The 108,761-nt window shown below is 38.5% G+C and overlaps 3 protein-coding genes across 3 annotated transcripts; all 3 read left to right on the forward strand.

Annotated features, from left to right (window-relative positions):
* The first annotated feature begins 26,477 nt into the window (after positions 1-26,477).
* On the forward strand, positions 26,478-29,174 carry H2AZ1 (H2A.Z variant histone 1). The gene is made up of 5 exons (XM_070612605.1): positions 26,478-27,099; positions 27,517-27,594; positions 27,866-27,979; positions 28,333-28,462; positions 28,736-29,174. Exons 1-5 carry the CDS (start codon positions 27,097-27,099, stop codon positions 28,795-28,797), a joined length of 387 nt encoding a protein of 128 aa, XP_070468706.1. The 5' UTR covers positions 26,478-27,096; the 3' UTR covers positions 28,798-29,174.
* A 1,454-nt stretch (positions 29,175-30,628) lies between these two features.
* DNAJB14 (DnaJ heat shock protein family (Hsp40) member B14) lies at positions 30,629-84,502 on the forward strand. Its single transcript, XM_070612606.1, has 8 exons — positions 30,629-31,049; positions 52,594-52,765; positions 59,567-59,712; positions 71,608-71,793; positions 73,340-73,434; positions 74,236-74,345; positions 75,209-75,381; positions 79,617-84,502. Exons 1-8 carry the CDS (start codon positions 30,917-30,919, stop codon positions 79,739-79,741), a joined length of 1,140 nt encoding a protein of 379 aa, XP_070468707.1. The 5' UTR covers positions 30,629-30,916; the 3' UTR covers positions 79,742-84,502.
* Positions 84,503-89,249: 4,747 nt separating this feature from the next.
* LAMTOR3 (late endosomal/lysosomal adaptor, MAPK and MTOR activator 3) lies at positions 89,250-103,976 on the forward strand. The gene is made up of 7 exons (XM_008543491.2): positions 89,250-89,628; positions 89,752-89,797; positions 92,394-92,428; positions 98,257-98,315; positions 99,893-100,026; positions 101,118-101,181; positions 103,122-103,976. Exons 2-7 carry the CDS (start codon positions 89,789-89,791, stop codon positions 103,193-103,195), a joined length of 375 nt encoding a protein of 124 aa, XP_008541713.1. The 5' UTR covers positions 89,250-89,628; positions 89,752-89,788; the 3' UTR covers positions 103,196-103,976.
* The last annotated feature ends 4,785 nt before the right edge of the window (positions 103,977-108,761 follow it).

Below are 108,761 nucleotides of genomic sequence, written 5' to 3' on the forward strand. Positions count from 1 at the left end.
ATCCACAAGAAACCCACTTCAAATATGTAGACACATCTAGAATAAAAGTAAATGGATGAAGAAAGATATACCACGCTAACACTAATCAAAAGAAAGCAGGAGTAGCTATAGTAATTTCAGACAGAGCAAACTTTAGAGCAAGGAAAGTTTTCAGAAATAAAAAGGGTCATTACGTAATGATAAAGTGGTCAATTCTCCAAGAAGATATAACAATCCCTAACATGCATGTGCCTAACAAGAGAGCATCAAAAGATGTGAGGCAAAGACTGACGGAACTGCAAGGAGAAATAAGTAAACGGATGAATCCACTATCATAGTTGGAGACTTCAACACCCTTCTATCAGAAATGGACAGATTCAGCAGGCAGAAAATCAGTAAGGACATAGTTGAACTCAACGACACCATCAATCAACCAGATATAATGAGCATCTATAGGCTAATTCATTCAACAACAGCAGAATACACGTTCTTCTCAACCTCACATGGAACGTTACCAAGATAGACCACACTGTGGGCCATAAAACACACCTTGACAAATTTAAAAGACTAGAAATCATACAATATCTGCTCTAAGTCCACAATGAGATTTAATTAGACACCAATATCAGAAAAGTAGCTGGAAAATCCCCCCAAATACTTGGAGATTAAACAACATACTTCTACATAACACAGGAGTCAAAGAAGAAATCTCAAGAAAAGTTTAAAAATATTTTGAACTAAATTAGAACCCAATTTATCAAAATTTGTAGCATGTAGCAAAAGCAGGGCTTAGAGGGAAATTTGTAGCATTGAAGGTATACACGAGAAAAGAAGAAAGGACAAAGATCAATCATTCAAGCTTCCACCTTAGGAACCAGGAAAAAAAGAGCAAATTAAATCTGAAGTAAGTAGAAGAAAAAAATCATAAAAATTAGAGCAGAAATAAATAAAATTGAAAACAGGAAATCAACAGAGAAAATCAATGAAACCAAAAGCTGGCTCTTTGAAAAGATCAATGAAATGAATAATACTCTACTTAGGCTAACTAAGAAAAAAAGAGAGAGGACACAACTTACTAATGTCTGAAATGAAAGATAGAACATCACTACATATCCCATGGACACTAAAAGGATAATAAAATATAAATATTGAATCATTACGTTGTACCCCTGAAACTAATATAATGTTGTATGTCAATTATACCTAAATAAAACTAACAAGAGAAACTGGCATGGGAAGAAATAAAGAATCAAACAGAATAAATTAGAAACAAGTCAGTTCATGGTAGAAACTTAGCGTTTGATTAAGATTAAATTTCAAATTAGTGGTGAAAAGAAGGCAAAGTAAAAATTTTTTCCTTCCTCTTTTTCTTTACTGAGGTATAATGACATATAGCATTATATTAATTTCATGAAGTAAAGATTTAAACATTAAAAATAAAACTACAAAAATACCCAAAAAAGGATAGTAAAGGAATACTATGAACAACTCTGCCCACATATTTGATAACTGTGATAGAACAGACCAGTTCCTTGAAAAACACAATTTGCCAAAACTCACACAAGAAGAAACAGACCATATGAATAGGACCATATCTATTGAAGAAATTCAATCAATAATTAATATCCTTCCAAAATAAAAGCACTAGGCCCAAATGGGTTCACTGGTGAATTACACCAAATATTTAAAGAGGAAGTGCTATCAATTCTCTACAATGTCTTTCAGAAGATAGAAGCAGAGAGAATACTTCCTAATTCTTTCTATGAGGTCAGCATTATCTCCACACCAAAACCAGACATATTATAAGAAAACTACAGACCAATACCTCCCATGAAGATGGATGCAAACATTTTCAAAAAAATATTAGTTAATTAAAACCAACAATGTATAAAAAGAATAATACACCACAGCCAAGTGGGATATTTCCCAAACATACAAGGCTGGTTCAACATTCGAAAATCAATTAATGTAACCCATCACATTAACAGGCTGCAGGGAAAACAATCGCATGATCTTATCAATAGATAAGAAAAAGCATTTGACAAAATCCAATACTCACAATAAAAAACTCTCAGTTGGCTAGCAATGGAGGAGAACATCCTCAACTTGATAAAGAATATCTACAAAAATCCTTCAGGTAACATACTTAAGGCTGTGGAACTAGAAGCTTTCCCACTAAGATTGAGAAAAATGCAAGAATGTCCCCTTTGACTACTCCTTTTCAACACTGTACTGGAAGTCTGAGCTAAAGCAATAAGACCAGCTACCCACCCACGCCGCCACAAAAAAAGAAAAGGCATACAGATTGGGAAGAAAGAAATAAAATTGTCTTTGTTTGCAGAAGGCATGATCGTCTATGTAGGAAATTTGAGAGAACTGACAAAAAACTCCTGGAACTAATAAACAATTATAACAAGGTTGCAGGATGCAAGGTTAACATACAAAAGTTAATTGCTTTCCTATATGCCAACAATGAACAAGTGAAATTTGAAAGTAAAACAAAATACCATTTACATTAGGACCCCCCAAAATGAAATATTTAGGTATAAGTCTAACATATATAAGATGTGTATAAGGAAAACTACAAAACACTGATGAAAGAAACCGAAGAACTAAATAAATGGAGAGAGATTCCATATTCATGCATAGGAAGACTTGCACTTGTCAAGATATCAACTCTTCCCGACTTGATCTATAGATTTAATGCAATCCTCATCAAAATCCCAGCAAATTATTTTGTGGGTATCAGCAAACTAATTTTACGGTTTATATTGAGAAGCAAAAGACTCAGAATAGCCAACACAATATTGAAGGAGAAAAACAAAGTTGGAGGACTGACACTATTTGACTTCAAGACTTACAGTAAAGCTACAGTAATCAAGACAGTGTGGCATTGGTAAAAGAATAGGCAAATAGATCAGTGGACCAGACTAGAGAGCCCAGAAGTAAACTCACATAAATATAATCAGCTGATCTTTTACAAAGGGGTAAATGGAAAATGGGGAAAAAAATAGTCTTTTCAAAAGATGGGTGCTGGAACAGCTGGACATCCACATGCAAAAAGAAAAAAAAAGGAATCTAAACACAGACCTTACTCTTCACAAAAATTGACTCAAAATGGACCACAGACCTAAATGTAAAATGAAAAGCTTTAAAACTCCTAGAAGATTACGTAAGAGAAAATCTAGATTACCTTGGGTTTGGTGACGACATTTTAGACATGACACCAAAGATCCAATCCATGAAACGAAGAATTGATGAGGTTGACTTCATTAAAATTAAAATTTTCTGCTTTGTTAAAGACACTGTCAAGAGAATGAAAAGACAAGTCACAGACTAGAAAAAAATATTTGCAAAAGACATATTGGATAAAGGACTGTTATCCAAAAGATAGAAAGAACTCTTAAAACTCAACAATAAGAAAACAACAAACCAATTAAAAAGAGGCCAAAGACCTTAATAGACACGTCACCAAAAAAGATAAACAGATGGCAAATTAGTAAACAGAAAAGATATTCCTCATGATACGTCATCAGGGAAATGTAAATTAAAACGATAATGAGATACCACTACACACCTATTAGAATAGCCGAAATCCAGAACCCTCACAACTCCAAATGCTGACAAGAATATGGAGCACAAGGAACTCTCATTCATTCCTAGTGGGAATGCAAAATGGTACAGCCACTTGAAAGACAGTTTGTCAGTTTCTTATAAAACTAAACATACTCACTGTATGATTCAGCAGTTGCACTTCTTGGTATTTACCCCAAGGAGTTGAAACATTCTGTCCACACAACAACTGGCACACGGATGTTTACAGCAGCTTTTTTCATAATTGCCAAAACTTGGAAGCAGCTAAAATGTCCTTCAGTAGGTTAATGGATAGCTAAATTGTGGTACATCTAGACAATGGAATAGTATTCAGTGCTAAAAAGAAATGAGCTATCAAGCCATGAAAAGATATAGAGGAATCTTGAATGCACAATACTAAGTGAAAGAAGTCAATCTGAAAAGGCTACATACTGTATGATTAGAGGGGAGGAAGGGATGAATGGGCAGACCACAGACGATTTTTAGGGTAGTGAAACTATTCTGAATGGTATTTTATTGGTGGATACGTTACAATTTGTCCAAACCCATAAAATGTACAATTTCAAGAATGAACCCTAATGTAAACTATGGTCTTTGGGTGATAATGATGTGTCGATGTAGGTTGATCAGTTGTAACAAATGTACCACTCTGGTAGGGGATACTGATAATGTGGGAGGCTGTGCATATATAGGGGCAGAGACTATATGGCAAGTCTCTGTGCCTTCCTCTCAATCTTGCTGTGAACCTAAAACTTCTCTAAAAAAATTGTTTATTAAAACTAGTCAGTTGAATTAGAAATAACTTATTACCAAGATAAGTAGAAATATCTGGCTATCAAGCATAAAAGAAATAATTATCTTTTTCCATAACTAAAAATCAAATTCTCAATATGCATAAATGCCTAATTAATTTAACATTTTTATAATTATTAAGAATTACATGTTAATACGTATTTATGGAGGGGAAAGTAAAAGCTATTTACAGAACTTATGAAGAAATTTGGAAAGAACACTTCACTTTGACGAATTGTGATTTAGTAGCATTTGAAGAATTCTCTCAATCTAATAGACATGGACCATATTTGGGTCCATGGGAAATAATCTGTTCTTCTACCTATTTTGGAAAAGGAAAAAAAGCTCCGTAGAAAGGCAGAACCAAGCGCAGGTCCAGCTTTAACACACAATAAGGTACTTTACAACAATGTGGATGGTAGGAGTGCGTGGCGTTGCTCATAGCCTTAAATAGATTGGTTGAGTTGGAAAAATATGACCTACAGAGGAAAATCAAGTAGGACAAACAGTATGCAGATCAAAGTTTCTCAGCTGGTGCCACTCAGAGGCGTGCACAGGGACTCTCCATGCAATACGGTGCTTCCTTAACAATTCAGCAGAAAGTGCTCCTCCTTCACATCCGTGTTCACCACAGATGACATGTGCATTTTCTGCAGACCCTGCCAGTCATCTATATCCACCCGTGACTTGTGGCCCGCGTGCAGTAACAATGGACACTAGGTTATTGCATGATTCTTAGCTTTCTCCGCCCAACATTTACCTGAGTCCCTCGCAGTCTAAGCTTCCTGCTAAGGATTATCTTTTCCTCTCCATTTCCCCCAATTACCTTAGCCACCGATAGTTATTATATCTCATAGTACTTATGTAATATTATGTAATCTATCATTGCCATGGCACTAAAATATATATTTATTATTTTCATCTTTTAATAGAATTTCTGAATTGTGTTTTAAAGGTATAACAATAAAATACGTGCTCAACATACTATTATTATTTAATGTCCTTAAAACTTACTGTAAATAATAAATAATTTCAGGGAAAAAAAAAGTACTGTTTCCATCATGCCACATCCAGGTTTTTGATGGGTTAGTGAAATTTGCTATAGACCAGGGGTTGGCAATCACTTTCCGTAAAGGTCCAGATAGTACCTTTTATTTTTAAATAGGTTGTAAGTAGATAGTAAATATTTAAGGCTTTTTGTGCCATATGGTCTCTGTTGTAACTGCTCAATTCTATCTTTGCAGCCTGTCATAGGCTGAGTTCCAATAAAACTTTATTTACAGAAACAGGTTGTGGGTCACAGTTTGCTGACCCCAGCTACAGACAATGAGAACTAACAGCAACTGGAGAACAAAACTCATATTTGTAGACTATACTTGGAAGGGTAGGCAATGGATAAAGTGTATTCTAGGCAGGGGCAACTGAATGTGGGGTAAGACACAGGCACAGAACTGACCGTTAGTAAAACCCCCAAACACGTCTATATGGAGGAAGAATTCACTCAGGCCCGGGGATAATAAAGTTGGCATATGTTTACACAAATATTATAAGTCATGGTAGACAAATTATTAATGGCCCTGAAAAGCTGTTTGAAGAATTTCGACATTGCAGTTTATGAAATTCTCTTTATGCCTTCATTTCATTCTAAGCATTATCAAAGCCTATGGCATCTGTTTGAAATGCCTCAGTGGACAACTTTTAAATCATAACTAAAATCTCAAGAATTCAACAGCTCCACAGATGGGCAGTAGTATATGGCAGTAGAAGCATGTGAAAATTCCAGTGCAACTGCTCTCACACACATTCTCATTTTATTTTTACAGCACCCCTGTAAGAATTAAACCGTATGAAATCATGCATCAGTGTCCCTTTATAAACTATAAAATATATAAGAAATAAGACATTTATTTATGTAGTATTAAAACAACCCTATGAAATAGGGCAAGGCTTGTGTTGTAACTCCACTTGACAGACCTGGAAACTGACACTCAAAGAGCTTGACTTTCCCAGCGTCACAAGGCCAGTGGCAGAGCCGGTACTGTCAGTGCAGTACAGAAAGAGAACTAGCTCAGAGGTCAAAAGAGGGCAGTTCAAAAATAATTGTAGTAGTAATTAACCATGTGACCTTTGGGAAATAAGTCATTTACCCTTCTGAGTATTAGTCTTTTAATTTATAAATTGCAGTTGGTAGTAATAATATGACACTACTTCTCAGGAGCCGTGAAAGTAAATTAAGATAATACATGTGTCTTTGCTCGTCCATGCTCATTTCCTTTCTCCTCTCTCCTTAACCTTTTCATTTATCTGTACCCAATAATCTGAGCAGGCATGTGGCCTGTCACTTTTCAGCTCCACCTCCTGTGATCTCTTCGTGCAGTCTTTCTTTTTAAATTTCCACTTATCTCTAAACCTGTGTTTGTTGTTGTTTTTTGTTTTTGAAGAAGATTAGCCCTGAGCTAACATCTGCCAATCTTCCTCTTTTTGCTGAGGAAGACTGGTCCTGAGCTAACATCCATGCCCATGTTCCTCCACCTTATATGTGGGACCCCTACCACAGCATGGCTTGCCAAGTGGTGCCATGTCCGCACCTGGGATCCAAACCAGCGAGCCCCAGGCTGCCGAAGGGAAACGTGCTCACTTAACCGCTGCGCCACTGGGTCAGCCCCTAAATCAGTTTTGATACTCTCTGGTTCAACATCCCAAGTGAGGAAATATGATTGGTCTGAGTCAGGGAAAAACACACCCAAACCAAAACCTTAAAGCTATGTCCTTGAACAGCCAGAGTGAGGAAACGGACTTTAGGAAAGAAGGAGGAAATTGGGGCTACAAGTACTTGTATGGAAGTACCTACAAATCAACCTCAGTTATTGTTCTGACTCGTAGTCTAGGGTGCCTTCTAGTGGCCCAGACCTTGGGAAACACAAGCTGCAGTGGGAAATTACTTTCTGGGAAATTCCAATAGCTGATCTCTAATGCAAGTCTCAAATGGTAAAGTTGTGAACTCCGTACTCCATTATTCAAATTTCTACCAGTTGAGAGAAAACCACACCTTGTTCTTAGACTTGTGTGGGTGTCTTGTGAGTGAAGATATCATTTCTAATCAGTCTTTTTTGCCTCGTTGGGCAATTCCCAACATAAAATACTTTCATGACTTTAAGCTCTTTTTAGGAGATAAAAAACCCATATCTTAATCTGCCTTAAGATATAGGATTTTAGAGTTGGCAATTATCTTTGAGTTAATTCAGACCAACTCCCTAATTCTATAGGTGAGGAAGCAGAAGGTCCTAGGAGGAACAATGACTGTCCGAGATCCAGGAGCTGGCTGGAGGCAATGACAGTGTAGGACCTTGAGTTTGGCTGGCTCTAAGACAAATAATAGAACTTTATTTTTCCAATGATACTATATAAATGAAATGGAGCTTTTCCACATGCAAATTTTCCGGATAACTAAAATTTAAGCACCAGAAAATTGTCAGCCATTTTTTAAATCTGTCCTACTGTGTGTATTTTACACTCTTCTGCCTTTTGTAGATGACTCATTCAGCATTATGAACATTAATTGCTGTGTTATCATATAAGGAAATCCTAAGAGACTATTGAAATACGAAAAACTTGATCAATAGTGATTCTCTGTGTCTTAGTAGCAACTCCAGAGGTATTTGTTAACGGATTGGTTCTACACTTTTGCTATCATATTCTTTACTTGTTAGTAAACATTACTCTTCAATGGTTCAGCTTGTCCTCATCCTCCTTCACACCCCTATTTCCTCAGATGTATAGTCTAAGGCTTCCTAAATCACTAAACTTGATTTTTCATGTAAATGTTAGTCCTTGGGGCTGTGGGGTGACTTCAATCCTCTTTTTACAGCAGGGGATTGAGGTTCATGGCAACTACTCTCCTCTGGGGCCTAAAAACAGCAGTCGGAGTTTGGTTCAAATTGAAGGCTAATTCCAGATTGGCATTGCTATGGTCTGAATGTTTGTGTCACTCTCAAAGTCATAGGTTGAAATCCTGATCCCCAGAATGGTGGTATTAGGAGGTGGAGACCTTGGAAGATGCTTAGGTCATGAGGGTAGAGCCCTGATGAATGGGCTCCAGAGAGACCCTTTGCCCCTTCTGCCATGTGGGAAGGACACAGCGAGAAGTCAGCAGTTTGCAACCTGAAGAGGGTCTTCCCCAGAACCTGACCATGTAGCCACCTGATCTGAGACTTGCAGCCTCCAGAAGTGAGAGGAATAAATGGTTGCTGTCCACAAGCTACCTAGGCTGTGGTATTTTGTTACAGCAGCCCGAATGGACTAAGACAGCATGGTACCATAACATATGTGGATTGGTTTTGTTTATTAAAAAATAATTACTCAACTTCCTCTTCTCCATCCTCTTCCCTTCACTTGCCCTTTCCCTTCTACTTCCCTTCCTCTTTCTGAACAATTCAGTCGTAAATATGTTAGGTGAGCAGATCAAGGCAAGAATCAATATAAAGGGGCTGACTTGCATGAGGCTTCAGAGCCCACAAGGAATGAAAAGGACATCCACATTGGGAAGGAGATGGTCCAGTTCGTGATGTCAGGGTGTGAGAAGGATGAGGAGGGCATCCACGCAGGGAAAGGGGCCTGGAGGGAGATGTCAGCTCCCAAGTGGAGTGAAGAAGGTCTCCACACAGGGACGGGGCCCTATCATCAAGACTTGGAGCCCAAAAGAATGAGGATGACATGCCTGAGTGAGAGAAATCTGGCATCAGATGTCAGAGCCAGAGCTGGATAAGAAGGGCTTTCAAATGGGGTAGGATGGAGGGAGATGTTAGACCTTGAGCAGAGTAGGAAGGTGTTACACAAGGGAAATAAATGGGGTGGAGTATCAGAGCTGAAGCAGAGTGAGAAGGGCATTGACCTGGGGAGGCAGTCCATGCAGACAGCCAGAGCCTGAGCAGAGTGTCAATATAGAGGGACAAGTTGGTGTGGTGTTTCAGAGCAAGAGTAGGTTGAGGAGGGAGTCCACATGGGAAGACGTGTCAGAGTTCAAGTAGGATAAAGAGGCCATCCACACAAGGAAAGGTCTAGTGCAGGGTGTTAGAGCCCAAGGGAGGCGAAGAGATCATCTAGGCAGGGAAGTTGACCTGGAGCAGTGCAGAAGAAACTGAGTGAGGCAGGCACAGGTACAGATGCAGCGGGGAGGAGGCAGCCCAGCACAGAGACGCACAGCCAAAGCATGGGGTGGGGTGGGGGAACCTCCATGCTGGGCACGGGCTGTAGCAGACTGAGTAAATAAACATGAAAAGGGAGAAAACTAGAATGAATTCTGTGCCGTTTGATTGGAATTGAAGGTATCAATTAAACTCATGAATTTCAATACTTCTAGATGGATGTGGAGATTAATGCAGTTGTAAATGTGTATATGTGTGTTTATACATATGTGTGTATGTATGTGTGCATATGTATGTGTACACATACATATATTCCTTACCTCTAACCACTGATAGGGCCTTGGAGCAGTGACCTCCTCTATTCCCATCCCCAATAGCAATGAGCACACCAAGCACCCAGATCATGGCTTATACATCACTCTCCACTAAAGGGAACAAGGACTCCCTGAAGAAATGACTGATTTCAGGGATAGGATCAACAAAGTATGAGATAAGTCTGGGTATCTTAGACTCCCAAACAAGGAAATGCCCCAGAATGATAGGGACATGTCAAAAAACACCAGCAGCAGCTTGAAAGGGCTCCCACCAGCCAAATCTACACCACTGAGCATGGCAGTAAGTAATTGCATTAAAAATTATAATGCATTGAATAAAATAGAAAATCACGGATGAGAGAGAGAAAGAGAGAGAGTAAGAAAGAAAGAAAGAAAGAGAAAGAGAGCGAGAGAAAGGAAGAAAGAGAGATTGATGAGAAATAGGATGAGGAACAAAGTTTCAAAGTGCTTCTCTGCAAAACACTTATTAATTACAAAAAGAAAAGGAATAACTTCACAGTGGAGAAGACTGGCAGACTATACGTTAATCAAGTGATCCAAGCTAACAGCACCAATAATGGGACAAACTGAAATCACCAGCCACTGGTAGAATGCAATGAGAACAAGGCATCAGTTCTATGACATGTATTCCTACCAGAGAGGTAAAATCTGAATGTAATCATGAGGAAACATGCGACAAATTCAAACTGAGAGGCATGTTACAAAATAAGTGGTCTATAATCTTGAGAAGTGTCAAGGTCATGAAATTCAAAGAAAGGCTGATGGATTATTTCATGAAGATGAAAAAGACATGGCAACTGAATGCAATGTGTGATCCTGAACTGGACCCTTTTGCAATAAAGAACATTATTGGGACAAATGGAGAAGTTTGAATGGGCTCTGTGGACTTGATGTGCATTTGATGGTCATAATATAGAAACGGTAATTTCCTGATTTTGATGGTTATACTGTGGTTATGTAAGAGAATGTCCTGGTTTGTAAAGCCCCAAAGTGTTGGGGATGGTGGGTATCAGGTCAGCTACTTATTGTCTCATGGTTTAGGGGAAAAAAGCTCCTATTGTACTCGTAACTGTTCTGTAAGTTTGAGATTATTTCAAAATTTAAAACATAGATATGTGTATTTTAATACTTCCTCTTTCATGACTTAAATGTCACCTTCTCAGTGAGGAATTCCACGACAACTCCTTCAAAACTGCAGCCTCCACTCGCACTCATCATCCTCCATGCTGGTTTGTTTTCTTCACAGGACCTATCTTCAAACACTTGATATAAGTGGCTGGTTTGTTCTCAGTCTGTGTCCCACCCTACTCCATCCCATGACTAGAATGTAAGCTCCTTGAAGGTAGTACTCTGTTTCTGTTCACTGTTGCAAACCAGCATCTAGGACAGTGACTGGTATAACAGGGATTCAATAACTATTCATTTAGTTACTGGATAGAGTTGGTTGTTCAGGGACAGATTCTATTTTTGCTCTATAAATCGATGGCTCTTTGGTCATCAAAAACGCAGACGCCATTTTGTTCCGTTAAGTTTAGGTCTCACTATACTAACTAAGGTAGGAGGTTAAGGATCCTTAGAACTCAATTAATTCCCTCATCCCAACATCTAATCAAAAATAAGGTTCCAAAAGTAAACATGCGGGTAGATATCGATAAAGCAATAAGACAGATCTCACAAATTTGTAATAAAATATGTTGCCATACCTCAGGTATTAACATGTGGTTCATTTAAAATCATCCATATCTTATACATGGATGGAGGAATGGATAAAGAAAATGTAATATATACATACAATGGAATATTACTCAGTCTTAAAAAAAAAAGAAGGAAATCCCACCATTTGTGACAACATGGATGAACCTAGAGGACGTTATGCTAAGTGAGACAAGCCAGTTACTGAAGGACAAACACCGCCTGACTCCACCGATATGAGATATCTAAAAGAGCCGGACTCACAGAAGCAGAGAGCCGAGCAGTGAGCGCCAGGGGCGGGGGACAGGGAAATGGGGAGTTGCTAATTAACAGGTGTGAAGTTTCAGTTATATAAGAGGAATAAGTTCTAGAAATCTGCTGCACAACATGGTACTTACAGTTAGCAGTACTGTATTATACACTTAAAAATCTAAGAGGTAGATCTCATGTTAAGAGTTCTTACCATGATAAAATAAAAATTAAAAGATTAAAAAAAATATCTTGCTTCTGTTCAGATTTTGCCACACAGTTGATGGTATATACTACTTCCTGAATATCAACTATTTCTTAACATTCCACAGATGACTCCTCACTAAATCAAAATTTTGCCTAATATTTATGAATTTCACTTGTATTGAAAATGGTTGTTGAATACATTATTGAGTCATAGAAATTTAGTGCCATTATGCATATTTAAGCCTATTTTGAGTAAAGTTGTTCCAAAAATTGTCACTTAATTACAAATTAATATCAATAATTTATGGCAACTTTAAACCTCACTGGTGAGTAGATATGTAGTTTTAATTCACTATCTTAAACACCTGTGACATTTTGAAACCTCTGCATTCCCCCCTACCATTGTCTAACAAAATAGAGATTTAGCTTTGTTTTCATGTCCTAGAAATATACTTCTTTGTTTAGAAACAGGGCTACTTGTTGACAGCATTGCATATACACAAGGCATTCTGAAACCAAGGCAATGCAACAGTTTCCTGCATAACAAAATATTTTTTCCCAGTAGTGCTCAGTGTCCACTGTTTTGCTTTTTTGTGTGTGTTCCATTTGTGGTTCCAGAAATATTCATAAACTAGCATGGTAATCACCACAATTGCACATGGTAGCTGAGGAACAATTTTCAGTAATATGTCTTTCATATTATAATTGAAAAAATGTCTGGATATAGCATCAGTTAAGTGTGCTATCAATTCTTTACATTACTATAAAGATTTAGATATTGCCTTAAGAGACAGCATAAATTGTAACATAGGTGATAGCAATGAAATTTTAAATAATTTGTAAAATGTTATAGGGTAACAATAATTTATCACATGCAAATCCACTACAATGCTTGAAGATGACATGTAAAATTTGTGATTCACTACCGAATCTAAGTATTGCTTTAAGAATTGTAGGAAAAATCCAGATGTTATTGCCTCAGCAGAGTGGTTTTGTCCAATTAAAATTAATTTTAGAAACTATCAAAAAGTTTTAATGAATCAAGAAATGTGTAATTTGGTATACTGTCAACACATATTAATTGAAAATCTTGATCATAACATAACTGGTGATTTTTCTAAATAAAAGAAAAATAATTCTTACAGAATAAATATATAGTAATGTATTAATTCCATTTACTTTTATACTATCCAAACATCATGGGTCCATCAACAGGAGGCTGGACATGCCAACCATAAGTAAAATAAGTTATCCCTTACATTTTCTAACTTGGACTTATATAAAAATAATACAGCTCTTCACGTTTTTTTATTGTCATTATAAACGTATTTTTGTCAATGTAGGAGGATAAAGCATATTTTATTTAGTAATGTTAGCTTAATTTTTAACATGTAAATATTCAATAATGTAGTATATGAGCCTCCACAAATGCTGGGGATGATTTATTAAAAATCACTACATAAATGTATAAAGTAGGTATTGTTTCATTCTATTTTTATTTTTTAATTTTATTGTGGTCACATTGGTTCATAACATTGTGTAAATTTCAGGTGTCCATCATTATATTTTGGCTTATGTATAGACTGCATTGTGTTCATCACCAAAAGTCTATTTTCCATCCGTCATCATACATATGTCCCCCTGTACCCCTTTTGCTCTCTCCTACCCCCTTGCCCTCTGAACCACGAGTCTGTTCATAGCTATGTGTTTGTTTGTTGATTTGTTTATCTTCTACGTATGAGCAAAATCATACAGTAATTATTTTTCTCTGACATTTCACTTAGCGTAATATCCTCAAAGTCCATCCATGTTTTCACAAATGACACAATTTCATCTTTTTTATGTCTGAGTAGCATTCCATTGTGTATATATACCACATCTTCTTTACTCATTCATCTGTTGATGAGCACTTGAGTTGCTTCCAAGTCTGGGCTATCGTGAATAATGCTGCAGTGAACGTAGGGGTGCCTATATCTTTTCAAATTAGTGTTTTCATGTTCTTGCTTCATTCTCAAGGAACTGGGGATTTATATTTTATTTACCTGCTTCACTTACAGTTATCAGCTGATACAGTTTGTGACACTGAGAAGAGATGACTCCCTGTACTAAAGAATCTCATTGAAGATTGCAAAACAAACAAAACCAAAATTCAGTAATAGGATACTAACAGAAATTGGTTACTCACTAAGATATTGACATCTGTACTGTTTTATTTCCTGTCCTACAGAGACAGTATTTTTTAATCTTTATGATAATCTAATAAATATAACCTGTAGATACTGATAGAATTATTAGGTATATCATGTCAGACCTTAGTAGTATGAGTTTAAAAGATTCTAACAGAATTATTAGAAAATAGTTTTATTATATCAGACCTATTCTATTAGAATCTTAGAGAGGCAAATCTAATAGTTAGAGTTATATGTTGACAACACTTAGTCCCATTAAATACTTAAATAAATTGGGGGCCCGGCCCCATGGCCAGCTGGTTAAGTTCGCATGCTCTGCTTCGGTGGCCCAGGGTTTGCCGGGTTCGGATCCTGGGCGTGGACATGGTACCGCTCATCAAGCCATGCTGAGGCGGCATCCCACACGCCACAACTAGAAAGACCCACAACTAAAATAGACAACTATGTACTGGGGGGCTTTGGGGAGAAGAAGGAAAAATAAAAAATAAAAATAAAAAAATATTTAAAAAGAGTTTAAATAAATTGGTGATAAAGATGACAGCTTTGATCTTGACCAGGTGCTTTTACGACTCTGCTGCTCCCAAAGCTTCCCAACGCTCCTAAATATGACTTATTCTAGCCTTTTAGATAATAGAAATGTTTGCGATAGACTTTATTATTGACATACCTTTTTATATCGTTTTATTGCCACATCTCTTTCTTCCCTAGAGTATCTCCTCTATATTAAGCAAATTTCTTATGGCTTCCTTGCAATGTATATATTCCTTATTTTGAAGACTTTCCTGTCAGGTGAACCCTAACTTCTCAATAATCCAGGCAGTTTCAGTACAGCGTGTGCAGAAGCTCAGCAGCGAGATGTGTTTCTGCTGGCGGTGAGTGGGGAGGGGAAGAATGGAGGCAGGAAGCTGGAGAGCACATTCGGGGGAAGCTAAACAAAAGGAGACCTAACTGTTGATGGGGGGCTTTGGAAAAAGTGAAGGTAGCTGCCATGTGGAGAAGAAATTTAGGAGAAGAAGAGAAATGTGTAAAGTGTGTTTTATGAAGTTTGTTATTTGATTTGCTATTTGAACTCCTCCTCCTTCACTTTATAGCCTTAAAGTGAATTTGATTTGTAGGTTGTAGTCTTTTCTAATATCACTGAAAAGAAATACTTATCTATTAAGGTAAAAAATTTTCAGCAATTTACTATCTGAAACCATCTCTATGTACAAGTTGTACATGGAAATGGATAGGGAAAGTAGAGGACTTAGGACCAAACCCTGGGAAACTGCCATCCTGAAGTCAAGCAGTGAGAGGCAATAAAAGGGGAGAAGGCAATAGAGAGGAGACGGAGCGGCACGTCATCTCTGGGAAATCAAGAAAAGACAGTATTAGCTGCTAAGAGTGGTCATGCTGCTGATAGGTGAGAAGACAGCAGAAAACTGATGCTTGGGTTTGGCAACATGACAAATAACACCAACAAGAACATTTTGGGGGCCTGATGAGAATGAAAGCCAGATCCTGGTGGGTTGAACAGAGACTAGGAGGTGAAAACGATGACAACCATCTGCTTAGCAAAGCATTATGAGGTTTTTGGTGAAGGGGAGCAAAGAAGATGTGGCTGCTGGCAGGAGGCCTGGGGGAGGAAGAACTCTGTCTTACCTGCAACGGGAGCACAGCGGAAAGGGGCACGTTTGACATTGGTAGGAAGAGCATGTTTTCACGAAATGAGGTCGTGAACGAGACCGAGGCCATGGAGGTGGGTTAGGTTACTAGTGCTTAAACTTAGCTGCACGTTGGAGTCACCTGGTGAGTTTTAAATAGTACTTATGCTTAGATCTCTCCCCCAGAGATTCTGATGAAATTGGTATGGGGTGAAGCCAGGGCATTATGAGTTTCCAAACCTCCCCAGGTGATTCTCATAGCAGCAAATGTTGAGTCACAGGTAAGGTTCTTGAGGACAGAGAAGGTATTAGGCTTCAGCTGCTTGCATCAGGCCAGGCTAACTGCTCCATGGAAAACAAAAGAAATAGGAGTCATTTCTTGCTTTCAAGGAAGCTGCAAATCTGTAAGCTATTCAGAAATCTAAAATCTGTTCAGGAAATATGAAAATAATTTAGGAACATTAGCAATTTTAAGCATATTAAAAGAGGGTATAAACTATGTTCAGTTATGCAGAATAAGGGAAATAAGGGATCAGTTTTAGAGATGATGGTTCAGGGAAAGCTCATTAAAGGAGAGTATTGAACTACACTCTGAAGAAGTGAAGGGCAAAAATTGAAAGACGTTTGAAAGGCATTTCAGATGGGGGAAGCAATGTGAACAAAAGCAGGTGATCAAGGAAAATATGGGAAAAACTTATTTCTGGGTAACCGAGGGGCAGGAGTGGTAAAGAGAATTTTCATTATATCCCCTTTTTTAACCTTTTAAATGTTGAAATATGTAAAAGTTAAATCTTTTCCTAAATGAATAAATAATTTTTTAATGGAAAAAGATCAATCTGGATTGAAAGACAATTAAGAATAGTGAAAAAGGAGGGTGAGGAAGTGCGGAAGAGCCAGTTGATAAAGGTGGTAGAAGTGCTAACGACATCCACAGGAATATACCTAATCTGTTTTCTCTATTATTTCACCTGAAAAGACAGAGTAACAGTTTAGCTAAAGAAAAGTCTAACGTCACTGTAGTGAAATGGGGCATAGCAGGCTCAAAGTAAAGGTCCCACGGGGACCTCTGCATTTGTTGAGCTGATCTGATCCTTTTACTGATGGGAATACATAGAGTCGATGAAATGTGGTTTTTACTGTTGTTTATTAGGAAGAAAATCTTTTTTGTGTTTGTTTTCAAAGTAATTCATAGCCCTGAAGTCCTTAACTACTTTAAAGAGACAATCAGGTTCTGCCATGTGGCCTCTTTTCCTGAAGAGAGGATAGGAGAAAAGGTCATGTTTTCTTCCATTCTCTTCTCATGACTCACAATTATATTGTAAGAATGACTTTTCATTAAGGCAGGATGTATCAGCACCTTAAACAATTTAGAGAAAACTGCGTTCAAGGCTGTAACAACACTGAGCATTGGCTGCAAATTAAAATTATCAATGACTGAAAACAATCTAAGTCACAATTAATGTTGCCTCAGTATGGTACTTCCTCAGTATGGTACTAAATTTACCTATAAATTTTTGACAAGGTGGAACTGTGTTAGGTGCTGAAATAAATAAACACACCAAGAGACTTGATATATTAAACATAAGGCAGAAAACAGTAAAACTGAGGTAATAATCTGTATTATGAAATTATTTCTTTACTCTGGTATCGTTTAATGGAAATTTTCAGTGTGTCTATTTGATTTATTTTTAAAAATAAATTTAGATCATTTTTCACTTTTGTAAAGTGGAAATAGTCATGAAATACTACCAGTATTCATGCTTCATGCTAGTAATGTTTTAAAAAATCTTGGGGTGATGCTTTAGAGTTGAAAAACTACCTCCCGGCAGCTCACATGGTCTTTACACTAGCCCTGTCGGCATTCACATTTTGCCCAAGAGAAGTATAATGGGACTCAGAGAGGTTGATTTGACCAAAGTCTCCTAGCTGGGATGGATCAATGCCAAATTCATGTCATCTGAATTCAGTTTTCCTCTTTTTTCCACCACTGCCTCATTGCTCCTTATCTTTTGTGTCCACGTTGGTACCCTATGATCTCATGTACAAGTTCCATGCGTGTTATTTTGGTATAGCCAAAGCAAAACAAAATTAACAACAAAAACATTTATATAGATAAACTTATCTGTTAAAGACAGCTAAGCACAACCTCAAACAATAAAGTATTCTTTATATGGTGAAACCAGAGTAGCTGAGAAGCCAGCCTGGTTTGTTCAAATCAAATATTGGGGTTGCCTTTTATAAAAAGATTTTTTTAAAGGGCAAACTATGATGCAAAACATAGTTTTGGCCCCAAACAATGGGCAAACTCCATAATTACAAAGCAAAGTTTACAATTTTTTTCCTCCCCTACATAAAGATACCATTTCTAGCAGTTTCATCACCATTTGAAAAAAACTTTTGAAGTTTTCCTAAGATTTTCAAAACGTGAATACCCAATTTCAACAATCATCAATATTTTGCCATATTGTTTATGTCTCCTGCACTTAAAAAAAAAATTCTGTTTTGGGCTGAAACATATTAAAGAAAATTCCAGAAATCATTTCATCTTTCCCCTAAATATTTTAGTGCGCATCTTTAAAAATAGTAAAATAAGAGACATTTTCTTACATAACCAAATGCCATTATTTTATCTGATAACATTAACACTAATTCCTTAATATTACCTAATTCTAAATTTTAAAAAAATTGAGGATTCAAAGACATCAGCTTCCAAACAGGGTTCACACACTTTATTGGGTTGTTCTGTCTCTTAATTCTTTTTTAAAATCTCTTAATCTAGAAGAGCTTTCCTCTCTCTCTCTTTCTCTCTCTCTCTCTTCTCCTTCCTCTCTTCTCAATGCTATTTCCTTATTGAGGAAACCAGGTCCATTTCCCACATTCTACATGTGGCTAATACTCCCTTGCATTGTCTGTCTGGTGTCCTTTGATTTTTGGTGGCCAAGAAGTTAGTTCTAAAGACTTGAATAGTAGATATGAAGTGAACTACACAACACCATCTATGAAATATTCTTTTAAAAAAATTATTCCAAATAAACTTAGAAATAGTATTACTCTCAATCTTCAGTGGAACATACCATAAAGACAAGATGTTTTTACTATAGATTGATGACATTTAAATGATTCACGTGAAGGTTACAAAATGGGAATTTTTGTAACTCTATTATTTCTACTGTATTTATTAGCTGTAATTCTTTTGTTGAGAAGAATTTTTCCTTATCAATTAGTTCAATATAAACTGAAATACAGTTCACAGCAGAGAGACAAGATAAATGTTCACTTCTTCACCTTTAATTATCAGTCTTTAGAGGAATGAATTGATGCTGTGGACACTTCCAATGGCATCCAATGAATTTTCTTTTCTCTCTGTTTCTCTCTTTCTTTCTCTCCTCTTATCCTTTCCTTTCTCCCTCCCCCTATCCTCTCTCTATCCTCTCTCCTTTCTCTCTTTTCTCTTCCATTTGGACTCATTGCTTTTTCTAAATTAAATGTGTTTGACTTAAACTTATGGTCATTCTTTTGATGTTCAAATTACCCCATTTTGGCCACTGGGAGATTCTTCAAACTTTAACACAATAAAAGTGCCAGTCAGGTGTTCCTGGTCGGCAGGTGGCCTTTTGTATGATCCATCTTGAGGATCTAACCTCCTCTCTTGCTTTGGAGTCTCCTGCTTTGTGTATCACTCTCAAATACAGAAAAAAAAGGGTGGAGAAGGCACACTTACTTTTTAAAGCCTTGATGTAGAAATGACACATGTCACTTCCACACATCTTGCAGAGAACCCATCACACGGCCACCCCTCCCTGCAAGGAAGCAGGAGTTCTGGTGGAAGGCTCAGGAAGAAGAAATGGGTTTGGTGAACAGTGAGCCCATCTAGGCTGTTCAGGGCTCTGATTACCTACATCATATTTTTCAGTATATTTACTCCAATTCTTAGACACAAATCTATAACCCATGTAAAGATCATGTCAGTGAAAAAATGCTGTGTCCTGCTTTCAAAATAGCCTTTGGAAGTGTGTGCAGCTAATGGAGCAAGAGAATGTACAGCAGGTGTGATCTTCCAAATGTCTGCATTTTCACATGAGCTCTCCTTCCAGGCAGTTTCAGCACCTGGGGGTGGAATAAGGAGATTGGTCGGCTCCAAAAGATGCCATCTGAATAAAAATGTGATGCTTTGTAAATGTAGTTTGGAGTAGATTCTGACTCCTGGCCACCCTGTGGACAGCAGAGCGGACATTGCCTGGTCTTTTTGCGCCATCCTCTCACCTTCTGGCGCCACATCAGACAATGCTCCACTGCTGTTCATGGGGTTTTCATGGCCAATCTTTTTGGAAGTGGTTGGCCAGGTCCTTCTTCTTAGTTTGTCTTAGTCTGGAAGCTCCATTGAAACCTGTCTACTACAGGTGACCCTGCTGGTATTTGAAATCCAGGTGGTATAGCTTTCAGCATCACAGCAACAGGCAGCCTCCACATTATGACAACTAACAGATGAGTGATGTGTTTTCCTGACTGGGGACCAGATCCAGGCTGCAGGACTGAGAGCTCCAATTCTTAACCACCAGACCACAAGGGCTGGCAACTTCAGCTCCTATTCACCTGAAATTTTCAATATGTCATTGGAAATTGAACTAGAGTTTGAATTAAATAATGCTTATAAACCAACTTAATAGAGAACACAAAATATAGATATTTTCAAATATATAAATATATAGGAAGATTAGCCCTGAGCTAACTACTGCCAATCCTCTTCTTTTTTCTGAGGAAGGCTGGCCCTGAGCTAACATCCGTGCCCATCTTCCTCTACTTTATATGTGGGATGCCTACCACAGCATGGCGTGCCAAGCGGTGCCATGTCCGTACTCGGGATCCAAACTGGTGATCCCCAGATAGCTGAGAAGTGGAACGTGCGAACTTAACTGCTGCGCCACTGGGCCGGCCCCCAAATATATATTTTAAAAGTTCTTGAGGAGCTTTGATACATTTACAAATAAATAATGCTATTATAAATTTTTTAAAAGCAAATCTACCATATTTGTTCTCGGCAATACTGTTTAGCAGCCACTTGGAATGTTATACACATTCATATGTAAAAGTATTATAAATTTGTTATACATTTATATTTATACATAGCATATATGTACTTACCTTTGATATTGTATTTATCTCCAAGTGCTATAATTCATAATATTCATTAATTTCAAGTCCTCTCTGCATATTAATAAAGTTTTACTACATTACAAAATGAGTCACGTGAAACAAGCACTTCTGCATCATAACAACATGCAGTAACACTGATTTGCCGGGCTTTTCCCTCTCCTTTCAGATTTTGTAAAATTCCTGAATTGTCAGCCTAGTTTGAAGACAAAATGACTTGTTTCACTTTTGAGAATTAAGATGAGTACACTGTTTCAATTTTAAAACAGCAAATAAAAATCTAAACAAAGAGCCAGCATGTAAATTTCCAAGATGTGTGGTGAAATCTGATAAACGATTGGACAGCTCCCGCCGAGAGTTGTGGGCTGATCTGTAAATGGTGGAAGAGATCGTCCCAGACTGTTTGCTGCTCAGATTCTGAGCAGTCAAGAGGCTTATTGAAGAAATCAATGACTATTTCATGAAACATCAGGACATTAGGAGACAATTAAAACAGTATTCATCTAGAAAGAATAACATTATGTCTTAAAAGTTGTTCCATTAGAGAATTTGCATATTCCATTCAAGACACAGAGAATCACAGGTATGTGTGGTCATAGGTGCTAACTAAATCCTCTCCTGAGAAGTGCTTCATTCAGAAGTACAAAGAATAGAGAGCACGGGCAACCCACATCTGATCCTTTTATCCCTGAATGTCCACTAAGTCTATTTCTTCATCTTTTAAAATGAAGATAAGCCGTACTTATGTCTACCTCAGATATTTTCAAGTTGAAATGGGCCTATAGGGGCCTGCCTGGTGGCCAAGTGGTTAAAGTTCGGTGCACTGAGTTTTGGTGGCCCAGATTTGTGGGTTCGGATCCCTGGCAGGGACCAACATCACACACCAGCTATGCTGTGGTGGTGTCCCACGTACAAAGTAGAGGAAGACTGGCATGGATGTTAGCTCAGGGACAATCTTCCTCAAGCAAAAAAAGAGGAAGATTGGCAACAGATGTTAGCACAGGGAGACTCTTCCTCAGAACAAAAAGAAGAAAGAAACGGGCACAAAGGTCAAATTCCATTGAAAACTCATAAAATGCCATGTGAATGTATGGAATCATTAGGAAGCACTTTAGAGCAGTTAATCTTGCTAAATATGATGTCTCAAATGTACTGACTTGTTAATCACCATCTGATAACCCTATATCTACTCCTGAGAGCAAAAGCATTGCTCTTTCATTCTCTGCCTGGGCCCTGACAATATTAAATCTCAGTAGGAGTAATTCTATAACAAACTGAGAAAACTCCTTAAAGCAGCTACACAAGCTAACAAGAGGATGCTCAGATAGATTGCTAGCTGTATTAGTTAGCTTTCACTAGGTTGTTCTGTGCTAACAAACACTTCTAGAGTACCCACCCCCTCCCACGCACACACCACACAAAACACAGTTGGGAAAGTCCAAGGGTGTGGAAAAGCCCTTAGGCTCTTCTCTGCGCCATTTCCATCCAATTGAGAGGACTGGGGAGTCCCACTTACCTATAACAATGGATGTCGTGGCCACAGCTTTTAAGAGGTTTTTACCCTGGAGCTGAGTCTGTGGAGAGGTGTGAGGTATAAATTGTGTGGTTGTAGACTCTTGTCTTTTTTTGTGGTGCCTCCTCTTCCTTCTCAGGATGAAGGTGGCAAGGTGGCATTTGGATTCCCTCTAGTACTAAGATAGCTGTATGGAATTTCAAACTTAGAGAATTTAGCCAATGGGCTTATCTCAGTTATCATCATCTTGTAACATTAGGCAAAAGAGATTTACATAGCAACCAAGAGTTTTGATAAAACCAGATTCAGTCTCAGAATCTATGGCAACATCATCATCTTTAGTAAACAGAGGAGAGTAATGAAGATCAAAAACAGATTAATGTTCATTACCCAGAGCTGCAATACACATCTGGAAATGTTCTGAACATCCTCTTGTTAGATGTTACAACTACAGGGAGTTTTCTAGTTTAGTATGGAATTGTTATGCCTAGTTAGACACCACACTGCACTTCTTTGGGTCTTTTTCTTTGCCTGCTCTTCAGCTTTCAGTTGTATTCACTCTTGGTGTTATCATCTGTGGTGTTAAACTAATTAAATAAGGAGGCCATTAGACTGAGGCGGCAGCCTAAAATCTAAGCCTGTAAGTGCCTTGAGGTTAAGAAATGGAAACCTAAAGACAGTCACAAACAGCCAACTATGCTTTACGCTATAGCCAATCAAATAATTTCCTTCCTTTGCTTCCACACCTTCTCTACGCTGCATGTCCTCTCCCCCAGCTCGTGTCAGTGGAGCACTGCTAATCACTTCCAGTTTGCTGCTGTCTGATTCCAATCAATTTTTGCCCAAATAAACTTTTAAACAGTGCTTCAGTTTATCTTTGAACAATTCTGACATCATCACCTAACTTTTTTATTAGAAATACTCCTCGGGATATAGCTTCAAAACTTTTTCCTTTCACAAGCTCCTGCCCTTATTGCCAATATACCTACTAGAAAATTCCACTTGAATTCTCCTAATGTCAACTTAAATATTTCATAACTTTCCTGACTCACCTCTTATCTCCCCTCTGTCCATCCACATCTACCCTCGCGGCTTCTCCATTTCCAGAGGTGCTAATTTATATCCTAGACCACCAATCTAAAAAGCCCAGGTACTTCTTTTATGGCCTCTCTCATTTATCCATGTCCACCTCCTACGCCTTCCTAAACGTCATACCAGTCAGCCACTAAATCTTACGGATTCTTCCTTCAATGTTTTACATCCTTCTCTTGGTTTCAGTGTTACACTGGTTTTAGGCTTTATACCTAAGCGATGTGCATTATCTCTATAAGCCTTCTAACAAAAATCTTCCCTTTTATGATTTGACTTGTACCCTATGCTAGATTAGTATCCTCAAATCAAGGAGCACTGGATTCTCCCTTCTAAGAACTATTAATTGGTTTCTCAGTCTCTCAGGGTAAAGTCTGCTATCTCTCTCCAAGATTTAGGGTGTTGACTTACTGTAAGGGTTAAGATCAGGTTCAGCTGCAAGTAACAGATAATCAAAAATGAAACTGGCTCAAACACAATAGATGTAAAAGTTCGGAGAGATCCAGGGCAGGTTTGATGCTCCATCGTATCAAAGACTCTTGCTCTTTCTATCTCATTATTCCTTCATATGTGACCTACATTCCCAAGTTCATTTAATGGTCCAAAATGGCTTTCCAACTCTGTCTTCATTCCACTCAGCAAGAAGAAAAGGACTTGCTTTTTTGAAGGAAACTTCCTGGATGTTGGGCCTACCACTGCTGCTTACACATTTAGGTCAAAACTTATTTCCATGGCCAAACTGAGTGAGTTCTTGAAGGTACATCCTTTCCTGGATGCTCTAGGTAGAGAGAGCCAAGATTCTAACATGGATTTCCTGAAGAGAAGAATTCTGCCATTATCTATCCTAGGTGAGCATCCTTTGAAATAACTGGGAAGTCTGTTTGTATTTGCTTAAAAATAGATGTTTAAAGCAAGGCATATTTGAGAAATTTGAGATTCCCTAGTGTGAGACTCTCTTTCAAATTCTCAACATAAAAGGTCAAGAACAACAGTAGTTAACATATATGCTAACGTTTGAAAAGGAGGTAGTAACTGGTCAGAGCAAGTCTGCCTGAGTTAGGAAAAGGCTTTTTAGGAGAGAGTCAATAATTTGGGGGCCATCAAATTCTTTGTTTAGTTTTTTATAAGAGAGCACTTATTAAGTAGCTAATTGGGTACGGCATTGAACAAAAATAATTATGTAGTTCTGGCTATGTATATTATATACATGTATTCATATAAACACAAATACAGGAGAGATAAACCAAGAACATTAACATATTTGCACCATGCCTTTTCCAGTGCTGAAAAGAGAGTAGAAAATCTTCACACAACTGCTGTAAAAAGTAGAGAAACTGATATTGTCCTGTTCTCCAAAGGAAGAGGAAAGCTGTTGAATGTAGTAGTAAACCAATTTTGGATTTTACTCTGGAGGTTGGATGACTTGGGTGTGTATACTTTGGGCAGGTTTCAGGCTTGCTGCTTCCACATCAAAGGAAGATAATGTACTAGACAGGAAGAAAGATTTAGGAATCAAAGACACTTCCTTTCATCCCCCCCCAGCATCCAGTGTAGAAGATAGTAGTAGTTATCGTTGAGTGCTTACTGTGTGACAAACACTTGCTGGAGTGCACACTGCATACCTTCTCCTTTAATCTTTTAACAACCACGTGAAAATACGTGTTACTATACCCTTTTCACAGAAGAGGAATTGAAGCTCCAAAAGATTAGTAACTAAGACGACACGGTAAGAAAGAAGCAGAACAGAATTAATTCACGTCGACCTGCTCCCGAGCTTGTTCTCTTACCCACTATTCAGTGAGACAGCAGGGAATTCCTTTAGTTGGGCCTCATAGCAAAGAGCACATGTGCTTTAAACTGGAAAATGTATTAAAGCTAGTTTATGAGTTATCAGGAAGCCTCAGTGGAGTCCAGGTTAACTATTACCTCAGGTTTCATAGCTTTTTATTGTCATTATATCAGTTCAGTGGCGGAACTGATTAACTTTTGTTATTGAGGATATCATAAGAATTCCTCAGTTCCAAGGGCAAGAACTAATAAGCCTTAATGTCAAAACTGTTGGGAACCTCTTCTCTAGAATTTATCTCCCTCTATAGGGAGGTCCTCTAATTTGATAAGATGTTTCAAATTGTAACCCAATCTAAAGTACTTAAGAGTACATATTCCAAATTTCTTCAGGTTGGAAATATTGAATTAAAGTGTAACACACTATTAAACACTATAAATATTAAAGATTTAAATCGCTATTTTCTCTAACCAGTTGGAGACGTACACAGGTGTTATTAATCTATTAGTTGGAAGACTGAGTAGCTGGCATTATGATAGTACTGTGTGTACAGTACCATTTTTTAAGCCCACCATTTGCAATTGATTACATGCACCATCTGTAACTGCCTGTGAATCATGTGAGGACTTACCCCACTGACATTTACCGAACATTTGTCATGTGGCAAAATGTTTAGCATAGAAAAGTTGACACATAATAGCTTTGAGGTTTCACTAAATCAACTTTATAGACACCAGGCTATAGGTACAACCCATTGATGTGTAGTCTCCAGGAAACTATGGTTTAAGATTTGATTAAAGAAGAGAACACCGCCTCAGCCCAAGCCCTCCCTGCGCAGACCAAAAGGTCTTTTGTGTCCAGCGAAACGACTCTGCTCGCGTTTGTTGCCGTGGAACTATCCCGTGGGGGGTTTCAAAAGTGAAGAGGAAAGAAGAGGTGGGAGATACAGTGGAAAATGAAGAAGGAGCAGCGGGTGGTCCTCAGCAGGTGGCTCGGGACTGGCCGGGGAGAAGAAACGCGGAACCTCTCTCAAGGCTGTGGTTCGCCGAGGACTCGCGGATCCTTCACTGGACGCGTTCGCGCCACCTGTCACACGGCAGGAGCCGCGGGGGGCGGGGAGGGGGGGGCTGGAGGGGGGCGGGCAGGGCCCGGAAGGAGGCTGTGGTCGCAGGCGTCCGCCCGCGAGGCGCTCAGGTCGCAGGGGCTGGGCGAGCCGGTGGGAGTCGGGGCGCGCTGGACCCCGCGGAGACTTCGCGTGGTCCGCGGAGCCCGGTCGGGATGATGCTGCCTGTCCCTCCCCGGCGCCTCAGCTCCTCCTCCCGATACGTGACCGCGGCCGGCCGGCCCGCGCCGCCGGAGCCGAGCTCGCGCCGCGGCTTCCCTCCCGCGCCGTACCCTTCTCCTCCACGGTCCCATCCCTCCGCCCTCCCCCACTCCCTCCCCACGCCCCAATAGCGGTGGAGCCTCGCAGCGCACGCCCCTCCGCCCTTCTCTTCGCTTGCTCATTGGCTGAGACCTCAAGGACGCGTCCCGAGGGCGGGCGGCGGCCATTGGTGGGATGAGCAATCCGAGTTCCCGGATGAGGGAACATTCTGCAGTATAAAGGGAGCGGGGAAGGCGGGAGACAGCGCAGTTTGAATCGCGGGGCGGCGGAGCGGTCGGCGCGGGGGCTCGCAGGGCGGCGGACTGGTCCTTTCTCTGCCTTGCTTGTCTGAGCTTCAGCAGAATTCGAAATGGTAAACTTCGCAGAGGCGCTCGAAGCCCCCGGGGGCTTCGGCGGCGGCGGGGAAGCCCGTTAGGCTCGGAGGTGGGGGCGAAGTGGCGACGGTTGGGAAGGCGCGGAGCGGGGCTTGGGAGCGCGGGGGGAGGCGCTCTGTCGGCGGCGAGCGGAGCGCCGCGGCCTCGCGGCGGCGGCGGCGGTTAGCTGACGCGCGGCGCCGCTGGGGGCCGCGGGCGGGAGCGGGCGGAGGCGGCGCGCGGCCGCGGCGGGCGCGGCGGGGGGTGGCGGGCGGGGGGCCTGCGGCGCGGCGGGCCGGAGACCCCGCGACAGGGCCGCGCCGGGCCGCGCGGCGCTCGGCGGCCGCGGGGGGAGGGGCGGCCGCGCGGTAATCCTATCTCCGCTTCGCCCTCGCTCGCGGGCGTGCGCGCCGCAGGCTGGCGGTAAGGCTGGGAAGGACTCCGGAAAGGCCAAGACAAAGGCGGTTTCCCGCTCGCAGAGGGCCGGCTTGCAGGTCAGTGGCGGCTCGTGCAGTCTGGGGATCGCGGCGCTGCTCCTTCCCCCGCTCTTGTTTATCGTCGCTCTGGGTGGGCGGCTCGTCTTTGCGTGGGTGATGCGGTGTCGCGACTTGGTTCGCCGACACAATGCATATCGGGGAGGGGGCGATCACGTGTGTCGGTGCTGGGGCGCTTTGCTGCACCCGCGTCCCTGCCCCTTGCTTTGGCGCGCTTGTAATTTTATCGCCTTTGACTCTTTGTGCATTTATGTTTATGCTTAAAATTAAGTTCCCGGTGGGCCGTATTCATCGACACCTGAAATCTAGGACGACCAGCCATGGACGTGTGGGCGCGACTGCCGCTGTGTACAGCGCAGCCATCCTGGAGTACCTCACCGCAGAGGTAAATGGGAGTACGCCTATAATCTGGAAGGTTTGGGGGGGTGGTGAGAGGGAGGCGGTGAGAGCGAAGGAGGAAAGTGATGCAAGAAAACTCCCAAGCCCTAAACGCGGCGAGAAGCATCTGAGAACGCTAGAGGGAGCTGGTGTTCATTAAGGGATCCCACTGAGCTTGAGTTTGCTGCTCTTGGAAATAAAATTGCTGCATGCGCCTTTACAGCTTTTGCGTGTCTTGCCATTCAGGTAGTGGGGGGAGGCAGTAATTGGTAGATTGACGTTTATGAAGGTTTGATCCTACTCTCTCGATCTTGTCCTTAAGGAAAGATGGATGGAGATTGATTAGAGTCTGCCTTCTAGGTACTTGAATTGGCAGGAAATGCATCAAAAGACTTGAAGGTAAAGCGCATTACTCCTCGTCACTTGCAACTTGCTATTCGTGGAGATGAAGAATTGGACTCTCTCATCAAGGCTACAATTGCTGGTGGTGGTATGTAAATACTAAAATTTTACTTTAAATTTCTTTAGAGAAGAGAATTCTCTTTTTCTCATTAGTGGTTTTTAGTCTAGAAGAGGACACAAGTATTACACTCATCTGCAGTTTGGTTGCATCATGAAATTTTCCATGAATATAACGATGAATTTTTACTCTCAATTCTTGAGCTACTCGTTTAAAGACATCTTCCAAGTTGAACACTGAACTGTCTTGGCTTTAAGTACCGTGTGCAGTAAAGAGAAGAATTAATCTCTGTCCCTCTCCTAGGTGTCATTCCACACATCCACAAGTCTCTGATTGGGAAGAAAGGACAGCAGAAGACTGTCTAAAGGATGCCTGGATTCCTTGTTATCTCAGGACTCTAAATACTCTAACAGCTGTCCAGTGTTGGTGATTCCAGTGGACTGTATCTCTGTGAAAAACACAATTTTGCCTTTTTGTAATTCTATTTGAGCAAGTTGGAAGTTTAATTAGCTCTCCAACCAACCAAATTTCTGCATTCGAGTCTTAACCATATTTAAGTGTTACTGTGGCTTCAAAGAAGCTATTGATTCTGAAGTAGTGGGTTTTGATTGAGTTGACTGTTTTTAAAAAACTGTTTGGATTTTAATTGTGATGCAGAAGTTATAGTAACAAACATTTGGTTTTGTACAGACATTATTTCCACTCCAGTGGATAAGCTCAATAAAGGTCATATCCCAAACTAGTTGTGCTTTAAATTTCATTTGATTGTAATAGGAACGCCTTTCTTTTGAATAGGTATTTCATCGAGCAATAACTTAAGCATGTTTCTTTCCTTGAAATTAAACTGTTAATTCTGTCGATCAACCAAGTCAGAAGGCCCAAATGTACTGTTTTTGTTTTAATGTCATGTAATGCGTCATTAAAGATTTAAAATCTTTGCCAGGAGCTGGAATGGGACAAGTTACTGTTTTTAGGCTGTTTGACCATCTCCGTTTGTGGGCTATGCTTGCTGTATGTGACAGCGCTACCCCAGCGCACTACTGCTGTGGTGGACTTGGGGAGGGGACCCGGCAGGTAGGGACGTCCTGTGTCTAACTCTCTACCTCCACAGAAGGAACTTTCAGGGTAGACTCATTCCGAGTGCTATTCACTGTTAGTCTTACCTCAATGGTTCAAAACTCGGTAACATCTTTAGGGTACGTACTATTCCCATTTTACAGAAGAGAATCAGGATCTTTTTCAAAGTGCCATGTTATTTGCTAGCATGGCTACCAGTAGCTTCACTGAGAGTTGTGTATAAATGTGTTTTGTGATTGGGTTGAGTGGATCTTCTTGACACTTGGATTCTGGCAAGTTATTCTTAAAAAATCTAAGTGGCCCTTTTCCCCTCATCAAGGAGACCAATGTGAAGTGGCACGGAATTTCACAGGGCGATGTCAGGAAAATGGGAGAAGGGAGAAAAGCAAGTAGTTTACTTCCATGATGGGACTGCGTTCCCAGATAGCTGGTTCCTGCCTTGTTTTGGTCAGAAAGGATTAGAATTACGGTTTTTCACCAGAATAATTGTGAACTACAAATTTAAAACTTTGTACCTTCAGGACGTACTGAGCTGCAATTTAAGGAGATCTGTTTGGAAAAATGGCGCGTAGCTGAAATAAGCAGACAAACGAGCCCCGGCCTTGGGGTCAAACGCTGCTCCTGCGTGTTCCGACACCTGCGCTAGAAGCCGCGGAGACCTCGGCACGGCCCTCGCCGCGCGACCCTCCGGGGCCGCCTGCAGTTCTGCGGTGGGCGAGCGGCGCCGGCGCCGCCACGGACGTCAAGGGCTCGGCTGCTGCGGGTGGCTGCCCCCGCCGCGGCGGAGCTCCCAGCGAGCCGGCCGGCTTCGCCCGCCCGCCTGCCTCGCTGCGCTCACTGTGTGCCACGCCCGCTCCGCGCTCCGCCCCGCGCCCCACCCCGACGCCCCCGCACGCCCGCCACACTCCGCTCGCGACACGCTCACTCCGCCCCGCGACCCGGACCGCCCCGCCCCGCTGCCCGGCTCCGCCCCGCACCCCGCTCTGCTCGCCCCGCTCCGCCCTGCGCCCCGCCCCGCTCGCGCCCACACGCACGCCTCGCCCCGCCCCTCGCCCCCGCCCCTCGCCCCCGCCCCACGCCCTGATTCGCTCTGGCCCGCTCGCCCCGCCCCTCGTACGGCTCCGCGCCCCGTTCCTCGTCCAGCTGGCCTCGCCCCGCCCTGCTCCGCTCGCCTCGCCCCGCGGCCCGCCCCGCGCCTCGCCCCGCTCGCCTCGCCCCGCCCCGCTCGCCCCGCCCCTCCCTGCTCCGCTCGCCCCGCCCCGCCCCGCTCGCCCCGCCTCGCTCCGCTCGCCCCGCCCCACGCCCCGCTCCGCTCCGGTCCGCTCGCCCCCGCACGCCCGCCCCGCCCCGCCCCGCCGTCCGCGCTCGCCGCTGCGCTCCCGGAGGAAACGGAAGCCGGCTCTGGCCATGGAGGGGAACCGGGACGAGGCGGAGAAGTGTGTGGAGATCGCCCGGGAGGCCCTGAACGCCGGCGACCGCGAGAGGGCCCAGCGCTTCCTGCACAAGGCCCAGAAGCTGTACCCGCTGCCCGCGGCCCGCGGTGAGGCCCTCGGCTCCCCGCCCGCCCCGCACAGCCTGCGGCGGCCCGGCGTGGCTGCTCGGTCCCTGGCGGCCTGCGGCGCCGGCGCCGGGCCAGAGGCCGCCCGGCCGTTGTCGTCGGCGTCCGCCGGCTGCAGAGCGGGCTTTGCCCCGGGAGCCGGGTCGCGGGGCCCGTCCCGCCCTCTCCCCGCCGAGGCGGGCCCAGCCCCGGGGGCGGGGGAGCGGGGGCGCGCGGCCGGCGCCGGTTCGGGCCGCAGCGCTGCTCCGGGGCAGCCGTGCCGAGCGCCGAGATGACACTGCTTTTCCCGGGAGCGCTCCTCTGGCAGAGAGGCACACCTTCGGCCGGGGTGCAGGCGGCGCTGCTCCGCTAGATGGGGTCTGACTTGACAGCGCCGTGGTGATCCTCCAGCTAGGCCGCCCTCTGAGGAGCGGGCTGCTGCACCTCCCGGGTCGGATTCGCCGTCTCCCTGTCCTGACCCCAGGCTTCAAAGTGATAGTGACAGCCGGCCTTGCTGAGCGCTCACCGAGCGCCAAGCCTGTGCCTAGTGTTTCGTAGGAGTGTTTCCTTCACTTCTCAGAACAGTCCTCTGTGCAGCTACAGGATTCATTTGACCAGGTTGACCCATATGGAAACAGTTTTTGATGACCAAATGAGTGAGTGAATGAATGAAATTGTCTTTCCCAAGGTCACAGGAATTAGTAACAAAGTCAGAATAGTACTTGAGCTTTCCAGCTCCAAATGGCCTTTAACCCACTACGCTCTATTGTCCTGCTAATAAGGTATTGTCTCACTTGAGGTTCAAGGTATTTTTAGGTTAAGAAGAAAGTTATTAATAAGTTAATAAGAATGTGGGGCTGCCTGTTTTATTTTGTTGTTTTTAAAATTTTTTTCTACATTGAATACATTGAAGCCCTTGTATTCTTTGCTTTTCTCTGTCCTTTGCATTACATGTTGAACACTATACCAGGGAGGACGGGAAAGTGAAAGAAAAGAAAGTTGTTGGTTTTTTTCATGTGACAAAAAAAAACAATTTACCAACTTAACTATTTTTAAGTGTACAGTTCACTAGTTAACCATTTCACATTGTTATGCAACAGATCTACAGAATTTTTCATCTTACAAAACTGAAACTCTGCCAATTAAACAGCATCCTATTTTCCCCACCCATTAGCTCCTGGCAACCACCATTCTATTTTCTTCTAAAAATTTGACTACTTTCGATACTTTATGTAAGTGGAATCATATAATGTTTGTCTTTTTTGACTGGCTTATTTCACTTAGCATAATGTCATTGAAGTTTATCCATGTTGGGATATGTGACAGGATTTCCTTTTTTAGGGCTGCATAATATTCTATTGCATGTATATACCACATTTTCATTTGTCAACATTTAGGTTATTTCTGTGTCTTGCTCTTGTGAATAATGCTCCTATGAACGTGGGTGTGCAAATACCTCTTCTTTGAGATCCTGCTTTTGGTTCCTTTGGATGTATACCTAGAAGTGGGACTGCTGGATCATATTGGTAATTCTATTTTATTTTTTTTGAGGAACTGCCATACTGTTTTCCATAGCAGTTGCACAATTTTTCATTCCTGCCAACAGTGCGCAAGAGTTGTGGTTTCTCCAGAGTCCTCACCAACCCATGCTATTTTCTGTCTGTTTTTGATAGTAGCCATGCAGACAAGTGTGAGGTGATACCGCGTTGTGGTTTTGATTTGCATTTCTTTAATGATTAGTGATGTTGAACGTCTTTTTATATGTTTGTTGGCCATTTGTATATCATCTTTGGAGAAATGTCTATTCAAGCCCTTTGCTGTTTTTTTAACTGTTATTTTTGTTGTTGTTGAGTTGAAGGTGTTCTTTATATATTCTGGATATTAGCCCCGTATTAGATAGATGATTTGCAGTTGTTTTCTCCTGTTCCGTGGGTTGTCTTTCACTCTGTTGATTGTGTGCTTTGATACACAGAAGTTTTTAAGTTTAATATAGTCTCATTTGTCTGTTTTTGATTTTTTATTGTCTGTGCTTTTGGTGTCACATCCAAGAAATCATTGGCCGGAGTTGAAATGTTTTGAATCTGCGTACTGTCTGAATACATGATTTCATTTAGTCATTGTCTAGTCCTCGGGGACAGTTTTAACATTATGCAACTAACCACTTGAGACGGAATACCTTGGCTTTTGAACCCCAGCTCTTCCACCTCCTACCTTGTAACCTTAATTTTGGGCAAGTTAGACAATCTCTCTAACCTTTAGCTTTTTCATCTGTAAAATGGGACAATAATTTATGGATTGCATAGGGCTGTTTTAAGGATTAAATGAGTAAATACGTGGAAAGCATTTAACTGTATCCACTGTTGTTTTGGTATCATTTCCATTTAACAACTGTGAGGCTCTGAGAATTTTTAAACTTGTAGTCTGTCAGTCTTTATCATACAAGCAACTTGAATCAGTCTACTAAAGGATACTATAAGATTTCAAAGCACAACACAGTTGTCAGTTTTAAAGTCACGAACATAGGAACGATGAAGAAATAGAACAGTGAACGTTAATAGCAGAGTGTCTTGTAAGGTGGTATGTGATTACCAAATAAAGTGATAGGGTACAATTGTGATGTAGTCCGAAAACCTAGTTCAGATGCCAACTTTGCCTCTGATAGCTTTGCAACTAGGGACGAGTTACTTAGCATTTCTAAGCCTTGTTTAGTTATGTGTAAAATGAAGATTTCATCACAGGGTTGATGTGAGCATTAACTGAAATAAAGTTACATGCAAATACTTAGCGAAGTGTATTTCACATAGAATGTTCTCAGATGTTTATTGGAATAATTTAAGAATTCAGGGGAGGGAAAGATCTAGAACACTGGTGTAAGCTCCTGGTAAAATATTTAGTGTAGAAGGAAAATGAAGCTGTTGGTTAAAGTGACATTTAAAATTTTTATCCTTGAATTTCACCTCTTCTAGACTACCATCAAACCCTTATAACTCAGAGTTTGTTGGGTTTTTTTTGTGAGGAAGATTGGCCCTGAGCTAACATCCATTGCTAATCTTTCTCTTTTTTGCTGAGGAAGAGTGGCCCTGAGCGAATATCTCTTCCTGTCTTCCTCTATATTATATCTGGGACGCCGCCACAGCATGGCTTGATGAGTGGTGTGTAGGTCCGTGCCCGGAATCTGAACCAGTGAACCCCAGGCCACTGAAGTGGAGGGTACACACTTAACCACTACACCACTCTGCTGGCCCATAACTCACAGTTTGGATTGAATATTCCTCTGGCTGTGTCTTCATACTAAGATAGGCCAAAGAAAACATTGCATCTTGATTATCGTTATTCTTAAACAGTGGATGGGAAATGTTAGACTAAATTTCAGAACTTTCCTCCTCTTTATGTTTTATTCTTGCTAGGTGGGAAGTCTGATTGATAAAACACTTTTAAAAATTGGCAAGAGTTTTCTTTGAGGAAAAACTTGATCTTCAAATGAATCTGGGACATCGTTGCTTTCTAAGTTTTTAGTTGAGAATATTATTTTATGGTTTCTTTATTGCAGTGGACTGCTAAGTGAACTGTATTTTACAGCTTTCAAGAATTTTCATATTATGAGTTTGGTTTATGTTTGAAAGGATTGATGTATATGAATAGGTACTAAATAGGAAACATAAATATTCTGAAAAAATAGCATCAGTAGACGGAAAGTAAATTACGTTTGTTTCTTAAACTGTATATTTATTGAATTATTGATAAGTTTTGAACTTTCACAGAGGCATACAATTTCATTGGGGTTTTTTTGGTCAGGAAGTTTGGCTCTGAGCTAACATCTGTTGCCAATCTTCCTCTTTTTGCTTGAGGAAGATTGGCCCTGAGCTAAGAGCTGTACCAGTTTCCCTCTGTTTTGTATGTGGGATGCCACCGCAGTGTGGTTTGATGAGGTGTCCACACCTGGGATCCAGGCCCATGAAGCCTGGGCCCCCAAAGTGGAGCACAGGAACTTAACCACCATGCCACGAGGCTGGGCCCTACTTTCTCTGTTATTGCTTTACATTGCTATTTTAACATGTTAGTGTTTCATAGTAATCGGGGGACAATTTGGAGTATATTTTTTTTCCCCAAGAAAAGCATTTTTAATGTTTTCAAGAATTTCATAGTAATTTGAACCAAACGGTGGCCTACAGCTTCAAAAACGTCCGTCCTGGGGCCTGCCCCATGGCCTAGTGGTTGAGTTCAGTACATTCTGCTTTGGTGGTCTGGGTTCAGTTCCTGGGCACAGACCTACAGCACTTGTTGTCAGCGGTGCTGTGGCGGTGACCCACATTCAAGGTAGAGGAAGATTGGCACAGATGTTAGCTCAGGGCCAACCTTCCTCAGGAAAAAGAGAAAGATTGGCAACAGATGTTAGCTCAGGGCATATGTTCCTCAGGAAAAAAAAAAGCCATTCTCAGTCTGCTTTAATGAATGGATAATTCATGTGCAGTGTGCAGCCTTATATATATTGCTGTACAATAGCAATTAAAATAGTCATCTTTTTATTTTTTTCCCTCGTGAGAGATATGTATAAATTTTTCTCCTTTATTTACTACATTATTTTAAAATTTAAATCTAATAAAAAATTCAAAGTTCTCTCCCCTTTTGTCTCATTTAAAATAGTAAAGTAAAGCTTTTTAAACTGTCATTACATGTCTGTAGTATTATCCAACCTATTCCTTTTAAGACAATTCCATTTCTTTCTATTTCTGACTTAATTAAAATGTAGTGATGAATACAAATTATACATTCTGAACAATTATTTCGATAGCACCAAGTTTTGTTGTAAAATGATTTTCAAGTTTCAGCTAATAGCCAGACTGTTTCAGACATTATAGTTAAGGAATGCCAAATTTGGTATTGAACCTTAATTTAATAATTGTGTGACCTTGCATACATAACTATCTTTTTGGGCCTTAATTTTCCTATCTATAAAATGGGAATATTTTTATTCAACAGATATTTACTGAATCTACGCTTCTTTGTGCCAGGCACTGTTCTGGGAACAAGGGAGTCAGTGAAAAAGAAGACAGTGTCCTTGCCCTCTTGGAGCCCACGCTCTAGAGGATGAAGTACAAAGCGTTTGCTGGACGTTGTAGTGGCTCAGTTTGGGCTGTTCCCCTTTCCCTCCCGGAGCCTCAGTTTTCTTATCCTCTGGAATCTTCACAAGACTGTTAGAAGGATGTTTTATTCAGTGCTATAAGAACATCATGTATTATTACTGTGGCAAAAGTCTTTGGATGGTGCCTTGGAGCTAACAGTATAATATTTGTCTCTTTTCCGTCATTTTTTAGTTACCCTTTTGAGCACTAAATATTTGCTGTAAGTTAGGATTAATCTCCATTTGGATTCAGCTACTCATTCTGTGCTTAGTTAACATGTAGCTCCCCCTGCCTGGCTGCGTTCATTCCTTATGTTGTCTATATATGTAGCTGTCCTGCTTCTAGATTAAAAAATCCTTTGCCGTCAGGAACCATTTTAATTTTCATCACCCTTTTTTAATCCCCTGGTGCCTAATAGTTTTTTGCATATACTTGTGGCATCTTTAAGCCAGTATTTCTGGAACAGTACTTGTTTATGTAATTTTATTCCCCTCAATAAAGATGACTTGTTAAATAATTAAGTGAAATATATATAGCTGTAAGGCTTTTTCATGCTAATATATTCACAAGTGAAGCTTTTCCTTAATCAGACAAGTATACCCAAAGGTAATATATGAAGATTGTCACCGTAGCAAGAATTTGGAAAGAGTATAAGTGTCCATTGGTAGGAATTGATTACATAAATTGCATTGCATTGGTATACGGTGCACCTGTTAAAAATAGTGATGTGCTTCAGTAGTTTTCCATCCGCTGATCCCTTCACCCTGCTTGTTGGCTATACATTTGCAGCTGTCTTTGCTGAATTCGGAGTTCAGGCTGATCTTGCTCCCCTATTGCAATAGTCCTGAATAAGGTCTTCAAAAAAAAAAAAAAATAGGACGATGGGGCCAGCCCAGTGGCATAGTGGTTGTTTACACTTTCCACTTCCGTGGCCTGGACTTCGCAGGTTCAGATCACGCATGCCGGCTTAGCACTGCTTGTCAAGCCCCGCAGTGGCAGCATCCCACATACAAAATAGAGGAAGATTGGCACAGATGTTAGCTCTTCCTCAAGCAAAAAGAGGAGGATTGGCACTGGATGTTAGCTCAGTTACCTCACCAAAAAAAAGGATGATGTGGACCTATATTTATTGCTATAAGATGATATACATAATGTATTATGAATTAAATAAAGGTAGACTACAAACATATGTAGATTTTTCTAGTTTTATTTAAAAATATCTAAAAAGCTAGACAGCTAGCTAACTAGAGTTAAATATACCAAAATGGTTGAGTAACTTTTTTTCTTGTGTGGGATTTATAAGTGATTTTTACTTTATTATGTCTTTTTTAATGAGCAGAGCAACATTACCTTTATAATCAGACAAAAACTATGTCTAATTTGTGGAGGAGGGGAAAAAATCCATTTGTTTTTCAAATTAGGTGTTCTTATTTTAGATTCCCCTAGAGATGGGCATTATATATAACAGGTGTGTGGCAGAAACATATAAAATAAAAATAGATCTCGGTTCTTCACTTTTGGATTATCCACATAAACGTTTTTAATACTATATTTACTTTTTCACTGGTCCTTAATATGGGATATACTTAAATTAAATGCAGATTACATTAAAACCCCAAGCAAAGCAATATGCGTAAAATAAGGTTGGATAGTGGGGCTGGCCAGTGGTATAGTGGTTAAGTTCACGTGCTCAACTTCGACAGCCCGGGGTTGGCAGGTTCAGATCCCCACGCCGACCTACGCACTGTGTGTCAAGCCATGCTGTGGCAGCATCCCACATATAAAGTAGAGGAGGATGTTAGCTCAGGGCCACTCTTCCTCAGCAAAAAGAGAAGGATTGGTGGCTGATGTTAGCTCAGGGCTAATCTTCCTCAAAAAAAAAGAAAAAAGAAGGTTGGATTATTTTAGAATCAAAAGTAAATGTAGTCTGTTTTATAAGTACTGTATCTGTCCAACTAATGTTTGTAATCCTGCACATTATTGTAAATGAGATCTCAAGTGATGGCTAAGACATTTAATCAGAAAAATCTAATATGTTCTAAATTCTGGCAGTACTTGAAGGGAATCATATTATCTTCTCAGGCGTTGGTTCTCTTGGTTATTACTGCAGAAAACCTAGCTGATTCCATTTTAGAGATGACAAACCTGGATATTGAGACCCAGAGGTAATGGAACTTTTCAAAATTTTCACTCTTTGGAACCGAAGAGTGGTGTGAGCACATGTACACCCACAGCTATAATTAAACAGAGCCCCCATACATGAAATTATAGAAAGATTTTTAGTATAATGTTGAAAATCTAAAACAACTATATGATCTGCTTTAGCAATATCCAGCATCTAGCAATTAACATTGGAAAATGTCCAGAAAAACACTGGGAGAACATAGTTGTGCTAAGAATGGAGAATATACAGATGACTTCTAACTAGCATGCATCGGGACTTTGTGGCCACCTGTAAAGACCAAACACATATAACCACTTCCATATCTGGCTCCACAATTTTTGAAAAATAATTTCTTCATTTCTTAGCTGCAGCAGTTCTATAAAGGGACACTTGCCCCTCACCTGTCTTAGGGTTACACAGTGGTGCAGCTCCTGTTGGAAAGACAGGGTAAGGAGCACTTGATTGCTTTTGTCAGTTTTCAAGAAAAGGAATTGGTTCCCTTTCTTCTCCAAAAGCAGCTAATTATTATTACTTTTTGGGTCTGGCCAGTGGGAGCCCCTGAGGGTCGCTCCTGAGTCCTGCAGACACATCCTTGGTAGTCTGTAATAGTTACTGTGCTCTGGTGTGATGGAAGGTCTCAGGCTCCTCTCATACATTCCCTGTTCGAGACCTGGAATCGCCCCTCTCTCCAACAAGCCCTGGTTTCTTTTAGTGGAAGACAGTGTTTCAGCATCACCATCGGGCACTAAGGATGCTGTGGCTGCTAGATTGTTCGTTGTTTTGGTTCCTTTTCAGTGTGCAGACTAGGAAATATTTTTTTTAAAAGCTAAAACAGCTTATGAGTTTATATTGTTACTTCCAATTCAAGTTAAGCACTTTGGAGTGTTTACTTAAACTTTTCTAGCTTATATTTCTATCTCCTTCCTTCCATAGTAGTTATCCTCATTCTCAAGGCCATAGAAAGTCGTCAGGTTTCTCCACTCTAAATGTACTTTTTTTCCTCCTTTATAATAACTAAGCATTTTGTGGGAAAATACTTTGACTCTGTAACAAAGTGCCCTGTTCCACAACAAGCTTTTACCAACTCCTGTTAGCATCCATTGATGTTTCTTTCCTGAATAAATTTCTGATTGTTGCCAAATGATGGTTTTCTAATTCCGTCGTTCCCTCTGTAATTTGTTAGTTCGCATTCAACTTTATTTATTAGTACGGATGCATAGATTCCTGTTTAATTTATTACTATCATTATTTACTTTGATGCTGATTGCCTCAGGTTTAGTCAGCGGGTGCCCCTTCAAGCTGGCTTCTGTGTCTTTTCGACATGTCTTCATCGTTCTTTCAGCTTCCTTGCTTTCGGGCACAAAACATTTTTCAGGCCCACTTTTTACTTTTTCTGCCTTGGGAATCAGCTGTTTCTCTAAGGAGCTCTAATTCTTTTTTTTTTTTTTTTTTTTTTTTATTAATGTTATGATAGATTACAACCTTGTGAGATTTCAGTTGTACATTTTTGTTAGTCATGTTGTGGGTACACCACTTCCCCCTCTGTGCCCTCCCCCCACCCTCCCTTTTCCCTGGTAACCACCAATCAGATCTCCTTATCAATATACTAACTTCCACCTAGGAGTGGAGTCATATAGAGTTTGTCTTTCTCTGACTGGCTTATTTCGCTTAACATAATACCCTCGAGGTCCATCCACGTTGTTGTGAATGGGCCAATTTTGTCTTTTTTTATGGCTGAGTAGTATTCCATTGTGTATATATACCACATCTTCTTTATCCAATCATCAGTTTCTGGGCATGTAGGCTGGTTCCACGTCTTGGCTATTGTAAATAATGCTGCGATGAACATAGGGGTGCAACGGACTTTTGAGATTTCTGATATCAGGTTCTTAGGATAGATACCCAGTAATGGGATGGCTGGGTCATAGGGTATTTCTATTTTTAACTTTTTGAGAAATCTCCATACTGTTTTCCGTAGTGGCTGTACCAGTTTGCATTCCCACCAACAGTGTATGAGGGTTCCTTTTTCTCCACATCCTCTCCAACATTTGTCACTCTTGGTTTTGGATGTTTTTGCCAATCTAACGGGTGTAAGGTGATCTCTTAGTGTAGTTTTGATTTGCATTTCCCTGATGATTAGCGATGATGAACATCTTTTCATGTGTCTATTGGCCATATTCATATCTTCTTTTGAGAAATGTCTGTTCATGTCCTCTGCCCATTTTTTGATCGGGTTGTTTGTTTTTTTGTTGCTAATCAGTGTGAGTTCTTTGTATATTATGGAGATTAACCCTTTGTCAGATAAGTGGCTTGTAAATATTTTTTCCCAATTAGTGAGCTTTTTTTTTGTTTCAATCCTGTTTTCCCTTGCCTTGAAGAAGCTCTTTAGTCTGATGAAGTCCCATTTGTTTATTCTTTCTATTGTTTCCCTCAACTGAGGAGTGACAGTGTCCGAAAAGATTCTTTTGAAACTGATGTCAAAGAGTGTACTGCCTATATTCTCTTTCAGAAGACTTATTGTCTCAGGCCTAATCTTAAGGTCTTTGATCCATTTTGAGTTTATTTTGGTGTGTGGTGAAAAAGAATGGTCAATTTTCAATCTTTTGCATGTGGCTGTTCAGTTTTCCCAGCACCATTTGTTGAAGAGACTTTCTTTTCTCCATTGTAGGCCCTCTGCTCCTTTGTCGAAGATTAGCTGTCCATAGATGTGTGGTTTTACCTCTGGGCTTTCAATTCTGTTCCATTGATCTGTGGACCTGTTTTTGTACCAGTACCATGCTGTTTTGATCACTGTAGCTTTGTAGTATGTTTTGAAATCGGGGATTGTGATTCCGCCGGCTTTGTTTTTGCTCAGGATTGCTTTAGCAATTCGCGGTCTTTTGTTGCCCCATATGAATTTTAGGATTGTTTGTTCAATTTCTGTGAAGAATGTTCTTGGGATTCTGATTGGGATAGCACTGAATCTGTAGATTGCTTTAGGTAGTATGGACATTTTAACTATGTTTATTCTTCCAATCCATGTGCAAGGAATGTCTTTCCATCTCTTTATGTCATCGTCAATTTCTTTCAAGAAAGTCTTGTAGTTTTCATTGTATAGATCCTTCACTTCCTTGGTTAAGTTTATCCCAAGGTATTTTATTCTTTTCATTGCGATTGTGAATGGGATTGAGTTTTTGAGTTCTTTTTCTGTTAGTTCATTGTTAGTGTATAGAAATGCTACTGATTTATGCACGTTAATTTTTTTACCCTGCTACTTTGCTGTAGTTGTTGATTATTTCTAATAGTTTTTCTATGGATTCTTTGGGGTTTTCTATATATAAGATCATGTCGTCTGCAAACAGCGAGAGTTTTACTTCTTCGTTACCTATTTGGATTCCTTTTATTTCTTTTTCCTGCCGAATGCTCTGGCCAGCACCTCCAGTACTATGTTGAATAGGAGTGGTGAAAGTGGGCACCCTTGTCTTGTTCCTGTCCTCAGAGGGATGGCTTTCAGTTTTTGTCCATTGAGTATGATGTTGGCTGTGGGTCTATCATATATGGCCTTTATTATGTTGAGGTACTTTCCTTCTATACCCATTTTACTGAGGGTTTTTATCATAAATGGGTGTTGGATCTTGTCGAATGCTTTCTCTGCATCTATTGAGATGATCATGTGGTTTTTGTTTTTCATTTTGTTGATGTAGTGTATCACGTTGATTGACTTGCGGATGTTGAACCATCCCTGTGTCCCTGGTATAAATCCCACTTGGTCATGGTGTATAATCTTTTTGATGTATTGCTGTATTCGGTTTGCCAGAATTTTGTTGAGGATTTTTGCATCTATGTTCATCAGTGATATCGGCCTGTAGTTCTCCTTCTTTGTGTTGTCCTTGTCAGGTTTGGGGATCAGAGTGATGTTGGCTTCATAAAATGTGTTAGGGAGTTCTCCATCTTTCTCAATTTTCTGGAACAGTTTGAGGAGAATAGGTATTAAGTCTTCTTTGAATATTTGGTAGAATTCTCCAGAGAAGCCGTCTGGTCCTGGACTCTTATTTTTGGGGAGGTTTTTGATTACCGTTTCTATTTCCTTACTTGTGATTGACCTATTCAGATTCTCCATTTCTTCCTGATTCAGTTTGGGGAGATTGTAGGAGTCTAGGAATTTGTCCATTTCTTCCAGGTTGTTCAATTTGTTGGCATATAGTTTTTCATAGTATTCTCTTATGATCTCTTGTATTTCATTGGTATCTGTTGTGATTTCTCCTCTGTCATTCCTAATTTTATTAATTTGCGATTTCTCTCTTCTTTTCTTGGTGAGTCTGGCTAGGGGTTTGTCAACTTTGTTAATTCTTTCGAAGAACCAACTCTTTGTTTCATTGATCCTTTCTACTGTCTTTTTAGTTTCAATATCGTTTATTTCTGCTCTTATTTTTATTATTTCCCTCCTTCTACTGACTCTGGGCTTTGTTTGTTCTTCTTTTTCTAGTTCTGTTAGGTGTCGTTTGAGGTTGCTTACGTGAGCGTTTTCTTGTTTAGTGAGGTGAGCCTGTATTGCGATGAATTTCCCTCTTAGGACTGCTTTTGCTGCATCCCAAATGATTTGGTATGTCGTGTTCTCATTTTCATTAGTCTCCAGATAAAATTTGATTTCTTCTTTAATTTCTTCAATGATCCATTGTTTGTTCAGAAGCGTGTTGTTTAGTCTCCACATTTTTGCACCTTTCTCTGCTTTTTTCTTGTAGTTGATTTCTAGTTTAATAGCATTATGATCAGAAAAGATGCTTGATATTATTTCAACTCTCTTGTATTTATTGATGTTTGCTTTGGTTCCCAAAATATGGTCAATCCTTGAGAATGTTCCATGTGCACTTGAGAAGAATGTGTAACCTGCTGTTTTTGGATGAAGTGTTCTATATATATCTATTAAGTCCATCTGGTCTAATTTTTCATTTAATTCTATTATTTCCTTGTTGATTTTCTGTCTGGATGTTCTGTCCATTGGTGTTAATGGTGTGTTGAGGTCCCCTACTATTATTGTATTGTTGTTGATGTCTTCTTTTAGTTCTATTAAGAGTTGCTTTACAAATTTTGGTGCTCCTGTGTTGGGTGCGTATATATTTATAAGTGTTATGTCTTCTTGGTGGAGAGTCCCTTTTATCATTATATACTGTCCCTCTTTATCTTTCTTTATCTGTTTTGCTTTGAAATCTACCTTGTCTGATATTAGTATAGCGACACCTGCTTTCTTTTGTTCATTATTAGCTTGGAGTATTGTTCTCCATCCCTTCACTCTGAGTCTGTGTTTGTCTTTGGGGCTGAGGTGTGTTTCCTGGAGGCAGCATATTGTTGGGTCTTGTTCTTTGATCCATCCTGCCACTCTGTGTCTTTTGATTGGGGAGTTCAATCTATTTACATTTAGAGTGATTATTGAGATGTGGGGGCCTACCACTACCATTTTGTGTCTTGTTTTCCAGTTTTCTTCAGTTTCCTTTGTTTCTTGTCCCATGGTTTAGTCTGTTCTGATGAAGAGCTGCCACTCTCTGTTGTTGTCCTTCTACTTATCTCCTCTGCTCTTGGTTTTGTAGCCCCTTTCCTTTTTTGGATTTTTCAGGAATGAGGGTTTTCCTGAGGATTTCCTGAAGAGGAGGTTTTGTGGCAATGAACTCCCTTAATTTTTGTTTATCTGGGAAAGTTTTTATTTCTCCATCGTATTTGAAGGATATTTTCGCTGGGTAGAGAATTCTCGGCTGTAGGTTTTTGTCCTTCAGATTTTTGAATATATCATTCCACTCTCTTCTAGCCTGTAAAGTTTCTGCTGAGAAATCTGCTGATAGCCTGATGGGGGTTCCTTTGTAGGTTAGTTTCTTTTGCCTGGCTGTCCTTAGTATTTTCTCCTTGTCGTTGACTTTTGCTAGCTTCACTACTATATGCCGTGGAGTTGGTCTTCTTGCATTGATAAAGTTTGGAGATCTATTGGCTTCTGTCACCTGAAGATCCATCTCCCTCACCAGATTTGGGAAGTTCTCAGCCATTATTTCTTTGAATAGGCTTTCTGCCCCTTTCTCCTTCTCTTCTCCCTCTGGTATACCTATAATCCTTACGTTGCATCTCCTAATTGTGTCTGATAATTCTCGGAGAGTTTCTTCATTTCTTTTTAGTCTTGCTTCTCTCTCCTCCTCTGCCTGCAGCAATTCTATATTGCCATCTTCCAAATTGCTAATTCTTTCCTCCATATTATCGGCCCTACTGTTCAGAGCATCTAGATTTTTCTTAATCTCCTCTATTGTGTTCTTCATTTCCAATATTTCTGTTTGGTTCTTCTTTATCGTATCAAACTCTTTTGTGACATAGCTCCTGAACTCGTTGAGTTGTCGGTCAGAATTCTCTCTTAACTCATTGAGTATTTTAATGATGGCTGTTTTGAAGTCATCATCATTTAGGTTATATATCTCATTTTCTTTGGGATTGTTTTCTGTGTATTTGTTATTTTCTTTCTATTCTGGAGATTTAATGTATTTTTTCATATTGCTTGATGTTGTTGATTTGTGCCTCCGCATGGAGATAGAGTTTAGTTGCTCCTTTCACTTGTTTCAGCTGCTGCGTTGGGGGAGCAGCTGTTTATACTGCACCAACCAGGAACCCTGTCCGCAGTTGCTAACTGGGCCTGGGCCCCTTCTCGTAGCCATAGTGGTCCTTTGGATTCCCTCCTCTGCCGTGGGGGCCGTCACAGGGGGGCTTCAGGCTGCTGGTGCCTACTGTTGCAGCCCACCTAGATGTGCTCCCTCCTTGGGGTCTGCAACGGTGTTATGGGCTTTTCCAGCGGCCAGGGGTGGGATCACTTATATTTGTCGCTCCGTTGCTGTTGGCACTCACAAAATCTCACTTGTCCTCTATGGGTCGCAGGAGAGCTATTGGCATCTTCTACAGTCTGTGGTTAGTTCACCTAGCTATGCTGCTTTTGCCCTGGGGTCTTCCAGCCTTGTGGCTGCCGGCTGGGTCCCTTCTACTGGTGCTGTGCAGAGGCTTTCCCTAAGGCTGCTGTGAGCCTGTAGGGTTTCCCCCTAGGCTACGGAGCTGGGTCGCTGGAACTCCCCCCAGCCCCAGTCCTCTCCGAGATCTCCGGCTATCCCTAGTCCCACGGGGCGGGCAATGGCAGCTGGGGGTCGCCCCGCCCTCTGGGATTCTCTCCGGGCCTCTCCCGGAGCCGTGAATGCTGGGCGTGGCCCCTCTGCTAATGGCAGACAGAGAGTTTTGTCTGTTGCCTGGGCGGAATCGAACTCCGGAGCTTCCCCTCTGGGTCGCAGAGCCGGCCTTTGAAACTTCCCCCAGCCCCAGTCCTCTCCGAGATCTCTGGCAATCCCTAGTCCCACGGGGCAGGCAACGGCAGCTGGGAGACCTCCGTACCCTCAGCGACTCTCTCTGGGACCCTCCGGGCACCGTGAACACCAGGTGGGATCTCCCCGCCAATGGCGGGGAGAGACTCTTCCCGCGGGCTCAGGTGTGCAACTCCAGAGTTTCCCTCTGCGTTTAGGAGTAATTGCAGGGGGTTTAGGTAGGGTTCTGGTCACCTGTTTCCACCGTCGCTCCTCTGTTGTGTGCTCGCTCCTGCCCTAGATGTGTGTAGATCCTCTGGGGGCGTCCGTTGGAAGAAAGCCGCTTGCGGGTACTAGGCTGCTCAGTCGGGGTCAGAGAATTTTCACCTATTTCCACATCCTCCCGGAGGAAAGTCCGTCCGCCTTCCGATGTATAGTCGCGTGGGTATCTCAGACGTCCTGAGATGCTGTCTGGATATCCTTTGTCAAGCGATAAGTGTCCAAATAATTGTAGACTCGAAGGGGGAGAGACAAAGAGGACTACTCACGGCGCCATCTTGGATCTTCCCTCCTGAGACACTCTTCTTTTTCCCTGTTTACGATCACAGTGGGCCAGGGGCAGTCACAGTGTGTGGTGACTGCCCGTACCAGCACGAATTTCTTGTTGTTCCTGGCGGCTTCACAGGACAACCGCAACCCCTCAACATTTCAGGCAATGACCCATTTAGGGACTATCTCAGGAAGGAATGTGTCAGGAGCTCTAATTCTTTATAGTGTACAATGGTACTTAGAAACTAAGATACAGACAATAGATAGGCTCATTGCTACAGGATGTCATGCCAGACAGATCTAGGAAATATATGTATGTTTGAATGCATGTATGTATATGTATAAGTATATATATTTGTGTGTTATGTGAGTTTTTATGTGGGCACACACACATCTATAGTAATTTATATTAATTTTGATATCTGTGTGAGACTCACACACCTTCCCTTTCAGTCCACCACAGAGTTCATTCTAGCCTTCTCCATTTTCATACTTGTAATTCCAGTTTCTGACAGTGAGAAACATGGCTCCTGGTATCGTCAGTTAACTTATCTGTTTATTTTCCCTTGTGTGTAATGAGTTGACTCCAGTGCAGGCCCTCTCAAGCTCAGCCATGTTTTTGGCTTTGACTGCCTCCTTGGTTCTGTGAACTTCCTAGGTTCAGGCCTCAGCTGCCAAAAGGAAGAGAAGGGAAGGGAAGACAATTTTTTTTTCAAGTAAAAGGAAAGACAGGACAGCTAGTGTTTTTAAATACTCAAACCTATCTATAGTGTCAGAACCTATTATCATTACGTACCATATGCTCTCTCTTTTAATCATCATTTAGTCTTATCTCTATAGGTCACTATACATTTATCAGTCCTTGTGGGGATGTATCTCTAATTATTTTGGATTCCTGAAGCTTGTTCTCTAGTAGGTTTCTAGGAAGGGCTTGTGGAAACTATGTTCCCTAAGATCTAGAATGTTGAAAACAGTTCATCTGTGGTCTTAATGCTTGAAGTTAGTTTCAGGGATACAAAATCCTTGGCTCAAATTTTCCTTCTTTTTTTTTTTAAAAAAAAGATTTTATTTTTTTCCTTTTTCTCCCCAAAGCCCCCTGGTACATAGTTGTGTATTCTTCGTTGTGGGTCCTTCTAGTTGTGGCATGTGGGACGCTGCCTCAGCGTGGCCTGATAAGCAGTGCCATGTCGCACCCGGGATTCGAACCAACAAAATACTGGGCCGCCTGCAGCGGAGCACGTGAACCCAGCCACCCAGCCACTCAGCCACAGGGCCAGCCCCCTCAAATTTTCCTTCTTTGGATATCTAAATATGTTATTCTGTTATTCTTTGCAAGTAGTACTGATGAGCAAAGTCTGATGACAATCTAATTTTCTTTGCTTTATAAGTCATTTGAGCTTTTTGCCTAGATGCCCAGCTAATTTTACTAGCATATATCTTGGTGTTGGTTATTCTGGGTCAATATTCTTAGGTATGTGGTTTGCCTTTTCATCATATGGTTTCAGATGTTTTTGTATTTATATCAAAAAAGTTTTCTCCAATTATTGTTATACAGATTTTATTTCCTTTATTTTTCTTCTTGGAGACTCCTATTATGTGTATGGTGGGTCTTCTTTAACTGTCTTCAGTATTTGCCATTTCCTTTCTAATTTTTTTTTCAATTTTTAAATTTTCCCTCTTTATATTTTCTTTCACTCTCACATCTGTTGTGTTTATTAAGTCTTTGTTTTTTCTAGTTCTGTCTTTTTGAATTGATTTTTTCTTTTATTTCTTATTCTTTCCTGAGTTTTATCACGTAAGCTCTGGATAGATAAGTTTTGGAATTGTTCAGATTTTAGTTTATGTTGTTCTTTATATTGTGTATAATTGCTTAGTGTCTTTCCAGCTTGTTTTGAAGTAGTAGGTTATAGTGTGTGCCTCTTTTTCCGGCAGGTCTTTGTGTTGTGCTTTCACTGTCTGCAGAGATTTATTCTCTTCCTATTCTCTTTTTTTCTCATAATAACCTTGTATCAGATTTCACTTTTATCATTTCTTTTACTCGTCTATATGTGAAGTTAGTTAGCCTTTCTAAATACACAGAGATCCTTCTCCAGTTTTTTTTTTTTTTTTGAGGAAGATTAGCCCTGAGCTAACTACTGCCAATCCTCCTCTTTTTGCTGAGGAAGACTGGCCCTGAGCTAACATCCATGCCCATCTTCCTCTACTTTATACGTGAGACGCCTACCACAGCATGGCTTTTGCCAAGAGGTGCCATGTCTGCACCCAGGATCTGAACCGGTGAATCACGGGCCACCGAGAAGAATGTGTGCACTTAACTGCTGCGCCATCGGGCCAGCCCCTCCTTCTCCAGGTTTTGTGTAATGTTTGGAAATATGTCACCTTGCTATGTAAGATCTCCTCACTCCTTTCTCCTTCCCCACTTTATCTAGAGGTTTTCATTTCTTTTTTTCTGTTGCCCCGTCCTCTTCAGTTTAGATCTTGTTCCCAGCAGTTTCTCCTTCATGTAATTTTGTTCTGGAAGAGAGATTTGACTGATTGGTTTTGAGAGTTTGTAGTGACTGGAGTGTTCTATGCCCTTAAGAGTTTATTGTGGACTCTCACTCATGTGCTCCTGTAGTAAGCAAAACCCATTACTTTTTATGCACTTTTCTCAGTTTTGCGTACTGTGCTGTGTTGTGTCCCTGTTGGTTAATATGGATTTCTTTTGTTCTGTGGACTGGTAAATGCCCTGTTAAATCCTCTACTCCTTCCCACACAGAGGGTAATACACTAGTCCTCAGTAGTCCTTTCTTATCCGCATTTCACTTTCTGTGCTTTCAGTTACCCGGGGTCACCTTTGGTCTGAAAATATGAAATGGAAAATTCCAGAAATAAGCAATTCATAAGTTTTAAATTGCACGCCATTTTCAGTAGTGTGATGGCATCTCCCATTGTCAGGCTCCGTCCTGCCTGGGACATAAATTACCACTTTGTCCAGCATATCTACAGTGTATATACACTACCCACCCTTTCGTCACTTAGCCTACTCGGTTATCAGGTTGACTGTAGCAGTACTGCAGTATTTGTGTTCAAGTTACCTTTATTTTACTTAATAATGGCCCCAAAGTGCAAGAGTAGTGATACTGGCAATTCAGATATGCCCAAGAGAAGCCATAAAGTGCTTTCAAGTGAAGTGATGAAAGTTCTTGACTTAAATAGAAAAGAAAACAAATTGTATGCTGAGGTTGTTAAGATCTATGGTAACTTTTATTGCAGTTTATTGTTAGAATTGTTCTATTTTATTATTGTTGTTAATCTCTTACTTGCCTAATGTATAAATTATAAACTTTATCCATTGGTATGTATCTATAGGAAAAAACATGGTATATATAGGGTACTGTACTATCCACAGTTTCAGGCATCCACTGGGGGTCTTGGATTGTATCCCCCGTGGATAAGGGAGGACTACTTACTGTACCCACATAGACCTCCTGAATGCACTAGCTGGGGAAAAGATATAGTAGAAAGAAGTTCTCTTATGTATATAAAATTAGATGATAAATATCTCTATGTTTGAAAATTTGCCAATGTACTGCTGCAATTTAAAATATATATGTAACACCTTTATGGAGCTATAATTCACATACATACAATTCATTCATTTAAAGGATACCATTCAGTGGGTTTTAGTATATTCACAGAGCTGTGCAACCATTACAACAATCAATTTTAGAACATTTTCTTCACCTCACGAAGAAACCCCCTACTCAATAGCAGTCACTCCTCATTTCTCCCCAGTTCCACCCTTCCCTTCCCACTAGCCTTTGGCAACCACTAATTTACTTTCTGTTTCTGCAGATTTGCCTGTTCTGTACATTTCATATAAATGCATCACACAATATGTGATCTTTTGTGACTAGCTTTTTTCACTTAGCATGTTTTCAAGGTTCATCCATGTTATAGCATATATCAGTACTTCATTTCCTTCCTTTTTGTTGAGGAAGATTAGCTAACATCTGTGGCCAATCCTCCTCTTTTTGCTAAGGAAGACTGGCCCTGAGCTCACATCCGTGCCCATCTTCCTCTACTTTATATGTGGGACGCCTGCCACAGCATGGCTTGTCAAGCAGTGCCCTGTCTGCACCCTGGATCCGAACCGGTGAACTCCGGGCTGCCAAAGCAGAATGTGTGAACTTAACCTCTGCGCCACTGGGCTGACCCCTTCATTTCTTTTTCTGGTTGAATAATATTCCATTCTGTGGACATACCACATTTTATTTATCCATTTATCTGTTGATGGACATTTGGATTGTTTCCACTTTTTTTCTATTATGAACAATGCTGTTTGAACACTTGTGAACCAGTTTCTCTGTAGATGTATGTTTTTATTTCTCTTGGGCATAAACTCAGGGATGGGATTGTTGGGTCAAATGGTAACTATATGTTTAATCTTTTAAAGAACTATCAGACAATTTTTCAAAGTGGCCACGCCATTTTACGTTCTCACCCACAGTGTATGAGGGTTCCAATTTCTCTACATCCGTACCAACACTCGTTATTGTTCATCTTTTTGATTATAGTCATCTTAGTAGGTGTGAAGTGGTATCTTATTGTGGTTTTAATTTCATTTGCCTAATGGCTATTGATGTTGAACAACTTTTCATGTGCTTGTTGGCCATTTGTATGTCTATTTTGGAGACTGTCTATTTAGATCCTTTGCTCATTTTTTAATTGTTTTTGGTCCTTTCGTTATTGAATTGTAAGAGTTCTTTATATATTCTGGGTATATGTCTCTTTCAGATATATGATTTTCTAAATACTTTTTCGTATTTTGTGGGTTGTCTCTTTACCATATTGATGGTATTCTTTGAAGGGAAAAGGTTTTTAACTTTGATGAATTCCAGTTTCTCTATTTTTTCTTTTGTCATTTGTACTTTCGTCATATCTAAGAATGTTTTGCCTAAATCAGGGTCACAAAGATTTACTCCTATATTTTCTTCTGAGTTTTATGGTTTCAGCTCCTACATTTAGGTGTGTGATCCGTTTTGAGTTAATTTTTGTGTGTAGTATGAGGAAGGTATTCGTTGTGTTGCATGTGGATATGCAGTTGTCCCAGCACCATTTGTTGACCCACAAGTGCTGATATGTAGTATGTTCATTTTTATTCAATTCTATTTTCTTATTTCTATTATGATTATTTCTTTGATACATAAGTTGTCTAGATTTTTTTTTCTTTGCAGCCCATTTGTGATCTTTGCGGTTAGATTTTTGTGATTGATTTCTCACTTAAATGCATTGTGCTCTATATATGATGCTAACTCTTTGAGATTTGAAGAGGATAACATTACAACCTACCTATAATTTAGTCAACTTTCATTCCTTGTGTACCTGTAAAGAATGAATATTCACCAGTTGTTGGATATAATGTTGTGTCTCATAGATCAAGCTTGATAATTTAGATGTTTATATCATTTGTATCCTTAGTGATTTTTTTAGTCAACTCGATGTCAGTTATTGACTGAAATGTGTTAAAATCTACCATCATGGTGGATTTCTCTTTTTTTCCTTTTAGTGCTCTTGTTTTTTTTTTTTTATGTTTAGTTTTAACTTATGGGAAGTTTCAGACATACACAAAAGGAAAGAGAATAGTATAGTAAATTACTACACCCTCCTGTCTGTAACCATTATGAATATATACGGCCAATTTTATTTCATATAGTCTCTCCATCCCCTTTTTTATGCCCCTCCAGCATCTTAAAGCAAATCCTAGACATAACTATTACTGTTTTATAGACTCAGTGTTCAGATTTACTCACACATTTACCACAGTATTTGCTCACCATACATCTCAGCCTGTCTGGAAGCATTTTCCTTCTGCCCAAAATATACATATTACAGTATCCTCTTGTGAAAGCTTAGTGGTAAATTTTCTTAGTTTTTGTTTGTTTGAAAACGTTTTTAATCTTGTGCATTTTCTAGAAAATTGCTGCAGAACTCAAATTGTCAGTTATTCTTCCTGAGCGTTTTGAAGATAGTGTTATTTTAGCTGCCATTGTTGCTGTTGAGAAATAAAATGGGAAGACTAATTTCTGTTTCTTTGTAGATAATCTCATTGGCTACTTTAAAGACTCTCTCTTTTTTCTTTGGTATTCTGCAGTTTCACCATGATATAACAAGTAAAAGTATGTCATAAGTAATTGAATGATAGTAATTTTGAGTTATTAGCTTTAAATTTCTTAACATTCTACTTTTACATGGTGATTAAATGTCTGTAAACAGTTATGTACATAAGGGAATGCTTGCTCTTTAAAAAGGTCCTATCGTAAATCTTTTTGGAATACACGATTTTTAATTTGTCGTCTTTATGACTTTCTTCTCAAGATCGTGTCTATGTACCTTCATGTAAACAGGCATAGTATGCTCTCTGTGTCTTTCCACAGCACTGTTGGAAATAATTATGAAAAATGGAAGCACTGCTGGAAGTAGCCCTCATTGCCGCAAACCCGCCACAAGTGGAGATCAGGGCAGGCCTAACTGCACGAAGGACAGCACGACTGCCGGTGGGGAAGGTGGGAAAGGCTACACCAAAGACCAGGTGGATGGAGTTCTCAGGTAGGAAAAAGTCTGACTTACCTCAGCTGTAATTGATACTAATGCAGTTTTTAATGTTAGAACAGCTAGAAAAGGTGTTTGAGTTATATTTCGATAGAACAGACATTGAGGAATTCAACTCTGGGTGTCTTATGCTTTATATTCTTTGTAAAATCAGTCTGTAAAGTACTGACTCTGTGGAAGTTTCCATCTTTTAAAGTAACTATAGGCCACAAAGGCACTTCCAGATAATTTTTTCTTTGAGGAAAATTATTTCAATTTTTTGACACAGTGAAGTGTTTTGATAATAATATTGAAAGAGGATAAAGAATTGTGTTGTTTTATGTATACGTGAAAACAGGAGAATTCCACATGATAGGAAAATTGAGGGCAAGCAACAACATTTTCTATTATAAATAAAGATATATAATATCACATATTAATGAAGTTTTTTTTCTATTTATGTTCTTTCTTTAAGGCTATTTTTATATATATGCAAACACTATAATGTCCTCTCCTTTTAATATTTTTCTTATTCTAATGATTCTCAATGTTTTAGTTTTACCTCATGATACACTTCTACAGAAGAATTAGGTAAAGTTGAAAAATTATGAACTAGGTTTTGAGGATCTGACTTTACTAATTTTATACTTAAGAAAAGATTTTCTGAAAATAAAAGGAACCTGTGAGTCTGAAACACTAGAGAAATAGTGTTTTGTTTCCTGCTACGGCTCAGGAAGCTGTGCTGACGTGGCACTGATGTTCTCTAGGGAGACCAAGGCGAGCGCGCCAGGCTCTGCACAGGCTGAGTCGGGAATGCACGTGCAGTCACTTAGCACGTGTGGAACTAGCTCAAGTGAAGAGTCGGTAAAACTACTAGGTCGTCTTTCTCTTTTGCCCTTTCTTACCTGTTTCTCTTTTAGTCTTATTTCCTTTCTTTTCTCACCCTTTTTCCTCCATTTTTGCTTTTTAGTTCATTTTTTTACTCACTATAATTTGGAATTAAAGCCATTTTGAATCAAATATTAATGTATTTATATTTTGCTTTTTTTCTTATGTATTTAGATGCTAAAGCTTGATTGTAATATTTTATCTGAGTGTGACCACAATAGTAAAAGAAGACTGCCTAGTCTTGGTAAAGCCATGGAAAAGGGTATTTGATTAGCATGAATGGTACTGAAGCACTTTGAGAACATAAATAATGTTGCTAACCACTTTTATAACTATAGTATTGTGTCAGAGGTGGCTGACTATGTGAGATAAGTGAATAAATGAGAGACTTGCTGGAGAATTTCTTTAAGCAAAAACTTTAATTAAACAGTGTGCTGAGATGAGTTCCAGGAAACCACATCTATCCGAAAACAAATTGTCTTTTCTGGTAGACATTATTTTGGTTGGGAGAACATGTTCTCAATGAAGGGCCTAAATAGTGTTCATTGTATCATATGTGAGTTTTACTTAGAATCATTTTGTGATTTCTTTTTTGAAAGACTATAGAATCACGTATATATTTGAAAATATCACCAAGAAAATATAGTTGACAGTTTTGGAGTATAAGACTCTCCTAAATCTGATGTTATTTTTAAAAAACCTTCTTTCTCTATTTCTTTTACCCTAGCCTTGAAAGGAAAAGAGGAGTAGCTCAAGGTGTGGTAGAAATGAAGAAAGAGCAGCACTTTGCTTTGCTATCTCTGTTTTGGTAGGTAGGCAGGGGGATGTTTTGAGAATGGAAGAATGACAGATGCTAGTGGGTGCAGATACACTTTGTATATGGGCCGAATTGACAGATGGAAACATAAAACCTTGAGGGAGTTTCTGTTGGCTTCTGTATTCTCTGTGAAATTGGAGATAAGATTTTCCTCTGAGAGTCTGAAGAAAAGAGATGAGAGGGAAAGCTCGAGCAGAGTGGGGAAAGGCTGGGCTCTGCAGAGGGGGAGGGCGGAGGGGATAAGGGTTGCTGCTGAGCCTTAAGGTCCTAGCCAGGTCCGAGACTCTGAGTTCTTATCGGGTACAAGTATTAGCTTAGTAGTACACCTGTATTAGAGATTGTTTCTCTGGTCAATAATTTTATTAGACCTTTTTTTATTAAATAAATGTAGCTTTTTTCTTTGGGGACTAAATATGATTGGAACTTTTTTTTCTTTTTAAAGATTGGCACCTGAGCTAACAACTTGCCAATCTTTTTTTTTTTTTTTTTTTTTTTGCTTTTTCTCCCCAAATCTCCCCCAGTAGATAGTTGTATACTTTTAGTTGTGGGTCCTTCTAGTTGTGACATGTGGGATGCCGCCTCAAGATGGCCTGCCGAGTGGTGCCATGTCCGTGCCCAGGATCTGAACCGGTGAAACCCTGGGCCGCCAAAGCAGAGCACGTGAACCCAACCACTGGCCCACGGGGCCGGCCCCGGAACATTCTTTAATCGAATCCTAAGTAGTTCGAAATACTTCAGTGGGTACCTTATATAAAAGTTGCTAAGCTGAATCATGTAACGCTTATCCGCTATGTTAGCCTTCAGAAGTGTTGCTTTAGTGAGGTGACAGATCGCCAGCAAATGCTTACATGTTGTATGTTGTTGTGTTTTGTTTTACTTACACATAGGGGATTTTCCTGAAGACAGCCGTGTTGTCTTGGTGGCACGATTATGCACATCAGTTGCTCGGTGACAGTTTGGCTCCATGGAGAAGCCATGCAGTAACACTGCATCCATTGCGTTAGGAAGAGCTAGTTTATAGTCACTGAGGAACGTGTGTGACTTTGTAAGATGAATTCTCTGTGAAACTAAGCACTGTTGTCTTTGTGTTGAAGTGTATTAAAAAATTGAGAAAAAGGTGTCATAGATCTAATTTGAAGAGGTTTTTAATATCTCATTGACCAAAAGTCCATTTTTTTATTTTAAAAATTTATAGGATCAGTGTGAAATCATTAACTGGACCCACCGTTATATTTATTATTAGGAGACTTCTGGACTACAGCTACGTCATTTGAATTACAGGGATTTGATTAGGATTTGATATAAGCTGTAGTTCCTTAAATGAAAGGAAAATAAATCATTGGCTAAACTTATAAAATCATCCCTTGTCTCAGGAATAAAAAGTATTTCCTTAAACACCAATTAAATTTAGAGTCTCTTAAATAATTAGCTATGACACGAACAAAAGACTCTCAAGAGGGCCTTCCTCCCGTGCCCACGGCGCTCTCTGGCACTCCGAGGAAGACGCCAAAGGCTCAGCCATACACGCTTCTCCTTTGCTGAGCTCCTGACGGGCCTTTCGGGCCCTGTTGCATAATACTTTCTTCCAGCGTAGGTAGTGGGTTACATCTTTTTAATTTATTTTCATTTTTCTTTGTTTTTTAAAAAATTATTTGATGAGGATGGAGAAGAAAGTTTGAATCTTTCAGTAAGAAGTGAACTGTAAAAAGTGTGACAAATGCATTTAGCTGGTGAAAAGGAGCACGATGAGCAAAATATGAATAGAAATAAATATGCAAATGGTAATTTCTCATTCAAGTGTGAAAAATTAGGTAAATGAGTACATTTGGAGCATTTACTGAAATATGTAGTCTTCATCCTGTCCATTGGTGATGTCGACTGTATACCTCGCTGCTGGCTTCTCAGAGAATTTCTCCTCTAATCTGTGATGAAAAAGTCAGTGCAGGGAAGATATGGTAGAGCTCGATACAGCTAAGAATTAGTGAAATAATTGTTTTTCCTACCTTTTTTCTCTTGATGGCAATTCTTAGCTTTATGACCCATGTCTAGAGGATTGCGAATGCCAACCAATTTGCCTACACTGTCAGCAGCCGCTCCCGGGCTGCCTTTTTCTGTTGTCTAGCCTTTTGTACTCAGGAAATACCAACAAAACAATTTTAGAAGGTTAATCTCGTACATAATTAAACATCTTATGCATTCAAACCAAATAGTAATGACTTTAGGATTGTTCAGTGTTTTGTTTATCACTGCCTTTTTTTCCTGCATTCAGATAGTGTCTGTCATATTCTTAGCTCTGTTCCCTGTCCCACAGTCTCTCTTCCTCTATTCCAAATTGATTTTTGGTGCCAAATACATTTTCATTACAGCACTTAGCATCTTTGGTCCGAAAATGACTTTTAGACCCTCACTATTTCTGCCCTTAAATTGAACCAGTGATCCATCCTTCTGTCATGAAAGGTGGTGGCCAGGCCCAGTCCCTGCCTTCAGGGGCCTGTAGTCTGGAAGAGAGGTCAGAGAAGTAGACAGGCAGCTGCAATAGGCGGAGGTGATTCCTGGGACAGGGCTAAGTTCAGAGGGCTTTGGGAAGGTATGAGGGCCATCAAACTTAGTCTTGACGAATTTGAGTTCTGGAGAAAAGGAAGAGCTAAGCTGAGGTCTGAAGAAGTTGTAGAAACTAACTGAGCAAGAAAGGAGGCAGAGAAGGCATGTTCTGGGCACCAAAACCAACATCTGAAAATATCTAGAAGAGGCGAGAGTCTGTTTAAACACTGGAAAAGCAAATAGAAGGGCGGAGGATGACTACTCTGGAGTCTGAAGGGCTCCTTTTCTTCTTTCTTCTGGTTCTGAGACTGCAGTAGGATTGTCAAGTCAAACTGAGATTTGCATCCTTAATTCTTAGATCTTTCCTAACCACTGTTCAAAATAGCATGCCTACCCTTGGCCACTTTATTTTTCTCTAAATATTTATCACCATATGATGTGCTTTCTGTTTTACTTGTGTGTTTACTCATTGCTTGTCCCTCTCCAATTGTGAATTTAATGTGAGCAGGGATTCTTCTACTGTTTATTCACCACTATAGTATCTGAAACAGGGTCTGGCAGAAAGCAGATGTTCAGTAAGTTTTTGTTGAAGATATAAATCTCAGTTCTCATCTATTGCCTGGTTCTATGACTTTCGGCAATTTACTTAACCACTCAAAGCCTTGATTTCCTCATTGGTTAAATGGGAATAATATCTACCTGATGAGGAGTAAATGAGATAATTTGTGTAAAGTAATCAGCATAATAAGAAATTTAAAGTTTTCTCTGTGAAATTGTTGTGGACTATTCAGAATTCTTCATATTTTAGAAGGGTAATAGGAAGCATATATATTATACATTATATCATGTTTTAGGAGGGTTTGGTAAGCAGCCCAAACATAATCTAAGAATAACATTTCTGCAGCAAAACGTACAAATATTCACACTGAAATGGGATAAGTGAAGATTCTATAGCAGCTTCACATCTGTTTGGGTCAAGTTTTTCCTCTGAAAGAGTTAAAATCAGGTTTTTGCAGTCAAATTAGTTATAGAATAACTCATTTTTCAGAGCTTTATGAATATTGGAACATGGATATGGGATTGTGGACCTGTGTAGGTGTTGTATAAATGGCCCCTCCCCTTTTTTTCTATCACATAGTTTCTAAACGTATCTAGGAGAGTGGGTCTCTACAAACCAGGATCTTTCTCTCTTTTGTTCGCTAATGTATCTCAGGTGCCCAGAACACAGTCTGGGATGTAGTTGGTGCTCAATAAATACTACTGACTAAATAAAGGAAATGTCATGTTTATGAAATAAAATTGACTTGTGTTAATATTTATTATCTAAGGTAGAAAAATCCAATTTTAATTATTATTACTATAAAGAAGACTGCATAACAGATTTTTGTTGATGTGATTATAAGAAAATTTCTATAATGTTATACAGTAGCTTCTCTTTTTTTTTCCCTTGTTGCTATAACAAATGATGAATACTTTCATAATGAAAGGAGAGCTAAAGCTCATTTATTCCAGAAACATTTGTTGAGATCCTGTCATGTCCCGAGCACTGTGATGGTTAATAGGTTCAGTAGTAAAAAATGATCAACTAGGGTTCTTTTCTTTGACAACTTTGAGTCAGTCTTTTCCATTGTTTAGCTGCCAGTGAACAGTTATGCCTCAGATCCTCTTGCCTGTTACTGCCTCTATCACCAAGCACTCACTCACAGAACACATCTAAAGTCATAAAGGACTCCACAAAAAATATTTAAAATGTACCTGGATTTTAGTGAAGGAAAATTACTAGGTCATGGGAGAATGTTAGCATCCAAAAGTGTTAGTGTTCTCTGCTCCGTTCAGAGTATTTCTTTTCCTAACATACTTTAAAGACCCCAGGCTTAAATCTGTTACGTCTTTAGGGTTATAAACTATGTAAGTAATCTTTAAGAGTATGCTCATCATCATGAAAATCGTGTGTAACAAACATTTTTGAGTCCCATGATGTATTTTATTGTGATATTTTATCTTTTTCAGAGACTGATACAGATGAATTCTCTTTAGCATAGCCAAGCTGAGTTAACTTGCCTCGACACTGAAACCATAGGGTACTGTAATTGTTGTACATGCACTAAACTGTTGCTTTGATGTTTGGGTAGGTCTAGGTTATGCGACAACAAAACTGTTGGGATGCAGTATGTATTAATCCTTAGCTGTGACATACTTGCGAGGAGTTTTGGAATTTCTTTATGCACTTGAGTACTATAAAATTGTTCTTATCCTCTCATTTTGGTTACAGTGTGTGCTGCGTCCTTCACCCACAGCTGTTAGGGGCTTTGCTTTCTTCTCTGTAGTTGTGATAAATTATACCAAGGACATTCTCATGGCCGACTCTCCTTAGACTGAAAAGAGGTTAGAGGAATGGTCTGTGGTCAGAAAAGAGAAGGAAACAATAACCCTTAACAGTAAAAGCTATCATTTGGTATTGAGAAAATGATCCACAGACGGTCCTTTATACTATTCTAATCAGTACAAAGTTAGATATGTCATGTGAAATTCTTCCTTGAAATTTACATTATAACATACTCTCTTGTTCACAGCATAAACAAATGTAAAAATTACTATGAAGTACTTGGAGTTACCAAAGATGCTGGTGATGAAGATTTGAAAAAAGCTTATAGAAAGCTTGCTTTGAAGTTTCATCCAGACAAAAACCATGCACCTGGAGCAACAGATGCTTTTAAAAGTAAAGTAAACCTTTTAAAGCAGTTTTACTAAGCTCTTTTTAAGGTCCGCTTTGTTTCAGAATATTAAATTCTGCCTTTAGACTGGTGCATTTGGAAGCCAGCATAAGCAAGGGTCCTCAAAATCCTTTAAAACTTCACTATTAACTTATTATACCAAAAGCCAAACAAATGCACTTTGGCTTTACAAAAGGAACATGCCAGCTTTGGCGAAGTCCTAAGTAACTTGTATAGATACCCGTACATGCTTTCTAGCTTACCGTGTACAAGTGATGTGATGATTATGCATGAGCTAGCATATTACCAACTGGTTCTAAGGAAACTAAAAGCAAAAAAAAGCTTTTGAGATATTGGAGACTGTCTAGAATTGGAAATTACTTGGAATCACTATCTGCCCAGTGTTCTTAGATTTGTATTAACTCTGGCCAATTTTTGCATTTTTTGTATGTAGTTTCAACTAATGGGATATTTTTTCTTTTTAAGAATTAGTTTCTTTCCTTCTGCCTACTATTCACTTTTCTTCATTTTCTTTCTCAATATTATTTTAGTTTTTTGCCATTTTAGTAAAGAAATGTTAGAGAACTGATTTTGTAATTTCATGTTTGTTACATACCATTTATTCATAATAGTTAACTTTTAGATCATAGGAAAATGCTGAAGTTTGTGATGTTCTTGTGAATTTGGCATTCATAGAGCCAATGTATAATATTTACAGTGAATTGCTGGAGTCTTGGAATAATAAGAAGGAGATACTCATTTTTAAAATGTTCCTAAAAGATAGACAACTCAATTGGTCTTTCAAAAAAAATATTGTTAAAATTGTTTCAAAAATAGTTTTATTTCTTGAAGGAAGTTGCCAAGCAAAATCCATTTGGGGATTATGAATATATTCCAATAAAAGCAGCCGCCAAAGTGGTGCTGGTGGGAGTGAAGTGGCGCTGTGCACTGAGCGCCTTCTCTGTGTTTCCCTCAATTGAAAGTGGTATGTTGAAAGTACTGGAAAAGTTTCTTCCCTCAAAAACACTAACTTTAGCACATAGTCCCCTAAAAGGTAAAAAATGTTTTTCACATTATGAATTAAAATAATTTAAAGTTTTTGGTGTTTTTAAACACGTTTAAAAGCATTTTGGCAGTGAATTGTTTGCATGTTTGTGATGTGCTAGGTGATTTCAGTATTAATTCTTCATTAATGCTGAGAACATTAAACTGCTTCTTTCTCCCACTTGTATTGAAGTCATGGTAGCATTATTGGTCTTGGAATAACAGTAAGTGGATCTACCAATATTTTTATAGCCTGTGTTACGTTTGGAAGAGATGAGCAGTGTACATGTCCCCCCAGCTTGACACTCAGAAGGGGTTTTACAAAGTGATTGTACTTTGGGGTGATACATTTCAGTTTTATGCTGTGCTTTGCAAAACCAAAAACTTAATGTTTATCAGTGTGCTAGGAGGTGATTCATCTCTAGAGGAGAGGCTCAAGCTATTCAGTACACAGAGGTTATATGTAAATCAGAAGGCTAATTTATTAATCCCAGAGAGGGTCAGAATAGGGAGTTGGCTGATGAGCCCATTTTTCATTAAGTGGAAACTATGTAGAAAACCCAGGTTGCAGTCCACAGATGCTTGGTGAGCAAAGGTAGTTAATTAGAGAATATTACAGCTTGTGTCATCATACAGAAATGGTAAGTTTCATTCATTCAGCACACAGGGTCTTTTCATTACCTCCTGAATCATCTTGTTTTATCTTTAACAAATAGATCTTAACCTCTGTTTTTGGGTTATCAGGCTGTTTATTCTAAGCAAAGACTATAGTTTTTTCTTTTGTGTAAAAGGTAAGTATGGATTGATTGCTCTGTAATTACCAAAACACTTTTTACAGAAGATGGAGAACACTTGCTTTTTATTTCCTCCAAGAATAGAAAAAGAGGAGATAATTGGTTTCCGGAATTAAATTAAATAGATATTTTCATTTGTGTGTTTTGTAAAGCTTTAAAAATAAAGAGTTGTTATCAAGGAGGGTATACTAAATGAACTCTGAAGCTCTTTGTCCTTTACAGTTAGTATTGTAAGTTTCTCTAAGCAGGGAATATCTTACTGACATCTACAGAGGGACTCTTTGTCCTTTACAGTTAGTATTGTAAGTTTCTCTAAGCAGGGAATATCTTACTGACATCTACAGAGGGACTCTTTGTCCTTTACAGTTAGTATTGTAAGTTTCTCTAAGCAGGGAATATCTTACTGACATCTACAGAGGGACTCTTTGTCCTTTACAGTTAGTATTGTAAGTTTCTCTAAGCAGGGAATATCTTACTGACATCTACAGAGGGACTCTTTGTCCTTTACAGTTAGTATTGTAAGTTTCTCTAAGCAGGGAATATCTTACTGACATCTACAGAGGGACTCTTTGTCCTTTACAGTTAGTATTGTAAGTTTCTCTAAGCAGGGAATATCTTACTTACATCTACAGAGGGACTTGCGCAGGATATAGAAACATACTTTTAAAAAAGATTTGAATGAAATGGATCTCTTTTCTTCTCTTTGACATCTGTGTCTTCAAAACATACTCAGTGTGCATTATCTTCAAAGACTTCAAGTATTTCAGAGACTATTTGAATTGTACCTGGGCCTGTTGACATCTATATGAATGTTATAACAAAGGGCATGGATTAGCTGTTAATGTGTTTGCTTGATAAATAATAATGGATCAGATGCTGTTGCCCATGTTAGGTCTGGTTGTTCAGTATTCTTAACATCTGGAATCTGTGTCTAAAAACAAAGAAGTCAGTTCTGCCCTTTGGGCTAGTGTCTATAGAGAAATACAGTAAGAGAATATGAGATCCTCTTACTCAAAGAATTTTTAATTTATAAAGGGGAAACAAGTCTCTCACAGAACATTTGGAAATAATAATAATACCTAACATTTGACAAGCATTTCATAGTTTTCCATTACCATTTTTAAAAATTTAATGCTTGTTAAAAATCTTGTGAAATAGTCAGGGGACCCATGTCATCCTCTTTTCACAAATAAGAAAATTGAGGCTCAGAGAAATTAACTGATTTACCCCAGGATCTCCCAGAAGACTGAATATAAATAAATACCAAAACATAGAGTAAAGATTTCTGAAGAAAAGTGAGAAATGTAAAGTAGCATTATGATCAGAGTAACTGGAGAAGCCTTCATATAATAGGTGACAATTAAGAGTTTTCTCGAGATGAGTATGATTTCTGTGATTGGAGGAGAAGGAAGATGGCAGAAGCTTGGGTATGAGAATGAGGCAAGTGATGTAAAAATGAATGAGGACTTCCACTTTCAGGAAGATGGAACAGATGTACTTATCCCTGAAAGGGGTAAAACTGAGTGTCCTAAGTACAACTGAATATTATATATAAAACAAAACAAACATAAGAAAACTCTGAAAGGTGGAGAGAAGAAGGTAGACCAGCTAGGGACCTTGGCACCCAAAGAACAACATGGCAGTGAGTTGCTTGGGTTTTCATTTTGCCTTTTATATGTCAGACTAGGTGCTGGAGAAGCAGACAACCCAGAAACACCAATGAACACAGACAATCTCCAAGAAAAGCATGCTCTCTCTAGTCAAACAACCAGGAGAGGGACAGCCTAGCAAGACAGAAAACTTTTAAGCAGTGGCCATTCTACTACAACCAAATACCACAGAAAAACCTGTGACTGCACCCATACCCACACCAGCAAGGCTGAGTAGAGAACTTAGGCTGCCACCCTCTCTGAGCTGTAATGAGATGCCCTAACCCTCCAGTTGGGGTGGTAACAGAGAAGATCGAGTAGGGAGCTGATACTTCCACTCCTACCTGGCAGTAACAAGGCGTCCCTTCCTTTCCCCACTGGAGTAGTGTCATAAGTGACCTGGTGGAGAGTCAGGATTTTCACCACCATCCAAAGGTAAGCAAAGCCATATCCTTACTACACCTGGGGAGCAGTAATGAGGCACCCCTATTCTTGCCAGCCAAGGGAGTATCAGTAAGGACTTGATGAGGGACTGGCAATCGCATCCCTGCCCAGCAGTAATTAGGTTCCCCTCCCTTCAGCTGTCATCAGAGGCCAAGGAGGAAATCTGGACTCTTTTTCCACCTGGGAGTAACAAGGTGCTATTCCCTTTTTCTGTACCAGAGTAGTGTCAGAGGAGGACAGTTAAAACAGAAGCTTTAGATAAGATTCAGAGTCTCATAAGGTAATACCTCAAATGACCACATTTCAGTTGAAAATCACTTGTCATACTAAGAACTAGGAAAACCTCAAACTGAATTTAGAAAGTCAGTCACTAGATAGGCACATGGAGATGACTGAGATATTAGAATTGCCTAACAAAGATTTTAAGGCATCCATCATAAAAATGCTTCAATAAACAATTACAAAAAATGTTTGAAACAAATTTAGAAAAATAAGTGTCTTAGCAAAGAAATAGAAACTCTGAGCAAATAAACAAAAGGTGTAATGAGTCAAATGGAAATTTTACAAGTTAAAAATCCAAAAGCTGAAATAAAAACTAGCAATAAATGTAATAAACAGCAGAAGGACAGAAAGAGGAAAGAATCAGTGAACTGGAAAATAGAAAAATAGATATTATCTAATCTGAACTATGGAGAAAATAGACTGAAAAAAAGAAGAAAGAACATAGCCTCAGGGACAAGTGGAATCACAACAAAAGATTGAACAATCGTATCATTGGGGTCCTGGAAGGATAGGCGAAAGAGAGCATAGCTGAAAAAGTACTCAAAAGATAAAGATCGAAAACTTTCCAAACTTGGCAAAAGATCTAAGCTTATATAATTTGAGAAGTTGAATGAATCCCAAACAGATAAACCCAAAAAATCTACACCGAGACACATCACAGTCAAACTTCTGAAAACTAAAGACAAAGGAAAAATCTTGAAAGCAGTAAAAGATAAATGACACCTTCCCTATAAGGGGAAACAGGTCAAATGACAGTGAATTTCACATCAGAAACGGTGCAGGCCAGGAGGGGATGGCACATTTTTCAAGTACTGAAAGAAAAGAAATTCAGAATTGTATACCCAGCAAAAATATCCTTCAGGAATAATGAGGAAATCGACATTTTCAGATGAAGGAAAAATAAGAGAATTTGTCCCTAGCAGACATGCCCTAATAGAATAGCTAAAGGAAGTTCTCTAAACAAAAGAAAACAATAAAAGAAGGAATCTTGAAATATGAAGAAGGAAGAAAGAACATGGTAAGCAAAAATATGGGTAAATGCAATATTTTTTACTGCTTCTCTTGAGTTTCTCAATTATGGTTGACACTTGAAGCAAAAATGTTAACATTGTCTGATATGGTTCTAAATGTATGCAGAGAACATATATAGGACAATTATATTATAAATGGATAAGGATAAAGGAAAATAAAGAGAAGTAAGGATTCTGTAGTACACTTGAAGTAGTAAGATGATGATACCCGTAGGCTGTGATAAGTTATATATACAATACCTAGAGCAGCTACTAAAAAGCAGGAAACACTGGATAAATCAAAATGGAATTCTAAAAAGATGTTCACGTAACTCACAGGAAGTCAGGAAAGAGAACAGAAAACAAAAAGTAAAATGGCAGACGTGAGCCCTAACTTATCAATAATTATATTACATGCAAATGATCTAAATATACCAATTAAAAGATTGACAGAGTGAATTAAAAAAAAACATGACTATGTTTTTCTACAAGAAGCTCAGTTCATTTATAACAATATAGATAGGCTGAAAGTAAGGAGGTGGAAAAAGATATATCAAGCACACATTAATCAAAAGGAAACAGGAGTGACTATATTACATAAAGTAGACTTTAGACTAAAAAAATGCCAGAAAGGGACACTGTATTATGATAAAAGGGTCAGTTCCTCAAGAAGACATCACAGTATAAACGTGTATGCACTAAAAACAGATATGCAAAATATGTAAATCAAAAACTGATAGTACTGGAAGGAGAAATAAATAAATTCACAATTATAGTTGGAAATGTCAACACCTCTCAACAACTGATAGAATGAACAACTAGACAGAAAATCAGCAAGAATATAGAAAAATTAAACACCATTAGCCAGCAAGATCTGATCACCATTTACAGAACACTCCGCCCAGCAACAGCAAATTATAAATTCTTTGCAAGTGCCCACAGAGCACACTCCAAGATAGAGCGCATCCTGGGTCATAAAATAAACCTCCAGTAAGTTAAAAGGCTGAAATCATACAGAGTGTTCTCTGGCCGTATGAAATTAAAGTAGAAATCAATAACAAAGGTAATTGGAAAGTGTCCAGTCACTTGGAGACTGGACAACACACTTCTAAATAATCTATGGGTCCACGAAGTCTCGAGAGAAATTTTTTAAAAAATACGTTAACTAAGTAAAAATGTAGCATTATCAGAATTTGAGGGGACCAGCTAAAGCAATGAGGGAGGAAACTTATGACACGAAATGCGTATATCAGAAAAGAGGAACAGCCTCAAATCAGTCATCTAAGCATCCACCTCATGAACCTAGAAGAAGAGGAAAATAAACCCAAAGCAAGAAGAAGGAAGGAAATAATGGTGAGAGTGGAAATCAATAAAATCGAAAACAGAAAAACAACACTGAAGATTAATGAAACAAAAGAACTAATTCTTTGAAAGATCATTGAAATTGACTGACAAAGGAAAAAAGAACAGTTCTACACACAGATTTACAACTTAGATGAAACGGATCAATTCTTTGAGAATTACAAATGATCAGGACTCAGTCAATCTGAAGTAGATAATGTGAACAGCTAGCTCTGTAACTGCTAAGTAAATTAAATTTGTAGTTAAGAAACTCCCAAAAAGAAGCCTCCAGGCTCAGATGCCTTTTAAAAGTTTTAAAGAAGAATTAAAACCAATTCTACGCAGCCTCTTTGAGAAAATAGAAGAGAAGGAAACATTTCCCAATCCATTTTACAAAGTAAGTATTACCCTGCTATCAAAACCAGTCAAAGACACTATGAAAAAAGAAAACTACAGGCCAGTATTCTTCATGGAATAAACTCAAATACCCTTAACAAAATATCAGAATTCAGTAATATGTAGAAAGAATGATACACCCTGACCAAGTGGAGTTTATTCAAGGATGCAAAGCTGGTGCACTATTCAACTATCAATCAGTGTGATCTTCTATACGAATAGAATAAAGAAGGAAAATCTCATGATTTTATCAATCAGTGCAATAAGAACATTTGAAAAATTTCACCACTCATTCATGATAAAAACTGACAGAAAAATAAGAATAGAAGGGAACTGCCTCAAACTGATAAAAGAGCAGCTACAGAAAACCTTCAGATAACATTGTACTTTCAGTGGTGAAAGACTGAATGTTTTCCCCCTAAGATTGGGATTGAAGCAAGAATGTCCTCTTTCACCATCTTATTCAACATAGAGTGGGAAATTCTAATCAGTCCATTGAGGTGAGAAAAGGAAATAAAAGGCACACAGATTGGAAAGGAAGATATCAAACTGTCCCTATTTGCAAATGACTTGATTATGTATAAAATCCAAAGGATTATACCCCCACCCCCCAAAAAATCCTAGGACTAATAAGTGAATTCTGCAAGGTTTCAGAATACAAGATAAACATACAAAAGTCAATTTCTGTGTTTAGAAATATTTAGTATATTTCTATGTACTAGCAGTGAACATGCAGACACTGAAATTAAAAATATATTACCATTTACAGTCAAACACACAAGAAATGCTTAGGTGTAAATTTAACAAAACTTGTATAGGATGTGTTTACTGAGAGCTTTACAATACTAATGAAAGAAATCAGAGCAGAGCTAAATAAATGGAATGGTATATCACGTTCACGGATTTGAAGACTCAAGACAATAAAGATGTCAAGTCCCCCCCAAATTGATATGCGTATTTAACACAATTTCTGTCAAAATCCTAGTAAGACTCTTTTACAGATAAAAGCAAGTTTATTCTAAAACTCATATGGAAAGACAAACAACCTGAATAAGTAAAAAGAAAAGAATGGAGTAGGATTAATCACTGTACCTGATTTCAGGACTTACTTTACAGCTACAGTTATCAGTGTGGTATTGGCAGAGAGGTAGACACATAGATCAATGTAATAGGATAGGAAACCCAGATATTGACCCATACAAAGAGACCCAGCTGATTTTTGACAAAGCTGCAAAAGCAATTCAATGGAGGAAAGATAACCTTTTCAGCAAATGGTTTTGGAGTAATTGGACAGTCATAGGCAAAAAAAATTAACTTTGATCTAAATCTCACAGTTTATACAAGAATGAACTCAAAATGAATCATGAACGTAAATATGAAACAATGTAAATATAAAACAACAAAGAATCTAGTAATAGAAACTTGAAACTTCTTATTTACCAAGATTTTAAACACTTAGCAGAAAATCTTGGGAGCAAATCTTTAGGATGTTAGGCTAGTCAGTGATTTCTTAGACTTAACACCAAAAACATTTTATGAAAGGAAAAGTTGATAAGTTGGACTTCATCAAAATTATTTAATTTTTTGCTCTGCATCCTGTGAAGAGGATGAAAAGACAAGTGATACACTAGGAGAATATATTTGCTAAACATGTATCTGACAAAGGACTAGTATCTAGAATACGTGAAGAGCTCCTCAAACTCAAAATTAAATAAACAGACAATCCAATTAGAAAATAGGTAAGAGACATTCCACTGAAGATGATATACAAATGGGAAATAAGTATTTGAAAAGATTTTAAACATCATTCATTAGCATTAGAAATAATACAAAGTAAAACCAAAATGAGATATGACTACACACCCATCAGAATGGCTAAAATAAAAAATAGCAACAACACCAGATACTGGTCTCGATGCGGAGAAACTGGATCACTCGTACATTGTTGATGGGATGTAAAATGATATAGTCACTCTGTGAAAACAATTTGGCAGTTTCTCAAAAAACCAAATATTTGGCTACCATACAATCCAGCAATTGCATTTCTGGGCATTTGTTGCAGGGAAATTAAAATTTATGTTTACCCATAAACCTGTACATGAATGTACACAGAGTATTATTCGTGATAGCCAAAAACTAGAAACAACCCACATTTCTTTCGGTGGGTGAATGGTGAAACAGTGCTACCTCCACACCATGGATGTGAACTGTTGGCTTCCTAACAACCTGAATCAGTCTCCAAAGAATTATGCTGACTGAAAAATGCCAATCCCAAAAGCTTTCATTCCATTTATGTACTGCGTTATTCTATTTATGTTAACAGTCTTGAAATGCCAAAATTATAGAAATAGAGAATAGATTAGTGGTTGTCGGGGGTTAAAGAAGGGATGGAGGGGAAGGAAGTAGGTGTGGTTCTAAAACAACAAGAACAAGGTGATGGAAATTCTTTATATCCTGACTGTACCAATGTCTCTATCCTATCTGTGATACTGTCCTGTAATTAAAAAGATATTACCATTGGGGAAATTAGGTAATAGGCTCAGGGGATCTCTCTGTATTATTTCTTAGAATTTCATATGAATCTAAAGTTACCTTAAATAAAAAGTTTCATTAAAGAAAAATGAATAAAGTGGCAGGTATCTTTTGGTGAAGTAAGTGAGACACGGGTAGCAATGTATTTTGTAAGGCTTTTGAATACCAAAATGAATTTTGGATTTAATTCCTGAGATCATAAGAAACTGGAAAAAGTTCTTGATTTTGAGTGTAGCACAAAGTAAATGTATAGAAAATTACTGTAGTCAGTCGATTAAACAAATTTTCTTACATACATAATTATGGATTATTACAGTATTTCACAAATATCTTCTAAAATATCTTAATGTTTGGAAATTATATTTTTTAAAAAAGAAAAATCTTGGTTAAGTTCACAGGCTCCACTTCAGTGGCCCAGGGTTCACAGGTTCGGATCCTGGCTGTGGACCTACATACTGCTCTCCTCAAGCCACACTGTGGCAGCATCCTACATACAAAATAGAGGAAGATTGTCACAGATGTTAGCTCAGGAACAATCTTCCTCAAGCAAAAAGAGGAGGATTGGCAACAGATGCTAGCTCAGGGCCAATATTCCTCACACACACACAAAAAAGAAGTCTTGAAGATAGAATTGGGTTGCCAATATAGTAATAGTTTAAAAAGTAATAGCATTATTAAATTACCTGAAATAGTCCATTACTATATAGTCGTTAAATCCTGAAACTGATATTATTACTGGAAGTGTAACTTTAGCAGATATTGAAATATACGCTTCGTTTTTATAGCTATGGGTTAATACCTTGCTGTAGTTTGTAAGTACATTGATTGGATCTTTGATTATGCTTTCCCATTGGAGCAACATTATAAGTGATGACTATAATTTCTGAGTCATAGATCTACAGTATTTGAGAATCTGAAGAAAGTTTTGGACCATCTCCTCAAATAAATGGACCGTCCACCTGATTTTTCTTTTTCTTTTTGTTTTTTTTTAAAGATCTGCACCTGAGCTAACAACTGTTGCCAATCTTTGTTTTTTTTTCTCTGCTTTATCTCCCCAAATCCCCCCGGTACATAGTTGTATATCTTAGTTGCACATCCTTCTAGTTGTGGCATGTGGGATGCCGCCTCAATGAGCCCTGACGAGCGGTGCCATGTCCGCGCCCAGGATCTGAACCGGCAAAACCCTGGGCCACTGCAGCGGAGCGCGTGGACTTAACCACTCGGCCACGGGGCTGGCCCCATGATTTTTCATGCAATAGGGTTCACAAGCCACTTGAAAGCTATCTCTGTCCCAGGTTTAAGAAGCCCTATGAGAAGAAAAGTTCTAGATTATCTGTATATAATTAATTTCAGTGTGATATATAATCATCTAAAAACAACTACCTAATGAGCATCTGTTTGCTTGCACGGTACCTATGGCAGCCGCCACATGGGATCCAGAAAGTATTTAAAAAATATCCCATTTTGCAAGAGGCTTACCATCTAGTTTAAGAAGCAAGCTGTGTTTATGAAATGATTAATTATTAGAAGTATCAGAATGAGAATAGGGTAGTTCCTGCTTTTAGATCAAAGCATTACTGCTTTTGTAAATCATGTCAAGAAGACATTTTGGTAATCAATTTACTACTGCCTCTCTTGGACACAGGAGTATGAGATTGGAAATAGAATTCTTTGTAAATAAATATCACAGTAGTGGCAAAGTGAGATAGGAAAACTAGAGACTATCTGGATTCATTGAGAAACAATTCAGACTTTGTGCTGGCCCTTGGGGACATTGCAGTGAAAACATAGACACAGTCCCTACGCTCATGGAGTTTACAGTTTTAAGAGCAATAAATTGTTCTGGAATAGAATAAAAAATAGCTCATTCTGGGCTGGAGTGTGCAAAACAAGGTTCATGGTGTAGGTTTCACAGTGTACTTAACGCTGCTAAAAAAAATTTGACCTTGAACAAATTTCTTAGCTTTTTTGAGCCTCAGGGGGCTCATGTGTAAAGTGGGAATAATAATGGATGATGTAGTAAAGTAAAGAGGGTGGCAGTTGGTAGCCACTGCTGTATCATTGGTTTGAATGGAACTAATGAATGACTAGATTAGGAGACTCAAAAAGGAAGAAGCAGGATGTTAGGGGATGGAGTACAATAGTATCGAAGGATGGACATTCCTTTATGTTCAAGGCAGTAGGGAGACTTGCCTGTCTAGGATAAAAAATTGTGTTGGGAGCTAGTAATATGTATAATTGCAAACAATGTATAATACCTTTAAAAGAAATTGTTACTGTTTTACTGTTTTCTTGATTAGTCTCAAAGTAATTTTTTTCTTGTTATTAACATGACAGTGGCTTTTATATGGGACTGTCTTAATAATATAAAAACTTTGCTTACCAACTTTTACTCATTACTTTTTCAGAGATTGGAAATGCTTATGCTATTTTAAGCAATCCAGAAAAACGAAAACAGTATGACCTCACAGGCAATGAAGAACAAGCATGTAATCACCAAAACAATGGCAGATTTAATTTCCATAGAGGTTGTGAAGCTGATATAACTCCAGAAGACTTGTTTAATATATTCTTTGGTGGTGGATTTCCTTCAGGTATTTTAATGTTAATTATAAATATTATATTTTATCAAGCTAGAGATCCTCACCTCCAGTTAGGCTGTTTAGAGATTTATCTACCTTCTCCCCTATGTTTTTCCTAGTATTATGATCCTGTGATGGTTTTTCATAAAGGTAGAAGAAAAATGTTAGATTTATTAGCTTTACTGTAAGTCTCTCTTTCACTTACAACACCTTTTAATAATAAAAAAAGAAATGAAGAGCACAGATATTCTGTATTTTATATAAAGCTGAAGAAAGGATGTGTAAGTAGGAAAGCCAGTGGCAGTGTCTTAGTTAAGTGCTCATACAGGTACAGGAGGTATCCTATACCCTGGACAACTATTTGACGTTGGTTCTCTGGAGCTCTATGTAGATATTTCATTATTAACATTATAAATTACTAATTTGGATGTATGCGGAGGTACTGTCCATTGAAATATTAAAATATCTGATTCATAGGTTATATATAAAGTAAGTGGGTTTTTAAAATTACATTAAGATAGAAATAATTACTTGAACTAGGCTATCAAAGTAAAGTATTCTAGAGGAACTACTAAATGAATGGATTTTATAGTACCAGCATGAATATTGAACTCCACTTAGATTTACTGTGAGTTGTTTGTGGGGAAATTAATTTTCTTTCAGAGTAGCTCCTCTAAGGTGGTTAAAATTATAGCTCCAGTCTTGTTTACAGCATATGCTTAATGTGCTAAGTTAAACATTCTATTCAAAATTAGGAGAATCTTTATGCATGTAGCAGTATAATTTGTCCTGGTGGCCCTGTCTGAATATTATTCAGAAAGATTGGTCATTGATAGGACATTTTATAAAGCATCCTTGAAGGAAGGAGAATGTTAAATACAAATTAATGACTGAAAATATAACCTGTATTTTGATGTATTAGGATACATAATTACCTTTCACAGAAAAATTATTCAGACTAATAATTTTGACTGAAAATATGCTAGAAACAATCAAAAATCTTTCAGATTTTAGTGAATTTTCTGATAGTTGATTTATAGTTCTTTTGTTTGTTATAACGTTGTTTACTTTGTCATTGGTAGCCATTTCTGGTTGGTCACCTTATTTGAAAACAGCTTGAATGTTTATCAGCAAGAGAATATTTGAATAAATTGTGGTCCACCCATACCATAGTATATTACGCAGCTATGTTTTCAAAAATGAGTTAGAGCACTATCTCTTGATTTTCAGAGATATTTGTTATTCATTGGTAAATGCAGAAGGCAGAGTTTCAGAGTAATGATCCAAGGTTTGTAAAAGCAACCGACTACAGCAGAAGTCCTCTATGCCTGCAGTGTTCAAGTTCTCCTGAAGAGGGAGCTTTACTTTAAAGGAAATAGGGTCCGGCGAGAATCGTCCCTGTTTCCCTCCATGCGTCTCTGACAAGAGGAGAGGGCCATAAGCATTCACTACTTAAATATGCATTTTTTCAGTTAACTTAAAAAATTAAAAATGTAAAAATAGGATTTTTCTGATCATAATTGCTATCCCTAATTTAACCTTGTTTTTTATTTTCTAGGTAGTGTACATTCATTTTCAAATGGACGAGCTGGTTATAGCCATCAACATCAGCATCGACATAGTGGACATGAAAGAGAAGAGGAAAGAGGAGATGTATGTTTATGATATAATTAGAAATCATAAAGTGGCAAATCTCAGCTCAGGAAAAGTAATTAGAGTTGTCTGAAAATAGGGCAGTTTGTTTTAAAAGGAAGTAATGAATTTTCTCCCAGCACAGGTGAGGGGTAGAGACTAGACAATCCCTCAGGGGTATGAGGGGAGCAGGGTAGAAGTCACGGTGGAAGGTGGTTGGGCATATGACACCTTCACATTTGGTGCTCTGTGATTCTAATGAAGATAACACCTGCAGTGGGCATGTTTTGAAGGTAACTTCTTATTGTTGGTCCTAAAGGATTTAGAATTAATACTGAAAAAGGTAAATTGGAAGTAACTCTCCTTGTTCTAATACAGTTATACCTAATTGCATGTAGCAGTTAAATTACATAAAGTAGAAAGGTAGGTGGAAAGAGCACTAGACTACAAGTTAAAAGGCCTGGGCCCCCGCTCTGCCACTCATCAGCTTCCACGGTCCACCCTCAAATCCAAGGTGAAAAGAGCTTTGCAACCTTCTGCATAGTGGTGGTGTCTCTCTGTGCATGAGAGAAAGGAGAACGTCCTCATCTGTAAGATGAGATCAGGTTAAATCAGTGTTTTCCACATCAGGATCTCAGGTGAAGCAACTGGAAAGTGGTATTTTGAAGACTCACCCCAGGAAGTTGTTAGATCAGGCAGATTTGAGAGCACTGAACCAGATGATCTCAAATCCTTTCTGCCTCTCAAAATGTGTGACAACTGTTGGATTCTTGACATCTATGGTTATATTACAATTTGTTATTCTTTGATGATTTTTTATAGGGAGGTTTTTCTGTGTTTATCCAGCTGATGCCCATTATCGTATTGATCCTCGTGTCGTTATTAAGCCAGTTGATGGTCTCTAGTCCTCCTTATTCCTTATATCCCAGATCGTAAGTAGCTAAGTGAAATTTTACAAAAAGAATTGTTGTTTCTTATATAGCTTCCTTTAAAGATCTTTGTGCTTTTTTAAACTTTTAAGTGCCAAATCTTCTATTACCCCAAGTGTACCAGATTTAAAAGTCTCTAATTTTAAAAATAGTTTCTCAAGTGATTAATTTGTATTATGTTGTTAGTTTACATTTTTCTTGCATTGTGGATAAAGACGGAAGTGCTGTCTTCGAACTTGATAGCAATTTCCTATAATAGGTAACATGTTGACATTGAAAACAAAAAATACTTTAAAAGATAAAAATACTTTAAAAACAAAAATAAAATTGTGATTGATCTTACAGAGCTTTGTGTCATTAAGGGGGAAATCACTTCACTCCTCTGTTTGTAAAATATTGATTAAATAAAACCAAATATCACTTTTTTGTTATGTGAAGTCTTTTTCCATAATATACTTTATATATCAGAGGTCAAGACATAAAGGAAATTTAATGCAGCATCCATTCTAGAAAACTTTACTGTAATACAATGAATATAAAGGAAACTTTGTAAAATCGTATTGCCAGTGATTTTATAATATTAGAAACGGATTGGTCTAAAAACAAGAAATACCTTCTTATTTTTTCCAAATAAGATTTTTGTCAACTAAAAACTGAGAGAACTTATAAGAACATAGTATATTAAAATATGATTGCTTTTTATGACATGAATGGTGGTTTTAGGCAATTAGAGATAATGTGAATAAATGATTACCAATATTAACTTTTTAATTATTTTTAATTGCTTTTCTTAGCTTGGTTTGGAGTAGCAGATCAGAATGTACAATTTCAATTAAAAAAGTAATGATCAAGCATTTCTTTTACAGTGGATCAGGACAAACTATTAAAATGCAGACAGAAAACTTGGGAGTCGTCTATTATGTCAATAAGGACTTTAAAAATGAATATAAAGGAGTGTTATTACAAAAGGTAGAAAAGAGTGTGGAAGAAGATTATGTGACTAATATTCGAAATAATTGCTGGAAAGAAAGACAACAAAGTAAGTTTGTCAAATGTTTAACATTTAGAAACTTACTCAGAGTCTTTGGAATTGATAACTATAGATTTCTCTACTGAAGAAGTATTCTAGAACCGCCTGGCACATGATTGGAACTCAATAGTTAAATGAGACAAAGTGTTTCAATGTACATGTGGCCTAATAACAGTGTTTAGCACTTAGGAAGGACTTGATAAATGGTATTTGTGTTATTGTTGTATCAGTAAATATCTGGTTGAATAAGTGAATAATACCAAATTTCAGTGTATTTAAGATGTTGTCAATTGTAACATGCATCATTTTATGTGCCACTAAGAAAGAAAAAATCCTGGCACATAAACTGTGTCATCAGTTTTAATATGCATTCTGTTTCAGAGTTAAGTTTGAAACTCTTCATTAATTTAGCCTACACATTTAGCATTTAATGTACGAGTTTTATGGACATTTCATTTTCCTTTATTTATTTTGTGTGTAGAGAAGTCCTTGGGAACACTTAATCAAGTTGTTTAGCATTTTCCAGCCTCAGCTTCCTTAATTTAAGAGGCAGCTCCACCTATAAAAAGGTTGACCATAAGAATCTACTGAGATGCTGCATGTGAACTGAGTGTTATTATAGTTTTTGTTTTTCTGTCAGTTCGGAATAATAAAGTAGACCATATAGTGTAGACTTTGGAATTAGACTAAAGTTGAATCCTTGTTTGAAATTTTTAGCTGAATGATTAGGGCCAAATATTCATTCTAACCTCTGTGAGTATATTCTTTCATGTGTCAAATGGATGATGATGATGAGTGGGAGGAGGAAATAACTATCATTTATATACTGCTTATTGTTTTGGTCACTGTCCCAAGCACTTTATATATATATTAACTCATTTAATCACCACAACAGCACTATGAGGTTATTATACTCATCTTACATATGAGGAAACTGAGACAGAGAGATTAGTAAATTCTCAAGGTCATAGAGGTGTTCTATGATTCAAAACCAGTCAATTTGTCTCCAGAATCCAGGCACTATGTTCCACAGTCTTCTCAATAATACCTAAATTTATGGGTTTGTTGTGAAAATTAAATCAGGCAATAGCTAAAGTGTTTCTCATGTAGTAATTGCTCAGAAAATGGTAGCAGTTACCATAGTCTCTCACCCACTAGGGAAAATTTGATGAAACATAACCTTTGTATACTTCAAAGAGCATTCTTATCTCTGGCCTTGGTCTATATAATGGCAATTAGAGGAAGTACGACCTCCTTGGTCTCCAAGTCTCTGAGTCTGTGAAATCAGTCTGTTCCGTGTGGAGAAGATTACATTAGACTAGTGGTTTTAAACTGGGAATGATTCTCACCTGTCTCCCATGGGACATTTGGTAATACCTGGAAACTTTTGTGTGTGTCAACACGGGGTGAGGGTGGAAGGGATTACTCTTGGCGTCTAATGGATTGAGGCCAGGGATGCTTTGAACTTGCTACAATGCACAGGACAGCTCCCTATAGCAAAGAATTATCTGGCCGCAAATGCCAATATTGCTGAGGTTGAGAAACCTTGCATTAGCTGAAGGTCTTAATGGCAGTATGTACCAAATTTTATTTTGTTGTATTTCATTTCATTTCATTTCATTTTGTGTTCTGTAGTACCTTGCACAATTTTTTGCACATCATAGGCATATAGTAAATTCTTTATGGATGTATGAACAATTGGATGAATGATTAATGAATTTGTATGAATGAATGTATTAAAGACCTGTTTTATTTTGTGTTAAAAGAATGACTAGCGCATTAGGTGTATCCACTTTCAAATACAAGTTCTAGTCCTCAGCTAACTGGCTGATTTTTGGATTATGCTTACTTACATTCTATTTCCTTAAATAATTGATAATTGACTGTATAAATAGAAAGAAGGAAGGAAAAGGTATTCATATTTATGGAAGATAGTGTAATGCTATGGTCAAAGTGCAGACTTTGGGACTGCCTTGCAAGATCTTGGCTCCACCAACACATTATGTAGGCCACACTACATAACCTCTCTAAACCTGTTATTTCATTGTTAAAATATGGACATAACAAATAATGTATGTTAACACTTAGCATAATGCCTTGCACCAGTAAGTGTTCACTATTGTTACTCATTATAATTATTTTTTATTCCATCCCTACTATAAGCCAAGTGTTTTTGCTTGGCATAATTTAGTTTAATCTTTAAACAATCTGGTAAGATCAGTATTAATAGGTTTCATGGACCCTTCAGTCCATGTTTTCTCCACTACAGCAAGTTGTCTACAGCTATATTGTACACATTTATGTGTGTCTTTTAAAGTTAATATCAAAAGTTTTAACTAAATCTGATTTTAATAAGTCTTTTATAAAACAACTTGCTTGTGTTCAGAAATATTAAGGAAACAAGACAAAACTCTTAAAGACCAAAGAGATGTGACAACTAATACAATGTGTGATCCTGGCTGGGGAGGAAATGGCTATAAAGGATATCATTGGGACAGTTGGGGAACTTTGAATATAGACTACATATTAGATAATGGTGTCATATCGTTAAATTTCTGAATTTGAAAATTGTATTGTGGTTATGTAAGAGAATGCCCTTGTTCTTAGGAGAAACATGCTAAAGTAATTAGGAATGAAAGGTCATGATGTCTGCAACTTACTCTCAAAAGGTCTGCAAAATAATAACCACCACAACAGTAACAACAGCCTTTATTGTAGAGAGAGCTAAAGCAAATTTGACAAAATATGAAGAATTGGTCAATCAAGGTAAAGGGTTTTAGCATGTTCGTTGTAGTAGTCAAGTTTTGTGAAATTTTCAAAAAAAAAATTCAACAAACTTAGCACATCTAGAGGTTATGGGTTTTGAATGAAGGTAGAAGTAGGAGGAGCTCAGTATAACAATTTATTGATTGAATGTTTCACTTGTTGATTAGGATAAAATTATCTTGTTTCTTAAATTAATGTCATTGGAAAGATTGTTGGCCAGTGGATATTCTTTTGCCAGGTTGTTTTTTAGGGTCACTTCTAACACTCTCTAATGTCTAGATTGGTAAAAGAGGTGTTTTATAAAATAGAAGCAGTGATTTGAGATCATGGAAAGAATATTAGGCTAGGACTTGGAGGTCGGAATTGGAATCTAGACCCTGCAGTTTACGAGCCCTGTGAGCTTAGGTTATCTACTTTATTTGGGAAGAATCATCTGCAGATGGATTTTACAAGTCTTTACATTTGTAAATAAAAAGGGTGGAGTGGTTTTGATTGAGTTGTTAAGTCCTACCCTGACTGATTGAATAAACATCATTTCTGACAGATCCTGAGAAATCGCCTGCTCTCTTACCTCTGAGTATATTTTGAATGTGGTCCTGACTGATGTCCTCTACTTTAGCCACTGTTTTCCAGAAAGTAACCAAGTTTTTTCTCTTTTTGTTATATCTTCTCTAAGTGCTCCCAGCCTTTAGAAGTGTTAATAAACAGTGAAATGGCTGAGTAACAGGAATATAACAAGGCATCCCTGAAGAATGTTTGATTTCTAGTCCATTTGTTTTCCCTTAGTAATGCTGTCCACATACTGAAGGAAGCCTCAGAAGTACTTATTTGCTGAGTACCACTACTCTGATTGTATAGCAAGCTTCTTTTCTCTTTTGTGTACCTTCAGTAAGTTTATTACATATTTTTTTAATTCAAGCAAACTCAGAACAAGATTTTAAATTTTTCTGCTCAAGTCTTGGCATAATTAATTAAGCTGAAACCTTAACAAAAGGTCACAGCAGAAAAGACCCACTAACGGTAGTGAATAGTCTATGATGTCTTTAGGATAAGAGGTCAAGATGATAAGTTAGAGCAGTCGCTTTTAAACCACTGGAGACGGGTGGAGGTGGAAGGGGTTGATGGGATTCTACCCTTATTTCTTCTCCAGAGCAGCTCTGGTATTTTACGTGCTAGGCTTCCAAATGGCTTTTAGGAGTAGGACTTGGCTTGCTTTAACTATTTTTAAAAAGTCAGTTAATAGAAGTATATCGAAGGGCTTCTATGAAACATTATTTGAGTTTAAACAACTAGGTGATCTCAATTATTACAGTAGGCACTCTGTATCCACCAGTTCTGCATCCTCGGATACAGAGGGCCAACTAAGGGACTTGAGCATTTGAGGATTTGGGTGTTCATGGGGAGTCGTGGAACCAATCCCTTGAGGATACCAAGGAATGACTGTATTTACTTAGCAAAATATGTTTATTTGTTAATAGAAACAGACATGCAATATGCAGCAAAAGTATACCGTGACGATCGACTCCGAAGGAAGGCAGATGCCTTGAGCATGGACAACTGTAAAGAGTTGGAGCGGCTGACCAGTATCTATAAAGGAGGATGAACTGGAATTTTATTTACACCTTTTAGCATACTCTGTTTTTTCTGTAAGTAAGTTTGGTTTCATCATGAGAGCTAAAGAAAAAGATTTGATGTTAAAAACTAAACTGAATAGTTGGTCCCTGAAATCTTGGACTGTTTATGACCTACTGGCTCCTTTAAATAGTAAGAAACTGAAGACTAAAATTAATATTTTAGTTACGCTTCTGCAGTTATTTTCACTTTAAAAGCTTAAATGATTCCTAACTAAAAATGTCTTGGGAAAGCATTATCACACCTGTAGCAGTTTCCAGTTTTAGTGATTCTCCGTTTTTTTCCTTGTCGTGTAAATATTTATGGGATGATCATTTTGTGTACATACCGGTTATTGCCTTTTTATTTGAATTCTTTTAGTGTTTAGTTCCATGAGACACGTCAGTTTAAATTGATGGAATAAATGTTCTATGACAAAATTACATCTTCCTTGTCAGATGTCAAATGTGTGGAATTTAAACAATGAAACTTTTTCAAAAAGAAAAAAAACAAAGCCTGTTTAACTTTATGTAAAATCTTGTAGCATTATCAGCTTAGAGGGAATTGATATTTTTAATATTGCCATTATATTCCAAAATATATATTGAGATAAATGAACTGGTGTAGAGTATCAGTTTGCTATTTATTTAGTTTTATGAATTGCTAAGCCATGCATACAAATGAAATGCTATACTGATAGATTTTAAAGAAAATATGAAGAAATGGCTATATAGATATTAAACAAAAAGGGTCTTCAACAGTAAACTGCAGTTATGTCGTTTGCAATTCTAATAATTAAAAGGCCCCCAAATGTTCATATGTATGTTTTTAAATGCTGCTAAAATTTATGGAGAAGAGGACCTACCTGTTTTTCCCCCCATGGAAATTTGCAGTTTCTTCTTAATGATCATTTAGGCAAGATCCAAAAGTAAATGGGTTCTTCTACAAATAAGTAATAAGAAACGTTACTACTAAAATAAAGCTTTGTGCCTTTTATCCTGATTGCCAACTCTTAAACATATGGACAGACTACAGCACACTTCCTGGGTCAGAGCATGATCTGTTTGGCCACAGGCAGCAGTGAGCAGAAAGCTAGCAGCAGGTAGAATAGTGATGTATAGCAAGTTATCCTTACAAAATTCTGAGCTGAAATCTATTCACTATTAATTCAATTAATCCTGTAGCAATAAGCTCCTTGTAATTAAATCCATAATATAAATTACAGAGATCAGCTGGAAATTGAGGTTTTTGGTGCCTGATATTGGGTATGAAACTATTTGATTTCTAGTCTTGTATGTTTACAGTTGTAATATTTTAATGATTTTGCTTCATACTCAGTTAATGGAATATGAACACATCTTCAGTAGTTTTTTGTGTGTGAGAGATGCTAGTTAAAGTGGCAGTGTTCTTTTGTTTAAAGATATTTTCGGCATGTAGTTAATTTATAGCATCTGTTGAATAAAACTTCTAAAATGACCATTCTTTTTAAAATGTTTTCTTGTATCCCTCTTTCCAGGTGAGTCAATAGAAATGCCTGATTGAATAAGTAGGTTAAACTAATAATATAGTATCCTAGGGAAGCTGGACAGCTTAACCAACTTTATTTTAGAAATGAGGCCTTTAAAAAAATAGCAATGCTTAAAAGAAAATACAATTTTAAATATTTTCTTGAGCCCATATAATGAGTTTTTAAAAAAATAAGGTCATAGCATTCTAATTAACCTGAAAGTTCATATTGCATCAGAAAACTTATAAAAATTTAAATGAAAAACTTTCATCTATATTTTTCCAGTTTTAGTGGAAATTTACACTATTGTGGTTGATGCTTGTGTGAATTGAACTCTTGTTGACTGATTCTTTTTCCCTTAATCCTGACTTTAAGGGGATAGATGAAATTATCAAGTTAAGTGAAGCTGTACACTCTGAAGTCATACATGGCTTTTGGACAGTATTATATTTCACTTGCATTGCTGCATCCCATTACATTCCATAAAATGTTTGGGGAAATGTTTTTGATAAAATGAAATTTTCAAACCAACTGTGGGAAATGAGTGATAGAGTGCCTGAAAATTTAAGCCACATAGAAAGTATGCAAGGGAAGATTAAGTCCTTACTGTCACCTATATAATGGGGCAAGGGTCCAACCAAGTGTCTTAGAATTTTGGGTTAATTCTGTGAAGAAGACTTCAGCTATCTTGAGATGTAATAAGATTTTCATGTTTGCCACTCTTTAATAAAAATTCCAACATTTTGCTGTCTTTCTTTTAGCTACATGAGCTTTGCGATTTCATTTGATAACTTGTACTATTCATTTAGTCATTGCTGAAAAGCCCTCAGTCTTTGAGTACTGCTTTATTAGCTTCTCTGGCTGGTATTTTAGAAGTTTGACAACAATTATATGTATTAATGCTTTACATTTTATCCCTTTTTAAACATACACAGACATCATTGCTTGTGAGGATTTGAGAGAAATAAGTAGTACCTTTTCTGCTCCTCTTTTGATTCCTTAGTTCCCAAATGGACTGGTGCTAATCATTTGTAACTTTCAGAATTTATTTTCATCAAATCTGAGAATTTATTTCAAGTTATAATCCATTTAATAAGTGAAAACAATATATTTTGGGAAGAGAGTGCATTGAATCTTTAAGTATTTGTTTCATACTCATCACATTCTTATTTATGACTTACAAAGACTTGGTAGAGAAAAGTAAGTCCTTAAGGTATACCTATGCCAGGGCATTAAGCCACTGCTTTTGTGTCAACTCAGGTGTTCACAGGACGGGCATGTGGAATTCCAGCCCTGTACTTTAACTGCACTTCTTTGCTTGAGTTTTCTTCTTAGTAAATCTTCAGTTATACTAGTATGTCAAATAGTTAGCGAGAGAAAGATTAATCTCTTGATTTCCCTTTGTTGATCTATAATATTTTTAAATGCAGCTGTTATTTAATTAATGTGACGTTAATCTTACTTAATAGTGTATTCCTACATATTTCATTAAAAAAATAAATCTCCCGCTTGTATTAAGGCAGTGAAATATTTCTTGACGTTGGCCTGAGGACCAAATGAGCCATCTTTCCAGTTAAGTGTTATGTCAAGGGACCACATGGTTCAGAAGGAGGATTTGTGCATTAATTTAGCTTCCGCATATGAAGCTGGGGTGTAATACTACTGATATTACTATCTGTCTTCACAAAGTGAGGCAAACTGGAAGGGCAGTCGTCGTCTTTTTTCTCATCTGAACAGAAAAACTTCTGAACAATAAATCTAAAGTTGAATTTTCACTAAATAGCTGAAAACCCTTATCTGTGGCCACATTGGACTACTGCCTAGGTAAAATCTATAAAATTTTCTATAAGCCAATGAAAAAGAAAAGAGTAGTACCACAGTAACTTCCAAATTTTTAAAAATTTTAATTACAAAGAAAAAGTGGATAGGATGAGGAACTTCAAGGAATTCTTACAAATCCCTTTAATAATCTGGCAGGCAACACAGTCCTAGAATTCAGGCATCCTTTTTTGTTTTGTTACTGTTAAATAGACATTTTCATGTAAATGGAAACATTCTCCCTCAAAACATTAATTCAAAACATACTCCTTATATTAAGGATTATGTAACCACATTTTTTGTAAAATCCCTGCGGGTAACTTTTTCCTGTTGGTACGTGATTCCTTTTCGTTTAATTTTATTATCTGCTGGTTTTGGGGCCAATAGATTTGTGAATATTCTGTGGATGTGTCCCTCTATAGGTGTATATATATATATTTTTCCAGCTAATACCTCAAATGTGTGATTGTTTAATATATACCACACTATGTTTGCACAGAGCAGGGCTTCCATTAGCAGTGGGTATTCTTATTTCTAACTTTGAAAATCAGCCCACAGAATTTCATCAGTGTGAATTCTTTCTGTTGATCTTTTTCATATTTTAAAACAGATTCCTATTATAAAGCCTATACTTCAACTATAATTGTATCTTTCTATAGCAGTCTCGAAATATGTAGGGGTAAGAAGTGTTTCTTGAATTGTCTTAGTGAGTTGTTATTAAAATTGGGCTTATTGGTTGCTGCACTGTCTAGTAATTGTGTAGCGGGTGACACCTGGCACGAATGTGAATAAGTCTCATTCGCTTCAGTAGAGGAGTCGGTCCATTCCACTCTTGACATTCTGCTTTGCCATTGAACGGCACCACTTAAGTAACAGAGATTTTTCAGTGACACTGGAGTATTTTAAGCATCAGTTTCAAAATGAGTTGTTTTTTAGTTGGATGACAGTACCAATGAGAAGAAACTCACACGTAAATGTTATTTTGTGATTTATTTGTATTAAGAAATGCCTCTTACCTATTTTTGTTCTGTCTTTGTTTTTTAGATTGCTACATAAGATTTTTTTCCATTTAAAGTTTAAATCATGTGTTTTTAAAAGCTGCAGGTAATTTTCAAGGTGTGATGGAATTTTAATGGAAGCCTTGTATAAGTTAAATGAAGTGAAACTGGTAAAGGAGATCTTACTTTATTTGTCTATAGTGCATTTAAGATTATACAATTAGATTTAAAAATGAAATGTCTGATTTGTAAAATATTTAGTGTTATATCAGACTTATATAAAAGTTTCTGTGTGAGAACTCTGTTAAAGAAAATGCATTTGATTTTTAATGAATGTTCTGCTGAATGATTTATGATGAATTTTCTGTCTTTCAGTCTTTGCAGTTTATCTCAATATATGAATAAAAAGAAGGTGTGTTCTCACTGTAAAGGATTTGTTTTTTATCATGTTTTTCTTAATATGCCCTTTATTTCGTTCGTTCATCCCTTCAACAAATGTGTGAACGCCTGCTATATCCCAGGCAGTGAGCATAGTGCTGGTAATTAATCACTGAACAAAACAAAAATCCTTGTGAAGTTTACATCTACCGAGGAAAATAAATGTCAAGTAAATAATTCTGATTATGATGATTGCTACAAATAAACTTAGAATGTACAACGAAAGGATGTATCTAGAAGACTTAACCTACTCTGGGGGGATCAGGGAAGGTTCCTCTGAGAAAGTGAGCTTAAGCTGAAACCCAAAAGATGAGGTCAGTAGGATTGAGGTGGTGCTAGAGAGATTTTTCAGGCAGTATGGTAAGTTGACAAAGTCATCAAAAGTTTATGGAAGTGAAAACAAACTTGTTTGATTATGGCATAAGGAAGCCAGGGTAAGTTAGAGAATTAAGATAGGGGCCAGATCCCATAGACCATATATACCAAGATGATGATAATTGGACTTTATCTTAAGTCAATAGAAAACCTTTGAGATTTTTAAGGAAGAGTTACACGATGAGATTTGTCTTTTTACAGTATCATTTTAGTTGCTGTGCAAAGACTGGAGGGCAACAGTGAATGAAGGAAGGATAGGAAGTTACTCTCAAAGGAAGGGTGATCATGGCTTGGACCAGAGCAGGAATATAGCTAAAAGTGAATGGTTTTGACAGATATTCAGGAGGCAGAATCAAGAGAATTATTTGATTGGATTTGGAATAAATGGAGGCAGCAATTAAAAACTTTCCAAAAATTTGGCTATGAAAAGGAGTAGAGAAAAAGGATGGGAGCTTGAAGAGGATGTGGTTGCTAAAGAAAGCTTTTGTTTCTTGAATTGTTATTTATTACATGAGACCTTACTACTTATTACATGAGAGATCTTACTAATTTTTTATCTGATGGAAAGGGGCAAGTAGAAAGTGAAAGAGTAAAGACAGAGAAAAAGAGGGATAATAGCAGTTAGTACCTGATATGTCCAGAGGATACAGGAACCTCCACAAAGATAGAAGAATTACTTTAGCTAACAGACACCACTAGCATTCTTTCAGAGAGGAATGCACAGAGGATGGGTACAAATGCAGGCAGATTTAAAGTGTTGGTGGCAAGATGTAATGGCTTGCATTTGCTTGATGAGATAGGCAGTTTATGTACGTAAAGTGAGGGAGGGGAAAGAATGATAAGCAGATGCTTAGAAAGAAGACAGTTTGAAGGAATTGTTTTCACTGAGTCAGCTAACTAATGAAAAGGCTGGGTTTCTGCAGGTCCCAGGTTGGTGACAGAATATAGTCTGTTGAGTTGTATTTTCTCCAGCCTAACCCAGCAGCCTAGGCATAGTCCTGGAGAATACAACTCAATTAACTCCTCCAAATTTGGGGTTCTGTTAGGCAGGAAAGATGGTAGGGGAGTTTAAGATGTTGACAAGTTAGTGATTCCAATGATTGACTATTGGATGTAAGTTAGGAAAATCAGGGGATTTACTGATTTCTGAGCTGACTGCCTAAGTCCAGGGTGTGCTGACAATGGGAGGTAATATAGAAGAGAAAGTTACTGCATATGACCTTATAATTGTATTCCCAATGGGCCAAATGCCAGACCACAGCCAGAATCAAAATTAGCAAGACATTTTCCAGCTTGGCCAGTCTAAGTGATAAAATTTTCATCTTTGTATGTTGGAGAATCAGTAAGGCTCTCCTCCCCATATGGATTTGAATACCAACTAAAATTTTCACACAGACAGTGGTGCCAGCCTAAATCCATGATTGCTTTTTTTTTATAGGAAAGCATAATCAAAAAAACATTGAGAAATCTCTGCTGTATACAACAGCTAAGAGAAATTTAAGCTAAAGAGATGGAGAAACAAAATAACCAATAACGTTAGAACTTTAACAACATATACATGTTTAACTGTATAATGTACCAGTGTGCTGTGTACTAGAAACTTGAACAATGAGATAGACACTTTGTGTGCATGTGTATGTGTACAGTTTCTCCTAGTCTTCCTGAACCTCCGGGATCATCTGGCACTCCCCACTTTGGAGAAGTGGTACATAGTGCTGATAATCTTTTAGGTCAGTAGTATTTTCCCTAGTCCTGTACCAAAAGCAGTGGTATTCATGAGTAAATGCAAACAGATCCATTGAATACATGAGGAACTCTCTCACCGACATGCCATGATTCGGACACCACCACACTTGGAAATTAGAAATCGTAGTAGTTTTATCAATTTCAGGATGTAGTGATGTTTGGAGAGCTTGGAAAGCAGTGCTTTTCCTTTGTGCCACTCAAGAGGAAGAAGAAATATTTTCCAGGTCAACTACCATTTATTAAGGTCTTCAAGATGGAGAACTTTGTTAAAATGAAGAGTAGCACTTCCAGAAATTACAAGTTCTTGCTAGAGTTTGTATTTTTATTTGTCTCTAAACTTGGGGGCACATGGTACAGGGGCAGGGAAAATAAGAAATTTTAGTTAGGGCCAGGATTAATGGTTTCTTTTAATCACTTTTATTCCACAAATGTTGAACGAGTACCTACTGAGCGCAAGAAAGTTAGGCATTGTAAGAAACTGGAAAACACTCAGACATGACCCAGCCTTCCAGACCTTACGGTCTCATTGAGAAAACAAACCCAAACTGTGACATATAATTATGCACAAATAACTCTCAATCAGTCTTGGCAGTATATAGTAGCGTTCAAAAGAATGTGATGGGTGAGAAGATGTTATAGGGAAACAAGATTTAAACAGCTATGGTAGAGGATGAAGGAGTTCAGAACATGCCACTGCAAAATATGCCACTTTGACATATTGATTATTTTGAACTGAAGGCACTAAGAAACAGCAGATACAGGAAGGCCGGTCTGACCCTCTGAGGAAGGTGCCCTCCTCCCACCAGGAAGAGAGCGTTCTTACCATCCCAGACAGGATTGATGGCAGATGGACCTGTACAAACAAACCGACTAAAATAGCCCTTATCTTCCATTAATTTCCCTCATATATTTCATAGTCGCTGTCCCACAATTTACTGCCCCTAGCCCAAGCCTTTTTGTTTTGTGACATCCCCACAATTTGTCGTTCTTTGTGTACAAAGATATATAAGCTTTTGGGCCTACCGGCTTCTCTGGATCTTCACTTTCCTTCAGAAGGCTCCCATGTACCTGTAAAAGTATTAAATACATTTGTGTTTTTCTCCTGTTAATCTGTCTATGTCAGTTTAATTCTTGGGCTCAGCCACAGAACCTAAGAGGGCAGAAGGAAGTTTTTCCTCTCTTACAAGAGAAAGAAACATTTCGATTAAAGAAACGTTCAGAACAAGTATAAGAAGATAAAAGTCATGTTGATGGAAAGGTGAGGCAGTCAGTTTGACTGGAGTAAAGGATTCACATTAGAATGCATTCAGAAGTGAAATAGAATATGTTAGTGCCAGATTAAAGACTGTCCACTTCATCACTGTCTGTAACGGAGCATCACTAAAGACTCCTGAACACAGTAATGTGCATTGTTTCAGGTTTATCTAGCCGTTATTAAGTAGCTATTAATATAGTCTTGCTGAATAGAATAATGCTTTGAATGAAGAACTGAAAAAAAATGCAAAAATCATCAGGGAAGAAAGGAGGACAAAAAGGAAAGAGCAAACATGGTACTTGACTGATAGAATCCTGCAACCAAGCAGACGTAGGTCAGGAGAAACAGTTACAGAGAAGTCTTTACAGCGCTTGAGTCAGAGCTGACAGTAAGACACGTAGGTGGAAAGAGCCAGCATCCAACAAGCAACTGAAGGTGTGAACCCCGAACTCAGATGGAAGGTACAGATGAAGACGCGTTCTCAGGACACCGCGGAAAGAGAAAAACCACCGAGAAATCAAACGAGATTTAAATGCCTTTATCTAAAGAGTTAGGAACCTAGAATGAGTGAGGACCTAAATAGCTTGTGCCGTGTCCCAGAAGCTAAGAAACCCAAGGGTTTAAATAAGGAAGAGGAAGTGATCGTCAACGATGTCAGCGGCTGTGGAACTGCTAAGATCGCTCGTAAGGATCAGGAGGTCGCTGGTAATCCTTGAGAGCTTTGTAGTTCTCCGTTTTATCCAACTCTCTCACCACGTCTTGGCTAGCGTTAATTCCGTTTGCGCTCCCACTTTTAGGGGTTGGAGTTGAAGACGACTGTAAGCCAGCTCCCACAGACTTCATGTACCACCTACTCTAAGTTTTTGTCAAATGTGCAACCCAGCAAGGCCCCAGACCCAAAATAACATGGGCGGCGCTTCCAAGGCACAGCCGCCCAAGAGGCAGGGAGAGAAGGCTGCCTGCCCGCCACCGGGAGGCGTTGGGAGTAGAGGCTGGAGGGGCCCGCGGGACCGGGGGCGCCCCGGAGCCCTGCGCCCCCGGGCGCGGCCTGGACGCGGCCCCAAGTGAGCGTGCGCGGGCGCCCCGCGATCGCGGACAGACGAGGGCATGGGTCGGAGGCCTCCTGACCCGGGCTTCTGATCACGGCAGCCTCGTGCTCGCTGTTCAGCCCTAACACCATCCCTTCAAGCTTTTCACCTACGAGGAGAGGCTTTAACGTTAAATCAGGAGCCCCGAAGAACTAACGAAACCTATGCACCCGCTCCACACAAAAGTCTGCCGCTGCAGGCCCGAGCCGGGGGGCTCGAGGGCCCGGCAGTCTCGGGAGAAGCCTCCACCCGACGACCGACGACCCGACGTCGGCGCAAGCGCAAGCGCAGGCGGAGGCGGCAGCCCGCGGAGGGCCGGGCCGGGGCGCAGGCGCAGCCGCGCCCTCCGGGTTGCCGCCCCGTCTGCCCGGAAGTCTCGTGTCACCGGGGGCGGAGGCGTAGGAAGTGCTTCCTGTAGGCCGGCGGAGGTCACGAGTCATGTGACGACGGCTTTCTGAGCAGCCTGTCTTTGAAGCTGTCCCCGAAGTGACAGCTGAGAGGCCCGGGCAGCCTAGAAACCCGGGTCGCTGGAGCCACCTAGCCCGGTGTCCAGGCCCGGGCCGCAGGAGCGCGGGCAGTGAGGCGGAGGCGAGCGGACGACCCTTCGCCCCTCCTTTGGGCCCAGACCCTGCGGGCAGAGGGGCAGTGGCTGAGGTAAGGCGCCCCGTCTCCCTGCGGCCTTCCTGCCGCCCGGGGAACGCCGGCCGCGCTCGCTAGGTTGGGGTGGGGAGGGCGAGGCAGCCTTGAGGGGAGAGTCACCAGGAGTTTCTCTTCCAGGCGTGGAGCTTGATCCTGCGGGAGAGAGGGGCTCGTCATGGCGGATGTGAGTTCACACCACGCGGGGGAAGGAGGGTGGGGAGTTCGGAGGGGCCGCCGGCGGCCGAGGAGGCGCTTGCCGGGTAGCAGTTGCTTCGTTGTAGCCCTCCATGATTGATTTTCTCTAGGATCTGAGTGAGTGACTGATAGGAATAGATTTGCGGGGTCCTGAGGTTCTGCTGGAATGGGGGTGGAGGACACCAAGGTGCCTGAGGTCGAGGAATTGTATTCTTCCCACTCCTCAGTCCTGGGCCATAAGAGAGGCTCTGAATATTTACCGTTTGACTTTCTAAACGGTGGTTTGCTGCTCCGAAGCTTTTTTTCCAGTAAGTGGTCATGATGTTCCGCTAGGTTCATTGTAGCGACTTGAGATGATTTCTAATCGATGGCTCTTTAAAAGCACAGCGATAAAACCGAAATTCTGGGCTTAGGGAATTTAATTGTACTAGTTACTAGAAACATCAGGGAATTAATACTGTTAACTGCTGTTTATATTTAACATCCTGTTGTTGTTTTGCTTCCATACATGCTGAGTGTTCTTCTAAACATTGAACAACGTATAGTCGTTTAATTCTTAGAACAGCTTTTCTGAGGTAGGCGGTGTTATTATTCCTGTGTTATAGATGAGAATGCTAAGGCACAGAGATCAAGTAACCTGCCTCAGGTTACACAGCTCGTAAGTTGTGGAGTCAAGATGCCAACCCAGGCAGTCTGGCTCCAGAGTCCATGCTCTTAACTGCTACGCTAAATGGTCATTCAATGTTAATATGAATCTGATTTTTCTTTTTAGCTTGCAAGATTGTGTTTCGACATTTAGCAACTTTTTATGCCTTTATCACTCCATTTTCTTGGGTGTCTTCCATTATATCTTTGAGACCTTATTATTCTTCAGGCATAATCAAATTACTAAATATCTTTAGTGCATCTGCCTTGCAAAGGTTTCTATAATAAAGGCTGTGGGTGGAATAAAGATGATTAAGGTATAATTCTGCTTAAGGGTTTTTAAAGTTTTAAAAAAAAGTACTTAGATGTCCATGCATTATTGTGTGAAAATTCAAAGGAGAGAGGAATTACATCTGGTTTGTGTTTATCAGGAAAGCGTATTTGGAGTATTTGGTGGTTGAGATTAGCTTTAAATAATGAGTAGCAGTTTTGTTAAAAGTAAGATTGAGACGGGGAATATTACTAGTAGAATGAAGAGCGAAAGCAAATTAGGGGGATAGGAAAGGGAACGATGTGTGTGGAGGAGCTGAGAGTAGTCCAGTTTAGCTGGGGCTGAGGCTGTGTGTGAGGCAGTGGTAAGAAGCAGGACTGTAAAGTTAGTTGTAGACCGTATTGTAAAGAGCCTCAAATGTGTAAAGAATTTTCGCATAATTCAGTAAACAGTGGAGAGCCCTGTAAACGTGGTTCTCAACCGTGGCTGCCCAGGGAATGGTTTGGGGAGCACCTCCAACCCAGGCATCAGTGTTTATTTTTCTCCTTCCCAGGTATCTTCCATACCAGGGTTGAGAATCACTGCAGTCATGGCTTTAGTGAAGGGACATGATGTGATTATTAGCACCCTGTAGAATTCTGTGGGATAGAAACAGGAGACCAGCATACCAATTGGGAGGCTAATGCAAATCATAAATAATAAAATGAACCTAAGTTATAATGTCAGTTGAAAAGAAGAAGGGATCAATTTAAAAACATTTGACTTCTCAAGTGATTTGAAAGTGACACATGTGATGTTAAGATTATATGTTACTCTATGTTTCAAACCCAGATAACAGGATTGGTATTGCCATTAGTGGAAACTAAGAAGGGACTGAGGAGATCTGGATTTCGGATGACACAGGATGAGTTGCGTTTTTTTGTGTGTGTTAAGATGAGAGCAAAGATAAGCTGGTGGTGACAATGTGAAATAAAATAAACATTCAGTTTTGGAGAATAGTGGGGATTAGGGACAGATATCTGATTTACTTCTCTAGACCTCATAATTGATACCTGGATTGTCAGTGAAATTCCCCAGATGAGACAGCGAAATGAGACAACATTTAAATAGTCTTCTGTTTCCTTAGTCCTGCTTAGGGTCTGTGCTAACACTTGACACATGTCGTCATTTATCTTTAGTCGTGAGGAAACTGAGTTTCAGAGAAGTTGATTAACTTACCCACGATCATCGAAGTGATGTTAGAAAGCCTGTCTGTGGACACGGGAAGATGTTCATAATATATTCTCAAGTGAATAGTAATAGGATGCAAAATAATATGAAAAGTATGATCTGCTTTTATAGCTAATCTATATTTGTCTTTCCTATTTCCGGATATGCTAATTACTTTACATGCATAATCTCAATAAACTTGAAAAATAATCTTATGACATAGGTTTTATGATTATCCCTTCTCAACAAATAATGAACCTGAGGCTTAGAGAAAAAGGTTGGTTAATTTGCTTCAAGTCACACAACTATAAGTATCAAAATCAGAAAGAGACAGATAAAAACACAAGCAAGAAAGATTATGAATGATGACTTGAGATACCCGAAATGTGGATAGGACAGTATCTAGAGAACCAGTTCAAGGCATATTATTATAATGTGATTTTTTTATATTCTCTTTCAGGATCTAAAGCGATTCCTGTATAAAAAATTACCAAGGTAAAACATTACTAATTCGTTATTAAATAATTTCCTCATAACATATGTTGATTTTATGTAGTATTTTGTTTCTGTTTATTTTAGACTAATATTATGTGTATGTTATGCTATTATTTAGCACTTTCAAATACCTAACATAACCCTACGTAGCACAAGAGATGTCCTTTGAATTTGCAGGTAAATAACACGAGGCCCAAAGAAGTTATGGGATTTGTCTTAAATTTAAACAGCTAGTGAATGCCAGAGGGCCAGATCTCAGATTTCTTGCCATTTGAATTTTCAAATATACTATCATAGTAGTTTACTGAATTATTCTTTGAAGTAGTTAAGAGTAATTTTAAGGGAAAAAACCTAAGAACTTGCCTTTACTTTTAATATTGATTTGAAGACCTAATTACCAAGTGTATATAACCCAAAAATGCTAGACTTAGACAGTAGTTCATACTTTGAAAAATCACAAGGCTTTCTTTTGCCTGCCCATAGTCCATTTGATGCACCATTTTATAAATTAGGCTCTTGTGTTGAGGACAGCACACTTCCTTTTAGATATTTTACTGAGCCAAAGGACTGTCACTTTAGTCGAATTAAAATTCACATTTAGTTTGATGTGAAATGATACCTTAGAGTTAAGGGCATGAGAGGGGACTGTAACTTGAGACATCCGTTTTCACATTCCGGAATAATTGAACAGCCTTTGAGATAATACAGCAGAATATGTGGTGAGTTCCTTGTTTTATTTCTTATCTTCCAAATCTGTTTGCAGTTCAAAAGGTTTTAGATGTCACTTTATTTCTGTAGGTAGGAAAAAAACACTCTTGTTTGGATTTTTGCCTGAGTTGTTTGGTGTGGTTTGCCTATTGGCTTGTGCCTTTAGGCGGATTACAGACGACTAGAAATAAATGTAATCTTCTGGTTTTATTATATCTGTATTTTTCTTCCGTATTCAGGAAGAAAACACTATTGAAGTGTTAAATAATTGTTACCGTTGATTTCACGTTCATGAAACACTTAAGTTCATTTTTGCCCCCTTCCTCCTGGTACTGGCAGCCCAGAGTGACAAGCTGCTGGTGCTGCTCTCAGCCTGGCCATTACCAGTACGGGCAGTGCCAGCTTTGCACGCTAGTGCAGGGCGCAGAAATGGCCTTTCAAGCCGAAAGTGTCTAAAGCAGTTTTAGAAAGCAGTGGGAAAATGACAGTTGTTTTGTAACCTTTAAAAAATGTTGTCTAAACATTAGACCCTTTCATGTTGTTGGTTATATTTAGGGGAATGGAAACAAATGCTAAAACTAATATTTGTTTAATACATTATAATTTAAAACTGTAGAAACATTGAGAATTAGAGTGTTTATTTCTTTGTAAAAAACTTAACAAGAGTAGTTTGGACACTCTTTCCTACTTGTTTTCATATACCATAAGACATATGAAAGATATAGCCTTAAGATATGAAACAGGCGTCTTTTCTGTGTCTTGGCAAATTGGCATAGTTTGGATTAGCTTCCAACCTTTTCTCCTGTGTCCTTTCAATGTTGTGAAATCTCTCTGAGGGTTCCTTTAATGTGAAGTTTTTTTTGCCGGTGTCACTTCCTCTGCTATGTCTTCATCCTTTTCATCATAGCCAGTTTCCTCATTTATGTCAATAAGTTCTCCTTCACTGAGTTCCTCTGGCTTCACATCTGGTGCACAACAGCGATAGTGTCAGCATTTCCACAGCTCACTCTTATGTACCTTCATTTACTCTCTATTCGAATTTCACTTCTAGCATTATCACTTTTCATTTCTTGGCTGTATTTCATCTTTAATGGACAGTTCCCTATTTCAGTTATCTTCTTGGTTTTTTTTATGTCACATGGTTTATCGCTGGAAGACAAGGAGATAATGAAACTACATGCTTTGCTATCTCTGCATAAACTGAATAGTAGATGCTCAGTGACCAGTCACCGACACACTTTGAAAGAAGTGATGTGATTGGTTGTTGACCACAGTGTGCATCTGTCATTTACAAAGTTATTTACATAGTGATTTGTGAACTAAAGAATTAGTGAAGTTTGTGCTTTATGCAGTTATTCAGTTAATATACCATAATTACTGAAATTTGGCCCATGCTGTTGGGAGAAGTTTTGTTATTTAACTAAACTGTGGTAACCAAAAGTTGACCATATTGGAACAGTAAAAGATGAGTGCTTTCTGTATTTACCTGTTGAAGGTTTAGCATCCTTTCAAGGATGCTAAATTGGCCACGGGGGTGGGATGGGAATACCACACTGGCAACAAAATTTGGGAACAGAGGCATAATTGACATTTGTAAAAACATAATGAAAGTCTTTTCATAATGGAAGGAAAGAGATCAGTATCGTGTGTTGTGGGTTTTTTTTTCTGTAATGACCAAGGCCAGTTTGATTCCTATCCATGACCCTTCTTTAAAGTAGGCTTATTGAATGCCAAGAGCTGAAAGAATGAAGAAATAATGATATTGAACACTTACAAAGAAAAGTAGTGGGATATACACTTTGATTTGTTACTAGATGTATGTGAAGTTAAGGGATTTGCACACAGGCAGCCTGGCTTCAGAGCTGTGGGTCCATGCTTTTAGTAGTTATACTGCTGTTCCTCTCAGCAACCGTCAGGCAGCTGCAGATGTTAATGGGATGTGGTTTTGTTCATTTTTTTATTCTGTGTTAAATATAGTTCTTGGATTTGTGCTTGAAAATCTAGTTGTGATCTGAAGCAGCCTCAGACTTTGTCACAATTGTATGTGTTTCAAAGTAGTCAAATGTTTCATCATATGAATAAAACATATTTAATGTTTTCAATTACTAATGTAACATTTGCTTTTTTGGAATAAAAATGTTTGTTGTAGTAAGCTTAAGGTTTAGAGTTCTTCAGAATATTTCATAAATTTTAAATTATCCCTTCTAAAAATGTAGTGTACCTATTAATGCATCATAATTATTTTCAATTATACATGAAATCTGTTCATGTTATTCTTTGTTCAGTATTGGAAACACATTTTATATTTGTGACCTGATTTCTTTAAATGGGTAATGAAGTATGTGAATGATTTTTCTACTTTGTTGGACATTTATCTGTGAATTTGAAATCCATTAAAAAGAAAGTCCCTTTATTTCTAATTCCTCTTTTAGTGCATTAGTTGGCTTTTAAATTAATTACCATGAAAATCAGAAAAAGGAAGCTACCTATGGTGACACAGATATTTCTAAACATCTTTGTAGTACTCTTTCCCTGTTTTTTAATTTGCTTATTTTTTGAGTAGGCAATACATTCTTAAAGTTCAAGATTCAAATTGGCTGAAGGATGTGGAGTGAGAAGCTTCCCATCCCTGCCCTCCAGCCACACGTTCTCATCTCAGGGGCACCTGTCGTTGCCTTCAGAGAGAGTTTATGCACCTACGAGCAGACATGTATATAAGCACACGTATTTACACCTATACACGTCTTAGTCAGTTCAAGCTGCTGTAACAAAGGGCCGTAGACTAGATTTCTTATAAACAGCCAAAATGTATTTCTCACGGTTGTAAAGGCTGGAAGTCCGAGATCAGGGTGCCACCATGGTTGGTTTCTAGTGAGGGCTCTCTTCCTGGTTGCAGATTGCAGACTTCTCATATCTGTACTCCCTGGAAAGAGGGCTGGCTAGCTCTCTGGCTGCTAATAGGGACACGATCTCACTCATGAGATCTCTACCCTCATGGCCTAATTACCTTCCAAAGGCCTCCAAATACCATCACATTGGGATTAGGGTTGCAACATAGAAATTTGAGAGCGACATAAACATTTAATCCATTGCCACATATGCACGCATATGTCTACACATGCCTTTACATAAATTGTATCTTCATGTACACCCTATTCAAAATTATGGGTTGTTGCACTTAACAATAGAACTTTGAGATCAGTCCTTCCCAGTACATGAAGAGCTGCTGCTTGGTTTTTTATGACTGCAGAGTATGCCATTCATTGTAGATGTGTGTCGTAACTTATTTAACTTGTCCTTCTTGATGGACAGTTAGGTTTCTAACCTTTTCCTGTTTCAAACAGTTGACAACTGTGCAAAGTGATTTGTGTGTATACAGGTATTTGTAGAATATATTTTTGTATAATCTACTTTTTAACTTAGAAGAATATATTTGTTTTATGTATTAATTTTATAGAGTGTGTTTTAATCCATAGATAATTTCAGGATTGAATAATAATAGAAAATAATGTCAGTAAATATTTATACACAATTGTTTCATCATTTTTATTTTTATTGTGAGACAGGTAAATGGTTTTGTGTGCAACATTTTCTCCTCAAATTTTAATAACACTTTTCTGACTTAAAAGTTTTTAACAATGGGATTTTTAAAACATTTAATTGCAGTATCTTAGGTTAATATAAATATTCTTCATCCCTAAGTTAAAACAATAAGGTTAACACAATAAGGAATGGATAATTCTTGGTTACAGTAGGAACACTGAACATATGAGTTGCTTTCTACAGATATTACAAGATAGTTACAAGGCTATAGATTTTCTGTAAAAAAGTTTGAATATGTGTTCACACTGTAATTAACACTTGTGCTCTAGGGAGTCTCACTGATAAGTTAGTACTTAGACCGCAGTGGTAAATTGTGTCATTGTCGGTGTGAACAGATGACACCCTGGGGTTAATAATAATTAATAGCTTTGAGTGTTAATTATGTATAAGCCTCTACTTTACATGCTGCATTATTTTATTAAATTTCACAATAGCCGAATAAGAGTGTTGACTGAGGTTTAGAGAGGTTTCGTAACTGGCCCAAAGTAGCATAAATAGCAGGAGAGCCTGGACTGGAACCCAGGTCTTTCTAAGTTCAGATCTATAGTCTAGACCATTCTACTCACTCTTCTTATGTAGGCATGGCTGAAAGGATTACTGCATGACCACCTTCTTTCTTTCCTGTTCCTTCAGCCTAGAATGATCTTTCTGCCCCTTCTGCCTTAATCAGCACTGTAACATTTCAGCTGAGGTATCTCCTCCTCAGGGAAGCCTTCCCTGACCTACCTGTCTAACTCAACCCCTCATTTGATAGGCTCTCATAGCCCCACTGAGCTTTTTTGTTTTTTTGAGGAAGATTAGCCCTGAGCTAACATCTCCCGCCAATCCTCCTCTTTTTGCTGAGGAATACTGGCCCTGAGCTAACATCCGTGCCCATCTTCCTCTACTTTATATGTGGGACGCCTGCCACAGCATGGCATGCCAAGCCTGCACCCGGGATCCAAACCGGCGAACGCCGGGCCGCCGAAGCGGTATGTGCGCGCTTAACTGCTGCGCCACCGGGCCTGCCCCCCACGGATCTCTTGATGGCGCTTGCCACAGTCCTAGTGTTACATTTGGTAGTGTGAGATTGTTTAATTGATAGCCACTCTCCTTTAAGTTTGGTGAAGGCAGAGACTATGTTTATTTTTGCTTATGGTCTCATAAATATTAAGTGCTACAGATACTGAGCACTTGGTACTGGAATAAATGAGAGAAAGAAAAATATCTTTTTGTCACTGTATCCACTGCTGATAACCTGTCATAGTTTTGTAAACCATGGAATGATAATTAGCAATTTTAGTGGAGACTGAGCTATGTTTTAGATCTTCATTGATAAACTACATAAATTTGTAAAGATTATAAACATGTCACTAATACACTTTCAGTTTCTGGAAGAGTTTTTGCAAACACATTAGAGGAGCTTATGATGTCAATAATTGAGTTTCCATGGTTTTTCAGAAATATATGTGAAAATTACCATTATGACTTTGAGGTGCATATTTTGAGATAATATTTTAATTTTTTCTTCTTTCTAGTGTTGAAGGGCTTCATGCTATTGTTGTGTCAGATAGAGATGGAGTGCCTGTCATTAAAGGTAAACTGAGCACTTACATGCTAGTGTCATGTTTGCTTTTGAATAAAAATGTGTTTATATCTGAATAGTGCAGAAGGCAAGCATATAAAACCTATTTCAGTAAGTTCAGGAGATGTCTTAGTTTAGGGGGAAATGTTTGCTTTTGCGTGTTAAAGACTGGGTTGGAACTTATAACTTAGTACATGTCAAATGTATCATGTTAACATCCAGAGTTTAAGCATGGATTTATCACAGACCTAGTTTCCCTTTAAAGATGATTTATTAGTAAATCTAAGTGATGAGAGTGGGCATGTATGCCACTGGATGTATTATACACACATACCCCTTGCACTATATATTTTTTATTAATATCACCGGTAGTTTTAGGATAAACATCCATTCATTTGAATCAGCATTCATTGATTGTTTTGTTTAATCTTTCTTGGTTTTCTGCTCCCTTACTGGAAATAAGATTTTTTTAAACCTCACAACTACTTTAATCAACCAGAGTTGAACAGGAATTTTTCACCTAAACAAAAGCTTATTAACCTAAAAAAGAATTTTTCACCTGATTTTCAGCTTTTTTTTTTTTAAAGTATATATGTGATGCCACAGAGGCTTTGTATGAAGACCATTTTTACTACTTGTGTCTTAGGGTATCGTCAGAATGTATGTTCCTAATTATACTGGGATGCTGTAATAGCTTTACCAAAGAAAAATAACATTCTGCACATTTTGCTTACAATTTATTTTCCACCTGGGATTATCATATGTGTCAGATAATTTTAGACTTTAGAATTGAAAGGTAGTTTATAAGTCACCTGATTTAGCTCTTCAGTTTTATAAACCAAGATGCTTAAGTGCAAAGAGTACATTGTCAGCCAAAGTTGCCCATGAGTCACTGACAAGATAACAGTAGAACCAGTTATCTCCTAATGGTGTGGTCCACTGTGCTTTCTAACCCACCATAAAACATAGGTGGCCTTGGGCAAGTCACTTACCGTTTCTCTGTTCTGTCATGAGGGCTTTGAACAAAATGATCTCAGAGATTTTCCAGCTGTAATGTTCTTTCTGAGGATCTCTGTGTTAAAGCCTTAAGCTCTACACTTATCGGTACAGCTAACTCCATTCAGACCTTTTAATGAGAGAAAGAAACTTAAAACAGATGACCGCCTGCAGAATTATTATCTATAAATGATACTACTGTGGGTTTTATGAGCACAAAGGTTTTTGAAACTTTTTTCATTGTTCTATTAGTTTGGCTCTCAGCCAAAATATTCAGTTTATTAAGTATACTGATTAATTTCTGTTTTAAGGTAGATATTAAGAAAATATAAACGTTTAATATTCTTGTAAAAATAAAAAAAATTGTGAGAATCAGCATTTTTTCACTTCGTTATGGTCACTCAACTTCTGATTGAGCCGTTTTTTCCACCTAAATCGTTGGAGCCTCAGTTAGTGATAACGATTTTCAATATTGTGAAGCATAACACTTGCGCTTGATCTTTTACAGATTTATGTAAAAAAAGAAGGTGCTGTAAATTTTCTCCCTACCATATCCACTGCATAATTTTTATTTAAATCATTTGTACTTCCAGTGGCCAATGATAATGCTCCCGAGCATGCTTTGAGACCTGGTTTCTTATCTACTTTTGCCCTTGCAACAGACCAAGGGAGCAAACTTGGACTTTCAAAAAATAAAAGTATCATCTGTTACTATAACACCTACCAGGTAAGTTCGTTATTGAATGGTTTACTGATTTCCACTATTGTTGTTATTTCTTCTATGTAAAATAGTTACCATTCTAAATTTTAGTTTTGAAGGGGATGGAATTTTAAAATGTTAGCCTTCAAATTGGTTGTGTTAAACTGTAGTAATTTTTTTCACATTTTATACTAGGAATTAATTAATATGGAAAAGCAGTTTAAAAGATTGAATACTAACGTACATGTTATTGTGAAAAGGGCAAGTCAGGTCACTACTACCTCCAGTAGGTGGTGCCCTTAGCTTGCAACTGTAATTTCTCAAATGACACTTTTGTTGTAACAGATAAAAAATTTCTTGAGTCAAATGATAAGTTATTTAAATTTGTTATTGCTGCTAATTCGTTCATTTGGTTTGGAATATATATAATCAGTGATGTTATTAATAGTGGGAAAGAAATTAGTTGCTACATACCTCTTGATTGCCAGCTGCATTTTTTTCTTCAGAATAAATTAATCACTTCTGCTTTAGAGCAGTGTTTCTCAGAGTATGGTTCATATACTACTGATGATACACAAGAAAATTTTTTTTATTTTAAAAGTTATGTATTTTTTTCAGTGTGTGTTAGGCAAAAGATAACCAACCCATCTGCCCTTTAATTTCACTGGTAAGGATTGGGTTGAAGCTAAGGTTTTTAAAAAGATAGTTGATTTAAAGTTAATTTATAGTGGTACACAGGAGGCAGAAAAATCATGAAGATATAACTGTTTGAATGATTGGGAAATACTGCCTTTAGCCATTTGATTATCAATTATTGAGCTCCTACTATGTAATTGACACTCTGCTGGGCTGTAGAAATAAAAAGATGAAGAAGACACAGTCCTACCTTCAAGACTTTCCAGGAGAAGTAGTATTAATGTCTCTAAGAGATAATCAGTAACTCTGTTTTATGGAAATATTTATTTTCAGCTCTTTCATATTTCAAGATGTAATTCCATGATGTTGGACTAGTATCTTACACATTGACCATTTACAAGTTTTTGAAAGATTAAGATATTTTATTTGAATTATACTTCCTTTTCACAACACGACATATTTAGATCCTATTTTCTTTTTAGGTGGTTCAATTCAATCGTTTACCTTTGGTGGTGAGTTTCATAGCCAGCAGCAATGCCAATACAGGTGTGTTTTTTCTCAAATATAGCTTTTAATTCTTTATAATACCGTATCTGAGCAGTCTAATATGATAGAAATAGTAGATTTGGAGTCAGAAAACCTGAATTCATGGCGCAGCTCCATCGTCTGTTGCTTATCTCTGAAAAAGTAACTTCTCTGAATTCTATTTTTCATCTCTTTATAATGGAGCTAATACCTGCTTTCTCCGTCTTATGGGGTTATTTTCTAGTTCAGATCAGACAGTGTTTGGGTAACTGATCCTTTAAGATAGGAGAGAAAATTAAATTACCTCTTTTTTTTTTTTTCGAGAAAGATTAGCCCTGAGCTAACATCTGCCAGTCCTCCTCGTTTTTCTGAGGAAGACTGGCCCTGAGCTAACATCCATGCCCATCTTCCTCTACTGTATACGTGGGACGCCTACCACAGCATGGCTTGCCACCTGGTGCCATGTTGGCCCCTAAATTACTTCTTGAATGCTACATCTTGCTCACATTAAAACGGCTTAAGAAAACAAAAAGAGTAGAGAAGATAATCAAACAAAATACGTGGAATGATCAAGGATGAGTTATTCCATACAGACCATCTATTAGAGTTTTTAAAATCTGGACCAATATTGGGAAAGATGAATGTGAGTGAGAATTTAAAGAGTGTGAGTAAGATGAACATTCTCCTTCTTGCGGGTTGAAGAATTTGAGCACAAACATGAGGAAGCTGTCCTTTCTGTACAGGAGAGTAAGATCCTGTTACATCCAGTAGCTTTCACAGGGTATTTATGTTGTAAAATGGCAGTGTTCAGTTGAATTGTAATTTTTTAACTCCCTTTTGGATAAAGTGGGATTTTTTTAGGGCTGTCTCCTTCATATTTGTCTGCTGTTCAGAACTGTTAGACATTGCTTTTCTGTTTTTTTCTTTCCAAGCTGTTTGAGCATGTTCTGTTCCCAGCTATGTCTCTGAAACCTGTCCTTAGATTCTTCATCTTTAAAATGAGGGGTTAGATTTGATGATCTCTTGTAGCTCTTCCATTTCTAAGTGTTTCTGATCTGTACAATACTATTCGTGAAAACACTTTGTAAATTATCTAGGATAGCAGTGGTGTCAATATTTTAAGTATATTAAACCTCAGTTGTGATAATTCCCCATCACATACTAAGTCATCAGTTGTTATAAATGACAGTAATGTACGGAAGTATATTTTAGTGCATGGAACATTTCCTGGAGAATCCAAGATGCTTTTAACATTCTATGAGAGAGGGGGAGATCTTCGTGTGCACGTCGAACAAGCAGCGTCTAAGGTGTATAGCCTTGCACTCTGGTAAACTAAGGAGAAGCTAGATATGCTCATTTCTAGACTAGTTTGTCTTCCAAATTGATCACTGAACTTCTTTTTAAACATGGAAGTGTATGTTTTATCCTCCCACCATTCATCTTTGAAAGTAATTTTTAAAATTTGAAATACCCATTTATGCTTTAGCTTTATTCAACTTATAAAATAAGTTTCTGATTTTTTTTTTGCTCAAGATTGAAGCATCCTATCTACCTATCTTTTGATAAAGTCCATTAAAATTTGCTCAGGAAAAAAATGTGCCGTTTTTAGTAAAAATCATGTGTATTACTTCTGAATCAGTGCAGATTTTGAAACAATAAGGTATAAATTAAGGTTTTCCTTTCAAAAATAACGAAATTATAGTGTGTACAATTCATTTTTTGCTCTTCTAATACATATATTTTTCATTTGTCTACTTTAATAATAGATGAAAATAAACTGTATACAGAATATGGGTATTTTGGTTACTTTGTTAGAATTACAATATTTTGTTTAAGTTACAGGGAATAAACTATGTCTTATTTACTTTTTAGTGAGTAAATTTTGACAAGAGGGAGGTTAAGTCAGACTTTTTCAGGAACATTTTTCTAATGTTTTAATTTTTAAAATCTCTTTGTTTTAGGACTAATTGTCAGCCTAGAAAAGGAACTTGCTCCATTATTTGAAGAATTGAGACAAGTTGTGGAAGTTTCTTAATCTGCCAGCAGTTTCGATGTATACCCTGTCTTCATTATAACAGACACAATAGCAATCCAGCCATCTGTAGACCACAACAGTGCTTTTATCCGTGTACTCAAGAAAGGGTCCCCTTTTCCACCTTACACTAAAGCAGGAACCTATAGATATAATGTCTGGACAGATTATCTTTTCTTGTGTAGGGCCTTTTCTTATTTAGTGAGATCTGGGGATACCACAGAAATGGTTCAGTCTCTCACAGCTCCCATGGAGCTAGTCCAGTCACCAAATACAGAGGAGATTCTGTCCGTGGGTCAGAATCAAAATGTTACCTTGATCCACTTGAACCACTAAGTGCTCCCTCTTGTACAATACAGCCAGGCCTGCAGAATGTGGCAAACCCTTTTTATTGTGAATAATAATGAGGACATATTTTTCTTCATATTGTTTTATTTCTTTGCTTTGAGTGTAAGGAAGATAAAATGGCTTAGTAAAAGTAATAAAATCAGTACAATCACTAACTTTCCTATGTATATATTATTTTGCAGTATAGATGAATATTACTAATTGATTCTTCTCAGAGGGTGCTGCTCTTTAATGAACATGAAAATGATAGCTAATGTTTTTTTACCCCAGTCTGCTTTCTGTAACCAATCAGTGTTTTAATGTTTATGTGTTCTTTATAAAATTTAGATGTGATTCATTATGAAACCCTGTTTCCAATATTGGTATGTATGTAAACATGATAGTACAGCCATTTTTTTCATACTTGAGTATAAATAAAATAGTATTTTTAAAAGTATAGTTGGAGCACCATATAGGTTTCTTTTCACAGAATTCTTTCAAAAGTTTGAAGAATATAATTAACTTAATTCACACTTTGAACGGCCTGAATAGGTAGTAAGTGTTTCTTGTAGATGTTTATTGTTTTGGAGACTGTTTTACCTAGCATAAACTGTCAGTTGGAAAATAGACCTCATCCATGAACCTCATTTAATCTCTGTGAAATTGGGGTCACATTTCTAGAATATGCCCTTTGTATTTAAGAGTGCAGCCCATCATTCGAGCTTGTTAGTGTCTTCCTAGGTTCTTTGACAGTTTGTCATAGGTACGGTTTAGCACATATGTGCTGAGCACCTGCTGTGTGCCATTCACCAGAGCTACCACGTTGAAGAGTTCTAAGAGCACAGTTCACCTTGTGTTTCTGTGCTCCAGGAGAGCGTTTGACGTGGGGTGTGAGGAGGAATCCCTAGGTTTGTGCAGTGAGGTGGTTGGCCAGGCGCTGTGCCTGCCTGCGTCGCTCCTTCCTTCCCTGCTTCCTCCCTCCCTGCCTCCCCTTCTCCCTCCCCCTCTCCCTTCGTCTTCCCAACTTGTGCAGATATGAGAGTAAAGTGTGGTACCTACCTTTAAAGAGCTTACAGCTCAGTAAATGAAACAGGTTATAGGAGGTGCTGTGATAAAGCTAAGCGCAGGGTGCTATAGAAACACAGAATAGCGGCATTTAAATTGGGCAGGAACAGGCTTTACAAAGAAATAGAGGCAAGAGAGATATATTACCTGCAGGGAGCTATAAATACTTAATTGTCACAACCTAATGAAGCACACACATTAAAATCTAGAATTCTCATTATCTGGAAAAATAAGGTGAAAATCTCTAAGAAATTTTTGAAACTGTAATATGAAACTAGATTACTACTATTAAAAGATAATATAAAACTAAATTAGGTGCACAACTACACAGATCAATAGAACAGACTACCTCAGAAACAGACTTTAGTACATACATATGAGGACTTAAAACATTTATAAAGATGACATCATAAGTTAATAGGGAAGAAATTTTTCAATAGGTGGGGCAGCCGTTTTTAATGCCCTGCTGATGGAAGTGTCAATTGTTATACCCTTTATGTAGGACAATTTGGCAGTCTCTGTCACACTTTTCAAATGCACATATCCTTTGACCCAGTATATTAGAATTCTCCAGAGAAGTGAAACCCACAGACACAAAATAATGTTAAATTTGGGTACCCCATATCCAGTCAAGTTGACAGAAATTAACTGTGATGCTCAGCAATTCCACTTCTAGACATTTATCCTACCAATGAATGTGGAATTGTTCAAAATTCTACATTTGCAAGTATATTCATTGTAATTTGGTAATATCAAAGGATTGGAAACAACATAAATATCCATCATAGGTAGATAGGATGACCACATGTTCTATTTGTTTCTAACAGCACCAGTTTATACCTCCTGTTCTTTGTGTAGCTATTATTTATTAGTGGTCCTTTCAACTCTCGGGTGTCCCACTTTACATAAGAAATTACATGGTCATCCTAACGTAGAGAATTGGTTAAATTGCTATATTTGACCAATGGAAAAAGGAGTAAAGATGACTTCAGGTACTGAGATGGGATGATCTCCAAGACAGAATGTTCAGTGAAAAAAGCGTGATGTGAAACTGTTTGCGGTATGCTACAATTTGTGTATAAGAAGAAAAAATGCATGTGTTCAGGACATCAGCTCATGGCAGAGTGAACTTGCCTGGGACTCTCCCCTCCAACATACAACAAAAAAGGAGAAACCATATTACAACAAAAATTACCCTAAAAGCACAAAAATCCTCAGAGTCGCGGCAGCCACAGGACGGAGGGTGGAGAGGCTGGAGACCCCCTCAGAGGAGCTGGAACGGGGTAAGAGAGATCTTCGCTCCCTCCCCTAAAGACTGTGCTTGCTGCTGCAGGAGGCTCCGTGAGGGAAGGAGTGAGGGAGGGGTCGCGCATCCAAGGAATCACCCAGTTCTCCCTAGGGCCCTTGCAGCCCAGAGGGAAGCCCTCTAACGGGGCAAAAGCTTTCATGCCAGGTGACCCCATCAAACCAAAACCCCAGGAGACCAGATAGCGAGAGCTGATCGGGAAACCTGGGACTGCACACAGGAGAAAGCATCCCTCCCCCGACCCACGCCACCCCATCTTGGCTGAAGGCAGAGGGGTCAGACTATGCAGCTCTCTACCCCCACCCAGTGGCGATAGGCTGTAATTAGAACTGAATAATATCAGAATGGGGAAGACCTGTCCTTCCAACATCATCAGGCACTTCATCCAATCTCCAGACCAGAGAGAAAATGACAAGCACCCAGAATTCAATCCTGAGGACGCAGAAGTAAGTAAACTAAATGACAATGAATTCAAAATAGCTATCATCAAAAAACTCAGTGAGGTAAAAGAATATAGAGAAGCAATTCAATGAGTTCAGGAACTACTTCACAAAAGAGATTGAAACTATAAAGAAGAATCAATCAGAAATATTAGAGAGGAAAGACATAATGGAAGAGATAAAACAAAATCTGGATTCTCTGATTGCTTGTGTGGACACCATAGAGGAGCGAATCAGCGTAATCGAAGATAGACATGTTGAAATGCTCCAGACGGAGGAGAGAGAACTAAGACTAAAAAGAAACGAGGAAAGTCTCCGAGAAACATCTGACTCAATGAGGAAATGCAACATGAGAATTATAGGTATTAATGAAGGTGAAGAGAAGGAGAATGGAGCAGAAAGCCTGTTCAAAGAAATAATAGCAGAGAACTTCCCAAATCTAGGGAAAAAGAGGGAAATATGTGTGGAGGAAGCTTCCAGATCTTCTAGATTCGTCAATGTAAAAAGACCTACTGCAAGGCATATCGTAGTAAAACTGGCAAAAATGAATGACAAAGACTACTCAGGGCAGCAAGGCAGAAGAAAATAACCTAGAAAGGAACCCCTATCAGACTTTCAGCAGATTTCTCTGCAGAAACCTTACAAGCTAGGAGAGAAGGGAATGACATATTCAAAACTTTAAAAGATGAAAATCTTCAGCCAAGAATACTCTATCCAACAAAAATATCCTTCAGATATGAGGGAGAAATTAAATCTTTCCGCAAACAAAAGCTAAGGGACTTCATAGCCATGAGTCCAGCCCCCCCCGCCCCCAAGAAATCCTCAAGAAGGCCCTCACACCTGAAAAAAGAAAAAAAGGGAGAAAGGGGCCACAAAACACAGACTAAGGAGACAGATGGGCAGAATCAGAATAGGATAGCAGATCTTCAACTATAGCATTAGGCTAAAGGGAAGGAAAACACCAAAAACAATGACAATCTTGTCACTTTAACCACAAACTCACAACACAAGTTGGAGTAGGTATGAGAATAATAACATGAGGGGAGGAGAAAAGGGACTGAATCAGTTTAGACTAAGGAAATAAGGGGAGATCAGAAAATGGACTGTTATGCATGAGATTCTGAATACAAACTTCAGGATAGTCATTAAACTAAAAAGCAGAACAGAGAAACAAAAAATAAATAAGGAAAAAACAAACACGTCATAGAAAAACTGCATAATTCAATGGGTAGACCAAAACACAGGATGAGAAACAAAGGAAATGCAGGCAAACTGGAAAATGAGTGATATAATGACAGCATTAAGGCCTCATACGTTAATAATCACTCTCAATGTAAACGGATTGAACTCTCCAATAAAAGGACACAGTGTGGCAAAATGGATTAAAGAACAAGATCCAACAATTTGTTGCCTCCAGGAAACACATGTGAGCTCCAATGACAAATACAGGCTCAGAGTGAAGGGGTGGAAGACAATATTTCAAACTAGTGGCAAACAAAAGAAAGCAGGTGTCACCGTACTTATATCAGATGAAGTAGACTTCAAGATAAGGCAGGTAAAGAGAGACAAAGAGGGGCAGTATATAATGATCAAAGGGACACTCCATCAAGAAGAAATAATGCATATAAATATCTATACACTCAACACAGTAGCACCGAAGTTCATAAAGCAACTATTAACAAATCTAAAAGAAGATATTAAAAATAACACAATAATAGTAAGGTGACCTCAACATTCCACTCATATCATTGGACAGGTCATCCAGACAGAAAATCAACAAGGAAACAGTGAAATTAAGCGAAAAGCCTAAAACAGTTGGACTTAATAGACATATATAGAACACTCCATCCGAGAACAGCAGACTACACATTCTTCTCAAGTGTGCGTGGAACACTCTCAAGGATAGACCATATGTTGTGAAACAAGGCAAGTGTCTAAATTTAAAAATTTGAAATAATAACAAGCATCTCCAATCATAATATACTATAAAGCTAGAAATTAATTACAAGAAAAAGGCTGAGAAAGGGACAAAGATGTGGAGACTAAACAATATGCTATTGAACAAGCAATGGATCATTGAAGAAATTAAAGGAGAAATAACAAAAAATATCTGGAGACAAATGAAAATGATGACGTGCCATACCAACTCATATGGGACATGGCAAAAGCTGTATTAAGAGGGAAATTTATCACAATACAGGCACACCTTAACAAACAAGAAAAATCCCAAATAAGCAATCTCAAATTACGCCTAATTGAATTAGGAAAAGAAGAACAAACAAAGCCCAAAGTCAGCAGAAGAGAGAAAGAGTACAAATCAGAGCAGAAATAATGCTATTGAAACAAAAAAAGCAGTAGAAAGGATCAATGAAACAAAGAGCTGGTTCTTTGAGAAGATAAATAAAACTGGCAAACCTCTAGCCAGACATAC

Source organism: Equus przewalskii, chromosome 3 (assembly GCF_037783145.1).
Source record: "Equus przewalskii isolate Varuska chromosome 3, EquPr2, whole genome shotgun sequence".
Taxonomy (NCBI): Eukaryota; Metazoa; Chordata; class Mammalia; order Perissodactyla; family Equidae; genus Equus; species Equus przewalskii.

Bases quoted from the DNA above. Each gene is read 5' to 3' on its own strand.
- DNAJB14 (XM_070612606.1), top strand. From the start codon at position 30,917: ATGGAGGGGAACCGGGACGAGGCGGAGAAGTGTGTGGAGATCGCCCGG. The intron at 59,713-71,607 runs GTAAAGTAAACC...TTACTTTTTCAG, and splicing joins AGCAACAGATGCTTTTAAAA to AGATTGGAAATGCTTATGCT. The intron at 73,435-74,235 runs GTATGTTTATGA...GATTTTTTATAG, and splicing joins GAGAAGAGGAAAGAGGAGAT to GGAGGTTTTTCTGTGTTTAT.
- H2AZ1 (XM_070612605.1), top strand. The intron at 27,595-27,865 runs GTCAGTGGCGGC...CTTAAAATTAAG, and splicing joins CGCAGAGGGCCGGCTTGCAG to TTCCCGGTGGGCCGTATTCA. The intron at 28,463-28,735 runs GTATGTAAATAC...TCCCTCTCCTAG, and splicing joins GGCTACAATTGCTGGTGGTG to GTGTCATTCCACACATCCAC.
- LAMTOR3 (XM_008543491.2), top strand. The intron at 100,027-101,117 runs GTAAGTTCGTTA...TTTTCTTTTTAG, and splicing joins GTTACTATAACACCTACCAG to GTGGTTCAATTCAATCGTTT. The intron at 101,182-103,121 runs GTGTGTTTTTTC...TCTTTGTTTTAG, and splicing joins CAGCAGCAATGCCAATACAG to GACTAATTGTCAGCCTAGAA.